Genomic DNA, 144,179 nt, shown 5'->3' with positions numbered 1-144,179 from the left:
CTCCAACGGAGTTCTGATGGAATTCCGTACCTTACAGAACTAGAGACAGCCTTATAAACATTTTTTGTTCGGCTTGTTACATTTTAATCTGTGATTCGCATTTTACAACAGGAAGATAGGGACTATTACAGGATAAGAGGAGAATCCCACCAGGACAGATGTTTTAACATAGAGGGTTTTGGGGTACCACCCTTTCGGTACCACCCTCTTGGTACCACCCTCTCAGTACCACCCTCCCGGCACCACCCTTAAGAGCATTGTTGAGCCAGCCCTTTGAAGTGCAAAAGAAGTCCCCCAATCTAGCTGAGCAAACTTTCTTCTGCTGGCCCCAGGGGGAAAGGAGGGCCATTTATCCATTTCAAATGTTAGCCCAAGATTTGGTGAATCCATAAACATAAGTAATCATTCCATTCAGGGAACCAATAAGGGAAGATGTGGACTGCAAATCTTAAATTCTAAAATGTTGTCATAAAACCCAATTTGTAATAAGTACTTTGAAAATTGAGAGCAGGAATAAATGTTTTAAAAAGCCCTCTTAGTAAAAAAGGAGGCAGTCTATTCACACAGCTCCTACAACTATTGTTTTGAAAAGTAACATTTTGGGGAAATAGCTGTACTTGTGGAAAAGAGTGGTGGTGGTGGAATCTAGATCTGAGAAGCAGCAGCATTATATAAGGTGTTTCCAGTTATAGATTGAGTTATTATTATTGTTGAGGTCTAGCTTTGGGGTACCCAAATAAAATTAGGGTTTTATCACAAGGATACGGGGGTAAATGCGGTCTAGTAGCGGCGCGAGTTCCCAATAAAAGCATTTATTGGCCCCGAGAGCTAGATTGGTAAAAGAGGTTTATTATTAGGTGAAGAGATAAGGAGGGCATTGGACAAAGGGTCCAGTGGACAGAGGGTCCTCATATGGCTACCATGTTTGGAATCTCTGCAAAGAGGGGTTCCCAGTGTGGCCTTTTTATAATAGGAGACTTAGCTCGAGGGGCTTTTGGGTGTAGCCCCAAAGTTGGCTCAGATCCGGGTGGGGCTGGGAACAGGTCAGATCTTCTATTGGAATTCAAAGGGACCAGGATTTGTGAGTTAAAAGGCAATTTACATTATTAACTAGGAGAGGATGGGAATCTAGAAAGCAATCTTTCCCACATCATTATCAACAGCTGTCCAAGAATCTGGAACAAAGAGGACAATGGTTTGAACCTCCAGGCTAATAAAGAATAATGGATATTTTGGTCTTTCAAGTACTTCCAGAGTATAATTAGAACATATAAAGAGAAGGAAGAAAGCAAGAACAAGGAAAACAGTGATCAATACAGTAAGAACTTGGACAAAAAACAGATCATAAAAAGTATTGTCCATTCAGACAGCAAGTATCTTATTCTATCATCTTAAGTTTGACTTGTCTATGGATGAAATTATCTGCTTCTTCCAGTAGACAATTTTCCCAGTTAGTCTAAGAGGTCCATCCTAGACTGTTGTTCATTAATGATTAGCTTGGTTCACTTAAACTGAAAGGCATGTGTCTATAAATGAAGCCCTAGAAGTTTAACTGCTGGGTCAGTTACTAACAGATCCTGGATTAGACCTTTTAACATAGAGGGTTTTGGGGGTACCACCCTTTCGGTACCACCCTCTTGGTACCACCCTCTCAGTACCACCCTCCCGGCACCACCCTTAAGAGCATTGTTGAGCCAGCCCTTTGAAGTGCAAAAGAAGTCCCCCAATCTAGCTGAGCAAACTTTCTTCTGCTGGCCCCAGGGGGAAAGGAGGGCCATTTATCCATTTCAAATGTTAGCCCAAGATTTGGTGAATCCATAAACATAAGTAATCATTCCATTCAGGGAACCAATAAGGGAAGATGTGGACTGCAAATCTTAAATTCTAAAATGTTGTCATAAAACCCAATTTGTAATAAGTACTTTGAAAATTGAGAGCAGGAATAAATGTTTTAAAAAGCCCTCTTAGTAAAAAAGGAGGCAGTCTATTCACACAGCTCCTACAACTATTGTTTTGAAAAGTAACATTTTGGGGAAATATCTGTACTTGTGGAAAAGAGTGGTGGTGGTGGAATCTAGATCTGAGAAGCAGCAGCATTATATAAGGTGTTTCCAGTTATAGATTGAGTTATTATTATTGTTGAGGTCTAGCTTTGGGGTACCCAAATAAAATTAGGGTTTTATCACAAGGATATGGGGGTAAATGCGGTCTAGTAGCGGCGCGAGTTCCCAATAAAAGCATTTATTGGCCCCGAGAGCTAGATTGGTAAAAGAGGTTTATTATTAGGTGAAGAGATAAGGAGGGCATTGGACAAAGGGTCCAGTGGACAGAGGGTCCTCATATGGCTACCATGTTTGGAATCTCTGCAAAGAGGGGTTCCCAGTGTGGCCTTTTTATAATAGGAGACTTAGCTCGAGGGGCTTTTGGGTGTAGCCCCAAAGTTGGCTCAGATCCGGGTGGGGCTGGGAACAGGTCAGATCTTCTATTGGAATTCAAAGGGACCAGGATTTGTGAGTTAAAAGGCAATTTACATTATTAACTAGGAGAGGATGGGAATCTAGAAAGCAATCTTTCCCACATCATTATCAACAGCTGTCCAAGAATCTGGAACAAAGAGGACAATGGTTTGAACCTCCAGGCTAATAAAGAATAATGGATATTTTGGTCTTTCAAGTACTTCCAGAGTATAATTAGAACATATAAAGAGAAGGAAGAAAGCAAGAACAAGGAAAACAGTGATCAATACAGTAAGAACTTGGACAAAAAACAGATCATAAAAAGTATTGTCCATTCAGACAGCAAGTATCTTATTCTATCATCTTAAGTTTGACTTGTCTATGGATGAAATTATCTGCTTCTTCCAGTAGACAATTTTCCCAGTTAGTCTAAGAGGTCCATCCTAGACTGTTGTTCATTAATGATTAGCTTGGTTCACTTAAACTGAAAGGCATGTGTCTATAAATGAAGCCCTAGAAGTTTAACTGCTGGGTCAGTTACTAACAGATCCTGGATTAGACCTTTTCACTGAGGTTTTAGGGTGGATTTGTGAAAGTGATGAGGTCATCAAATGATGAGTTGGGAGAATTGAGGGTAAGAGATCTCTTAACAACAATGGGATCCCCTTGGCTGGTGGCAGATTTTGAGAAAGAATTCCCAAACCCCATTCAATATGGCATGAGGTTTGTGGCAAAGAATGGGATTTATTTACATTAAGAAGACAGCCTTCTTACTGGGCAAGGTCCTTGTTATGACTTCTGCAAAGATTCGGGGTTCAGAATTGTCTTTTACTAGCCAGCTGGGGCTTCAATTCAATTCAAAATTGAGAGGCTGAGATTTTCAACTGAAGGCGATTACTTGGCATGAATAGGTGTGGCCCCTTCCAAAAGACTGGGAGAATTTGCGATTCAGGAAATTTTCCCCCAAAAGGGGACGAAGTTTCAGGGCCCCCCAAAGGTTAAAGGGGGACATAATAGACATTAAAAGTATTTCTTCCAGTAATTCCAATGACCAGGTTCAAATTCTTGTAGTAATCCATCCTGGAGTAGAAAATCAATCATTTAAATTATTTAAAAGTTAAGAATAACTATGTTATAGAGATTCCCAATACATAAGGAAACCCTCATGGTTAGTAAACTGATGGATGTAAGGATTAAAGGACTGGATGAAAATGAAGGAACTCTCAGAAAGGCCAAATGCAAGGCTCTTTTAGGTTCATCATATATAGTAAGGTGTGATGGCTCAAGCTGAAGAGGTCCAGAACCTTTTTTTTTGGTCAAGAAATTAGGAGTTTCCTGAATGGTGGGTTGGTTGGCTGAGAGAAATTGAAATACTGATAAAATTATACCCTAGGGCAGGCAGGAAGAAGAGTCTGAGATAATTGAGATCTGTTTAGCTCCATTGTCTCAATCACAATTGGGTCCAGTCAGAAATCCAAGTTAAGTTCCTGAGGCTATAAATCTGCTTATGGTCCTTGGCTTTTATACTGTATTTCTTTATTAGTCCATCCCTGGAAATCTGCCTTCTGATGTCTTTTCCTTTTCCCCATGTTTTGTATTATCTCTTTTAATTCCACCATGCCTTATAATGTTTCCTCTCAGACCCCACTTCTCTTTTAAAGTGCTAAATTCCATTTAACATTTAGTCTGCCAGCCAAGGGCATGCCCCAACTTCATGGAGGTGTTCCCTTCCTTCTGGATAATTGTGAGTTCCACTAAGGAACCTGTCTTTTCCATCATTAATTATTAAAACCCCTTTCTATGCTTTCTCCACTCTTATTTCATATTTATCATTCCTGGTGTCTATTGTATCTCTTTATTTTGTCTGTAAACTCTTCTTCTAAATAAACCTATTTTTTTTGTTTATTAAAGCTTTTTATTTTATTTTTTATTTTTTAATGTGGTTTTAATATTTTATTTGAAGTCCAATATCAGATTTTCAGATCATAATTTTAAATTGAATTTGACTAAGTTCAAAAGCCAATTCTATGCCTTAAACATATTAATTTAAATATAATAAACATTTACATATTTATTTCATATGTAGATATCTGTAAATTCACTGATGGAGGGAATTCCCAATGTAGATAAAACTATTCCAAAACTTAGTCTTTTTTTTTTTTTTTTCTTTAATAGCTTTTTATTGACAGAACATATGCATGGGTAATTTTTCAACATTGACCCTTGCAAACACTTCTGTTCTAACTTTTCCCTTCCTTCCCTCCACCTCCTCCCCTAGATGGCAGGCAGTTTCATACATGTTAAACATGTTAAAGTATACCTTAAATACAATATATGTGCACATATTTATACAGTTCTCTTGTTGCACAAAAAAAAAAAAAATGGATTTTCTAAAATAACCTGGGAAGAAAAACAAAAATGCAAGCAGTTCACACTCATTTCCCAGTGTTTTTCACTGGGTGTAGCTGGTTCTGTTCATCACTGATCAATTGGAACTGAATTGGATCCTCTCGTTGCTGAAGATAACCATTTCCATCAGAATTGATCATTGTATAGTATATTGCAGTTATAATGATCTTCTGGTTCTGCTCATTTCACTTAACATCAGTTCACATAAGTCTTTCCAAGCCTCTCTGTATTCATCCTGCTGATCATTTCTTACAGAACAATATAAAACTTTTTATTTTCAAAACATATGTAAGATAATTTTCAATATTTACCCTTGCAAAACCTTGTGTTCCAAATTTTTTTCTCCTTCCCTTTCCCCCAACTCCCTCCCCTAGATGGCAAGTAATCCAATGTGTTAAATATATGAAATTCTTCTATACATATTCCCCCACTTAGCAAGCTGCACAAGAAAAATGAGATCAAAAAGGAAACAAATGAGATAGAAAACAAAAATGCAAACTACATCTCATTTATTTCCTTTTTGATTTAATTTCTGGGTGCAGATGGCTCTCTTCATCATAAGACCATGAAACTGGCCTAAATCACTTTAATGTCAATTGAAAAGAGCCAAATCCATCAGAAATGGTCATCGTATAATCTTTTTTTTTAATTTTTATTTTCAAAACATATGCATGGATAATTTTTCACCATTGACCCTTGCAAAACCTTGTGTTCCAAATTTCCCTCCCCTTTCCACCCCTAGATGGCAAGTTATCCATTATATGTTAATGTGATGACCCCATTTAGTATTTTAAAATCAGCTGGAGTCAGGGTAAACTAAAATCCTTGATCTTTTTTCTTTGTGGAGGTGAAGGGGAATGGGGATAGGAAGTAAGAGCAATTGGGACACATCCAGCCAGCAGTGCCTCTGGCTCTCACACTCCATCCACCAAATCCTCCACCCAATCTCCTATACAACACATCAAACTTGCACAGAGAATGGGTGGGGCCATTCTTTCTCCAAGCATATATTAATAAAGTATTGTCCAATTGCTAATTAGCCATAAGTGTTCAGACCGGACTTCAGTGCATTTGCTCAACTTCAGCCCATTACATGTTAAAAATGTTAAAAAAAATAAAAAATTAAAAAAAAAAAAATAGGGCAGCTAGATGGCCCAGTGGATAGAGCACTAGCCCTAAAGTCAAGAGCACTTGAGTTCAAATATGGTCTCATACACTTAACACTTCCTGGCTGTGTGACCCTGGGCAAGTCACTTAACCCCAATTGCCTCAGCAAAAAAAAAAAAAAAAAAAAGTTAAAAATATATGTTAAATCCTACACACACACACACACACACACACATACATACACATATGTATATATACATTATATGTATAATATATGTATATGTATAATATATATTACATATTATATCAATATATATTATACATATATACACAAATACACATACACATTTATACAATTATCATGCTGCACAAGAAAATCATCGTGTAATCTTGCTGTTGCCATGTACAATCTTCTGGTTCTACTTAGCATTTCACTTAGCATCAGTTCATGTAAGTCTCTCCAAATCTCTCTGAAATCATCCTGCTGATCATTTCTTACAGAACAATATAAAACTTTTTATTTTCAAAACATATGTAAGATAATTTTCAATATTTACCCTTGCAAAACCTTGTGTTCCAAATTTTTTTCTCCTTCCCTTTCCCCCAACTCCCTCCCCTAGATGGCAAGTAATCCAATGTGTTAAATATATGAAATTCTTCTATACATATTCCCCCACTTAGCAAGCTGCACAAGAAAAATGAGATCAAAAAGGAAACAAATGAGATAGAAAACAAAATGCAAACTACATCTCATTTATTTCCTTTTTGATTTAATTTCTGGGTGCAGATGGCTCTCTTCATCATAAGACCATGAAACTGGCCTAAATCACTTTAATGTCAATTGAAAAGAGCCAAATCCATCAGAAATGGTCATCGTATAATCTTTTTTTTTAATTTTTATTTTCAAAACATATGCATGGATAATTTTTCACCATTGACCCTTGCAAAACCTTGTGTTCCAAATTTCCCTCCCCTTTCCACCCCTAGATGGCAAGTTATCCATTATATGTTAATGTGATGACCCCATTTAGTATTTTAAAATCAGCTGGAGTCAGGGTAAACTAAAATCCTTGATCTTTTTTCTTTGTGGAGGTGAAGGGGAATGGGGATAGGAAGTAAGAGCAATTGGGACACATCCAGCCAGCAGTGCCTCTGGCTCTCACACTCCATCCACCAAATCCTCCACCCAATCTCCTATACAACACATCAAACTTGCACAGAGAATGGGTGGGGCCATTCTTTCTCCAAGCATATATTAATAAAGTATTGCCCAATTGCTAATTAGCCATAAGTGTTCAGACCGGACTTCAGTGCATTTGCTCAACTTCAGCCCATTACATGTTAAAAATGTTAAAAAAAATAAAAAATTAAAAAAAAAAAATAGGGCAGCTAGATGGCCCAGTGGATAGAGCACTAGCCCTAAAGTCAAGAGCACTTGAGTTCAAATATGGTCTCATACACTTAACACTTCCTGGCTGTGTGACCCTGGGCAAGTCACTTAACCCCAATTGCCTCAGCAAAAAAAAAAAAAAAAAAGTTAAAAATATATGTTAAATCCTACACACACACACACACACACACACACACACATACATACACATATGTATATATACATTATATGTATAATATATGTATATGTATAATATATATTACATATTATATCAATATATATTATACATATATACACAAATACACATACACATTTATACAATTATCATGCTGCACAAGAAAATCATCGTGTAATCTTGCTGTTGCCATGTACAATCTTCTGGTTCTACTTAGCATTTCACTTAGCATCAGTTCATGTAAGTCTCTCCAAATCTCTCTGAAATCATTCTGAATACTTATAGAATAATAATATTCCATAATATTCATATACCACAATTTATTCAGTCATTCCCAAAAGATGGGTATCCATTCAGTTTCCAATTCTATTGAGATTGGGAAAGAACTTCAAAAGGTTGGAGTCAGACTAGTATCACAAGATGTTAAAAAAAAAAAAAATTGCAGGCTTGAACCCACATCCAAGTCAAGGGGCAAAGTTTATTATAATTGTAGCCAGTTGAAGGGGCTAAGTTCCAAAAGAATTTAGTAAAGGACCAAGATAAAGGAGACACATTTATCCAGTTCTTCCTGTCATTGATATGCTCATTTTATGACCTAGAGATAGAATTGAGCAGTGGTCTCGGGAATTTGGTAATCTCTGACCAGCAAATCTAGAATTATGCTAAGGCCAGAAAATTTTAGAATCATTGACAGATAATCATAACTATAGCATTCTAAGGTTAGAGAGTCTCAGAATCACCAATATTGATGAAGACAGGGTCGTGAAGGAGAGATATGGCAGAGATGAATGTGAGATCCCGTTTCTCCAAGGCTCCAATGCACCAAGGCACCAAGGCACAGGTGGGCTCCTAAGGAAGGAAATTTGCTTATTAAAAGGCTATGATAAAAAGGCTTTTATTGTTAGAAAGACACCAAGATAACGCTCTTGGGGGGCAATATCATTCTCAAGAGAGAGGTGATTTTTGCAAAGAGACGTTTCCTGAAGGCCTACTTTATACAGAAATAGAACAGAACAGAATAGGCAAGACCACTTAAGTTTGTATAAGAAAGACATATTCTCTGGATATTCTTCTACCTGGCTCCAGAGGGTGCAGGACCATTTAGGTTTATATATGAAAAGAGTCATTCTCTGGAAGTTCTTCCTGGTTCTAGAGAATGTAAGTTCATTTAAGTTTGTATAACTTTTTGTTGGTGATTTTACATAACTTTACAGGGCTGTAATGGTTTCGCTCTCATCAATATATCTAACCTCAAGTCTAAGGGAAGAAATATTATATTACTAGGCCACAAGACTTTTGCAATCATCGAGGGATAGATTGTTAGAACAGCAGCACTCTAATGTCAGGGCTACCTCCCTACTGCTGTCTCCCCTATAAGTTATATTCCATCAGTTCCTTGCCACTACAAAAACAGCTGCTACAAACATTTTTACACACATGGATCCTGTTCCCTTTTTTTACGATCTCTTTGGGATACAGGCTTTAGAATCATTGACAGATAGTTAGAACAGAAGCACCCCAAGGTCTGGGGGACCTCCCTAGTGCTTTCTCCCCTAGAAGTTATACTTCAGAGACACTGCTGGATCAATGGGCATGCACAGAATAAACCTACCTTTTACCAAAGAGAATAGCCACTATGAATTCTTCACATGACCCAATCCCAACATTTGGTGCCTACTATCATCTGGTATCTTTATCAGCAATATCATCACCACAGTGATAGTTGCCTCCAAATCTCCAGAAAATTGTAAGGTACTGTAAATTTAAAAGACTTTGCCATTGAATTAAGATGTGACTTGAATACAGATAAATATATGTAGATGAGATTTACTTTGAATATAAATAAACATAAATTTTCCCCTTACTAGGTAGATGTGGAGCTAGTTCTCAAACTCAGAAGGTTGGCAAGATTCTAGTCCCAGTACTATCTCTCAGGTTTAAGCATTATAAAACCATAAACCATATCATCAGCAGGTCTGATAAGAACTTATAACTGTGCCCAAATACCAAGCCTTAGAAAAAGTTATCAGATTTTTCTTGTGCAGCAAATTTGTGGAAATTTGTATAGAGAATTGCACATGTTTAACAAATACTGGATTATTTGCTGATTGCGGGTGGGAGGAGGGAATGAAGGAAAAAAATTAGAACACAGGGTTTTGTAAGGGTGAATGTGGAAAATTATCCATGTATATATTTTGAAAATAAAAGCTATAATTTAAAAAAGTTATCAGATAAAACAAATCAAAAACAACAAAATATTCAAGATCAATTCTCAACTGAAAATTTTAGAAAAATATAGCTACTTAAAGGCAAGCTATTTAAACAGAGTAAGATGGGAATAATTAGACAAAGCAAGTAAAAATTAACTCATAATTGTTAAGTTCCTGCTAAATATACTAAGGTGGCTCATAGTGGGAGAGAGAACTCTTGCTGAGCTTTTTGCCTCAGTTTCCTCATTTATAAAATAAGCTTAAAAAAAGGAACTGGCAAAACTCCAATTGGAGTCGCAAAGACTCAGTCAGTTAGTGAAAAAGACTGGACAATAAAGTTATCTTATCAACAAAAGGAGTTCCTAGAGACTCAAAGTCCCTAGAGTTTTGTTTTCTTTTCTGAATAGATTGGGGGAAGAGAAGCACAAAAAAGACATAAAACACTTGTCTCAAATCTGTTCATCTCCTCTTATTTCTCATCATTTTTCTTTTTCCTTAAAATAAATTCTACGGAGCAGTAGTCACTAAAATCTTTTAGCATCTATAGAGGCATTCAAATTTGAAAATTCACAGGTTTAGAAAACGAAACAGTTTTCTATTCTTTCCCCAAGGGGGGAAAAAGTTAGTTTACAGAAAATCATTTGCTAGCGAGGTTTTCCTTTTCATTTCTGTGCACACAATTTTTTTATACACTCAGAGAAACAGAGAAAGAAAAACAGGACTGATTGGACATCAGTGGATCATTCTTCCTCACCTTTCCCTCCTTCCCAACCCCGACCCTCCATCCTTCCCCTTCCGTTTTTACACGCATCAGGTTGCACTTTGGTCACTAGATGTCTCCAGAGACCATGTGATAGACACGGAAAACCAAAAATGAGACTATATTTCAATCGCTTTTTTTGTTCTCAGCTAGGAAGATGAACTTCCCTATCTATTAATAAGAACCACCTCCTCTCGATTTATGATCGTAAAGAAGGAATTTTTAAGATGTAAGCACTCTTCTGGCCTAAAGCCCATTAAAGCCCCAAGGTTTAATAACCTACTTCTAGTCTAAAGCAAACTTCTCAAAAACTACTCAAAAAAAGCAAACTCTCTGAGGTTTAAGATTTTCCAGAAAGGGTATCAATCTTTCTCAGCGTGAACCTCCTTGAAGAAGGAAAGATTTCTTCCAGGATTAAAGTCTCTTCTTGGCATAAATGGAGAAGTTCCTTTGAAGGAATTCTTCAGGATTTAATTTCCTCGGGGTATGTGTGTGGGGATGCCTAAGCTTTATATTGCCAATTATTATCAAATTATTACATTGCACACAAATAATACCCCAAAGCAGACATCATATTCCCATTCCCATAACACTTCCTACTCTCTAACCAATCCCATTGTTTTCCTTACATACCCAATTCAGTTCTTTCTTTATTTCTACTTCTCAAAAGTATATGAAGGTTAGTAAGCCTTATCTCACTGGTAATTGAGAGAGTCCATGGAACCATTTTATTGAACTCAAGAATTGCCACCTAAGGATTTTTCATGAAGTTATAGAAGCAGGGACCTGATTCTTCCTCCTCGTCTTTAAAGGGTTTTATCTCCCTAAAAAACCCTTCGAGGAATCAGAGAGACTGCAATCCCACTTTCCTTAATGTGGGCTAGCACTCATGTGAGGTTAATAACCACCCCCTCTCTGTCATTAAGGAATCACTGATTAATTTATAGAATCCATCTACATCTCGAGGAAATTGTTAGTGAATCAGGGATAGCAGTCTCCCTGATTCCTAGAGGAGTTTCTTAAGGAGATAAAACCCTCCTTTAACTGTACAAGAATAGGCAAGTATAGGTTATGGACAAAATATTTTGTGGAAATATTGCAGGCTTTTAAAGATAATAACATGGTCTGGAATTTCCCCAGGAGCTGAAAGTATGACAAATAGCAATTTTTGCCATTAATTATGACTTTAAATTTACACAGAGAGAAAGCTAATTCCTGAGCTCAGCTCAAGGACATTAAAATACAGAATTACAGTATGAAATCAATACAATATAGAATCAATTACAAAGTAGAATTTGAATTTCTCAAGAGATACAGTGGTTATGTTGGATCTATAGTGATGATGATAGGTCCAGCACAAAAGATGGACAGTGTCAGTAGGCCCTGAGTTGTCCAGAACCGGCTGGACAGAGTGTGCGTATAAAGGCCCTGCGAAGAAAGAAGAGGAAGGGCGGGACAAGAGACGTGCAGAATGGAGACAAGACAGGCTTTCTGATCAAGTCTCGTTTATTGTGGGCAAAAGTACAAGTATTTATGGTAGTTTGTGAGGGAGTGGGGGTCGTGCAAACTCAGTACAGAGGAGACCCTAGACAAAGGTTTTGTTTCTCACCGAAAGAGGAGTTGACCAGAGGCCTTTGATGATGTAGGAAGCTCCAGAGGCGTCTAGATGTCTGTTTGTTCAAGGTTAGAGGAGTCTTAGGAATGTGGCTTTATCACCTGTAGATTGGTGCTGGCTCCCCACAGGTCCCCCTTTTTGTATTTATATAAAGAATAGAAATTTTTACTTCACGACCTGTGCCTGGCTTAGGTTGTCCCTATGGGGAGAAGCCTTACCTGTCATAGGAAGGATGTATAGAAGCATCTCTTCCTGGCTTAGGTTGGCTAGTCCTTGAGGGATCTTACCCGTCATTGGCTAACCAGGTCTCGATGTTTTTTGGAAATTTTGATTGCTCATATGAGCATCAAAGGGGTCATTGTCAGTCTCAAGGCGATGATAATGTATGTGAATGGGTTTTGCCAGTGCACTATCTATCTGGGACTTTACAAAGGATGTGATTTTCCAGAAAGCTCAGGGTCCAAAGGACAAAAGTATGAGAAAGCCAATTAAAGGCCCAAGTAAGGGAAGGATATAAGGGAGGATCCCATGGAGCCCACTCCAAAGAGGGTTATCAAATAGCTCTTGGCACCATTTAATCAAATCTTCCTGGAGCTTCCTAATTTTGTCTTTTACAATACCAGATTTGTTTGCATAGAAGCAACAGCGTTCTTGGAGGGCTAAACATATCCCTCCTTCCGTTTTTACACGCATCAGGTTGCACTTTGGTCACTAGATGTCTCCAGAGACCATGTGATAGACACGGAAAACCAAAAATGAGACTATATTTCAATCGCTTTTTTTGTTCTCAGCTAGGAAGATGAACTTCCCTATCTATTAATAAGAACCACCTCCTCTCGATTTATGATCGTAAAGAAGGAATTTTTAAGATGTAAGCACTCTTCTGGCCTAAAGCCCATTAAAGCCCCAAGGTTTAATAACCTACTTCTAGTCTAAAGCAAACTTCTCAAAAACTACTCAAAAAAAGCAAACTCTCTGAGGTTTAAGATTTTCCAGAAAGGGTATCAATCTTTCTCAGCGTGAACCTCCTTGAAGAAGGAAAGATTTCTTCCAGGATTAAAGTCTCTTCTTGGCATAAATGGAGAAGTTCCTTTGAAGGAATTCTTCAGGATTTAATTTCCTCGGGGTATGTGTGTGGGGATGCCTAAGCTTTATATTGCCAATTATTATCAAATTATTACATTGCACACAAATAATACCCCAAAGCAGACATCATATTCCCATTCCCATAACACTTCCTACTCTCTAACCAATCCCATTGTTTTCCTTACATACCCAATTCAGTTCTTTCTTTATTTCTACTTCTCAAAAGTATATGAAGGTTAGTAAGCCTTATCTCACTGGTAATTGAGAGAGTCCATGGAACCATTTTATTGAACTCAAGAATTGCCACCTAAGGATTTTTCATGAAGTTATAGAAGCAGGGACCTGATTCTTCCTCCTCGTCTTTAAAGGGTTTTATCTCCCTAAAAAACCCTTCGAGGAATCAGAGAGACTGCAATCCCACTTTCCTTAATGTGGGCTAGCACTCATGTGAGGTTAATAACCACCCCCTCTCTGTCATTAAGGAATCACTGATTAATTTATAGAATCCATCTACATCTCGAGGAAATTGTTAGTGAATCAGGGATAGCAGTCTCCCTGATTCCTAGAGGAGTTTCTTAAGGAGATAAAACCCTCCTTTAACTGTACAAGAATAGGCAAGTATAGGTTATGGACAAAATATTTTGTGGAAATATTGCAGGCTTTTAAAGATAATAACATGGTCTGGAATTTCCCCAGGAGCTGAAAGTATGACAAATAGCAATTTTTGCCATTAATTATGACTTTAAATTTACACAGAGAGAAAGCTAATTCCTGAGCTCAGCTCAAGGACATTAAAATACAGAATTACAGTATGAAATCAATACAATATAGAATCAATTACAAAGTAGAATTTGAATTTCTCAAGAGATACAGTGGTTATGTTGGATCTATAGTGATGATGATAGGTCCAGCACAAAAGATGGACAGTGTCAGTAGGCCCTGAGTTGTCCAGAACCGGCTGGACAGAGTGTGCGTATAAAGGCCCTGCGAAGAAAGAAGAGGAAGGGCGGGACAAGAGACGTGCAGAATGGAGACAAGACAGGCTTTCTGATCAAGTCTCGTTTATTGTGGGCAAAAGTACAAGTATTTATGGTAGTTTGTGAGGGAGTGGGGGTCGTGCAAACTCAGTACAGAGGAGACCCTAGACAAAGGTTTTGTTTCTCACCGAAAGAGGAGTTGACCAGAGGCCTTTGATGATGTAGGAAGCTCCAGAGGCGTCTAGATGTCTGTTTGTTCAAGGTTAGAGGAGTCTTAGGAATGTGGCTTTATCACCTGTAGATTGGTGCTGGCTCCCCACAGGTCCCCCTTTTTGTATTTATATAAAGAATAGAAATTTTTACTTCACGACCTGTGCCTGGCTTAGGTTGTCCCTATGGGGAGAAGCCTTACCTGTCATAGGAAGGATGTATAGAAGCATCTCTTCCTGGCTTAGGTTGGCTAGTCCTTGAGGGATCTTACCCGTCATTGGCTAACCAGGTCTCGATGTTTTTTGGAAATTTTGATTGCTCATATGAGCATCAAAGGGGTCATTGTCAGTCTCAAGGCGATGATAATGTATGTGAATGGGTTTTGCCAGTGCACTATCTATCTGGGACTTTACAAAGGATGTGATTTTCCAGAAAGCTCAGGGTCCAAAGGACAAAAGTATGAGAAAGCCAATTAAAGGCCCAAGTAAGGGAAGGATATAAGGGAGGATCCCATGGAGCCCACTCCAAAGAGGGTTATCAAATAGCTCTTGGCACCATTTAATCAAATCTTCCTGGAGCTTCCTAATTTTGTCTTTTACAATACCAGATTTGTTTGCATAGAAGCAACAGCGTTCTTGGAGGGCTAAACATATCCCTCCTTGTTCTGCAGTGAGGAGGTCCAGACCTTATCTGTTTTGCAAGACAACATCAGCTAAACTATTGATCTGATCCTGAAGATCATTTATAGTACTGGAGAGGGCCTGGACGCAGGTGCCAGTCCATGGTCTCATTTTAAAAACTGCTTCTCCAGGCTGTGAAATGTGGCTTGCCATGCTGACAGTCAAAGCTGATCAAAGCTGATCCAGGTCCCAGAAGCAAGCCAATATCTGTAATTTGACCAAAATCTAGAACAAAAAACACAAATCTAACAAAGAAAGATTAGTTCAGTCTTAGATAGAAAGACTCAGTTCACCAGACTGCTGCAAAATATGAGGAGGCCAAAAATAAATTGTTTCCTATGTGAAGAAATGAGTTTGCTTTACAGGCCAGGCAAACGGCTGCAGTCTTACAGACCATTATTAAATGTTCTCTTATCATGTAGAAACCTTAAAGAAACAAAACACAAATATCCAGTAACAGATGATGAGGTGAAATATTCAGTTGCCCAAGCATTTAGAATACAATGATTATATATAACCAGACTGAAAATAGCAAGGCATGACATAATTGAATTGCATCAACAGTTTCTATTAACCATTGCTCTGATCAGAGAGATCAGTTACAGAAGGAAAAATGCAAGAATATAACTATAACATAACATAAGCAGTTAAAACTCAACCTTCAGCAGATAATTTATAGTAATAACAGAAAGAAATTTTATCTCAGTAAGTTCACAACTTAGAACACTTATCAAATCCAGGTAGATGTTACATGAGTGAACATTATACATACAAATCATTTTGCTTTTAAAATACCCAATACATAGAAAAATATCCCAAATTGCATATTGTCCATAACAGAAACATTTTCAAAAGGACAAAGAAAACTATTATGTTCAGAGGCCCTTTAAATAACCTCAGGATGACCCAATACAATCAATTTAAACTTAGACAGAATACCCAATTCCACATAAAAGAATTCAAGAAGTTTCTTAAAATAGCAATTAAACTTTTAGAAATATTCGTACCAAAGTATGGATCACATTTATGACCATATCCCCCTGATAACCCTAGAGTTAACATCTGTAACAGAGTTAACATGTCAGGTCCTCTACAGTTCTCAGCCAGAGAATCCAGTTTGAGATGGACAATTAAATCTGTGGTCATTTGTGCACTTAACTAACAGCAGGGCCCAAGGGCTCAACCTACTCCAGTGGAGAAGGGTAAGGCTTGGAGTAGCTTCACGATCCCCACCCAGAGCTGCTGCTACTAGAATACAGATTTCTGAGCAGATTATGCACAGTAAGACCATCAAGGCAGGCAAACTCCAAACTTTTTAAATGCCTGATATCAAACAAGGTCCTTTGAAATGCTGAGGTACTTGAAATAGCCCAGGCAATAAAATTCAAGACAGCCACAATGAGGAAGATTTAGAATTTATTTAGTACCGAGCTCGGGATGGAGTTCTAATTGAATTCCGTGCTTTACAGAACTAAAGACAGCCTTATAAGCATTTCTGTTCGGCTTGTTACATTTTAATCTGTGATTCGCATTTTACAGCAGGAAGATAGGGGGTTTTACAGGATAAGAGGAGAAATCCCACCAGGGCATTATCATAGATAGATGGTTTCAGGTACCACTCTCTTGGTACCACCCTCCCGGAACAGATATCCTAAAGGCATTGTTGAGCCGGCCTTTTGGAATGCAGAAGAAATCCCCCAATCTAGCTGAGCAAACTTTCTTCTGCTGGTCCGAGGCAGAAAGGAGGGATTTGTCCATTTCACTCCTCCCCTTTTCATGTTCATAATGGTGACTCATCTGAGACCAACCCAGTTCCATGCACAGACCCCTTGCTTCATGAACAGTGGATCTAACCCACGACGGGTCTGTAACACAACTTCTGCCAGAGAGCCCACTGACCTTCCTAGATAAGTAAGGAGACCCTCTAGGGTGCTAATGTCTGCACCGATCTGAGAGCTAACAAGGCAAATGTAATGCTGGAGAGACTGAGGCAAGACAGACCAGAGAGCTACCAACATTCTATCAACGGGAGAGTCTGATTGACTGGACAGGACTCTCGTCTCAAATTATCCAGTCAGACATAAAGATATACTAGGACCAAGGAATCCATATTGGTCCCAGGGCTGGAGGAGTCCAGCAGCAAATGGAGGAACCCCAACTTCTTAAATACCTTTTCTCTAAACAAAAGAAGGGGTAAGAAGTGAGGGAAAACCTCTATCAAGATGGGGGAGGCCACAAATTTTAAGATGTCTGAATCCTTTAAGGATGTCTGAATACAAAGAAATAAAGATATTAATGAGATATCTTAGAACATTTTAGAAGGATATTGTAAATTCTTGAGGACACAAAAGAGTCAGGAGGTCTACTCTCTTGTTTATCTTGCTAATTTATAACCTTTGAACAAATAGTCCTCAGTCTTACTGGGTCAGAGGGGGGATTTACAACTAAAGAGATTAAGAGAGAACAGTTAAGGAAACTGAGACAAAAAGAAATTCGTACAGGGAAACTGAATCAGGACAGTTAAGGAGAACTGTGGCATAGCACTCTCTCTCCTAAATATTCAAACCTTTCAATCTTAGCACCTTCCTCTAGGTACCCAGGAGGTCTTTGACCCACTTTATGTAGAGCAAATGGGCCAAAATAAAACTAGAAAAATGTAAGGACTCATATGGCAAGAGCAAGTCTCTCCCTTGATAACCCCAGAGTTAACAGCTGTACAAAGGCTCCCTTGTTGCAAGCATGTCAGATCCTCTACAGTTCTGGAGCACCATCTCAGCCAGAGAATCCAGTTTGAGATGGACAGTTAGGTCTGTGGTCATTTGTGCACTTAACTCAGTCTGCTTACAGAGCAGCAGGGCCAAAGCTCAAGCCCATTCAGAGGGGCAGATCTCTCCAGGGGAGAAGGGTGAGGCTGTAGTAGCTCCACCAGTCCCCACCCAGAGAAATAGGTAGGGCTGCTACTAGAATACAGATTTCTGAGCAGATTATGCACAGTTAGACCATCATGGCAGGCAAACCCCGAACTTTTAGGTGCCTCATGCCAAACTTCAAGGTCCTTTGAAATGCTGAAATATTTAATGAACTGGGATTACAGGAATGGAAAAACAGATGAGAGAGAGACTGCCAGTCCCAGGACAGGTGTCTGAGTTCTAGAACTGTTAAAAAAAAATAATAATAATAACAATAATTCCCAAAACTGAGTCTGCCAGGGCAATTTTAACAAAATAAGGGAGTTCAGAGTTAAAGCAGAGCCAGCAATCTCGGCAGAAACAGAAGATTCAGAGGGGCTGTCAATTGTCACTAATGGGTCAGGAAGAATAGGGGAACTTTGGGTCATGACAAGGTCCTGCAGTGCCAGGGATGATGGGGGCAGAATAGGATCAGCCAGGACTGCTGGTCTAGGTGGGACTAGTAAAGCAGTCAGAGGTCCCACAGGCTTGGAGAGGGGTGGATCTTTACACTGAACTATGAGGTAGTGGCTGAATTGAAGACCTCTACCAAAGGGTGAAAGCTCGGGACTGCTTCCACTTCTGGTGGGATGGTTCCTGGATTGTTAGGATAATTCAGGGGGGATACAGTGAGGTCTGGGTCTGCTGATCAAGGGTTTGGATAGTCAGCCTAAAGGAATTGTCAGGGAGGGAGCACCACCAAGCATCAGGGCACAATCGGGCTGGAGGGTCTATCAGGGCCCTAAAGTATAAACAGGGAGCCAGGGAGGAATCTATTGTCATAGAGGGTTCTAAACCTGAGCAATAAGTAGCAGAAAGAGTGGAACCCCCCTCAAGATTCCTAAAGGTCATTGTCCATATGGTCTTTGGGGGTGTGTGTTTCCCAAAGCCTTAGAAAGCATAGGGAGGAGGAGGACTGAGAAAAACCCCATGACAATACAATAGGAGGAACTGTGAAAGGGGGTAGGGGCCTTTAGGGGAGATTATGCAAACAGATTAGGGTAATCACAAACAGTAACAAAGTAAATACAAGGATTGAACTTCCCAGAATTTTCCCACCCAGTGTCTTTTAGGGGAAATCAAGGACTAGAGGAACGAATCAGTCTGTTTCAGGGGATCTTCACCGATCTCTGCTTTCCATTCAGTGGTGACAGCTGGTTTCACTCTGCTGTGGTGAATCCCGGCAGGGATTGATTTAACTCTTGCAGCAGTGGGCGTGGTGAGGATCACAGTATACCGATGCATGGGGTCAGTGAGAGGCGGGGTCAGTGAGAGGGACGGGAAGGACCTCACAGACGAGGTGTGAGATGGTCTTTCTGAGTTTTCTGCAAGGCCTGTAAAAACTTGATAAGGGAAGAGTTAGAAATTTCAGCCATTAAGTCTTCCCTGACCAAGGGCAGAATTAGAGGTGGTCTCCCGAACAGAATCTCAAAGGGAGTTAACCCTAATTTGTTGGGAGTGCATCTACTCCTCAGTAATGCTAATGGCAGGGGCGAGACCCAGGAGATCTGGGTCTCCAAGACTAGCTTTGAAAGGAGCTCCTTATGTGTTCTATTCATCCTTTGCACTTGCCCAGAGCTCTGCGGTCTGTATGCGCAGTGGAGTTTCCAATCAATGCCCAGGGCCTTGCTGATGCCTTCTGATATTTTGGCAACAAAAGCAGGCCCATTATCAGACCCTATGGCTACTGGAAGACCAAAGCGGGGCATTAACTCATTTAGTATCTTTGTTACCACTGTGAGAGCTGTTTTTTTTCGGGTGGGGAAGGCTTCTGTCCACCCTGAGAAAGTATCTACAAATACTAACAGGTATTTTGAACAAATATACATATATATACATATATATGTATATTTATTTTGAACAAATATGTATATATATGTATATTTGTTCAAAATACCTGTTAGTATATACATACATATATATACCAGTTTCCCCAATGTTCTATCTCTTCCTCCCCTTTTTTTCTCACAGAAAGGAATTATCAAATGACCATTCCTCATATAAATCCCAAGAGTGAATCAAAATCCCTATACATAACAGACTAGTACAGTAGCATTTCTGAAAAATCTCTCAAACATAACAGCAATAATCAAGAGTTATTAACAAATCCCATCCCAAATCTTAAACACACAGGAATAGATGATCCAGGCAAGGTTTAACAGTCAGTCATCAACCATTCCCAAAGTCCCTTATATCAGTCCAAAGTACACTAGATGCAGGGTCCAGTCCATGGTCTCATTTTAAAACTGCTGCTTCAGGCTATGAAGTGATAGGAGGCTCTCATTCCATGCAGAGTGGGTGTGTCATGCTGAGAAAGCTGATCCAGGTTCCAGAAGCAAACCAATATCTGTAATTTGACCAAAATCTAGAATAAAAACACAAATCTAACACATAAAGATTAGATCAGTCTCAGATAGAAAGACACAGTTCACCAAACTGCTGCAAAATATGAGGAGGTCAAAATAAATTGGCCAGCAGTTTCCTATGTGATGAGACGAGTTTGCTTTACAGGCCAAGCAAACGGCTGCAGTCTTATAGACCCCTGTTAATTATCCACTTATCATGTAGAAACCTTAAAGGAACAAAACACAAATATCCAGTAACAGATAGATGACCAGGCGAAATACTCAGTTGCCCAAGCATTTAGGATACATGATTACATATGACCAGACTGAAAATAGCAAGGCATGACATAACTGAATTGCATTAACAGCTTCTATTGACCATTGCTCTGATCAGAGAGATCAGTTACAGAAGGAAAAATGCAAGAACATAATAACATAAGCAGTTGAATTTTAACTGCTTATCAATTGTCCCAGTAACTGTCAGAGGGTGGAGCTTTAAAACTCCTAAATAGCATTAACGAATTAATTCTAAGCCCAAAAACCTTTACCTCCAATAACAGATGTCATTAATCAGATTTCTGATAAATCTTAAACAAAGATTTATCATAACTTTACAGTAACAACAGAAAGAAATTTCGTCTCAGTAAGTTCACAACTTAGACCAATTATCAAATCTAGGTAGATGTTACATAAGTGAGCATTATACATACAAATCATTTTGCTTTTAAAATACCCAATACATAGAAAAATATCCCTAATTACATATTGTCCATAACATTTTCAAAAGGACAAAGAAAAGAACTATTATGTTCAGAGGCCCTTTCAATATCCTCAGGATGACCCAATACAATCAATTTAAACTTATACAAAAGACCCAATTCCACATAAAAGAATTCAAAAAGGTTTTTTTTTTTTTAACATAGCAATTAAACTCTTAGAAATATTTGTACCAACATATGGATCATATTTATGACCATATCTCTTAACCAAGAAAACCTTTATGAAGAAACAAATATTCAATCAATTAACCTAAAAGTAAGCATGTCCTTAAAAACCACAGTTTGCTGTACTACCGTAATCAGATAAGAAAAAAAAGTGGCAGGAATATACTTAGAGAGGAGAGGGGAGGAGAGGATTCCATGTGGCCACCCTTCCCCCACTCCTGCCCCCTGGGGTGGGGGAACTTCCCTCAGGTTCCCCATTCAAATTTCCACATGGGGATCCTTTTCAAGATTTAGCCCATCAGTTTCCTAACATCAGGTTACTTCCCAAATCCACCCATTTCCAACTTTCTCCTTCTCTCTAGCTACATACTTAAACAATCTCCTTAAAGAACGTTCCTACCCAGATGCTCCTTTAGTATAGTAGCAGAAGACAGTGAGGGTGGGTGGCTCCCTCCCCCACCTCTTTACCTACTCCCAAAAGTCTTTCACCTTCCTAAAACCATGCAAACCTCTAATTGCCCCTACAAATCAGTCCTTCCCAAATCACCTGCATTCCTTCAAAAACCTGTAAGATTCACACCATAGTGAATAACCCAAACCTACACAAAACCCATACATGTCCAGCAGAGCTGGATTTAAGGTATAACTTATGTTAACAAATAACTCAATATATTTCAGAAGGTAACAAACTGAATCAAACTAATACAACTGTCTTTAAAAGTTTTTTCTCTTTCTTTTCCACCATATTTCTTCTAACAGCTATTAGCATCTTATCTCCAGAGATTTTTATTGCCCAGGCCAGGCTAAGCTTGAATTTTATTGCTCTTTACTCTAGTAGGCTTTTCCTTAAAAAAAAAAAATAAATAAAATCACAAGCAAATTTTCCTTAATCATTGTTCTTAAAACTTAACAAAGCTCTTAAATCAGCAAACAGACTAGGGGCCGTTTCCAAGACCTCCACCCCCAGAGAGAAGTTTGTTGAATTCCCTTTTCCCATTTCAGAATCCAAAGGGGTTTCTGCGAACTTCCAAACCCATTTAGTGCTTTTCTCTGCCTTCACAGAGAATGCCTAGATATTCCATTCAAACTTCTTTCCTTTAAAATGTTAGCACACTGCTCTTCTCTCTCTCTCTCTCTCTCTCTCTCTCTCTCTCTCTCTCTCTCTCTCTCTCTCTCTCTCTATTAACTTTCTAAACTTTCAAATCCCTTTCAATCTATTTTTTTTATTTCCTTTTTATTTCTTCCTTTCTCCCCCTTTTCTCCCTTTATCCCACAGGCTGCTGCAGTCAGCCAGAGACAGAGAGGGAGAGAGAAAGATTTTGCAAACTTCTGGATATTTTCTAAGTCTGCAACACAGAGGCTGAATTCTTATCTCTTACAAGCTTGCTAACTTCTAACACAGACACATGTAGAGCTCCAATTCACTAAGCACAGTTGCAACGTTGTTCTTAAAATTTTTCCCACCAACAACATAACAAACAAATCACACCGAACATAGAACACACATCACACAGACTACTTAGTTAACATATACCCAGAGGATATTTTCCAGCATAACCAGAACCAGAACCAGAACCAGATGGTACCCCAAAAGGTACTCAGACAGACTTACTCTTCTAAATGCTGAAACTAACAAAGCTTTTAGACAGACAAATCATACAGAACACACAGAACACCAGACAAATCACACACAGAACATACAGAACATACAGACTAGTCTTCCAGAACCAGGTCAGGACTCTCACGATAGCGTCCCATGAAGAGCCAGCCCCACCCACACAGAATTAAGAGTACTCAATGGACAGGCAGCTGCAGGTTATGCAGCTGCAGGGGCCCCTCAGAATAACCAGAACTGGCTTTTAGAATGATGCCAATTTTGGACCAAATTCAAAATTTGGGTCTCACTCTCCTGGTTCGCAGAAGAGAGATTACTGGACACCAGGGGCCGAGGAAGATCTCTCAGTGGCCACCCCCTAGGATCTGTAATCCCCTTCACCCTCCAGGGAGAGGGACTGGCCGTCAGACTGAACCAAAGGCTTATCTCGGGGGGACCTCCAAATGAAATAGCCCAGGCAATAAAATTCAAGACAGCCACAATGAGGAAGATTTAGAATTTATTTGGTACCGAGCTCAGGTCGGAGTTCTGATCGAATTCCGTACCTTACAGAACTAGAGATAGCTTTATAAACATTTTTTATTCAGGTTGTTACATTTTAATCTGTGATTCGCATTTTACAACAGGAAGATAGGGGTTTTTACAGGATAAGAGGAGAAATCCCACCAGGGCATTATCATAGATAGATGGTTTCAGGTACCACCCTCTTGGTACCACCCTCCCAGAACAGATATCCTAAAGGCATTGTTGAGCCGGCCTTTTGGAATGCAGAAGAAATCCCCCAATCTAGCTGAGCAAACTTTCTTCTGCTGGCCCGAGGCGGAAAGGAGGGATTTGTCCATTTCAGTACTAATTAATGAACTGGGGTTACAGGACTGACGAAAAACAGATCAGAGAGACTGACAGTCCCAAGTCAGGTGTCTGATTTCCAAAACTTTTCTAAAAAATATAATTCCAAAAAACTGAGTCTGCCAGGGCAATTTAAATAAAATAAGGGATTCCAAAGCTAAAACATTCAAATTCAATCTGAACTAGTGAGATAGGGGGTGGGGCAGAAATGCCTAATGCAGAGTGAATAGGAGCTAGGGGTTCCCATTCTTTCAGGTATTTTGAAAAAAAAAAATACACCAGTTTCTCCAATATTCTATCTCTTCCTTCCTCTTTTTAAAAAAATTTATTATTATTATTTTTTCTCACGGAAAGGAATTATCAAATGACTATTCCCCATATTTAAACCCCAAGAGTGAATCAAAATTCCTATACATAACAGACTAGTACAGTAGCATTTCCTTAAAAGCCCTTAGCAATGATTACATTGTTTTAACAAATCCCATCCCAAGTCTTAACCACACAGTAATAGATGATCCAGGCAAGGTTTAACAGTCAGTCATTAATCATTCCCAAATCATTCCCTCATATCAGTCCAAAGTACACTAGATGCAGAGTCTAAAGGCTCGTAGTTTGGGGAAGTTAAAGAAAAGCTGTTGAAGGGGTAGATTTTTTTTTTTTTTTTTTTTCTGTCTGTTATCTCCTTTTCATTGTTATGGGAACTTAATTCGAGCCTAGAATTGGTGTGCTTAAAGGCATCTTTTAAGAAAGAGGAACTGTCCTGAACAACTTTGTTAACAGTTGTTAACATCCTCTTCATGTTGATGGGCAGCAAGTAGGCCGCTTATGCAATTCCAATAATTGAAAGCTGTGATAGGGACCTTTTAGGTCCGAAAGTTCTATAAAAATCATTAAGGCAATCTCCAACTCTTTTCTACACTTTTCATATCAATGGTTCCTTCCTGCGAGAACTATGAACAAACATCTTCTAAAAACTTAAAAAATTTTACAAGTTCTTTTTTCTTAATCCTTACTCTACACGCCCTTAATGAGTCTTTGACACCCTCAATAAACCTGTCATGTACATTAATGTCCTGTCCCATATCAAAACCTCACTCACCAGGCCTCTATTCTCCGGGCCAGTGGACCCGTGCAGACCTTATTCTCTTTATTCTCTGGGACTGCGCAGTTCTCTTTCTTCAGAGGTTTGATCCAGCAGTGGCTGTTCCTAACTCCAAAATCTTTCGGGCCCCACATTTTGGTGCCAATTGTCCAGAACTGGCTGGACAGAGTGTGTAGGCCGAGAGGAGGAAGGGCGGGACAAGAGACATGCAGAATGGAGACAAGACAGGCTTTCTGATCAAGTCTCGTTTATTGTGGGCAAAAGTACAAGTATTTATGGTGGTTTGTGAGGGAGTGGGGATCGTGCAAACTCAGTACAGAGGAGACCCTAGACAAAGGTTTTGTTTCTCACCGAAAGAGGAGTTGACCAGAGGCCTTTGATGATGTAGGAAGCTCCAGGAGGTGTCTAGATGTCTGTTTGTTCAAGGTTATAAGAGTCTTAGGAATGTGGCTTTATCACCTGTAGATTAGTGCCGGCTCCCCACACTGAGTAAAACAAATTTTTAGTCACGCAGGACATCAAGGAACCTGTTTCCAATGAAGATATTTAGGGAAACATAAAATGTCTAGACACTCTCGCTGGTGATTTGAGAGTAAACTAATAAAACAGTATATAATACTGGAAACAATATAGAAGCACCATTCAATTTTACAGTAAAGTGAACAGTGGGCCATATGGTGGAATTTTTGTTTTTAAAAGAGAAAAATCCAAACTGTCAATAACCAAATAAGGAAAAAAAATACTCTAAATCACTAATAGAGAAATGCAAATAAGCAAATCTCAAGTTCCATCTCACACCTATCAAATTAGCAATTTTGACAAAAAAAGGGAAAATGAGAAACACTGAGGAATCTGGTTATGGGAAAACAGACACATTAGTGCATTGTTGGTAGAACTGTGAATTTGCTCAACCATTATGCAAAGAAATCTGGGTAAATGACCTAAAAGTTATTAAACTATACATATAGGGATATGTATATGACTGAGCTATCACTAGGAGGTGTACATGCCAAAGAGATCAAAGACCTGCATAAACTGACTGTAAAGAGAAATAAGCAGAACCAAGAAAACAGTTTATAAAATGAGCCAGTTGCTTTTCTTAAGTATTATAACGATTCAAGAACTATGACAAACACAATAACCAAGTAAGATTTCTGGAATATATGTCCCATCTCATGGCACATAAGTACCATGGACCAAAGATGCAGAATAAAAAACAAATCCACAAACTAGCCATGTTTTAAAAAAGTGTTTTAAATTACTCTCCCTATATTAAAAAGGGAAGGTTTCTTCTCTCTTCTTTGGTAGATGGAAAAGGAAGTAGTGAAAGTGATGACAAAACATATACAAAAAAGGAATAACAGGAAATAGCAATATATCACTTTTTAAAAGAGAGAAAATGAAATATAGAAACAGGCCAATGTTGGAACCAGCATATTACATATGAGAGACTAGACCTTTGATTCTAGTGGCACAAGGAATTCCCAGATAAATAAGTTCCTTCTATCAATAAAGTTTAGCTTCTTTTCTGTAGTTTATGACTTTAGAGAATTGCCCATAATGCCTTGGATGACAAGAATTCCATAGCCAGCATATATGTTTGTAACAGACGACTTGAACCTAGGTTTATTGATGCTTGAGGCAAACTCTCTGCATCATTACACAACATACACTGTTCTCTATCCACTATCCAGGCAGTAAATAGTAATTTATTCAAATTACCGTTCCTCTACAACTATTATCACATGGTGAAGGCATCACCAAGAAAGACAGTAGCAACTCTGAGGAACTCAAGCTGCCCTTCTCCAGAGGAAGAGGTACAGAAGAACTTTTCACTTTTACCAATCCTTGTGAAACAGACTTTCTTAAGAAAAAGGACTTCACAAAACTATCAAAACTTTAAAAAAAACATCTCTTCTGCCAGGAAAATAAGTTAGCTTTCAAAAGGGGAATTATGATTTCCTTTCTAACATCCTCCCTTTTTTTAGTTTTAATTTTACTGTGTTATGCCACAGTTCTCTTTAACTGTCCTGACTCAGTTTCCTTGTACAAGTTTCCCTTGTCTCAGTCTTCCTAATTACTCCCCTAAGCTGTAAATCTCCCTCTGGTCCATGAAGGCTGAGGACCAATTAGTCTAAGGTTATAAATTGTTAGCCCAAGCAAGATAAACAAGAGAGTAGACCTCCTGATTATCTTCTGTCCTTGAGAATTTACAACATCCCTCTAAAATATTCCAAGATATTTCACTAACATCTTTATCTCTGGGTATTCAGACATCCTGTCTCTGGGTTCCTTTTAGATTCTTAGCCTTTTCCAGCTGGGCTTTCCCGCTCTTTCCCTCTTCTTTGTTTCCAAAAGATATAGAAAGGTTAGAGATTCTCCCAATCAGGACTGGATAATTTGAGACGAGAGTCCTGTCCAGTCAATCTTACTCTCCCATTAATAAAATATTAAAAACTCTCTAAGCTCTCTCCTGCCTCGGTTTCTCTGGCATTACATTTTGGAGGTCCCACCGAGATAATAGAAACTAAGAACTGGATTAGAGATTGGAGATCTCTCCGTCTCCACCTAGGCCTGGGCTCAGGACCTGGGTCTGTTCCTTGGGAAAAGATCAGCACTCTGGATAGAAAAGGAAGCAGTTCTTCAGCCTCAGTCCGGCCTACAGTGGACAACGGAATCGATTTGGCATTTGGGAGAGTAAGTCTGTCTGGGTACCTTTTGGGGTACTATCTGGTTCTGGTTCTGGTTCTGGTTATTCTGGTTCTGTTCTGATCCGTTGCTAGCAACCTGTAGTCTCAGAATAAATACCGATAGGTTTAAAAATTCTGAGATGGATATTTTCTGGGACGCTGGAAAATATCCTCTGGGTATATGTTATATGTTATATGTTTGTTTAATGTTGTAACTGTGTAAGTCCATGTGTTTTGTGTGTGTCTTGTTTGCCTGGCTTGTTACTTAGGTTTTAAGAAACTTTGTAATTGGATATAAGGGATAGAAAAGGTTGGATAATTCTCTCAGAAGAGAAAAGAAGTAGTGTTTAAAGATAGGAGTTCTCCTTGGTGGCATAAGATTATCTGTTAACTCAGCCATGGGAAACTCTGCTTCAAATCCACTTGCATGTCTTCTTAGTCACTTTTCTGAGACATTTAAACATCATGATTATGGAATATCGTGGAAAAAGAATAAACTAAAACTGTTTTGCCAGAAGGAATGGCCTTCCTTTGGGGTAGGATGGCCTCCAGAAGGCATGTATGACAGGGAAACAGCATTGGCGGTGCACCGAGTAGTTACTGGTGAACCTGGCCATCCAGATCAATACCCCTACATTGATGTTTGGCTACAAGTTGTCTCTTACCCCCCTTTCTGGCTGAGGGCTGCGACCATGACAAATGGTATTCGCATTCTGGTCACGCAGTCCCTGAGGACAGACAGGGAGAGTTGTAAACCGCCAGAGAAAAAAATCCTACAGAATCCTCTGGAAGACCCCTTAGATAATTCCCCTCCCCCACCATATCTGGGTGTACGTCTGTATCCACCTTTGCCTGGAAACTCCCCGCCCAAATTGCCACCTGAGGGACAAAACCCTCCTGAACCTGGCTTTTCACCACCTGGCCCTTTGTCTCCTTCTCTCTCCCTTCGCCGTCTTCCCCCACCTCTCTTCCCTCTCCAGCCAGTAGTACACAGGGGCTTGGTACGACCAGCACAGAAGTGCTGACTCCTGCTCCGTTGCCTTCTCCCTCCTCCTTTCCTCCAGTGCCGTTTCCCACTTCGGCTAGCCCTTCAGCTCCCCTAACTCTCTCACCTTCCTGTACTCGAGGTGGAGTTGCATATAATGCTTCAGGATCTGTCCAGCAAGCCCCAGTTTTCCCCAAACCTATTCTGCCTCTGAGGGAAATGGTGGGCTCAGAAGGGGTTCCTTTCTTAGTTTATGTCCCCTTCTCTACAAATGATATTTATAACTGGAAAGCTCAAAATCCCCCCTTTTCTGAAAAACCACAAGCCTTGATTAACCTTCTTGAATCTGTTTTCCATATCCACTAGCCCACATGGGATGATTGTCAGCAGCTCCTTACTACTCTCTTTACTACAGAGGAAAGAGATAAGATTAAAAGGGAAGCAAGGAAAGCTGTCCTGGGACCGGGTGGAGGGTCTGTAGAGGAGCATCGCGCTCAGGTAGAAGCTAGCTTTCCCTCGGAACGGCCCTCCTGGGACCCTAATTCCCAGCAAGGTCGTACTGCGCTTTCTGCTTATCATAGGTACCTTCTCCAAGGCCTTAAATCAGCGGCAAGGAACCCTATTAATATGACTAAGATTTCTGAGGTTGTTCAGGGTGCAGAGGAATCCCCTGGAGCATTTCTGGAGCGCTTATATGAGGCTTACCGTACCTATAGCACTATTGACCCAGAAGCTCCCGAGAACTATAGATCTGTGAATATTGCATTTGTTAGTCAGTCTGCCCCAGATATACGTAGAAAATTACAGAAGCAAGAAGGGTTCGAGGGTATGAATATATCTCAACTAGTCGAGATAGCTCTGAAGGTCTTTAATACCCGAGACACACCAGCTACGGCAGCAGGTAAAGAATGCGCCAAGACAGTAGTGGCGGCCATGAGAGAAGCAAACAATTTCCCTAGGAGTACTCCCCAGCGCCCTCGTGGGCGGTAGCCGTTAGGCTCAAACCAATGTGCCTATTGTAAGAAACATGGGCACTGGAAGAATGAATGTCCGATCCGAAATCGTCCCAAGGATGTCCTCGCTCTCGAGGGGACAGACTGAGGGAGCCCTGGTTCTCTCTCTCTTTCTTTAGACCTCGGAGAACCTAGGGTATGCTTACGGATTGGGGGTCAACCTGTTGAGTTCTTGGTAGATACTGGAGCTACCTACTCTGCTTTAACAAAACCTTTGGGCCCATTATCTCCAAAATCTACCTCTATACAAGGTGCTACTGGTAAAATTGTTTCTTATCCCTGGACTACTGAACGCACAGTCCATCTAGGGCACGGCACAGTCACCCATTCGTTTCTGGTCATGCCAGACTGTCCTTATCCCCTTCTGGGTAGGGACTTGCTTCGAAAGCTTCAGGCGACTATTTCCTTTTCTGAGGACCAGGCTTCTTTCTCTAACCTTAAATCCTCCAGGTCCTAAGCGTCTTCTTATTACCCCACCTCTCCAATTTGAACATATTTTAGTGGCTTCCCCTGCGTCGCCCTCTCCTGCTCCCTCCCTTCTCACTCAGCTGCAAACCGATTTTCCTCAGGTGTGGGCAGAAAAAACCCTCCGGGTCTGGCTGCTCATCATGCACCGGTGGTTGTGCAGCTTCTAGCCACTGCCTCTCCTGTTTCTATCAAGCAGGACCCTATGTCAAGAGAAGCCCTTCTAGGTATTTCTGTTCACATTAATTGATTAAGAGAAGCTGGTATTTTAATAGTCTGTCAGTCTCCATGGAACACGCCTTTATTACCAGTCAGAAAACCTGGATCTTCGGACTTTCGTCCTGTTCAGGATCTTAGGGAAGTTAACAGAAAGGTTGAAACTATTCACCCAACTGTTCCAAATCCCTATACCCTACTCGGCTTGTTACCTCCTACTCATACTGTATATACTGTTTTAGATCTAAAGGATGCCTTCTTTTCTATACTCCTTGCGCCAGTCAGTCAGCCTCTCTTTGCTTTTCAATGGATAGATCCCCAAGGGGAATTTTCAGGGCAGCTTACTTGGACTAGGCTGCCACAGGGTTTTAAGAACTCTCCTACTTTGTTTGGAGAAGCTCTCCATCTGGACCTCCAACCGTTTCGTAAGGAGCATTCTTATTGCTCTCTGGTCCAGTATGTAGATGATCTTCTCATTGCAGCCCCTGATGAATCCCTCTGCTTGTGGGCAACTCGTGCCCTTTTGCAGCTCCTTCAATCCCTAGGCTACAGAGTTTCGGCTAAAAAGGCTCAGCTTTGCCTCCCTGAAGTGTCTTATCTGGGCTATGTTCTCAAATCTAGCCACCGTTCCCTGTCTTCTGAACGTATCCAGGCTATCTTATCTATTCCGGTCCCCACTACTAAAAAGCAGGTTAGGGAATTCTTGGGAACAGCTGGATACTGTAGATTGTGGATTCCCTCTTTTGCTGAGATAGCAAAACCCCTTTATACTGCTACAACCGGACAGGGTCCCCTTGTGTGGGGCTCTGCTGAACAATCTGCCTTTGATCATCTCAGGACCGCCCTTACTAAGGCTCCCGCCCTAGCTCTTCCCGATGTCACAAAGCCCTTTCATCTTTTTGTGGCGGAAGCTAGAGGTGTTGCGAAAGGTGTTCTAACTCAAACACTTGGCCCCTGGCGTCGCCCTGTTGCTTATCTCTCTAAGCGCTTGGATTCGGTAGCTGCTGGGTGGCCCTCCTGCCTTAGGGCCATAGCTGCAACTGCTCTCCTGGTAAAGGAAGCCGACAAGCTTTCCTTGGGCCAGTCTCTCTCTATCTCTGCCCCTCACTTTGTTGAGGCTCTGCTCAGGTCTGCCCCTGACAAGTGGCTCTCTAACGCTCGCATTCCCACTATCAGGCCCTGCTTCTCAATCATCCTCGCCTCACTTTTCCCAAATCGTCTGCCCTGAACCCTGCCACCTTGCTCCCAGATCCTGGTTCTGACCCGGCCCCTCTGCATGACTGCTTCCAGCTCCTTGAGGAGTCCAAGTCAGCAAGGCCTGACCATTCTGACACCCCGCTGAAAAACCCTGACCTGATTCTTTTTACAGACGGGAGCAGTTTTATTGTGGGGAACACCCGTGTTTCTGGGGCAGCAGTGGTGGACTATCCCTCTCTCTCTACCCTGTGGTCTTCTTCCCTTCCCCCCGGATCTTCTGCCCAGAAAGCAGAGATTATAGGGTTGATTCAAGCTCTGTGCATTGCAAAGGGCAAATCAGCAAATATTTACACTGACAGCCGTTATGCCTTTGCAACAGCTCACGTCCATGCCTCTCTCTACAAAGAAAGGGGCCTGCTGACATCCGCTGGGAGGGAAATTAGGAATAAGGCAGAGATACTTTCCTTACTGGACTCTATCTGGTTACCCCTCTCTGTTGCTATTATTCACTGTTCGGCTCACCAATCTGGCGAGACCATGGAAGCGGTGGGAAATCGGGCTGCAGATGCAGCGGCTCGGCGAGCCGCCACCTCCTCCCCCACTTCCTCCCTGCCTTTGGCAATTGCTCCCCTTCCTCCTGTACCTGTCTACACCCCTGCAGAAGATTCTTTCGCGTCTCGGAGGGGAGGAAAAAGGGAGGGACCTTGGTGGTATATAGAGGACAAAATTTTTATTACAAAAGCATTAAGTAGAATGAGAGTGAAGGACTTGCATGATTTCACTCACTTGGGTGAAAAGAAAATGCATCAGTTTTTGAGCAGATATTATATAAAGGATGTTAGCCAATTGATCAGAAGTTATATTCATAGATGCAACACTTGCGCTAGAGTAGATATGAAAAGAATTAAAAAGGCTCGTGTGGGAATCAGGCTTAAGGGACATATCCCCGGGGAGAGATGGGAGGTAGATTATACTGAGGTACAGCCGTCAACAGCTGGGTACAAATACCTGTTAGTATTTGTAGATACTTTCTCAGGATGGACAGAAGCCTTCCCCACCAGAAATGAAACAGCTCTCACAGTGGTTAAGAAGATACTAAATGAGTTAATGCCCCGCTTTGGTCTTCCAGTGGTCATAGGGTCTGATAACGGGCCTGCTTTTGTTGCCAAAATATCAGAAGGCATCAGCTAGGCTCTGGGCATTGATTGGAAACTCCACTGCGCATACAGACCGCAGAGCTCTGGACAAGTGGAAAGGATGAATAGAACATTTAAGGTGTTCCTTTCAAAGCTTGTCTTGGAGACCCAGAACTCCTGGGTCTCACTCCTGCCATTAGCATTACTGAGGAGTAGATGCCCTCCTAACAAATTAGGGTTAACTCCCTTTGAAATTCTGTTCGGGAGACCCCCTCCAATTCTGCCCTTGGTCAGGGAAGACTTGATGGCTGAAATTTCTAACTCTTCCCTTATCAAGTTTTTACAGGCCTTGCAGAAAACTCAGAAAGACATCTCACACCTCGTCCGTGAGGCCTTTCCTGTCCCTCTCACTGACCTGGTACATCCATTCCAGCCCGGAGATGCAGTACTGATAAAGAAATTTTCCACCTCGGTCTGGAGCCCAGGTGGAAAGGACCGTACACTGTGATCCTCACCACACCCACTGCTGTAAAAGTTGAATCAATTCCTGCCTGGATCCACCACAGCAGAGTGAAACCAGCATTCACCACTGAATGGAAAGCAGAGATCGGTGAAGATCCCCTGAAACTGAGACTGATTCGTTCCTCTAGTCCTTGATTTCCCTTAAAAGACACTGGGGTGGGGAAGTCCTGGGAAATTCAATCCTTGTATTTACTTTGTTACTATTTGTGATTACCCAAAGCTGTTTGCATATTCTCCCCTAAAGGCCCCCATTATGGGATTTTCCTTAGTCTTTCTCCTTCTCCCTATGCTTTCTAAGGTTTTGGGAAACCCACATGCCCCAAAGACCATATGGACAATGACCTTTAGGAATCTTGAGGAGGGTCCCACTCTTTCTGCCACTTATTACTCAGGTTTAGAACCCTCTATGACAATAGATTCCTCCTTGGCTCCCTGTTTCTACTTTAGGTCCCTGATAGACCCTCCAGCCCGATTGTGCCCTGATGCTTGGTGGTGCTCCCTCCCTGACGATTCCTTTAGGCTGACTATCCAAACCTTTGATCAGCAGACCCAGACCTCACTGCATCCCCCCACCCCCGAATTATTCTAATGATCCAGGAACCGTCCCACCAGAAGTGAAAACAGTCCCGAGCTTTCACCCTTTGGTAGCAGTTTTCAATTCAGCCACTACTTCATAGTTCAGTGTAAAGATCCACCCCCCTCCAAGCCTGTGGGACCTCTGACTGCTTTACTAGTCCCACCTAGACCACCAGTCCTGGCTGATCCTATCCCACCACCATCATCCCTGGCACCACGGGACCTTGTCATGACCCAAAGATCCCCTATTCTTCCTGACCCGTTAGTGCCAATTGACAGCCCCTCTGAATCTTCTGCTTCTCCCTCCATGCTTGAATTGTTGCCAGTAGTGCACTCCTTTTTGAACTCCACAAATCCCCAGCTGGGCCGAGATTGCTGGCTCTGCTTTAACTCTGAACCCCCTTATTTTGTTGGGATTGCCCTGACAGACTCAGTTCCTGGAACCACTTCTCAGTCTACCTGTTCCTGGGAACAGCCTAAAATTACCCTTGGGCAGCTCCAAGGTCTAGGCACCTGCCTGGTGACTGCCTCCACGAATCTCTCTGACCCTCTCCTCCAGTTCTGTAACCCCAGTTCTTTGATTAACATCTCAGCTTCCTCATCAGACGTTGCAGTCTGGTATCAAGCCCCTGAAGGTTCATGGTTTGCCTGTAGAGATGGACTGACCAGGTGTGCCTACTCTAGTACCCTCCTCAGAAGGACAGATTCATTCTGTGTCCTAATAGCAGTGTTTCCCAGCCTGTCTGTTCTTCCAGGAGGGGAGGGATGGAGCCTCTTCCAGGCCCATTTCTCTCCCTTGGAGATTACCAGACAGAAACGGGCTCTGCCGTTCCTTCCCCTCATAGTAGGGCTCGGGCTGGCAGGGACTACCGCCCTCAGCACTGCAGCCCTCCTGAAGGGCAATTCTGGGTATGCTGAGTTAAGTGCACAAATGACCACAGACCTGACTAAGATCAAGTCATCCATCTCAAAACTGGAAAGCCAGGTTGACTTCCTGGCTGAGATGGTACTCCAAAACCGAAGGGGACTTGACCTGCTATTTCTGCAACAGGGAGGCCTCTGTGCTGCCCTGAACGAGGAATGCTGTTTTTATGCTAATAACTCTGGGGTGATTAGGGAAAGTCTGGCCCTGGTTCGTAAGAATCTTGAGTCCAGACGACTGGAGCAGGGGCAAGGAAGGAACTGGTACCAGTCACTGTTTAATTCTTCCGCGTGGCTGACAACCCTTGTTACATCCCTCATGGGACCCTTAATTCTCCTTCTCCTGGCCCTTGCCATAGGTCCTTGCATCTTCTCTAATCTTGTCCGTCTTATCCGATCCCAGGTGGAGTCTGTCAAAATTGCTAAGACCACCTGGGTATCAAGAGGAAAGTGTTTCAAAGATTTGAATACTTAGGAAAGAGAGTGTGGAATGTTATGCCACAGTTCTCTTTAACTGTCCTGACTCAGTTTCCTTGTACAAGTTTCCCTTGTCTCAGTCTTCCTAATTACTCCCCTAAGCTGTAAATCTCCCTCTGGTCCATGAAGGCTGAGGACCAATTAGTCTAAGGTTATTAATTGTTAGCCCAAGCAAGATAAACAAGAGAGTAGACCTCCTGATTATCTTCTGTCCTTGAGAATTTACAACATCTCTCTAAAATATTCCAAGATATTTCACTAACATCTTTATCTCTGGGTATTCAGACATCCTGTCTCTGGGTTCCTTTTTGATTCTTAGCCTTTTCCAGCTGGGCTTTCCCGCTCTTTCCCTCTTCTTTGTTTCCAAAAGGTATAGAAAGGTTAGAGATTCTCCCAATCAGGACTGGATAATTTGAGACGAGAGTCCTGTCCAGTCAATCTTACTCTCCCATTAATAAAATATTAAAAACTCTCTAATCTCTCTCCTGCCTCAGTTTCTCTGGCATTACAACTGATGACTTTCTTTCTATATTAGGAACACTACAGATTACTCCCATTCTGAGGCCTCTCCTGACACAAAAATAGGCTAATTAAAATTAGTAATAAAGTGACCTCATCTGAAAGTTCATATAATAATGTACATCTGCAATACGCCATTCCGGCTTTCATTTATTTAAAAAAAAAAAATTAACAGAAACTTATTTTCCTTGCTGCATCGAAGAAAAAAAGGGGAAATTCCTTGTAACATTATGCATAGTCAAACACCATAACTAATTAATAGTTGTATCCCCAAATATGCCTTTAAATCCATCATTGCTTCCCGAATATTCCCCCCAGAAAGGGAGGGGAAAGCTTCCCTAGTAAATAGTTAAAACTTTTTTTTCCCCAAACAGCCAATTTGCGAAATCTCTCTATATTTCTAGTCCATCGCCCATATGCCAAGAAAGGAGAGGTATAGTTCAATCTTCCTGGCATCTGTAATGAATAACATGTTTCATCATTAGTCCTATGTAACATGCATAGTCATGATTTTGACCATGCAAAGTTCTTAGAGCTTTCAACTTTTTTTTTTCTTTTAGTGTTGTCATATAAATTGTTCCCCTTTCTTTGTTACTTTAAAAAAAGCTCACCAAACCGTTCACTTTTACATTGGTATTACAGCAGAAATCGTCCATTTTAGCCTGCATCAGTTCAGATCTTTCGTATAAAAATCTTTCCTTTCCCCGGGCGCTTACATTTCCCGCCTCCAGAAATTGGGGAATTTCTACAGGGAGCCTCCCAGATTGGTTAGAAACTGGAAATAACCGGGAAAAGCGGGTGCTGGTAGAACGTGGGGAAGCCTTTGTTTGTAGCTGCTTTACCGCAGGGCTGCCCTAATCGACTGCGGAGTCGGCTGGGGCTCGAGAGACTTCCTTCATTGTTTCCTTTGCTTACGTAATTGTTTTTTTTTTTTTTTTTTTTTTTTTTGATCCAGCCCACATGGAAAAGACCACGGAACTGGGGGATAGCTGCGTGTTTCACGTAGCCGCTCTCTTGCACCCCAGCAATGTTGTGGGCGGGGAGGAAGGACAGCTTCCGCTCTTCCTTCCGGTTGGGTAGCGGAAGTGGGGTTTGCAGACCACACGTCAGCTCGACCCCTCCGCGATGGAATTCCGCTCATCTCGATCTCACTAGTAGATGAATAAACTGGCGCGACCGGACCTCCAGGAAGGGCGGCAACCCTCCTCCTCCTCCTCAGGCTCGAACCGGGACGAGTCTGTGGGTTGGGCAGCGCTGCCCGAGGGGGCTCCTGGCTCGAGTAGGTCCAAGGTCCATCCCTAGAGTAGAAAGAAAGCTTACATTAGCCAGCTCTTGCTTGTCGGTAACCCGAGAGGTCCCGAGTCCCATCTTTAATCACCAGCCTCTGTCGCCGAAGTACAGCTCTGCTTGTACGGACCTGCTGCCTGCTCACCGTGCTGAGTTGTGAGGTTCAAATGACGGATCTTAGTGCTTTACAGATCTAAAAACTCCATAGAATGACATTTTGGGGCAGGGCCAAAGTGTGAATTTAGCGCTACAAGTATGAAGTTCATTTTTCGGTTGAGCCTGTAAATCCATCTTGTCTTTGTATTCTCAAATAAAAACATTTCCCTCAATGAACAATTTGCAAAAACCAACATGCACAGTAGAGCGAGCGATATGAAAAGTCACCAAGTAACTTAGTACTTTCATAATAGGTTCGTCATATGAGCTCTAGGCAACTAAGATTGTTAGTCTTAACTGGATGAATGCTTTGCCAGGGGGACATACAATGTGTATATGAGTAAGACTCAGGTCTTCCAGGGTGGAGGACAATTCTGTCCATTAGGGTTAGGGTCTGGGCTTTTATTGGTACAGTGAGAGAACTCCTTCTATCGGTGCAGGTTAACATTGTGCCACTGAACAGTGGTTAAACGTCTTGCCCAAGGGTCACAAAGCTAGTATGTGTGAGAGCAGGACTTGAATATAGTTCTGTTTGAAATTAGCTAGTCCTTACTCCGTTGTACCAAGATACATCTCTGTCTTGTAAAATAGCCACTGTTAGAAGGTTTAAGGGAAGTCAAGCGTGTTTATACACTGTCATCAGTGTATTCGTGGATATCTTCTTGAAAAGTTTAAAATTATGCAAGAAAAATGACCAAGATCTCTACCCTTAACCCTGCTACCCTCCTTCTCCACATATACCAGAAGTTGAAGTTAGAAAAGCTGTCCCATAGGTATCAAACTATTTGAAGCAAGACTTTTTGTATCAGCAAAACCCACCTCTAAAGTAGATGTCCCTAAATTGGAAAATGGCTGGAAAAATTGTGATGTGTGAATCTATATTAATAAGTTCCTAGATTTTTGGGGTTGCTTTTGGTATTCCACTCCACCGTCCCCTTGGATATTTTTGTGAATTAATTCCTCAATGTGGTCATTGATGTGTGTCCTTCAGCAGTTTTGTTTGCTTGTTCTAAGTCAGCTGCTTTTCAGATCTTTGTTTTCTTTAATGATTTTCTAACTCCTATGTTAACACATTTGGGATTATGATCTCTTTGTCTTAAAGCTCCATGCAGACTAGCCCTGAAGCAGACTTAGACTTTTCACATAGTATACTCTACTGGTTTAGTGGATGTTTCCTACAGCAATGTAGATTCCAACTATGTCTGCCCATTTCTTAGTCTTTGTCGAACTGTGAGTTTACAGTGTTAGCATTAGGACCCATCAATTGAAGAATGGATGAACAAATGAAGGTTTATGAATGAATTGGAAGTTTAGGGCTGTGAGAAATGAATAGAGGAATGAGTCTCTTCCTAGAGAAACTTGTTCTTATGTGAAATGCAGAACAAAATGAACAGACCAGAACATTAAAAAAAAATATATTTTCAAAATGTGCATAATTTTCAACATTCATCCTTGCAAAGCCTTGTGTTCCAAATTTTTTCCCCCTCCTTTCCTCCTACCTCCTCCTTCTCTAGATGGCAAGTAATCCAATATATGCTGGCTCTGCTTTAACTCTGAACCCCCTTATTTTGTTGGGATTGCCCTGACAGACTCAGTTCCTGGAACCACTTCTCAGTCTACCTGTTCCTGGGAACAGCCTAAAATTACCCTTGGGCAGCTCCAAGGTCTAGGCACCTGCCTGGTGACTGCCTCCACGAATCTCTCTGACCCTCTCCTCCAGTTCTGTAACCCCAGTTCTTTGATTAACATCTCAGCTTCCTCATCAGACGTTGCAGTCTGGTATCAAGCCCCTGAAGGTTCATGGTTTGCCTGTAGAGATGGACTGACCAGGTGTGCCTACTCTAGTACCCTCCTCAGAAGGACAGATTCATTCTGTGTCCTAATAGCAGTGTTTCCCAGCCTGTCTGTTCTTCCAGGAGGGGAGGGATGGAGCCTCTTCCAGGCCCATTTCTCTCCCTTGGAGATTACCAGACAGAAACGGGCTCTGCCGTTCCTTCCCCTCATAGTAGGGCTCGGGCTGGCAGGGACTACCGCCCTCAGCACTGCAGCCCTCCTGAAGGGCAATTCTGGGTATGCTGAGTTAAGTGCACAAATGACCACAGACCTGACTAAGATCAAGTCATCCATCTCAAAACTGGAAAGCCAGGTTGACTTCCTGGCTGAGATGGTACTCCAAAACCGAAGGGGACTTGACCTGCTATTTCTGCAACAGGGAGGCCTCTGTGCTGCCCTGAACGAGGAATGCTGTTTTTATGCTAATAACTCTGGGGTGATTAGGGAAAGTCTGGCCCTGGTTCGTAAGAATCTTGAGTCCAGACGACTGGAGCAGGGGCAAGGAAGGAACTGGTACCAGTCACTGTTTAATTCTTCCGCGTGGCTGACAACCCTTGTTACATCCCTCATGGGACCCTTAATTCTCCTTCTCCTGGCCCTTGCCATAGGTCCTTGCATCTTCTCTAATCTTGTCCGTCTTATCCGATCCCAGGTGGAGTCTGTCAAAATTGCTAAGACCACCTGGGTATCAAGAGGAAAGTGTTTCAAAGATTTGAATACTTAGGAAAGAGAGTGTGGAATGTTATGCCACAGTTCTCTTTAACTGTCCTGACTCAGTTTCCTTGTACAAGTTTCCCTTGTCTCAGTCTTCCTAATTACTCCCCTAAGCTGTAAATCTCCCTCTGGTCCATGAAGGCTGAGGACCAATTAGTCTAAGGTTATTAATTGTTAGCCCAAGCAAGATAAACAAGAGAGTAGACCTCCTGATTATCTTCTGTCCTTGAGAATTTACAACATCTCTCTAAAATATTCCAAGATATTTCACTAACATCTTTATCTCTGGGTATTCAGACATCCTGTCTCTGGGTTCCTTTTTGATTCTTAGCCTTTTCCAGCTGGGCTTTCCCGCTCTTTCCCTCTTCTTTGTTTCCAAAAGGTATAGAAAGGTTAGAGATTCTCCCAATCAGGACTGGATAATTTGAGACGAGAGTCCTGTCCAGTCAATCTTACTCTCCCATTAATAAAATATTAAAAACTCTCTAATCTCTCTCCTGCCTCAGTTTCTCTGGCATTACAACTGATGACTTTCTTTCTATATTAGGAACACTACAGATTACTCCCATTCTGAGGCCTCTCCTGACACAAAAATAGGCTAATTAAAATTAGTAATAAAGTGACCTCATCTGAAAGTTCATATAATAATGTACATCTGCAATACGCCATTCCGGCTTTCATTTATTTAAAAAAAAAAAATTAACAGAAACTTATTTTCCTTGCTGCATCGAAGAAAAAAAGGGGAAATTCCTTGTAACATTATGCATAGTCAAACACCATAACTAATTAATAGTTGTATCCCCAAATATGCCTTTAAATCCATCATTGCTTCCCGAATATTCCCCCCAGAAAGGGAGGGGAAAGCTTCCCTAGTAAATAGTTAAAACTTTTTTTTCCCCAAACAGCCAATTTGCGAAATCTCTCTATATTTCTAGTCCATCGCCCATATGCCAAGAAAGGAGAGGTATAGTTCAATCTTCCTGGCATCTGTAATGAATAACATGTTTCATCATTAGTCCTATGTAACATGCATAGTCATGATTTTGATCATGCAAAGTTCTTAGAGCTTTCAACTTTTTTTTTCTTTTAGTGTTGTCATATAAATTGTTCCCCTTTCTTTGTTACTTTAAAAAAAGCTCACCAAACCGTTCACTTTTACATTGGTATTATAGCAGAAATCGTCCATCAGTTCAGGTCTTTCGTATAAAAATCTTTCCTTTCCCCGGGCGCTTACATTTCCCGCCTCCAGAAATTGGGGAATTTCTACAGGGAGCCTCCCAGATTGGTTAGAAACTGGAAATAACCGGGAAAAGCGGGTGCTGGTAGAACGTGGGGAAGCCTTTGTTTGTAGCTGCTTTACCGCAGGGCTGCCCTAATCGACTGCGGAGTCGGCTGGGGCTCGAGAGACTTCCTTCATTGTTTCCTTTGCTTACGTAATTGTTTTTTTGTTTTTTTTGTTTTTTTTTTGATCCAGCCCACATGGAAAAGACCACGGAACTGGGGGATAGCTGCGTGTTTCACGTAGCCGCTCTCTTGCACCCCAGCAATGTTGTGGGCGGGGAGGAAGGACAGCTTCCGCTCTTCCTTCCGGTTGGATCGCGGAGGTGGGGTTTGCAGACCACACGTCAGCTCGACCCCTCCGCGATGGAATTCCGCTCATCTCGATCTCACTAGTAGATGAATAAACTGGCGAGGACCTCCAGGAAGGGCGGCAACCCTCCTCCTCCTCCTCAGGCTCGAACCGGGACGAGTCTGTGGGTCGGGCAGCGCGGCCCGAGGGGGCTCCTGGCTCGAGTAGGTCCAAGGTCCATCCCTAGAGTAGAAAGAAAGCTTACATTAGCCAGCTCTTGCTTGTCGGTAACCCGAGAGGTCCCGAGTCCCATCTTTAATCACCAGCCTCTGTCGCCGAAGTACAGCTCTGCTTGTACGGACCTGCTGCCTGCTCACCGTGCTGAGTTGTGAGGTTCAAATGACGGATCTTAGTGCTTTACAGATCTAAAAACTCCATAGAATGACATTTTGGGGCAGGGCCAAAGTGTGAATTTAGCGCTACAAGTATGAAGTTCATTTTTCGGTTGAGCCTGTAAATCCATCTTGTCTTTGTATTCTCAAATAAAAACATTTCCCTTAATGAACAGTTTGCAAAAACCAACATGCACAGTAGAGCGAGCTATATGAAAAGTCACCAAGTAACTTAGTACTTTCATAATAGGTTCGTCATATGAGCTCTAGGCAACTAAGATTGTTAGTCTTAACTGGATGAATGCTTTGCCAGGGGGACATACAATGTGTATATGAGTAAGACTCAGGTCTTCCAGGGTGGAGGACAATTCTGTCCATTAGGGTTAGGGTCTGGGCTTTTATTGGTACAGTGAGAGAACTCCTTCTATCGGTGCAGGTTAACATTGTGCCACTGAACAGTGGTTAAACGTCTTGCCCAAGGGTCACAAAGCTAGTATGTGTGAGAGCAGGACTTGAATATAGTTCTGTTAGAAACTAGCTAGTCCTTACTCCGTTGTACCAAGACACAGCTCTGTCTTGTAAAATAGCCACTGTTAGAAGGTTTAAGGGAAGTCAAGCGTGTTTATACACTGTCATCAGTGTATTCGTGGATATCTTCTTGAAAAGTTTAAAATTATGCAAGAAAAATGACCAAGATCTCTACCCTTAACCCTGCTACCCTCCTTCTCCACATATACCAGAAGTTGAAGTTAGAAAAGCTGTCCCATAGGTATCAAACTATTTGAAGCAAGGCTTTTTTGTATCAGCAAAACCCACCTCTAAAGTAGATGTCCCTAAATTGGAAAATGGCTGGAAAAATTGTGATGTGTGAATCTATATTAATAAGTTCCTAGATTTTTGGGGTTGCTTTTGGTATTCCACTCCACCGTCCCCTTGGATATTTTTGTGAATTAATTCCTCAATGTGGTCATGGATGTGTGTCCTTCAGCAGTTTTGTTTGCTTGTTCTAAGTCAGCTGCTTTTCAGATCTTTGTTTTCTTTAATGATTTTCTAACTCCTATGTTAACACATTTGGGATTATGATCTCTTTGTCTTAAAGCTCCATGCAGACTAGCCCTGAAGCAGACTTAGGACTTTTCACATAGTATACTCTACTGGTTTAGTGGATGTTTCCTACAGCAATGTAGATTCCAACTATGCCTGCCCATTTCTTAGTCTTTGTCGAACTGTGAGTTTACAGTGTTAGCATTAGTACCCATCAATTGAAGAATGGATGAACAAATGAAGGTTTATGAATGAATTGGAAGTTTAGGGCTGTGAGAAATGAATAGAGGAATGAGTCTCTTCCTAGAGAAACTTGTTCTTATGTGAAATGCAGAACAAAATGAACAGACCAGAACATTAAAAAAATATATATTTTCAAAATGTGCATAATTTTCAACATTCATCCTTGCAAAGCCTTGTGTTCCAAATTTTTTCCCCCTCCTTTCCTCCTACCTCCTCCTTCTCTAGATGGCAAGTAATCCAATATATGTTAAACATATGCAATTTTTCTATACATATTTCCACAATTATTATGCTGCACAAAAAAGTCAGATCAAAAAGGGAAAAAAGAAAGAAAATAATATGCAAGCAAACAACAACAACAACAACAAAAATACCATCTTGTGATCCATACTCAGTTCCCACACCCTCCTCTCTGAGTGTAGATGGCTCTCTTCATTATAAGACTATTGGAACTGGTCTAAATCACCCCACTGTTGAAAAGAGCCTCATCCATCAGAACTGATCATCATATAATCTTGCTGTTACTGTGTATATCCCAGGAAAACTTTTAATACAAAACAAATGCATAAAAAAACAATTTGGAAAGACTTAAGAATTCATATTAATGAAGCGGCCAATCACCATTCAGAAGATAATATGCTATCAACTTCATGAAATAGAGACATTGGATTAAAAATCCATGCTCTAGCCATATTCAAACATGTCATTCTTTCCTTTCAGTTTTGCTCATGCATATTTGTTATAGGGATTCTGCTTTTCTTTTCCAATTTAAGGCAGGAAAAGAGAGAAAATAAATGTAAAAGAAAAAAAAGATACAACAAAGCATGACCTGTTTCATGTCAGTGGCCTACACCAGAAGTATTATACCATGCTCCAAGTAGCCTGCAAAACTACTAACAGTTGCCAGAACCAGATTAAATGCGAAATGTTTAACAAAATAAAAATGCAATTTAACATAGATAATGTTAGTTTTTTGTTTTGTAAGTCAACATGAGGAAGAAATGATTCATTTATTTGAGTTTAACATCTCTGATCCAGATCAGAGGTGTTAACAGGTGGCCCATACCTAAATCCTACAGTGATTATTCTATTTCCCAGAGCCACCTGTACACAACCATACATTTTGCTTTGTAAGAGAGCCCTGGACAAGTAGGTGGCATGTCCATGGAGCCTTGGAGTCAGGAAGACCTGAGTTCAAATATGGTCTCAAAAAAAAATACACACATTGTATAGACACACACACACACACACACACACACACACACACACGAGAGAGAGAGAGAGAGAGAGAGAGGGAGAGAAAGACAGAGAAAGAAAGAGACAGAGAGACAGAGGGGAGGGAGGAGGAGAGAGAAGGAAAGAAAGAGAGAGAGAGAGAGAGAATATATGAGTTTATAAGACTATATATTTACTGTGTGATTCTGAGCAATTCACTTAACCCTCTTTGCCTTGGTTTTTTATCTGTAAAATGAGCTGGAGAACGAAATGGCAAACCTCTAGTATCTTTGCCAAGAAAACGCCAAATAAAGTCTCAAAGAGTTGAACATAACTAAACAATAAGAGACCTAATTACTTTTTAAAAGAATAGCTTTTTAGGACTTCTGGCCAAGATGGCAGAGAGGAAGCACACATCTACTTAAACTCTGCATTTTTTCTCAGAATTTATTTCATGACAAGCCTCAGAATTAGTGCTTGACTAAAAAAAAACAAAAACAAAAACACAAATAATTACCAAGAGAAGATCTCTTGAAATTCGCCAGAAAAGATCTGTTTTTGCTCAAGGGTGGGGACAGTTTTAGATTGGGCACAGACTGAGGACAGGCAGCAGCAGCGAGAGCAGGGCAGGCAGCTCACAGCTGAGCAGACCGGAGTGGGGTGGGTTGTGATCTCAGCCTTCTGTGCAGGGAGAGCTTTGCTATAGGATTGGATACTTTGCTCTGGCAGCAAGTCAGCAGACAAGCAGAGAAAGTAAAAATGCAGGGCATGAAGACTATAAGGCATTTATACAGCAAATCCTGTTTGTGACGCCAATTTTTGTTCTGTGATTTTAGGGAAAAGTTCGGATTTGCTCCTATAAATGATGTTCTCAGACTCAATCAAAGTGAAAGTAAAATTTACTTACACAATACACAGAATAGATTTCTTACAATAACAGCCAATACAGCAAATAATACATAAAAGACAAAGAATAATGAGAATTATGATTAAAATAGTAGAAAGAGAGAGAGAGAACATCACCGATTTTGGGGAGCGCCAACTCTAAATTGTAGTGGCTGGGGAACCCCGGGTTAGCAGCCTTCGAGTCCTGAACAGGAAGATCCCAGGCAGATCGTCATCTCCATGGGTGAGATTCCAAAGACGATTAAAATGAGCAGAGTTTTTATAGGGTTTGAGAACAAAAGAAGGCACAGAGCCAACTTGCTTATATAGGATGTTATATATAGGAGAAGGAAGTGCCAGATGGGTTTCAGGATATAACTTGATTAATGTTGACATTAGGAAGGGGAGCCAACCCGCACTGACATCTATTGTGTTCCAAGGAGTGGCTAGTTCCTGGAATTGCAGAAGTGAAACCAAACACATGTGGCACGTTCCCGGTCTCATAGGTTAAAGAACGGTTAAGTTCCCATAGAGAGAGTCACGTTCTTGCAATGATTTGAAATGAACTTACTAATAAGAAGGCATTTCTTATTCAGCTTGTTTTGTTATACCATAGAGTCTTCTTAAAGACTTAGTGGATAAGTTGTAAATCATCATGAGCCTTTTGGGCTGATTGTACAGGATCAAGCACTTCACAGTTATATAAAGCAGAATCAACGATTTTGTTACCTTCAAATATTGGTCCTTTTCCATCAGTATGTGATCTATCATGTAGAATGTATATGGGGGATCTAAAGCAAACAAAGCTTGTCGTATTTGATATAATAACTGAGCAACAGTGGACTGGCAGAGACCAATAATAGCATTCAGCAAATTCTTAACTACTAAATAAGCATACTATCTATAATGATATTAAAAGGTGGGGAGATATGTTGTAATACATATAGAATAACATATAATTCATTTTTCTGGGTTGAGTCATAAGGAGTTGATAACATGTGTAAAGCATTCATGGAAGGTATATAAAAACGAACGCTATGATCTTTTATAGCATCAGTAAAAATATTAGGGCCATCAACAGGAGCTACACTAATCACAGAAGAAGGAATAGTTATATTAAGCTGTTGATATAATCGTGCAACCTTTGTAACTTAATGTTAGAAAGAGAACAAAAAGGCAATAAAGAGTCCCACTCTTCAGAGTCAATTAAGTGAACAAAGTAAGAGTGGGAAAGTGATAAATGAATGATAAGGGATCTACAGGTCAATAAGATTCCTCTTTGTACTACTTCCAACAAAAATTGATTAAGGCCTGGTTTCTGTTAGTTAAGATTCTTACTGGTTTTTGAAGATATTTCCATTCAATAACTCCTGCATCATCAAAGAAAACTCCGAAAAATGGAGAATCTCGTAAAAGAACAAATCTAAGAGGTAATTTTTGATTCTGTCTAATAGTAGACAGGGTTATGTGCTTCATAATTTGTTGTATAGCTATCTTTGCCTCTTCAGTCCATTGTCTGGGTGATTTCAAATCTGAAGAGCCTTTCAAAATATCATATAAAGGATGCATAAGTGATGAGGGAATAGGAACAGTAGTTCTTAGCCAATGAATATTCCCCATTAATTTTTGGAAATCATTCAAAGTATTATAATCATTCAATTTAAGTTTAGGAGGCATCCTAGTTATATAAGTTTCCTGTAAAACATGCCCTAAATAATGAAAAGGAGGTTCAGTTTGCATCTTTTCCGGGGCTACAATCAAACCATAATTAGCCAAATATTCCATCATGTCTTGTAATAATGCTTGTGTTTGCTCCTCAGAGGGAGTGGCTACCAAAATGTCACCCATATAATGAAGGATAACAGATGAAGCATAACGACCCCTTAATGGTGATATTATTTGATCAACATACCATTGACATATAGTTTGGACTATTTGCCATGCCTTGCGGGAGAACCTTCCATTGATATCACTGAGATGGCTGTTGCAAATTTATGGCTGGTACCAAGAAAGCAAATTTTTCCCTATCTTCTGGATATAAAGGAATAAAATAAAAACAATCTTTAATATCCATGATGGCTATAACATATCCCTGGGGTATCATTGGGATATGGTAAGCCAGGTTGAAGAGCATCCATAGGTTGCATAATACTATTTACAGCCCTAAGGTCAGTTAACATTCTCTGGGCTCCACTTTTCTTTTTTATGACAGATTCAGGGGAATTATAAGGACTGTAAGAGGGCTCAATATGGTGTTTATCCAATTGTTCTTGTACAATTTCATGTAAAGCAGCTAGATTTTGAGAAGTTAGGGGCCATTGCTCTATCCAAATAGGTTTTTATTTGTTCATTTTAATTTAGGCACAGCTAACTGTACAATGGCCCCCATTAATTTGTTTGCAAAGTCACTCCCATATCTTGCATAATGTCTCTTCCCCATAAGGGTGTGGACAGGCCCGTAATATCGAAAGGATGAAATCTTCCTGCCTTATCATTTGCTCTCCACGTCAATAAGTTATGAGAGCGAAATGCCTGTTGGTGACCACCCACCCCTTTAACTCCTACTTGGCCTTTGTATATGGACCATGAGGGAGGCCACTCTTCTGCTCTTATCACTGACACATCTGCACCTGTATCTAATATTCCAGTAAACTTCTATCCTCAATTTGTATTGTTAAGATTGGCTGCATATCCTAAATAGGTTGCATTAAAACTAACAAGGGCTCTGAATTACTTAAAGGAATGGCTCGGGCTATTGGTTGCTGAATATCTATCTTAGCTGGCAACACATGTGGGTTTGTTACAGAAATGAAGTTTTCTCCTGAATATAACACCATGATATGTACTATTACCACAGAGGGAGCTGGCATACCTACAACTAAACATTTTCCCCCTCTTTTTGGGACTTCTACTTCAATATCAACTGTTGAAAACAGAGGTAGAATCATTTCTCAGACTGTTATTCGTACCAGGTGTTCTTGGCCTGCAGCTGTTGGAAGGCGGCCATAAGCAAAGCATGTAGGTTTATTATCCATTGCAGGCAGCTTCCTACCCTGAGCCTGCATATGTCCTAGTTTACCACACGTAAATCATTTCTGATTTTGCTGTTTTCCTCTCATCCCAACTGTTACTCCCTGAGCAATCAGCCCGGCCATAGTTTCTAATTGGAGGGTTTCATAATCCACTTCACTACATCTCTCAATTAATTCTGTTAAAGGTGCATCCTTAGGAAGAGCCTGAGTTAGCTTTTTGCAAGTCCCATTCATCCCTTCCCTCAACAATTGTTGGAAAATGACCTTCCCTGGTTCCCCAGGTCCAGTAAGCCTGTCTACTGCCATTTTCAGCTGGGATGCGTAATCCTGAATGGACTCACATAACCCTTGCTTGACGGCTGATAGCTGTTGTTGTACAATTCCTTCCTTCTCAGTCTTTCCCCATGCTCTAATAGCACAAGTCCCTATGCCAGCATAAGACACATTGGTATAAGTTTTTTGCTTATCTATAGAAGAGTAAGGACTTTTCCCCATAAAAACATGAAACACATCCTCAGGATTGGGCAAATTATGAGTTGTTATAAAATGTTTTGCTGCCTTTTCATATTGTGCTTGCCATAGTATAGCCTGACCTGGGGTCAAGCAAGCATTGGCTAATGCCTTCCAATCGGCTGGTAGAAAAGCTGTTCTATTAGCAAAATTTTCCGAGGTTTGCAACATGAATGGGGAATTTGGACCATAATCATTACATGCCTGTATCAAATCTTTGAGCAATTTATAAGGGATAGGTGAATAGGCTCTTCCGGGGTCTGTTAAGTCAATGGGAAACAGTTCCTTGTCCCATTTTGAAACATCCTCCCCCTTCTCTGCTGCAGTAAGTATAGCCTCCACCACTTTAGTATGTTCTCTACCAGGGGGAGCTTGGGACTACTTATAACCTGTATTTCTTTTTGTACAGGCTGTAGCTGTTTCAATTCTTTTATCAAGTGTGGCCACATCCTGTAGTAACTTTCTGGCTTCCTTCTCTTCTAGGGGTGTGTCCTGCTCTGCCTTTGTTTGCCACTGTTTGGGCAATGGCGGCAGCAGTTCCTCCGTCTCCGCCAATTCTACCACCACCTTAAATCACCATAATTGATTTAATGATGGGTACAAGGGGTGGTAGGCAGATGGATCTTCTGTACCATCACTTTTGCAACTACTACATCTATTTGCTTGTGATCTTTTCTCCCTAAGCAATGATCCACCCGTTTGTGCCTCTCCAGTCATCAAAAATGGGTAGAAGTGAAGAGTCTCCTTGGAGAGCTGTTTTTATTAAGTTATACAGGAGGACATCGATGTCTTAAAAAAAGTTGGACTCTTCCTTATTGTAGGAAGACATTTGGGAACCCACTACCCCCCAATGTTTTAGGATCAAGACCAGTATGCTCTAACCAAGGGAAAGACTTCCAAAGTTTCTCTACAAATTGTCTACAAATATTCATATGGACTTGTATCCCCTGTCCTTTAACTAACTTATATATCTGATGTGTACAAACTTCACTATCCCCGCGTTTTATGATGAGAACGGACATAGTCTGCCCTAAATTCCCCCGACTTCTTTATATAGCAAGGCGATGGGGACTTCCTACCAAGTCCCTGCTTATTTGGGTCCCTGTTCGGTCGCCTGTTGTTAAGTCCCTTACTCACAGCACTATCATCTGGATTTCTTACCATTCCAGGTCTTCAGATGTTTCTGGCACAGCTCTCCTCCAGCTGCGTTCCTCCTCACAGAACACCCATTACGCTTAGCAAGAGTTTATGGTGTGCTCTACATTTTCTCTCCATGACTCCTTCTCCTGTGGCGCAGTTACAATGCTCTTATAAATCCGATTCACATCCTGCCCAGTCTGGATATCGTTGTCCTTTGCCCTGCCATGTTGCAGGCTACTCTGAGCTAGTCATTAATCTTTAGATAAACATCCTTTTGAAAAATTGCCTCAATGTGCACATTCACTATTCTCCTGTCCCATGTCATGTACACAGTACACAATAGGAAGTGGGGATTGTTAGTGCGTTTCTGGACTGAAAGGTCTTATTAGAAACAGGTATGCACAAACCCATCAGCATGGGAGGTACTACACAAGCACATAGCAATAATACACAGGCTATTAGTGATGACTTTCCCCACAGCCAGTGCAGGCTCAATGTGGTGTAGTGAACATGAATTGTCCATGCAAGTAATGGTATAACAAACAATATAAATCAACATTGTAGTGTAAAAGATTTCCAGAAGTCCTAGAAGGAGGGTATGTAAACAACAGTCACATATACACCTTCTTCAGCAGCCAAGAAATAGTCCAAAACCAATCTATTGTCCATTGTTTCACGTGTCAGGGAATCCAATGATCTCCTCAAACTTTTGAAGTCCTGCAACAGTCTTTTTATATTAGGGAATTCAATCCCTGATTCCTGCACATTTTGAAGTCCATAAAAGGAGTATATGAATATTATGGAATATTATTGTTCAGTAAGAAATGACCAACAGGATGATTTCAGAAAGGCCTGGAGAAACTTACATGAACTGATGCTGAGTGAAATGAGAAGAGCCAGGAGATCATTATATACTTCAACAACAATACTATATGATGATCAATTTTGATGGACGTGGCCATCTTCAGCAATAAGATGAATCAAATCAGTTCCAGTGGAGCAGTAATGAACTGAACCAGCTACACCCAGCGAAAGAACTCTGGGAGACGACTAAGAACCATTACATTGAATTCCCAATCCCTATATTTTTGCCTGCCTGCATTTCCTTCACAGACTAATTGTACAATATTTCAGAGTCCGCTTCTTTTTGTACAGCAAAATAACGATTTGGTCATGTATACTTATTGTGTATCTAATTTATGCTTTAATATATTTAACATTTACTTGTCATCCTGCCATTTGGGGAGAGGGGTGGGGGGAAGGAGGGGAAAATTGGAACAAAAGGTTTGGCAATTTGCCAATGCTGTAAAATTACCCATACATATAACTTGTAAATAAAAAGCTATTAAAAAAACAAACAAACAAACAATTGCCTCTAGAACTGGGCAGAGAACCATGGCTTCTGACAATAAATCAACATAAAACATTTGAGTGCCTACTGAGGAACAACACTCAATCATCTCCTCAAAAGACATGTTGGGGATCCCTCCAAAAGGGATTTTTTTTTTTTTTGCAATCTTGGTTACAGTTCTCCCTAACCAATTACTTAATGATGATATCAGCTGATTGCCGTTCTATCTTTCTAGGTACTGCTGTCATGAGTCGAGCAAGAAAATCACTGAAATTTTCAGTAGGTCCTTGTTTGAGCTGTGTAAAGGACACATTTCTGTCTTTTGTAAAGGGGATGTTTTGCCAAGCTCTTAAGGTGAAAACATCAATTTGTTGGTATGCCTGCAAAGTATAATTCAATTGTCTTCCTAATTGATTGTACTGACCTGTTCCTGCTGGTTGTTCCTGACTTATGTTTATATTATGGGTCTGGTTGTCTACTGCTTGAAGCCTACACTGTTCTTCAAATGCTGTGGACCAAGTTAGAAAATCCCCTGGCTGCAGACAGATAAATGCAAGAGTGTGCCAATCATGTGGAGGCAAGACAGAATGCTGAACTTGGTCTAAAAGACTCTTTATATAAGCAGATATAGGTCTATAATCCTTGGATGCAGCCTTTCACTCTTTAAGGAAACTCAAAGGTAAAGGGGTATGATATCACCCAGCTTGTCCTAGGTTATTGAGATCTGGAACTTCAGTGACAGGGAAATTCTCCTGAAAGGGAATCTCCCCCTGAGTGGGTCTGTAACAACCTTTGCAAGGGAGTAATAGGTTGCTGTTTTGAACTGCTGCCATACCCTCCCCAAAGCAGGAGTGAAAAGCTGTTGCTGCTCTCTGGCATGGTAGGGTGAGGTGGCTCCTCCTTTGATATGCAAAGAGGGCTATTCATCAAAGTCTGTCTGGATTGGAGCTTTCTCAGATAAGAAAGGCAGTTCCTCAGGGTCTGTTTCAATTTGAACCAAGAAATCTCTCAGAAGCAAGTGAGATCAGCCACGCACACCTTTAAAATATTATACAACTGAAAACAAAGAATGGGAAAATTATCTGGCCCCACATTGTTGTGTTCAGTTAATTGTTCTCTCACAACTTTCCATTGGGATAAATCTAAAGTTCCTTTTAAGGGAAACCAAGGAGACTTTTGTGGAACCACATTAAGGAAATCTATAATTTGCTTTGAAGTGATGATGAGGCAATTTTCTCTTACAATGGCTTTAAAATTTTTTTCATAAGTATTTCTGCAGGGCTATTTAACTACTGTTTGCCCCATAGTGTAGACTAATGAGTAAAAATAAATGAGAGAGAGAAAATGCAAATTAAACTCACCCTTGACTCTACTTGCGTTTGAACTTTCTTGTGCCAGAGGGGATCTCCAAGGAACTGGCAAATGTCTGGATCTCAGACTTCCCTCAATGTCCCTTAAATGCCCCACATTGGGTGCCAGTCTGTGCAGTGCCAATGACAAATCAGCTGCACTGGTTCTCACGAAACCATGAAAGTGAGAGAAAAAAGAAGAAAAATCAGTGTTTTTTGGTCAAGGCATTTATTTTTTACTATTTCTACTCTTTTATGCTTTAAAACCACAACATTGCCAAAGAAACAAAAGGAAAACAAAAAGTAAATAAATCAGTCAGGGTATGAAGGAATTGTGTCAATTTAGGGTTCAAGGAGAAACTAACATTCTCAGAGCAATGTTCTCTCCTCCTATCCAGCTTGTTTAGCATTCTATTCCGGCATCTCCATTGTCCTCCATTCTAGCATATCTGTTCCCAAAACTTCTCAGCTTTTGCTGATCTGTGGGCTGGCTCTTCTGGGGGATCAATGCCAGATCAGGATGACCTGGAGTCCTGCAAACTAAACACAGACTAAACAGGTTTGATAGCCTGGGAAGGCACAGGAAGTTCAGCAGGGAGTCAAAGGTACAGATCTATTTGGAGAAGACTTCATAAAGGATGAGTAGTGATTCACTTTCCCCTGACTTTCCTTTTATTTTTATTGCAACCCATACATAGTCATCATTGATGAACATCAAAGATTTCTTAGATCTTTTAAATCTACTTACTGGTAACTTGTTATTTGAATGATAGTTATCTGTTCTATTAATATCATCATGGCATGATTTCTAAACTTCACTATTCAGGTCATGCTCCCCAGAATTGACTACACTCTTTCTCACACCCCTAGTACATTAGTTTTTAAAGGGAAATGATTATACTCCTTGTTCTCCAATGTCACTTCCCTAGCCATCCTTTACCACTATTACTAGGCAACCTCTCATTCTTAAAAGTACACTCCAATCAAAATTTCCACAGAATCCATTGAAACTGTTTTAGGCCAGCCGTCAGGCTACTCTTTATTTCTCAAAGTGTTAAGCATCTGAATTTTCATATTCCTCTCTAATTATTGGCTTTGTACTGGGTTACTTCATCATTCACATCAATGGTTCTTTAAAATGCAAAACCTCCCAATTCCTCAGCATCCTTAAATCTCATGACCTCTTGCTTTATTTCAACATAAGTACTGAATCAAATGTTCTATTCCTTAATTATAAACTAATATTCCTCTGACCACAATCTGTCATTCTGCATTTTCTATGCCTTATTCCTTCTAAACTTATTCTTTGTTCTTAGAGCTTCAAAAACCCCTTACCACTCTACATATTCAGGATACTAACTCTGCTTTGACTTCAATTTCCACCTTTTCCAAACTTATTCCTATAGTTAGTCTTTTCAACTATACACTTTCCTTTCCTCTTGAATCTCTTGCCCCATTATCTTATTCCAGCTCATGCTCTGACAAATATCTACCCTGAATTATTCCCATCAGCTTCCCCCTTGCTCCTACTCACAATGGAGTTGGAGGAAATCTTAAAAACTGTGCTGAATGGATACATTATAAATTCCAAATTCAACTGAGATCTCACTATAAAAAAGCAATTCTTTTATTTTTTCTGTATTGATTGTCTAGCTCATTCATCTTAAAACCAATTTCAAACCTTCATTTTCCATCACAAACCTCCAACCCTCTAATCACCTCGCAGTTGAGGACCCACACTATTTACTTTGATGGGAAACATCCATTCAACTTCAAAACTTTCTGATATTTTCTTCTCTCTAATGATGAGATTTTCCTTTACCTTAGCAAGACCAGCTACACTACTTTATGAGCTTCATTCAATCCAGTCCCATCTCCAGCAACTTATAGTCTCTGTCAAACTTTCCCAACCTGTCATCTAATTATTACCATATTGCTTTCAAATATCTCCAAGCCTCTCACCTCTTTAGAAAACTTAAACTACTATCTATCGTCCTCTTGAGGAATCATCTTACATATCTCTTCACATTCTCTGAAAAAGTCACCTAAAATTAATGTTTCTGTTTCTTTTCCTCTCCTTCACTCCTTGACCATTTGTTACCTTGTTTCTTACCTTATCTCTCAAAAGTAACTGCTAATTCCACTGTGAAAAAAGAAAATATAATTCTTGTGTGTATATTGTATTCTTGGCTCTATCTACTTCCCTTTGAGTCAATTAAAATAAGTCTTTTTGTGTCTCTATATTCATCATATTCATTGTTTTTTAGAGTACATTAATATTCTATTATATTCATATACTATACTCTGGGCATCTGTTTTGTTTCCAGTTAAGATCTACTACAAATATTTCGGTGTACACATAACCATTCTTTTTGACAGTTTCTCCTTAGGGTATATACTTAACAATAAAATATCTAGATTTAAAGATATAGACATTTTTGCATTATAGCAAATTCTTTTTTTAGAATTGTCTGTTCATCGTTCCTCCAAAACATTAGAACTCATGCTTTTTCACAATTTCTCCAAAACTGACTATTCCTATCCTTGTCATCTTTGCAAATATACTGGATATGAGGTGAACATTTAAGGTTTTTTTGAGCTGCCTTCCCCTCATTATTAATGATTTCCATATTATTATTTGCTCCATATTTATTACATGTTACATATCACAAAGAGTTAAGGAAAAGACCAGAATTTTGGAAAAAATAAATACATTAAATCTGTGGAGAATATTGAATGGAAATTAAAAAGAAATATATCTATTATTAAGAATACATGGCACCTTCACCAAAACAAAACAAAACAAAACAAAACAAAAAACCCACAACTAACCATGTAGTAGGGCATAAAAATCTCACAAACAAATGCAGAAAGTCATAAATATTAAATGCATCCATTTCTCACTATAATGCAATAAAAATTATGTCCAATACAGGGCCTTAAATGCTTAGATTAAAATGAATAATCTAATGCTATGGAATGAAGAAGCCAAAGAACAAATAAAAAAAATACAATTATTAAAGATAATAACAGCAATGAGACAAAGTAAATTATGGAATGCAGCTACAATAATTCTTAGGTGAAAATTTTTATCTTTGAATGCTTATTAATAAAGAAAAAAAAGAAGATAGACAAATTGAGCATTTATTAATTCTTTAAAGCCCAGAAAACAGCATTAAAAACTCCTAACTATATATAAAAATAGAAGTCCTGGAAACTAAAGAAAAAATTAATAAAAAGTAAAATATGAACATTTAAAAAATTAATGTGAATAAATCCAGGATCAAGGTTTTTTTATGGAAAACAAAAAAATTATAAACCATTGACTAATTTTTCAAAAGACAGTAAAAACTAAATTACCACTATAAAAATGGAGAGAATTAATATAGATCCCTGGAGAATAAAATAAAACTAATTATTAGAGGATATTTTACCCAGTTAGATGCAGATGAAACTTATGGTCTAAATAAAATAGTTGAATATTGCAAAATATAAACAGAAACATGATACTTAATAATCATATCTCAGAAAAAAAGAAATTAAACAATTCATAAATGAGCTCCCTAAGAAAAACCTCAAAGCCAGACAGATTTATAAGTATTCTATCAAACATTTAAAGAACAAGTAATTCTAATAAATGTTTGGGAAAAGTACATAAATGAGTCATATTTCAATGATGCAAATATGGTTTTGATACCTAAATCAAGGAGAAGAAAAACAGAGAAAGAAAATTATGGGCCATTTTCCCCAATAAATGTAATGCAAAATTTTAAAATTTTTTTACTATTTAAATTTAAAAAATTATTAGCAAGGAGATTATAACAATATGTCACAGAGATCACATAATATGATTAGCCTGGATTTATACCAATATTTAGAGGGCTGATTCAATTTTGGGGGACAGGGAAAATATGCATGTGTGTGATTGATTTTTATAATGTATACATGTAATTGATTATGTAATTGCTTCTCATTATAAGATATATATTAATATATTATTTTTATATATTAAAATTACATATATATTTATATGTATATATCATATTTATGATTATTTCAGGAGATCCAGGAAACTTTTGATAAAACACAACACCCACTCCTATTAAAAACCCTAGAAAGCATAAAAATACCTGGATCTTTGCTTAAAGTAAGAAGCATCTATCTAAAACCAAGAGCAAGCATTATCTTCCATGAGAATAAACAGAAAGTCTTTTGAATAACATCAAAAGGGAAATGAGAACGTTCATCATCATTAATATTCAATACTCTACTAGAAATGCTAGCTATAACAATAAAACAAGAAAAACACATTTAAAGGAAAAGCATGGGAAATCATTTTAAAAATTATTATGTTTTGCAGATGATACTATGCTTTACTTAGAGAACCCTAGCAAGTCAACTAAAAGCTAATTGAAACAACAGCTTAATCAGAGTTGAAGGATATGAAAAAACTTACACGAATCACAAACATTTCTTTTCTTTCTTTCATTATTATTATTTTTTTTTTTTTTTTTGCTAAGACAATTGGGGTTAAGTGACTTGCCCAGAGTCACACAGGTAGGAAGTATTAAGTGTCTGAGGTCTGATTTGAACTCAGGTCCTCCCGACTTCAGGGCTGCTGCTCTATCCACTGCACCACCTAGTTGCCCCAAAAGCTTTTTATTTTAAAAAGATATGCATAATTTTCAAAAATCCACACTTGCAAAACCTATGTTGTAAATTTTTTTTCTTCTCTTCCTCCAACACCCTCCCCTAGACAGCAAATATTCCAATATAAGTGAAACATGTGCAATTCTTCTGTACATATTTCCACAATTATCATTCTGCACAAGAAAAATCAGATCAAAAAGGAAAAAAAAATGAGAATAAAAACAATGTGCAAACAAACAACCAAAAAAAAAAAAAAAAAAAAAAACCGTGAAAATACTATGTTGAGATCCACATTCAGTTCCCACAGTTCTCTCTGGGTGCAGATGGTTCTCTTCATCACAAGACCGTTGGAACTAGCCTGAATCACCTCATTGTTGAAAAGAGCCACTTCCATCAGATTTGATTATAATATAGTCTTGCTGTTGTGTTGCTTGTGTACAGTGTTCTCCTGGTTCAACTGACTTCACTTAGCATCAGTTCATGTAAATCTCTCCAGACCCCTCTGAAATCATCCTGCTAATTGTTTCTTATAGAACAATAATATTCCATAACATTCACATATCTTAACTTATTCAGCCATTCTCCAATTGATGGACATCCACTCAGTTTACAAGTTCTTGCCACTATAAACATAGCTGCCACAGATATTTTTGTACATGTGGGTCCCTTTCCCTTTTTTTATGATCCCTGGGATAGAGGCCCAGTAGAGACACTGCTGGATCAAAGGGTGTGCACAATTTGATGACCCTTTGGGAATAATTACAAATCGTTTTCCAGAATAGTTAGATCAGTTCACAATCCCACCAACAATCCCCTCCAACATTTATCATTATCTTTTTCCTGTTATCTTAGCAATCTGAGAGGTGTATAGTGGTACTTCAGAGTTGTCTTAATTTTCATTTCTTTGATCAATAGTGATTTAGAACATTTTTATATGACTATAAATGGTTTTAATTTCTTCATTTGCAGATTGTCTGCTCGTGTCCTTTGACCATTTATCAATTGGAGAAAGGCTTGAATTCTTATAAATTTGAGTGAATTTTCTACATATTTTAGAAATGAGGCTTTTATCAGAACCCTTAGGAGTAAAAATTTAAATTACTGGAAATGACATGAAAAATAAGTACACTAATAAACTCTGGGTGTGTTTGTGAACTAGTGCAACAATTTTGAAGAACAATTTGCAACTTTTCCTGAAAAGGTATTAAAATGTTCATAATCTTGATTTAGCAATACTACTACTAGATCTATATCCCAAAGAGATCAAAGAAAAAAGTTGGTATTAGTTCCCTTTTTTCTTTTCCCCTTCCCTAACTTCATTACTGCTTATCAATAAAGCTTAATAAAGCTTTGAATTGAATTGATTCTAATTGTTAAGCAAACTATTTTCAGCATCTGAATTCATTAAGGAGTTATTTCTTCTAGTATTCTGCATGACCCACAGTTTTTTCTTTAGGCATAAACAAGATATCACAACAAAGATTTTTAGTAGTAGTACCTCTGCTAAAGGAGCATGGTTCTGTAAACCCAGTTGTAGAGAGCAAAAGTCAGCAAGGGTTCATTGACATATTAACCAAGTATAAATCAGCCACATACACTAATTTACAGCATAACAAACATAAGGGCAATGCTGTATTGGAGTTCATTCAACTAGAGAGAAATATTCCAAGCACTCTTCATAAAAGGAGGATATTTATATGTTGAATTGTTGGCTGAATTGCATGACAGTATTCAGAGCACACAAGTGATTGGGGGTTCATGCAGGCACAGGGAAAAAAATATACTGACTGTTGGCAAGATATTCTTCTGGGACATACAGTTGTAAGCGATAGCTTCCCATAAAGGGAGACAGTCATGGAAGTCTCAAGACTATTAGCTGTAATAACATTAATCATTGTAGAGTTTAATTTATTTTTTATTCTTCCTATTGCTTTTGCTGTAGAGGGTATACATCCTGCTCTCCTAAATCTTATTTCTCTTTTTAACCCCTCAGAGAAAATGTGTTGTGATTCCGTTGTCTCCTTCAATTCTACAGTCTCAGATATCATTAAGATTTGGATCATTTTCCTTTATTCATAAATACCTGAATTCATTTACTAGATCTGGAGAGTGTATTTATTTCTGCTGTTCATATTGTCTTTGTTGATTTATCTCATTTATGTTCAAGACCTATGAGTTTGCTTCTTCCCCATACCTTTTATAATTTCAGTCTTTTTCTTTGTTTCTCTTAAAAAGAAGTACAAAATATCATTAAAGAAAATAATTCTTTAAAATTTATAACCAGGCAAGATAAACCAATAACTCTATGAAATAACAAGACATAATAAAACAAACTTAAACATATGAAAAAAAAAAAGAAGAAAATGTGAAATATCTCATTGGAAAAACAACTGACCTTAAAAATAAATCAAGAAGAACTAATTTAAGAATTATTGAACTACCAGAAATCCATGATTTAAAAAAAAAAGCCTTTCTAAATGATACTCTGTACATGGAAATTTGAAGAAAATTTATACTTCTAAATCTGGATTTAAAAAGTATGAAAATAATAACATGTAAAGAATAATTGTTAATAAAATATAGCGTATACAATTTTTTTGTTATCCAATCACATCTCTTAATAAGACATATGATAAAAAAGAAAATAAATCAGTTGAATCTGTGTTTAAGTAATTAGAAAAGGATCCAAAGGAACAAAACAAAAGACAGAAGGAATATTATTAGACTCAAAGCAAATATTAATAAATTTGTAATGTAAAAACATTTGAAAGGATAAAATTAGGTATTTTTTAAAACACTAATTAAAATAGAAAGTCAGATAATGGTAATAATGCTTATATGTACACCAAATACAGAGCATCTGAGGCCTTAAAGAAAAGTAACTATTACAGAAAGAATTAGAAAAAACCCTAGAAATTCCTGAGAATTTTATAATTCTCTTTTCAAATCAAGATAACCATTGAATTCAATCAATCAGTAAGATTAAGTAACTACTATTGTGCAAAGTACTGTGCTAGGTACTAGAAATATAAATACAAAGAATGAAACAATCTCTACTTACAAAGAAGTTACATTTAATGTATGACATGATGAATACATATTTAAACATATACAGCAAAACTATAAATTGAATAAATACAAATATATGCAAAGTAGTTAAGTGCAAGGTAGATATCTAGTATTCTTAATCCCCATTTGTTAATGTGGAATATGAATCTTTTATGTCTGAACCATATTCTGTGGTGGACAAATAGAGGTTATACAACTGATACTCATAGTATATGTGGAATACTTTAAAAGGAGGTTTATTACTCATATTTGGAGGAGAACCTAGACAGGATTCATAACTATCTATCTAAGCTTTGATTTTGAGATTTCCTGGAATTACCTAGTGGTAATGATTTTGTGGGACAAAGTGAGAAAAATGATTTCTTTGGGGTTCAGTCCCCCTTTTTATTAGCCCAATATATGTGACCTTTTACAAAAGAGGTCCCTCAGACATATAGGTCACAGGTTGCTTCATTGAAATTATGTGAACAGTAGATCAAAGCATGTTCCAAAGCTGGTGAGGGTCATAGCAAAGTGTAGTATGCAGAGGGAACAGACAAATATAAGAATCCAAAGCTCAATGGAACCAGTGACTCTTAGCCAAAAACAAGAAGGTTACTTGCTGAGATTGGGAGAATTATTTAAGTGTGCAGAGGTCCTTGTTTCTGTTTGGACAGTATATCTTTAACTCTTTCTTCCCAGAAAGATCTTTGGGATCATAAGTTTTTCTGAAGCATCTGGACTCTATTTACTTTATAACCCTCAAAGGGGGACTAAAAAGAGAATGGGGTATAAGCCCTGGTATTCTAGTAAACATTTAATAACTAACTTCCTTGGAGAAAATGTATCCCTACACACTTTTCTTATTGGGACTCCTTTTTAGGTCATGGACTTCAGGTAGGCAAGTGAAATTGAATAAAAAATTCAATAGTTTAAAAATTGTCTCTTCTGATTCATTTTTCCAGGTCAGCTGTTTGTCCTATGAGGTATTTTGCATTTTCTTCCTTTTTTTTTTTTCTTCATTCTTTTTAGTTTATTTGACTGATTCTTGCTGTCTTACACAATCATTAGTTTTCATTTGCCCCATTCTAATTTTTAATGTGTGATTTTCTTCAGTTAACTTTTGTATCTCCTTTTCCGTTTGGCTAATTATACTTTTGAAGGTGGTCTTATCTTGAGTGGATTTTTTTTTTCCTTTGGCCAATTGTATTTTTTAAGGAATTGTTTTCTCCAAATTTTTTTTCTTTCCTTTTCCAAATTGTTGGAATACCTGTAATTTCTTTTCTCATTTTTCTTCTACCACTCTTATTTGCCTATAAAGTCTTTTTTTAAATTTAATTTTATTTAATAATAACTTTATATCGACAGAATCCATGCCAGGGTAATTTTTTACAACATTATCCCTTGCACTCACTTATGTTTCGATTTTTCCCCTCCCTCCCTCCACCCCCTCCCCAAGATGGCAAGCAGTCCTATATATGTTAGATATGTTGCAGCATATCCTAGATACAATATATGTTTGCAGAACTGAACAATTCTCTTGTTGCACAGGGAGAATTGGATTCAGAAGGTAAAAATAACTCGGGAAGAAAATCAAAAATGCAAATAGTTCATATTCGTTTCCCAGTGTTCTTTCTTTGGGTGTAGCTGTTTCTGTCCATCATTTATCCATTGAAACTGAGTTACGTCTCTTTGTCAAAAAATCCACTTCCATCAGAATACATCCTCATACAATATCATTGTCGAAGTGTATAATGATCTCTATAAAGTCTTTTAAAAGCACTTCTAAGAAACCTCTTTGGGCTTGAGACTAATTCACATCACTCTTTGAGATTTCTTCTGTGCACATTCTGATCTCATTTGAGTTGGTGTTTTGGTCTGCCCTGTCACCATAATAGCTTTCTATGGTCAAGATTCTGTTTTTTCCTCCTCCTCCTTTTCCTCTCTTCCTCCTTACAGTCTGTCTTGAGCTGAAGAGAGGTTTCATTCCATCAGACTCTGTACAGAGGCTTGGTTTCATGTGGTTTTTGAGGGAAATTGGGAGAGATTGAGCAGCTTCCTGGCTTTACTCCACCATCTTAGTGCCACCTCTGAAAGTTCTTGCACACTTTTAAATTTAATTTATATCAACAACACTTTCTCCATCATTTTTTCAAGTCTAGACAATCAGCAAAATAAATCAGGTCACAGTTTTTAGTGGTAGATGCAAATGCTCACAATGAAAGTTTAGCAGTGACTTTTGGAAGTCAAATCAAGCACATCCCTTGCAAAGTCCTAAAAAAAGATTCAGAAAGCAGATGTGATTACTGAGCAAGCTATCATACAGAAAGAAGAGTGATGAGAACAAAAATCCTAAATATTTAAATTTAGCCTTAAAGTGAAGGAAAAATTTCTACCAAAGAAGCCACTGTAAGAGAACAAGTAAGAAACATGGGTGGAGAACCAGGTCAGCACATGTCACAGAAACTGAGAGAGGATTTCAAGAAGGGTATTGCAAACCATTAGAATCTGCATTTTTCCTTTAGGGATTGAAGAAGAAATTATCCTAAAATAGGATTGCAAGCAATAAAAATAACAGCACCAAATTCTGCATAAATGTTGAGGAGGATGAGAAATGAGGCAAGGTCATTTGGCTTTGTACCTTCATTGATAACTTTTGAGAGGGCAATTTAAGTTGATTGGTGGGTAAAGAATCCAAAGAGTTAGGATTAAGGAGTGTATATGGGTTAGATAGAAACAGAAAATATAGACTATTCTTTAGAGAAGTTTGATGGTACAAAGGAATAAGAGAAAAACATAGTAGGGAAGGATGAAGATGGTAGTTGTTTTTAAGTATAGGACATGCTGAGAGAGAAGGGAGGAAGAGAGAGAAATCAAAGACATATTTCTTAAATAATTGGACCAATAATAGAGCTATTTCTTATAGAGAGTGCAGGGAAAGTGATGAGGGAGGTTTGTACCAAAAGCAAAGATGGATAGGTTAGCCTTGACAATGTGGAGAGCTATTTCTTTCTTTGAAACAAGTGAAAAGGGTAGTGTGAGTAAAAATTTTGGAGGAATTTCAGTTAAAGAGGAAGGAATTTGAATGAACTCACATCAGATGGTCCTGTTCTCAGTAAAATAGACAAGGTCATTACAGGAAAATGAAGGGAAGAAGGAATAGAGTTTTAGAGAATGGGGAAAAATTTGAAACAATTGTGGCATTCTTGCAGAAATAAGAGAGACTTATTAATGTAAGTATTGGCTAATTTTAATCACAGTCAGCTTCTGTTGCTTGAGCCAAAGAATACAGAATATAAGAATATAGAGATAGTTATTAAACCTTATAAGTGTCCTATAATTCTATGTACTTTTATATGTTGCATAATAAATAGCTTTATAGTGGTACAGTGGTACATTATAGTGGTGTTTTTTGATAGTTTATTTAATCTGGACCTGTGATTTCATTGATGAAGGGGACTTGTAATATAAGTACTTATTTACAGTAGCTATAGTTTCATTGATTATACTTGTCTCCCTAGCACAGTGTCTGGCAAAAGTAGGAACTTAATGAACATTTGTTGAGTCATTACTTCACCAATACATTTTAATAGCTCAGGACTTTGGAAAGCTGATTGGGACAATAAGAAGTTGATAACCTTTGGTCTTCATAACTCTGAGACAACTCTCTATGGAGCATTGCATGCTTTATCTCATTCAAATTTCTTTTAAAAAGTTCATTAACCTAATTTTTTTCATTATGAACTTAACAGACATGAACATTTTTCATATACAAAGAACAGAAAACATGGATTCTATGTGAAACTGTATAATATAAATATCTATTAGGTATAGTTTGGTTTGAAATATAATGTACTAAATTTAACAAGACAGTACCAATGCTTTTGGTTTTTTTTGTTTTTTTTTTTTAATTTTTTATTTAATAATTACATTATATTGACACTCGTTTCTGTTCCGATTTTTTTCCCCCTCCCTCCCTCCACCCCCTCCCCTAGATGGCAAGCAGTCCTTTATATGTTGGATATGTTGCAGTATATCCTAGATACAATATATGTTTGCAGAACCGAACAGTTCTCTTGTTGCGTAGGGAGAATTGGGTTCAGAAGGTATAAATAATCCGGGAAGAAAAACAAAAATGCAGATAGTTTACATTCGTTTCCCAGTGTTCTTTCTTTGGGTGTAGCTGCTTTTGTCCGTCATTTATCAATTGAAACTCAGGTCTCTTTGTCAAAGAAATCCACTTCCATCAAAATATGTCCTCATACAATATCGTTGTCGAAGTGTATAATGATCTCCTGGTTCTGCTCATTTCACTTAGCATCAGTTCATGTAAGTCTCGCCAGTCCTCTCTGTATTCATCCTGCTGGTCATTTCTTACAGAACAATAATATTCCATAACATTCATATACCACAATTTACCCAGCCATTCTCCAATTGATGGGCATCCATTCATTTTCCAGTTTCTAGCCACTACAAACAGGGCTGCTACAAACATTTTGGCACATACAGGTCCCTTTCCCTTCTTTAGTATTTCTTTGGGATATAAGCCCAATAGAAACACTGCTGGATCAAAGGGTATGCACAATTTGATAATTTTTTGGGCATAATTCCAGATTGCTCTCCAGAATGGTTGGATTCGTTCACAACTCCACCAACAATGCATTAGTGTCCCAGTTTTCCCGCATCCCCTCCAACATTCATCATTATTTTTTCCTGTCATCTTAGCCAATCTGACAGGTGTGTAGTGGTATCTCAGAGTTGTCTTAATTTGCATTTCTCTGATCAATAATGATTTGGAACACTCTTTCATATGAGTGGTAATAGTTTCAATCTCATCCTCTGAAAATTGTCTGTTCATATCCTTTGACCATTTATCAATTGGAGAATGGCTTGATTTCTTATAAATTTGAGTCAGTTCTCTATATATTTTGGAAATGAGGCCTTTATCAGAACCTTTAACTGTGAAAATGTTTTCCCAGTTTGTTGCTTCCCTTCTAATCTTGTTTGCATTAGTTTTATTTGTACAAAAGCTTTTTAATTTGATGTAATCGAAATTTTCTATTCTGTGATCAGTAATGGTCTCTAGTTCATCTTTGGTCACAAATTTCTTTCTCCTCCACAAGTCTGAGAGATAAACTATTCTATGTTCCTCTAATTTATTTATAGTCTCGTTCTTTATGCCTAGGTCATAGACCCATTTTGATCTTATCTTGGTATATGATGTTAAGTGTGGGTCCATGCCTAATTTCTGCCATACTAATTTCCAATTATCCCAGCAGTTTTTATCAAATAATGAATTCTTTTCCCAGAAGTTAGGGGCTTTGGGTTTGTCAAACACTAGATTGCTATAATTGACTATTCTGTCTTGTGAGCCTAGCCTTTTCCACTGATCCACTAATCTATTTCTTAGCCAATACCAAATGGTTTTGGTGACTGCTGCTTTATAATATAATTTTAGATCAGGTACAGCTAGGCCACCTTCATTTGATTTTTTTTTCATTAATTCCCTTGAGATTCTCGACTTTTTATTGTTCCATATGAATTTTGTTGTTATTTTTTCTAGATCAATAAAATATTTTCTTGGAAGTCTGATTGGTATAGCACTAAATAAATAGATTAGTTTAGGGAGTATTGTCATCTTTATTATGTTCGCTCGGCCGATCCAAGAGCACTTAATATTTTCCCAATTATTTAAGTCTGACTTTATTTGTGTGGAGACTTTTTTATAATTTTGCTCATATAATTCCTGACTTTCCTTTGGTAGATAGATTCCCAAATATTTTATGGTATCAACAGTTATTCTGAATGGAATTTCTCTTTGTATCTCTTGCTGTTGGGTTTTGTTGGTGATGTATAAAAATGCTGAGGATTTATGGGGATTTATTTTGTAGCCAGCTACTTTGCTAAAATTATGAATTATTTCCAATAGCTTTTTGGTAGAATCTCTGGGGTTCTCTAGGTATACCATCATATCATCTGCAAAGAGTGATAGTTTGGTTTCCTCATTGCCTACTCTAATTCCTTTTATATCTTTCTCGACTCTTATTGCCGAGGCTAGTGTTTCTAATACGATATTAAATAATAATGGTGATAGTGGGCAACCTTGCTTCACTCCAGATCTTACTGGGAAAGGTTCCAGTTTTTCCCCATTGCATATGATGCTTACTGATGGTTTTAAATATATGCTCCTGACTATTTTAAGGAAAAGTCCATTTATTCCTATGCTCTCAAGTGTTTTTATTAGGAATGGATGTTGGATTTTATCAAATGCTTTTTCTGCATCTATTGAGATGATCATGTGGTTTTTGTTTGTTTGGTTATTGATATAGTCAATTATGCTAATAGTTTTCCTAATATTGAACCAGCCCTGCATTCCTGGTATAAATCCTACTTGGTCATAGTGTATTATCCTGGTGACAATTTTCTGTAATCTTTTTGCTAATATTTTATTTAAGATTTTAGCATCAATATTCATTAGGGAGATTGGTCTATAATTTTCTTTCTCTGTTTTCAGCCTACCTGGTTTAGGTATCAGTACCATATCTGTGTCATAAAAGGAGTTTGGTAGGACTCCTTCAATCCCTATTTTTTCAAATAGTTTATATAACATTGGAGTTAATTGTTCTTTAAATGTTTGGTAGAATTCACATGTAAATCCATCTGGTCCTGGGGATTTTTTCTTAGGGAGTTGATTGATAGTTTGTTCTATTTCTTTTTCTGAGATGGGACTGTTTAGGATATTTACTTCTTCCTCTGTTAGTTTGGGCAAGCTGTATTTTTGGAGGTATTTTTCTATTTCATTTAAGTTGTCGAATTTATTGGCATAAAGTTGGGCAAAGTAACTCCTAATTATTGCTCTAATTTCCTCTTCGTTAGTGGTGAGTTCTCCCTTTTCATTTTTAAGACTAACAATTTGATTTTCCTCTTTCCTTTTTTTAATCAGATTTACTAAGGGTTTGTCTATTTTGTTGGTTTTTTCATAGAACCAACTCTTAGTTTTATTAATCAATTCAATAGTTTTTTTACTTTCAATTTTATTGATCTCACCTTTTACTTTTAGAATTTCAAGTTTAGTGTTTGACTGGGGGTTTTTAATTTGTTCCTTTTCTAGCATTTTTAATTGCAAACCCAATTCATTGACCTTCTCTTTCTCTATTTTATACAAATAGGCCTCTAGAGATATGAAATTTCCCCTTATTACCGCTTTGGCTGCATCCCATACATTTTGGTATGATGTCTCATTATTATCGTTTTCTTGGGTGAAGTTATTAATTATGTCTATGATTTGCTGTTTCACCCAATCATTCTTTAGTATGAGATTATTTAGTTTCCAATTATTTTTTGGTCTACTTCCCCCTGCTTTTTTGTTGAATGTAATTTTCATTGCATCGTGGTCTGAAAAGGATGCATTTACTATTTCTGCCTTACTACATTTGAGTTTGAGGTTTTTATGTCCTAATATATGGTCAATTTTTGTATAGGTTCCATGAACTGCTGAAAAGAAAGTGTATTCCTTTCTGTCTCCATTACATTTTCTCCAGAGATCTATCATATCTAACTTTTCTAGTATTCTATTTACCTCTTTGACTTCTTTCTTATTTATTTTGTGGTTTGATTTATCTAATTCTGAGAGTGCAAGGTTAAGATCTCCCACTATTATAGTTTTACTGTCTATTTCTTCTTGCAGCTCTCTTAGTTTCTCTTTTAAGAATTTAGATGCTACCCCACTTGGTGCATATATGTTTAATATAGATAGTGCTTCATTATCCATGCTACCCTTTAGCAAGATATAGTGTCCTTCCTTATCTCTTTTAATTAGGTCAATTTTTGCTTTAGCTTGATCTGAGATCAGGATGGCTACCCCTGCTTTTTTGACTTCACCTGAAGCATAGTAGATTTTGCTCCAACCTTTTACCTTTAACCTGCATGTATCTCCCCGCTTCAGGTGTGTTTCCTGTAAACAACATATTGTAGGATTCTGGCTTTTAATCCATTCTGCTAACCGCTTCCTCTTTATGGGGGAGTTTACCCCATTCACGTTTATGGTTAGAATGACCAATTCTGTATTACTTGCCATCTTGTAACCCCGGTTTATGCTTTCCTCCCTTCTTTCCCCTTTCCCCCCCTTCCAAGTATTAAGCTTGTGAGCACTCCTTGCTTCTCACAGCCCTCCCTTTTTAGTGTCCCTCCCCCCGCCTTAGAGTTCCTCCCCCTATCTTACCCCTTTCCCTCCCAGTTCCCGTATTCCCTTCCGCTTAGCTTATTCCTTCCCTTTCCACTTTTCCCTTCTCACTTTTCAATGAGATGGGAGAAGTTTCACCATAGATTGAATATGTCTTAAGATTTTTCACTTAAAGCCAATTCTGAAGGCAGTAAGATACCCACTATATTCATCCCCCTCCATTCTTTCTCTCAGATATAATAGGTTTCCTATGCCTCTTCATGAGATGTACTACCCCCACTTTACCCTTTTTCTGATACAATGTCCTTTCCACATCAATTTCTAGAACAAGGTATACATGTATTCTTTATACATCTATATAGTCAAAATATAGTTCCCAAGATTAATCTTTACCTTTTTAGATTTCTCTTGAGTTCTATATTTGTAGATCAAACTTTTTGTTAAGTTCTGGTTTTTTCATCAGAAATAGATGAAATTCGCTTACTTCGTTGAATGTCCATCTTCTTCCCTGGAAAAAGATGCTCATTCTCGCTGGGTAAGTTATTTTTGGTTGCATACCAAGTTCCTTAGCCTTTCGGAATATCATATTCCAGGCCCTTCGATCTTTTAATGTGGATGCTGCCAGATCCTGGGTGATCCTTATTGTGGCTCCTTGATACTTGAATTGGGTTTTTCTAGCCGCTTGCAATATTTTTTCTTTCATCTGAGGGTTCTGGCATTTGGCCACTATATTCCTTGGTGTTTTGATTTTAGGATCCCTTTCAGTGGGTGATCGATGAATCCTTTCAATGTTTATTTTTTCCTCTGTTCCTATGACTTCTGGGCAGTTCTCTTTGATAATTTCCTGGAAGACAGTGTCCAGGCTCTTTTTTTCATCATGTTTTTCTGGGAGTCCAATGATTCTCAGATTGTCTCTCCTGGATCTGTTTTCCAGGTCTGTTGTCTTCCCCAGAAGGTATTTCACATTTTTCTCCATTGTTTGATTTTTTTGGATTTGCTTGACTGATTCTTCTTGTCTCCTCGAGTCATTCAATTCCACTTGTTCAATTCTGATTTTCAGTGAAGTATTCTCTTCACTCACTTTTTAAAATCTTTCTCTAATTGTCCCATTGAGTTCTTTTGTTCTGTGGAATTTTTTTCCATTTCGCCAATTTTGTTTTTTAGAGAGCTGTTTTCTGTTTCCAGTTCACTAATCCTATTTTTCAAGGATTTTACTTCTTTATCCACTCTCTCTTTAACTTTCTCCAGGCTCTTTTGCCAAGCCTCCCTCTCCTTTTCCCAAGCCTCACTCTGCTTTCCCCATTTTTCTTCTAGCTCCCTTGTGAGAGCCTTTTTAATCACTTCTATGAGGTTCATCTGTGCTGAGGAACAGACAATCTCCTCCTTTGGGGAATCACCTGGGGACTGCCTGTTTTTAGTCTCCTCAGGATTTAGAGTCTGCTCTCTATCTTTGTAGAAGCTGTCAAGGGTTAAAGTCCTCTTCAGCTTCTTGCTCATTCTGTCTATTAATCAGAGACAAACTACCAAAGAAAAACAGAAAAAACTGGAGTCTTTCTTTGGGGGGGGGGGGCTGGGTGTGTTACCGAGCTTCCTCTACAGACTGCAGGGGCAGCAGTGAGGCACTAGCAGGACTGTGCTGCGCCTGCGCTCTGAGATCCCAGAGCGTGCTGAGTCACTGAGGGGGGGGAAGGGGGGGGGCGGCCAGGTCCTGAGAGACTCCAGCTGTTTGGGGTTGTATTCTTCAGCCCCGGTGTTTTTAGCTTCTCTGCTGGGCTGTTGACTTGCTGCCGAGGAAAGTATCCAAACCTGTAGCGAAGCTCTCCCCGCAGAAACGGCTACGATCACTCTCCACCCCCTCTCCAGTCTGCTCCTGTGCCCTCACTGCCGCTGCCCGCCGCCTGCGCCCGATCTAAAACCGCCCCAGCCCTCCAGTAAAGACAGACCTTTCTTGGTGGATCTCAAGGATGGCTTCTCTTGGTAACTATTTGTGGGTTTTTTTTCAGTCAAGCATTGATTCAGAGGCTTGTAATGAAGTGGATAGTGAGAGAAAGCGCGGAGCTTATGCAACTGTGAGCCTCCTCTCCGCCATCTTAACCGGAAGTCTTCCAATGCTTTTGTTAAACATTTGCTGGTTTCCCCTTCTAAACTTCCTTGTACTCTTGCTGTTTTCTTTTTCTTTTTTTCCCCACTGATATCACTGCCCATTCATTCTTTCTCTTTACAGTTTTCTCTCTGAAAAAAAAAAAAAAAAAGCCTTTTCTTGTAACTATAAATATAGTCAAGCAAAACAAATTCACACATTGCCTGTGTGTGAAGATGTTTTGCCTGATTTTGAACCTCTAGTCTATCACATAATATAGTTGGCTTTCTTAAAATAGACTTTATTAGACTTTTAACAGTCTTTGTATTTGGTCAGTAGACATTTGTCACAAAGTTTGAAGGTTACATCAAAGAGAATTTTGGGGTAATAAAGTTTCTGGGATCCAATTCATAGTCTTTTTTAAATACAAGGACAGTAACTATTTCCCTCACATTAAGAAAAGTCCTTGTGCTAATTATTAGCATCAGAAATTTTGCAAATAACATCTTCTGGAACTTGCCAGAAAAAGAAAATGCAGGGAGGTTTCTAATTTACCTACTGGGACAAATTTATCATGTCAGTTAATCGTTATGAATGCTATAAGGAGTGCCAGAATACTGAATATGTAGAATTTATGTACCAAGGGAGAAAGGTGAATTTTGAAAATCACAAATTGTAAAAACTAGGATAAAAATGATGATATTGTTCTTCACCAAATTTCTAACAAAGAATTATTATGTGGATAATTTATCAGCATTTGATCATCATTTAGGAGCATTAAGATTACCATAGGTGTCCCAAGAATAAATCATCCCAAGCTAATATCACTTTCCTTTTTGGTAGGATTATTTTACTGATGGATAAAGAGAATGTCAAAGAAATTTATCAAATGTTTTGTTGAAATCAAGATGCACACCATTTCATATTTCATATTTCATTTCATAACATATTTCAACATTTGATTTCAACAAAACATTTGATAAATTTCTTTTGGATGACACATAATATTATGTCCAAGCCATCTAGTCCAGTTCTCTCATTTTGCAAATGAGAAAAAAACTGAGTCCTATAGAGATCTTAGTATTTAGAGCTAGAAAAATACACAGGTAACAAATTCTAGTGCTCTTTAAACTTATTTAAAATGTATTTTTGATCATTATATTTTTAACATCATTGACTTTCTTTGTAATTCTAGGGATTTGATTTTGTGTATCTGAAGATATTCTGAGAAGGTAGGCTTTACAAAACTGGCAAAAGTTAATGTTTTATATTCTGATCTAGTGAGACCTTCTTATTTTACAAATGACAAAATTGAGGCCTAGGAAGATCATGGTGTTAGTGCTGAACAGGACCTTAGAAATCATCTAGCCTAATTTTCTCATTTTACAGCTGAGGATGCTAAGGTCCAAGGAAGTCATATAGCATAATGAAATTACACAAGTCATATATAGCAGGGGAGATATTTGAATCTATCCCCTCTCAATCCAATTCCAATGAATTTTCCATTGTAACATACTACCACTTAAATACTTATGGAATTAAATTAAATTCATTTATTGAAGGCCATACTGAGATTTGTCACATGATCTCTGTCTTCATGGATGGATCTTATGATCAAATAAAATAAAAGATGAAATAAATGGTCCAAAATTATAGTGGGTTTGTGCCAGGTCTCTGAATTCCTAGGCCAGTTTGCTTTTCATAATATGTCCTATGTTTCCTTGAGATTTTATCTGTATCTGGAAACAGGTTAGGAACCAAAGAAATCAAGATAGAGCTCCAGGATTTCTCAAGGGATTATGGAATGGGTCCTGGCAGTTAACAAAGTAGATGATCTAGTACAATAAATAAAACCAGAGAAAGCAGAGAAGATCTGTCTCAAAGAATATCCTATATTAATGAGCTTCTGGTAACATTAATGTCCATATTCATATGGAACTTAAGATCTCATAAGGTGAACTTTTTTTTTCCAGCTACCTTTTGAAGTGGGGTAGTGAGAGCATTATTTCCTTGATTTTACAAATGAGAAAATGGGGCAAAGGATGGGCAAATGCTATATTTCATGGAATGGGCATCTTGGTGTACCATGGTCCCTGATACCAAGCGATTATTTAGTTGTTTATTATTCCTTTCCAATGTGGCTCTCTTCCAGTTCTGTCTAATTTATGCTGGCAGACAGTGCTATTTAATAAGGTACCCAGTATTGGTATCATTAATAAATGAGACTATTCTCATGTTTTTGGAGAAAATATATAAGTATATTGATTTTGGGGGTTTTGTTTACTGATTTTTTTCTCTTATTTTCTTCCCCTTGAATATAACCACAAAATACTGTTTAGAAAAATAAAGACAGACCTAAATAGTTGGAAAAATAATAATTGCTCATGGATATGCCAAGCCAATGACATGACAATGCTAAAAAATTTACATATTCAATACCACATCAATGAAATTACCAATAGATTATCTTTTTAGTGATAACAACAAAATACTAAAATTAATTTGGAGAGAAAAGTCTCAAGAATCTTTTGGAAAATAATGAAAAAAAATGAGAAATGAGGCCTACCAATCCTGAATTTGGAACTACAATGCAAAGCAACAAACATCAAAATAATTTGCTACTTGGAGGTATTTAATTAAGGACTGGTGACCACTCGTAGAAGATGTTGCAGAGAAGATCTGTTTCATGTAAATGTAGAATAAAATGACTTCTGAGGTCTTTTCTAGCTCTAATGTTAGAGCTACAAATACCAACTCATAGATGTCTTTCTGCTTCTATTCCTGTTCCAATCATTCTGGAATGATGTTATGTCATGCTATTAAAATTTGACAGCAGTTGTGGGCATCATATTCCATCAGAACTCCTATTTCTCTGCTCTTGGTTAAGAGGTGTAACTCCTTAATATGACTTCTCTGCCCTTGGTTAAGAGATGCAACACCTTATTATGACTACCTAGTTAAGCCTCTTGATTAATTATATGCACATATGACAGCCAATTAATCAACAAGTACAGATAGCTTTTTTGATACTTGGCAGTTTCATTAGTCTCATCAATTTTTGCTTAAATTCATGTTCTGCTTCATTCTTCAATTCTCACAGTTTTAATTTGCAAACATTTATCAGTTTCTGGAAATCAATGATGAAAAATAGGGGAGTACAAGAAAGTAGAACAGCCTGACTCTGACATAAGGACTCCAGCAAAGATCAAAGGCCAAATAATGATCAAAGAATCTAAAGAGATCCAGACAGAAAATCCAAGAGGAGCAAAAGGCTCAGAAATCTTCTTGTTCTAGGCAAGAAATACTTCAAGGACCTGGAATTTGCATCATTGTGCACCTTGAGAATAATGAAGTGAGACAATGATGAAAGACCAGCTAGACATTCATAGAACCCTGACATTAGACAATAAGAAATACTAGAACAAAAACAAAATCACCATGCAAGGGGAAAAAAAAAAAACTAATACCTATCAAAAGCAAATGACTTTGAAAATAGGTCAAAAAAACAATTAAAATATTGTCTAGCTTAACTCTCCAAAAATGATGCTACATTTGAGTTCTTAAGTATTTTTGTCAGGTATCTCTAATGTTATCAATTCGAGCTCTCAGTTTTACTTAAAGAATTAACATCAGTTAGCTTTTAAAAAAGGAATAATACTTCAAAGATATAGCAAGGGCAGAAGTATAAACATTTGAGCCTTTCCCCCCCTAGATCTCAGAGGCTTATTCTTACTTCACCTTAATCTCTGAGAAGAGTGGACTCTGATTTAATACAGTATATAAATAATAATGATTCCTCCAAATTCTAATCTAAATGCAGCATTTCTGAGCCTTTATTTTACATTCTATAGGTCTTTCTCCTGAAGGATATATCTTCTCCTCTGAGCTCAAAAGCTGGAAGGGTTAGCTGCAAAATATGGGAGATAGTCAATTCCCATAACTTAAAAAACCCAAAAAACAAAACCTCACAATGTTATAATCTCTATTTCTGTAACTTAAAGTGAAAGAACAAACAGAAGGCAAAGAACTTAAGGATCTCCTCTTGAAAACATTATTTCTCTTCTCTCACCTGAGCATCACCAGGCAGGAAGAAGTCATCCAAAAAGAAAAACAATGTTCTGATAGACAAGTACCTTTTGAATTCAGTCTCAGTTCTGGCTATGAAGGCAGTCAAAACTGTTTCTCCTTACAGAACCAGTTACAGAATGCCTTGTACATGCTGCTCTTGAATATATTTCTATACATCATTATTACTGTCTGGAAAGCATGTTGTCCAATTTTTTCCATTTGGAGAACTCTATCAGGTGAATATATTCTAAAGACCTGAGCTCTTTGACTAAGTTTTTGTGCCATAAAAACAATCCTTGTCCTTCCTAAAAAACATGAACCAATCCTCCTTGATCCCCGAAATTGGTAAAATATTTTAATTAATAATAAATGAAAACTGACCAGGTTTATTAGAATCAGAAGTTAAAATGAAAATAGAGACTATTAGTTTCTTGAATGAAGAAAAATTGTCATAACACAAAATCTGTATTGTTGAATGGACACTTTCTGATGTTGAAAATAAGTGAATAGCTGCATATTCACACTAATTTATACTTAAGTATGAAGGCTAAAATATTTGTTTGTTTGGACTCAGTCTGATGTCTGACACAGTGGGATTGTTTGTAACCTAAATCAGAAATATAGTTATCTTTTTCTTTATGGCCTATTGTGTATACAAGTTCATAGCATGTGGCACAGAAAAAACTTGGTGGGCCATAATTATTAAAAAAAAAAAAACCAACAACTAAATTTAAGTTGTTTCAGAATGTCTGTGGCTGACAATCCTCCCAAATTCAGTGAAGCTGGTTGAAGAACAATAGGTAGACATTTATGATCATGAAATCTTTGGGATTTCAAGTCTTGCTCTAATAATAATTTGAGAGTCTCTGAGAGTTTATGTAAAATCCAGAAGGATGCTATTCTTTTGAAAGAACTGAATTTGACTATTCAAAAATACTGGGTAACAGCCTTTTACAAGGTAAAAATCTGATACTTGTCTATTTTTTTTTTTACTGACCAATAATCAATTCCATCATCAAAGCCAATCTGGAGATATTGTGTAAAGCTAGTCAGTGGAATCTGTTTCCATTAAGAATTAAATGCTTCTAAAATGATCTGGACTGGTATCAAAAGACAAATCATGTAAAAACAGCTTAATTTATAGATTATACAAAACAGAGCTCATTTAAAAAGAATAGAAAAGAGTTTAAAAAAAACCCATTTGATAAGTTGGGGGAAAGGCTGAAGAAAAAATGATATATAAACATACAATAAGAAAGATGAAAAGACAGGATTTAGAGAAACCTAGGAAGAAATGTATGAATTGATTTTCAGACTAAAGTGAGCAAAACCACACCTATTTGTACAGTGAACACATTATGAAAGAAAACAACTACAAAAGACATAAGAACCCAGATCAATGCAGTGACCAATCACAACTCCAGAAGACTGATATCTCCCTTCTTTTTATAGAGAGGTGATAGAAGTTTTCATATAGAAATAGATACACATTTTCTAACAGGGTCCTTACAACAAAAATTTGTCCTGCATGATTATATTTTTATTTGAGGAGAGTAATAGTAGGGAAAGTAGTGAAAGTGATATAAAAAGTAGAAGAAAGGCAAGCATGTCAATAAATCAACTAAAAATATACAACAAGAATCAGAGAAGGCAATGTTGGTATTACAATCTTAAAATCAATTTATTTTAAAAGGAACAATATTAAGGTAATGGATATGAGGTATTATGTATAATTTGTTTTTATTTAGCTTTAGTATATGGAAATGTTCTTGTTTGATGATCAAAACTTTATTAAAGAGGGAAAAGAAATTGTAAGACCTTCATGAATCATCATACAGGGCCTTGTCTGTGTTTAGAAGTATTTTGAATTTTATTTACTTGTCTTTTAAAATATGGATAGGAAACAAAAATTAAAGAAATGTGGATTTTCTAACTCTTTAGGTTCTGTTATATGGTAGAGTTGGAAAAGAACACTGACCTGGGTATTTAGATACCTAGGTTTTAGTCCTGGAGTTGCCACTAATTAAATGTACACCTTTCACAAGTCACTTAACTTTTGAGCATAATTATGGTCATCTTTAAAATGATGGGTTTGTCTCTATCCTTGCCAGGTGTAACAGTTTATAATTTTATATTTTAAACTGAAGAGAGTCATCAGCTGGATCCATGTTGTAATGTGTGACCATGACCACCAGATGTCCCTCTTTGCTCATTGGTGTTTGGAATGTAAGTGCCCTTATACAAGTCCTTTAGCACATAATGTGCTTATCAATTTGCAAGTTAACAGTGAAGTTAATATAACCAAATTTTCCTCTAAGGAACGGGAAATGGAGATTTCCGGTTTAAATTCAGTCCCAATATTTTCATTGGGCCCTTGGGTAACAGGACTAAATTAAAGTCAATAAAGAAGTGAAGAAGTTAGTGACTTACATTTAATTCCCTTATATATTGATTCTATCATTCAATAATTCCTTCATTAAAAAAAAACAAAACATTTATGGAGCACCTAGTGAAAGTCATCATGGCATAGATAGCAAGCTGGCCTCAGAATTATGAAGTCCTGGGTTTGAGTTCTGCCTCTGATACAGACTGGCTTTGACTATTTGTTGCAAATGTATTTTGGTAGAGAGATTCCCTTATTAGGAGCTTTCTAAACTAATGAAATCATAGGCCTATTTTAACAAAAAACTACCTTGTGGTCCTGTTAAGGTCTTCTTAAAAGTGGTGTTTTCCATGCTGTGTTACTCTACCATCTTGTGTATTTATCTACCACTCTAGGTCCCTTTTGTGTGTTCTGATTTTCTGAGTCTCTCTCTCTCTGTCTCTCTCTCTCTCTCTGTCTCTCTCTCTCTCTCTCTCTCTCTCTCTCTCTCTCTCTCTCTCTCTCTCTGTTGCTCTCTCTGTCTTTTTCTCTCTCTTTAATGCTAACATGTTGTTTCTGTTGTCCAAGAGGTGCAGAATTAGACCTCTGCCCTTTAATTTATTGGTCAGTGAGTTGGCCTCCCTTCTTTGCTAAACTTTATGGCTTATGTGAATCCCACCTATTTTTTCATAGCCTAGGTTAGGTCCTCACTCCTCTATGAAGTTTTTCTGACCAATTTTCTTTTTCTGAATTATTAACATTTAGGGTCTTCCTTCCATTGGCACATATTTTGAACTGCTTCCTCTTGTTACTTATCTTTATATGCATAATGTTTATATGTGTATAACTATTGTCTCAAAAACTAAATTGCAAGCATCTTGTAAACTGGGTCCATGTTTGACTCACTCCCTCACATCCTGGATTGCAGACTGCAATGGGTGCTGAATAAAAAATTTAAATGATATTTTGAGTGAAAAGAAATGTGCTTAAAGAATCATGGCATTTATACTTATATGGGGCCTCAGAAATCATCTAATCCAAATTACAGATAAGAAAAGATCAACCAGAAAATTCTTAAATGTCCTGTCCAATCTACACAAACAGTAAGTAGAAGAACTGGGATTTGAACCCAAGCCACAGGAACTTGGAATGCAAAAATGAGGTGACTTTCAAGGGTCATATTGTCCAACTCATATATTTTTAAAATAAAGTTCAGTGGGCCTTTTTTCAATTGCATGATATCCAACTAAGATATTCTATGGAAGTATATTTTATTAATAGAAACATAACAAATTTCAATTTACAAATTGGAATATTAGTGAACTATACAACTTTGTTTTTTCATCATATGAAAAAATATTATTTCAATTGATCCTTACCACAATCTTGGGAAGTCAGAACTATTAATATCCTTATTTTCTAGTTTAGAAAGCTGAGGTAGAGGGATTGATTTGAGCCATTGTCACCCAGTTATTAAAACTGAGTATGAATTTGAAATCAGTTCTTCTTTGATTCCAAATCCTTGCTCTATTTACTGTATCACCTTGCTGAAAAGACAAAGCCTTTGGGTTTAAATGTTAAATCTGTTTTCTTTGAAAATAATAATGTTTTTAGTGGTATATAACTTAAGCCTTTGCTATATCAGAACTTAATCTTAGTGACTCTTTTCTTTTCCCCAATCTCAAGTTCACTCTAAAAAAAAAAAAAAAAAACAACTTTGTGGTCTGACATTCCTGTAAAACTCAGGGATTATCAACCATAATGAGTCATTTTCATAGCACTTCAAAATATTCAAAGTACTTTCCTCACAACAGTCCCATGATCTACATTATATAAATATGATTATTCTTGTTTTATTAATGCAGCTAATATCTGTTGAAGGTAGGATTTGAACTCAGGTCCCTAGATTTTAGAATCAATATTGTTTCCAATATACCTATATCTTAATTAAATACTAATAAATATCTGTTGTTAATCACACTGAGTCAGATTGTTTTGCCATCAAAGCTGACTCTAGCAAAATTGGTCAGATCATCTATGTAATTGATTTAATTCAATTATTGAAATTATTGAAGATGCTGACTAGATTGATTTTAATCACTTTCCCTCCCAAATATGTGACCATAGTATTTAGTCATGGAGTATACCATTTATAATTGTTTTAAAGCCCAAGGGGAAAAAAAAAACTGAACTTTTAATTCATACTAAATTGTTTGATAGTATTTCCTTTTTGACAGCCTTAAGAGGGGCTATTAGAACTAATTATTGGAAAACTAACAATTTAGAGCTAATACACCTGTGTCTTTCATCCAAACTTCATTCTCATACTCCCAGCTATGTATTGTCTACTTACTGTCAAATAATATCTTTGCTCCCTAAACTTTTGCTGTTCTGTTCTGCTTTACTCAATTTACTAGACTTAAGAAGGATCAATTTTGGGTCTGTGTTTAAAAAAGGTTCTGTTTAGTATCAAAGTCATTTTTTTCCATAGGTGTCCAGTTATGCAGGTTTCTTATATAGATATTGACTCACATTTGTTTGAACTCTTTCTTTATTCTTCTTTGCTCCTGATTCTTTATTGCTCCTATCTTCTGTCTGAATTTATTACTTTGCCTTTCATTTCTTAACATGGTTCCTGATCCACATTTCCTATCCTTATGGACTCATCTACCTCCAGTCCACATATAAACCTTTACATAATAAATCACTGATAAACATAATATTCTTTATATAGAACTTTCATTATAGCTCTCCTTTTCCTCCAAAGTTTTCAATCACTTTGTATCTCACCACAGAAGTCTTATCTCTTTTTCAAGTTATTCTGCAATTTGTCTTCATTCCTAACCTTATAAATCCATTTTCTACTGTTCTCAATTTGTCTATACCACAGTCAATCTGACTGTGTCAATTTTCATAGCATGAATATACTATGATCATTCTTTCCATTGGGCCTTGTGTAATTTCTCTTTACATTTCTCTTTATTCTGCCTATCCAAACCTATCCCTTGGTGAAAAAAAAAATCACTTTTTATATAATACCATTTTACAAGACCTTAATCAAGCCTATGAATCCTATTAGTACCATGCAAATTAGCACTGAATCACACACTGCTCCATATTACTTGCAATAATATCTACCCGAGTGAACCATATAGTTCTTCAGGGAAGGTATCATGTGTTCTAATTTTATATTTTCTATGAGCACTTAGTATTCAATTTAGCACATTGATTAATGAAAGTCTCTTTGCAAGTAAGGCATATATAGAAATATGACATTAATAAATTATAATAGTATTTTACTGATTAATATCTTCAGAGAGTTCAGGAATCTTTTGATTTTCTGATGCTTTCACAAAGTATGACTGAATGATCACATCTAAATAATAGAAATGACCATTGGAGGGCAGTAATATCTGTAAGATAAGTTTTGTTGCTAGACTTCATGTAAACAAAGCAATTGGTTGACAAGAGACATTTCAGTGACCTAGTCTTAACTATCCTCCCTTCATCAAAATCTGTTTGGCTCTTCTCACTTGCTTCTTATCTAGCAAGTTCTTCAATATCTGTATAAATATGGTGCCTCAGTCACCTACCCTTGGGAGTTCATCCCACCACTTAATTAGCTCTGACAGATTCTTAAAACTTTCTATTAACCACTAGCCAAAAGTTCCCAGCAATATCAAATCATTCCTTTTCCTACTATATTCTAAGACTATGAATAATTCTTGTGCTACTTTCCCCCCTCCCTTGAGGTATTTCTAAACAATGACATTCCTCACATCTTTTACTTTTTTTCTTCAATAGGTCATAAAAGTTTGATTCACTTAATTTCTCTGAATGTGCCTTTAATCTATTCATTGCTTCAAGATGAACTCAAAGAATTAAAAAAAATTTTTTTTTTGATGCTCCTTTCCACAAATTCTCCCTTTCTTCTAGGATCATGGCTCTCTCATGATCCAAAATGAACATTTTAAAGAATCTGCATTTAGGGATTTAACCAATTATCCCCTAAGCAGATGTTTAAATACATTATCTTTAACCATTATCTTCTCAAATCCATTAAACTTGCCTCTGATAGATCAACTAAAGTGAAGTTCACAGACTTTTACCAAGTATCCCCTAGCGTTTTCACTGATGTAGATGGAAATACTCCCATTGTTGAATTTTAAGTTTTACCATATGGCTTATTTCTTACATTGATATATGTAGGTATATGGGAAAGATTCACAAAGTGGATTCTGAGAGAGTCTTTTAGATAATTCTCCAGTTAGTCACTTTGTAATATGACAATATCTCTACTTTTGTTTCTACTTTGAATTGGGTCATGTATTGCTTGTTTGACTTCTAAAAAAACTTATAGCCATTCATAGTGCCCAATTCAAAGTTGTGGTGATTATTCCATTTTGTTCTGTTAAAGTTTTTTGTTTGTTTGTTTGTTTGAGTAAGAATAAGGGCCAATTAATTAAATTAACCAAATCACCACATTCCACTTATGTAATTGACAATCAGTTGAAAACACCTCTACTGACCGAGTCAATTGGCCTATCAACCCTAGGCTTTAGGTTTAATTATGAAAAATGCTTTATTAGTTTAAAAGTCATTATAAGACACTGGAAGAAAAGGAGTGACACTTCACAGGAAGTACATTCAGGCTGACTGAAGGACTTGCTCCTCCCCATTTAGACTTATATAAGAGAAGACAAATGATTTGGAATAGAGATTTCAAGGGGCTAGGGAGTCATAGTCAACCTACTGAAAAAGAATCTTTTAGGAAGGATGAGAAGAGAAGACCTTGGCTTTTACCTTGGCCAGAGAAGGATTTCTTTGCTTTTTTTTTTTAACTTTGAGTTGGCATTCCGCTAGTCCCCAGAATAGCTGATAGAAGTATCTGCACCAAGAGATTCTGCATTTAACAGAGGAATAAACTGAATATCAAAGGTTAAGTAATTTTGCCAACATGACACAAGAGGCATGTTTGTATTCGTTTAGCTTCTATACAATGAATAATGACATATTCAAAGATAAATATATAGTATTTATATAGAGAGCAATTAACAAACTAGTTTAAAATGGAAACATTTTATGTGAATTAAAACAAAGAAAATAAGTCATCAAATTGCTTAATAGTAAACCTATATCAAAAATTATCATAAGTTCTACTTTGAAATCTATGATCCTTTGTGTACACACACATATAAATATATCAATATTATATAGGGATTTTACACTGGTTTTATTATAAAGTTTGACTTTAAGGTACGTTTGTCAGGCAGCTGTAGGAAATACAACCATTAAAGGCCTGTTTTTATTAGGCAGATCTGGATTCTCTAAGGCAACCTGACAATCTGTCAGAAAAAAGAAAACTCCTCTAGTAGATAAGAAACAAAAAAAAAAAAAAGGGGGAGAAAGAAGAAAAATGAAAGGTCTAAAGAAGAGTCCCTAAACATTGTTTTGTGTCTTAGATCCTTTTAGCTATCTGGTTAAGCTCATGAATACCTCAGAATAATATTTTTAAGTGGCTTTGTAATGGGAACTAATGCATGACCATTGTACACTAGCATATTCTGCTGGTGCAAATTTGCCAAGTCTAAATGGTTTGGGTGAGCTTGTTTCTGGAAGAGTCATGGATGATGTGTAATAAAACTGTCATGGGGAGATGAATATATGTAGATATTCTGTAACCCTAATTGGTAACTCGTTCTATAACTGGTTCTAGCTTGTTAAACACATGATTAAGAGAAACATTTTCTACTGGTTGGGTAGCCAAAAGTAGGGATGCCTTTAAAAAAGCATTAACAACCACAGCCTTGGCCATTTCCCTCTTTGACCAAGTTGTTCATCCTTTGTTCTTGTAAAGGACAAATAACAACAGGAGAGAGATGTCTTGACTTGCAAGTGAACTGTATTTAAGTGAGGCAGAGCTTCAGAAAGGCACTTTCTCCTCCAGAATCATCTGAATTCAATGACAAGACATAGGTCAAGTTGACTGGTGGTGCAATGAGAGACCTTGGACTTTTAAGGGATCAGGGGCCAGGTTAGGGAAGAGGAACAAGAAAAACTTCCCTCAGATAGCCATGTTTGAACTAAAAGTTGAAGAAAAACAAGAGGGGGAAAGTCAGTAAAGATACAAAGTAGGGAAACTGAACCTATCTAATGAAACAAGCATTTACAGTATATGCATATACACAGTATCATGGATTTCAAGGTGGAACTTGTGTTAATTTATTGTTACAGATTTACTTTTGTGTAAGTTCATGACATTTGTTTGATTTAACATGTAAAATGTTTCAGTTTTAAACTAGTAAAGAGAACTATTCTTTGTAAGGAGTGAGAGCTATGTGAAATGTCGTGAACATTTACAAATGAGAAATGTCATGAAATTACAGCAAATTAGATAATGGGGGAGTAACCTCTAGGTGACTAGGAGGATTATTATGTTATTTATAGCAGTAGAAAAATGGGAAAGAGGGAAAAGTTTTTTGTTTTGTTTTGGTGGGGAGGCAGAAGATAATCAATTCTCTTTTGGATTTGTTGATTGTGGGATGTCTATATCTCAATACATACAGACATATCCATCCAGAAGATAGTTCATTCATATATCCTAGCTAGAAAGACACTTCATATACTTGTGTCCCTCCACATGTGTCTTATCTTTAATGTATTCCCTATGTTTATGTCTTTCAAGTTGGAATGAAACATTTCTCCACGAGTTATATCCTCTTCCTGCTAATTGTATATGGATTTGTAGAAGAATACCACAAGTTTAGGGGGGGGGAAAGAGAGAAGTAAAAGGACAGGTTTTTATGTAGCACTTATTATGTGCCAGGCATTGTGATAAGCCCTTTACAAATATTTCATTTAATCCTCAAAAGAAATTTATAAGGTAGGTGTTATCATTAATTTCAATTTACAGTTAAGAAAACCAAGGTAAACAGAGGTTGTGTGCATGTAATTTGTCCAGAGTCACATAGTAAGTGTCTGAGGCTATATTTGAACTCGGATCTCTCTGACTCCAGGCTCAGTACACCATTAAGGAAGAAATGGGGGATGTGGTCATCTATTACTTTTTCAAACTACGCTATTGCATTAACTATGCAGAAAATCACAGAGCAAAGATATGAATCTGAATCTTTTAGATTCCATATCAGTATTTTTTCCTTTGCCCTGCACTGTTTCTATTATACATTGTTATCTTTTACTTAAATTCTCTGCCCTCTGTGTTACTTTTTAAATAATACTTAATTACAATTATGTTTAGCTATTTTAGTTAACTAATTTTAAAAATTTAATTTCTTAAAAGTATAATGAATAGAAAATTATTCCAATCTCTTCCTCAGTTAAATATACTTGTAGGTTGGCCGTTTGGATTGTGTGACCTTAAACAGGGCATCACCACTCCCCTTTTGGCAGTTTACTTACCTTTTTCACAGGCAAAATATCCAGGAAGGTTGGTCTTACTGTCAGCAAGACATGAATTCAGATCCTGACTTTGATTTTTACAAGTGTTGAAGCAAAACAAACTACTCTTGCATTTTAGGCAAACCTGTTGGGCATTTTTTATTAATTTATAAGAATTCAACTTGAAAAGTCTCTAAAAGGCAGAATTTTTTCAGCTAAATCTCAAAGCAGTTTCCAGTTACTATTTTGTAGAGATTGTGAAACAAAAGATGAAAAAAATTCCACAAAACAACAAAAGTATATAGTTTCAGTTAAGTTTTTAGAATTACAGAACTAAAAGATGGACATTAAACTCCCCACACACCCTTGCAGAAGATTTGGCAGCTAGGTAGTGTGTAATGGATAGAGTGCTGGGCCTGGGATCAGGAAGACTCCTTTTCAGATACTCAACTAGCTATATCACTCTGCCTTAATTTCCTCACCTGTAAAATGAATTGGAGAAGGAAAATGGCAAATCACTTCAGTATCTTTGCCAAGAAAACCCTAAATGGAGTCATGAAGAGTCAGACATTATTGGACAACTACTAATAACTTCCTCTTTTAATTGATTAATAAAAGTCTCGATTTTCATTTTGATCATCAATCTATGAGGTGCTCCTACCTTTGGTTGGGTTGCTCAAAAAGTTCTTCTGTTGATCCAGATACTTATTAAGTAAATTATTATTATTAAATTAAAGAAACTTTTTATTTTGATTGCCATCTATTCATGGGATACAGCTAAATAAGGTTTTCAATCCAGAGGAGACAAAAGACCTTAGGTAAAAGATGTTGTTAAAATATAGAATCTCAATTTAAAAAACAAAGCAGAAGTCTTGGCACTATAGGGATTCACATTAGCTGTATGATCATAAGTAGGTCACTTGATCTCTGCACTTGTTTCCACACATGTAAAGCAGGGGTAATTTTTGTAGCCCTTTCTGGTAGAGTTGATATGGAATTCCATTGCAATAATAAAAAATAAATTTAAAATACATTATGAATATGATCTATTAATATGTGAACAATTTCTTGAACATTTGCCATCCTAAACTTATAAAGTATTGGCAGAAGTGATACTAAGCAGAAATTAAAATTAATCATTGTAATGGTGGGATTTAATCTGTTTAAAAGGTTGCTGTATTATAGAGAGAAGATGAGGACAATGGTGAATTCATCAAGAGAGGGATTCCCAATAAGGACATTTGTTCTTTTTTTTTCTTCAATGATATTTTATTTTTCCAATTACATGTAAAGATAGTTTTCAAAACTCATTTTTGTAAGATTTTGAATCCCAAATTTTTTCTCCCTCCTTTTCTTACCTCCCCCACCAAGATAGCAATTTGATATAGATTATGCAAGTACAATAATTTTAAACATATTTCCAAATTAGTCATGTTGTAAAAAATAAAAATCAGAACAAAAGGGAAAAACCTTAAGAAAGAAAAAGCAAATGAAAAAGGTGAAAATAGTATGCTTCCACCCACATTCAGTCTCCCTAGTTCTCTCTCGGAATTCCAATAGAATTTTCCATTGCAAGTCTATTGGAATTGCTTTGGATCGCTGTATTCCTGAGAAAAGCTATGTAGATCATAATTGATCATCACATAATCTTGCTGTTACCATCTACAATCTTCTGCTGGTTCTGCTCACTTCACTCAGCATCAGGTTATTCAAGTCTTTCCAGGCTTTTCAGAAATCAGCTTGATCACCATTTCTTATAAAACAATAATATTCCATTACATTAAAAAACCGTAACTTATTCTGCCATTCTCCAACTGATGTGCATAAGGCCATCTGTACTAACATAAGGGTGCACTTTCTCTGCAAAACATAATTTCAGAAAGTTCTCTCACTAAGATATGTAACTCACCTAGGGGTTTGCAGTTACTGTGTATCAAATGCCAAATTTGAACTTACGTCTTTTTTGGCTGCATGGATTTTTATTGTAGAAATATAATTAACTATGATTTTGTATATTTCTTGTTCATTGATTGAGAGGAAATATGTTCTTCAAACTGACTTTTCTATGTCTCCTTTATTTCCATCACACACTTAACTTAGTCACTGTTTTGACTACTCCCTTTCCTACTCCATCTTCTGTAACTTCCCCTCCCCACCCCAATTCTATACATTTCTACTTTACAATGTTTCTGGCATCTTTCTTCCCATTTTTACTACTAGCACTTTTGTCAAAGTCCCTGTATATGATCTCATTCTTGGAGTCCACTTCGACAGACTCTTGACTGGTCTTCCTTTTTATAGTCACTTTCCTCTCCTACATCTTCAGTTCCCAGCTGCTAGGTAGAAAATACTTAATACTTTTTGTCATGATGTTTCTTCCTAACATCCTTTGTTATTTCCTTTTGCCTATAGGTTAAAAATGTAAGCTCCTGTGTTTGGTGTTCAAAGCTGGTCATAATCTGGCTCCATCCAATATTTGTAGTTCTCTATTCTAATATTCCCTCATCCAAACTCTCTATTTTAGTCAGACTTGTTTAATCAGTCTTCCAAACATGTCTTATAATTTCTCATTTTGCTCCTTTGCTCCTTCTGCTTACCTCACATGAAGTAGTTTCCACTCATATTTACCTACTCAGGAGTTACTTATCTTTCAAGATCCAATGCAGATTTTGTGCTATCTCTTCCATGAGGTGTTTCAAAATCACTTTGGTCTGTTATGATATCTTAACTCCTAAATCTACAGTTGTATGCTATTCATTTTACATTTATTCATTTAGTCCCTTGAGATTTCCTTTGCTTTTTGTCTTATGTCGTTATCTGATCTTTAAAATTATGTGTGATATAGAAGACATTATAGTTTTCCAATTAGATGATAAATTTCTTGAAGAAATGGGGCTGTGTTGTGAGGAGCAATGCAGTACAGTGGGTAAAGTGCTAGCCCTTAGGTTAGAAAAACCTGCATTCAAATGTCCACTGATACTTAATGATCTGTGCAACTCCAGGCAAGTCACTTAATCTATGAGTGTTTCAGTTTTCTTATTTGTAAAATGGGGGTGATGCAACCTATATTAATTTAACTCACAGGATTGTTGAAAGTCTCAGAAAAGATAACATGTAAAGCTCTTTGCAAAAGTTAAGTGATAATGATGATGATGATGTCATGCCTAATATTTCTCTTTATTCTTCTCAATACCTATAGTTCTACATACTTAGTAAATGCTTAATAAATATTTGTGAGTTTGAATCTAGCATGTATGAATAATGAAGAGGAAAACAACTCAGAAGGAATTCTGGAGAGAAGAGTCAGCTACTATGAATTCTAACCTCAACTATGTTATAATTTCTCATGAGATTCTAGAAACCTCACTTCACCTCTCTGCAAAACAAATAAGGATAACAATACCAACTTGCTTAATCAGGATATTGTAAGGCACAATACTATTTGGAAAGAACTTTGATACTCATTAATTAAAAACCACATGAAGTGTACAGTACAATTATTTTGATGTAGCATATTTAAGTCATAGATTAACAATTTTAAGAAAGTCAAATGAAATTGAATAAATTTTTAAAGCTGACAAACATGATCTATTGTCCATGAACCAAATGGTACCAATTTATTAAAAAGGAGGAGAAAAATTCCTTACTCTTGCCAAATGCAGTGAACATTTTCAACTCAAATATCCAAAAGGTTTTTCTTAAGAGGTAAACTCTTAATACTCAGTAGAGCAGTTCAATACATTCTCATTCTTATATAGTATAGAAATGCTATCACATGATTTCTTCATCAAAATACCTCTCCACAGAAGGATAGAAGCACATTAGGGATCCATGAATCCCCACTGTATTTTGACTTTTGCACATAAAGCTCTTCATTCTTTTTATTGGACAGAGACTAACCCACAAAACAGCACACCACACGGCAAGGAAGACAAAGAAATCATCCCTCTGGGGAACTATGATTTCTTTTAAGGGACGGGGAGGGATGAAGGAAGAGGAATGGAAAGGATCTTATAACAACCAAGACCTCCAAGAAGGAAAACCTTCTCAGGATAGAGTTATTCTTTTTTTTTTTTTTTCCTGTGGAAGAAAAATACACACATCCATTGAATCCAATGGCTAAATCATATTCAACTGTATATTTACCAATATGTGCAAGTCCTGCTAGGTATAACTTTAAACTTAACTGTCATAGGACAAAAGGAGCAGCTCAGCTCTTAAAAAAATAACTGTTCTTTTGTGTTTCAGTCACAGGTTTTGATTCTTTTAGAAATAGGAAGGCATATCCTGTTCAAACATTAGCACTTGTGATGGATAATTTCATCCCTCTTTTTTTTTTGACACATGGCTGAGCTGTCACTGAAAGGAAGGTTTATGTCACAGCAAAATGTTCTAATTCTTTTGCAGGCAAAAATGATTCACATTGTAGCCTTGTGGGAATGTGGCTCTGTCCGTGTGTTGGAAACTTGTGATAAGCATTCTTGTAATTCAGTGCATGGTTCCTGTTTAGTTGTGGATTCCAAGGTCTTGAGTTCCAGAGGGGATTCAGTTGCCTGCAGATGTAGTTGTCAGTTGGGATTCTTTGCCTTTTAGCTTCTCTAGTCACACATTTTCTGTCCTGTAAATATACCTCTTGGAAGCCATCTCTAATGGTGTGAAGTTTGGGAATCTTGAGGGGAAATGCATATCTCTCTACTTTCTGACAGTCACTTTCCTCTTAAAAAACACAAAGCAAGTACACCTTTTACATAGTGCCTGCTGATTCAGATTTTTAATACTATCACAGATGATGCCTGAAGACTGAATATTTCACCTTAGTGAGACAGTGACTTAATTGACAGTTATAGGCAAGTTGGAGTTTATTATGACAATTTATTTTCTGAGCTAAATTATGTACAGTCATAGCATTAACATTGGTTAGCCATATGATTAAAAGGGTAATGGTTAATGGAATGGGTAACCTAAAATATAATTAGCTATGTGATTCTGAGTAATTCACAAACCTCAGTGTGTCAGATAACTTACTAAATAAATCTGAGAATTACAGAGAATTTGCTTATCAGTATCAGTGGGAGAAATTTCTCAAACCATGATGAAATCAGAAGTCCACTCTTTCTCCACTCTTAAAATTTATGGCTTTAGAATTTTATGTATATATGTACACATGTATATGAATTTTCACATTCATATGTGCACATTTATGCATATAGATTTTATTGATATGAATGCATATATTTTATAATATAGTTTAAAATCCATATAGATATATGGCTTTAAAAGTAATATTGTTTGACAACACATCCATCTTTCTAATTATATTATATTTGGGACAATGTAGACATTCATTTTTACTTTTTAATCAACCAAATTAGGAAGATCTTTGTTGGGGGGCAAGAGAGAAAAATCCAACTGGTTAAATTTTTTTTCAAATAATTGGTGATTTACTGTACTCTCTTTACCTTAGTTATGTAATGCCTTACAGGTACTAACTCAATTTGTTTTAATTCAATAAACATTAAATGAATGTCTACTGTGTGAAAGGAACTGAACATACACTCAAGAAAAGAAAAAGGAAGGGGGGAAATGTATATATTTATGTAAATTAGAACACTTATTGAGTCTTTAAATAAAATCATTGTTAAAAACAAATATTTGCAAAACAAATAAATTAGGGGATGGCTATTTACATTTTGGGATTCTATAAATTATAAAGGATTTCTTTACTATTCCTTTAAATAGCAAGTTTCCATTGTATATGTAAAATACTAATACATTTATTCCTTCCCCCCAAAACCCAGCTCTACTATGAACAAATATCAGAATCATATTAACAAAAAAATCCTTCAAAAGAATCCCAGTATCCTAAATGAGTCATAGATTTGTCTTCTATAGAGAACACAGGAAATCAAAGTGATGGTATAGATAGTTTTTCTTTGCTTATAAAAATAAGATCAAAATAATAGAAACAAGCTTCATCTCTAACCAAAGGAGTTCTGAGTAAGTCAGACAGATTCCAGGATAGATTAAAAAATACTGACAATCAATATATCTGCTGGATCCCAAGAATCCTTGTTGTCCTTAGCAGAGACTAGTGGCTACTAGGCAAGTGACTATTTCCAAAATAAAGTACTCCCCATACTGGCTCAACTACATACCTTATGGGGTGGTTCCAAGGGGAGCACTCTGTACATCTTAAAGCACTGTAGGAATGTGACTTGTTATTATTATTATAATTTACTGAGCCAGATGTTCCCTTCTGTACACACTTAATTTCTCAATTGTGCCAAAATGTACCAATAGTTAAAAGCAATCTTCTTTGGCTCCTTATCCTGAGGGCATATGAAGTCATGGAATCAACTTTGTCTCTTTGCTGTCAAAGTTTTAATCTTTATTGCTGCCAAACTTTTCTCCACTGAATTATTAGTCTCTTCTGATAACCCACTTTTACAAAGTCTGATTCATCTCCCCATGAACTTTCTCCTTTAGATTACAATATTTTTTCTAAAGATGAAAAATTGGCTAGATGAGAGACTCTTACAGATCACTAGGGATTTTAAAAAAAATAAAGATCTCCTCTAAAACACATTTCTAGACCTCCATTTATGTATTGATTTGCAAAAATAATTTCATCCCTTTGCACCTCAGTTTTCTAATCATTAAAATGGGGCCAAATTTTGTTAACAACTATAAAAAACAAACTCTAACATTTCCTGTGTGTTTATTGAATGTGATACTATGTTATAATATAGTGTATTTATATTTTATGATTGGATACATATCACACCCAGTGGACTATTCATTCAGTTATTCATGCATCCCTCCAAATATGGGGTATTCATGTACCCCCCCATAAAAAGCATCCTTTATGCTGTAACCTCTAATTCTTTGCATATGTAATGGGAGTTGCCACCATCTCACTCATCCTTTTCCATCTACCATGGAGCAATTTTGAAATTAATTTTTCCATAGATCACACACAATACAGACACAAAATTATGATAGGGCCTGAGTTGGGAAAGCAAGAATCTAGGAGTGGGAGGCAACTAAGAAATAGGAAACTCTGAATATGTCATTGGCTGGCAGGGGGATGGGAGAAGGGAATAGGAAAGGTTTGGGCAGCTGGAACAGGGTGGATACCAGAAGGTTTGGCAGCTGGGAGGAGGCAGAAGGCTTGGCAGCCAAAAGAGATGAAGAGATGAATGTTTCACAGTGGGACTAGGAAGCCCTGGCAGCTGAGAGAGGGTCAGGCACTGGGGGAGGGAGGCATTATTGGAATGTGTGATCATTCAATCGCATGTTACAGGGAAATTCCAGCCTCTCTCCCATTCCAACCTAGATCCAGACAAGTTCTTCCTTGTTGAAGACATAGGATACTGGCTGTTGAGACAGTTTCAAAAAATATAAGTAGTTGGCATAGAATAGGACTAAAGCCAGAAGCTCTCCTATGTTACAAATAAATATGACTACACCTTAAGAATAATTGGTGAATTGGTGATTCTGAGAAAGTGACTTTTTTGGTTAACTAAGCCATAACTTTTAGTAAGTAGACTATATTAAAACTTATTCCATTATTTCTTTGATAACTTTTGCAATGGTCCGTATTCAACACTATGAATATCAGTAATCATGTAGTCAGAATGCTAGATTCAGAGCATTGGTCACCTATGTAAAGTCACCTAGTCAAACTCCTTATTTTGGCAGGTGAGAAAACTTAAACCCTAAAAGCTCTAAAAAACACCTTACTAGGTTACCCAGGGAATAAGAGATTGAAGCTATTACCCCACTATTCTGACTTCTATCATGATGGCTGCATAGTACACTGTAGGTAGATTTGAAAGGAAGATATAAGAAATTGGGTTGAAATCTATAATTACATGACCAAAACAGTATCCTGAATTTCTAAAATTAAATTAATCAGATTAGCTATCATTTCTCTCTGTCTTCCCATCTCTCTGTCTCTTTGTGTCTTTCTCTTTCTGCCTCTTTGTCCCTCTCCTAAGGTTATAATGCAACACCTGTGTTTTGATAACACTAAGGGTTCTTTGACAATTTAGTGCCAGTCTATGAAAATTTCATTGTATTATTAATAATTGTGGAGAATAATTAATTTCAATGTTATTAAAATTATTAATTCATATTTTCTTTGAAAAGGTGTAGAAGGTTGATTGTCCTTATTGAATAAGGCAGCTCTGTGCATTCTTCCCAAAAGAGGTTGCTTCCCTTTTCTTTGATTTCCTTTCCTTTCCCCAGCAAAAATAAGAGCTCAATAAATGTTTCTTAAATTGAACTGTTTACTGTCTGGGTCCATAACAAGACATTTAAATAGTTTTTTGGAATTGATGATTAATCAATTGTGAGTTTCTGTTTTATTTTATTTTTTAAATGGAACTTTCTTTTGGGATATTCTGAATTTGACCATTTGCAAGTAGGAAGTCAGTTTCAGTATTCTATGAGAGGAGTAAGCTCATAAACTTAGAACAGGAAGGTATTTTAACTGTCATCTGGTCCAATATCCTGACTTTATAGTTGGAGAACTGAATTCAGATATGGTGATTTTTTTCCAAGGTCACAAGGTAATAAGCAGCACACCAGATATATGCACTTAAGTCCTCTGACTTGAAATCTAATACTTTTTCTAATATATCATGTTATCTTCAATGTACTAGATATAGATTTTCCAAGGTTTCTTAGGTATGAACATAGTAGTCAAGTCAAATGAGAAAATTCTACAAAGAATATCTAGGCCCTTCATGTTATGAGAATCTTAAATACAAAAGAACTTCTATTCACTACAATTCTTAAATTTTGGATTTAATAGTCACAATAAATATTTGTTAAATAGATAATTCCATGTAAAGTGTCTACCACTTTATCTCTCAGATAAGGAAATATAAAGCAGCCTACTATATCATTCTTTGCTTTGATGGGGGGATCTCATTAAGTTTAACATATAGAAAACACTCTGTAGGCTTCAAATCAGTTCTTATTGACTGTTGCAAGTTCTTCCATTCTAAAAAATGTTTCTAGCTAATTGGGGTTTCCATGCCATAGTGATGCTAATATATTTAATGTAAGTTTTTGTGACTTATAGGGCATCTAGTTGGCTCAGTGGATAGTGTCAGGCCTGAAATCAAATGTGGCCTCTGAATTCACTAGCTGAGTGATCCTGTGAAAGTCACTTATCTTTGTTTCCCTCATTTTCCTTATCTGAAAAATAAGCAGGAAAAGGAAATAGCAAACCACTTCAGTTCTTTGCCAAGAAAACTGCAAATGGGATCATAGTCAGACTGAAATGACAATAAATTGGTGACTTATCTCTTACAGAAAGGGGGGATGATAGGTTAGCAATACGGGAAAAAATGTGCATGTATGTATGTATGTATTAAAAAGAGAGAATACAGAAAATAAGAATATTGGGGGGAAAGGATATGATGTTCAATAAAAGGGGCATAAGTTGTAGTTGCAAAAAATTGATTCCCTATCTTCAGAGTGATTTAACTAATATTCACACAGACAGTATAGAATAGCAAATAGAGCAGTTAGTTTGGAGTTAGGAAAGCATAGTTTCAAATCCTTTACTCCATATCTACTAACTACATATTGGTTGTATGACTGTGGGTAAGATATTTAATATATTGTGTTATCTTCCATATATCAGATACAGATTCTCCCAGATTTCCTAGGTATACACATAATAGTTAAGAGAACTGTAAAAATCCTACAAAGTATATTAGGCCCTAGGATTTAAGAAAAATACATTGGAAAATATTGACTCTGTAGTCTAAAGGTACATGTTCAAGTGATTCTTCTGAAAAATGCTATCTTTTTTACTTTAGTAAATCACTTATGCTTCCTGTAAAATAAAGGGTTTGGATTAAATAACCTCTAACATCCTTTTAAGCTCCAAATTTATGATGCAATGGTCCAATATGTCATAGGTTACAAGTGATGGAAGGAATTCCCCATTGGGGGTTCCTTACCATAATCAAATCACTGATCACATATACATATATACTACAAGGTTATCCTTTTCTTTCGAACTTCATTCAGCATGATGAAAATAAAGGTAGTGGGGGTGGGAGTGCATGAGCAATTAGAATGCCTTCAAAGTGAGTAGGCAGTTTTATATTTTTAAAATCACATGGAAAGGCTATATAGATACTTTCATTATATACTAATAAGCCAGACAGAAATTTTATGACTTTTAGAGCAAAGTGCTGGGGAAAGGGAGATTTATTAGGGACTAAGGAACAAGGGAAAAATTAGTTTATCAAGTGAACCAAACAGTCCAATACTTAGAAAATATATCCCACAGCCAACAACTCCCACTCTCTCCCTGCGGAGTTGGTTGACCTTCCCCCTTCTTGCAGGGTCTCATCTTATAACCTTAACATTGTACTTTAGGAACTTCCTTGTAGCTTATGGGGCTGAGGACTTGGGGAGCAGAGCAGCTAAGCACACCGTCTTAGTGTCTGGGATTATTCTAAAGTAGCAAAAGAGTTGTAAAGAAAGTAAGAGATTTCTGTGGATTTCAGCTGCAATGAAAATATTCTGAAATATGCAATGAAATGCTATGTTGTAGCATTGTGAAAACATATACATGCATCTGAAGGAGTTCCTCTACATTCCACATATAGCCATCTACCCACCCATAGGATCAAAGGTCTAGAACTGAAAGAGACCTCTGGGATCATTATTAGGAGTTTTGGACATTTTGTGTGTGTATCATAGGCCCTTCTGGTGACCTAGCAAAGCCTATGGATCCCTTCTCAGAATATTGTTTTACAATGTATAAAATACAAAGGATCAGAAATGAATTATATTGAAATACAGTTTATATATAAATAGAATAATAATTGGTCATTATAAATTATATATTGAATAATTTTATATTTTATATTGAATAATTATATATGCATTTATATACAGTTATACATATATGTATGTATGTATAAGCACTTATTATGTGTCAGGTCCTGTGTTAAATATTGGGGAGATAAGAAAAATGCACAAATAGTCCCTGATCAAAGGAACTAGTTTAAAGGAATTCAATTTCTCATTTTATAAGTGAAGTTACTGAGTTACAGAGCAAGTAGGTGATTTGCCCAGGGCCACATAGCTAATAAGATTAATGCAGGATTTTAACTCAGATCTATCTGATCCCATGTCCAAAGCTGTATCACTATGCTGTGCTTTTTCCATCTACTCCAATCTACAAAGCATGCAAGGTATATTGGGGATGCATAGGGCTACCCCAAGGTGAAATGGCAAGTAGATAACTCCCATATCCTTTTTTAGAGTTCCCTTTCTGCCTTTCAACAGCATCTCCTCCTTTGATTCCAAAGGGCCAGACCATCTCCTCTTATGTTTCTCTCCAACGCTGGTGACACTCTTGTACTTATCCTTCCCTTTATATGTGAATTTTTCCTTTCTTACTCTCTCATTAAAACTCACCTCATCTGCAGAGAACCATCTTTACAAATTTCTGTTAATGAGCTGACAGGTTCATCTGATGGCATGAGTATTGTCTAAGGCCAACAAAAGCTTAAAGAGTTTTTTTTTTTTTTAAACAGGGGGATTTATATTTTATCAGGCAGCTCCTGGGCTTTAAGTGACTTACTGGAACTAGTTGCTTTAATGATAGAATTTTAGATACTGTGGTAGACTGGATGGAACGACGTTTAGTTGGAGAAGCACCTGTTGATGATATCCTTCAAATAATGATACACTAGCAGATTATTACAATTCTACATAAAGAAGGTTTCCAAAGATGATTAGGAAAAAGGAAAAAAAAACACTTATTTGTTCTAAAATGTTTATAGCAGCTCTCTTTGTAGTGGCAAAGAACTGGGAATTGCAAGGATGCATATTAATTGAGGAATGGCTAAACAAGCTATGTTATATGATTGTGATGGGATACTATTGTGCTATAAGAAATGATAAGCTCAATGATCTTAGAAAAACATGTAAAGACTTGCACAAAATATTAAAGAGCAAAATGAGTAGAACCAAGAGAACATTATATATGATAACAACAATATTGTTTTAAGAATGACTTTGAGTGAATAAATTACTTTGACCATTATAAACATCCACATTATATATGAAAAACATGTGAAGATGCTGTATGCATCCAAAGAAAGAAAATATATAGAAATGTGCATATGTGTATGTATAAAATAAATGTATACACACACACACACACACACACACATATATATGTATACCTATTATATGGTGGCCATCTCCTGAGTGGGGGGAGGAAAGGAAAAAATTTTACATGATAATTTGTTGTATATTTGAAAGGAATAGCAAGTTATATATAGTAGATTTGGTTCCATGTGCAATCATTTTAAAAAATTGTATATTGTAGGAAAAGCTTGCTTTATTCCATAAATTTAAAAAAAAAAGATTTTTTTTAAAAAAAAGAAATGATATTTAAAAAGGCTTATTGAGAGCTTACCTTTTATAGAGATAATGGGGAGTCACTTGGTGGTTTTCAGTAGGGGAATGATTGTGTTAGAAATATGCCTTAGAAAGGCTGTTTGGTAGGTGTGTAGAACCTGAATTGGAGAGGGAAAACCTATAGGTTCTTTATCTATTCTTTATCTTTTTGCTTCAGAATTGATTCTAAATAAATGGTAATGAGATTTGTGAGTGGAGAGCAGGAATGTATAAAAGTGGTATTTGTGAAAGGATATTTAACAAAACTTGATAAAAAGAGAGATATTTTTTGTTTGTTTGCTTTGCTCCTTTGGTGAATTTTCCTTAGTATAACATTGAAGTAATACCTCAGTACTCCGTGAATAAGTTCCAGAAGAACAACTGGCAAAAAACGAATACAGAATGAATTTTTTCCAAAGAAGTACATCTCCAATCTGCAGTTTAATCATCCCTCTCCATCCAATTCCAAAAAAGGATAAGTGAGACTTCCAACTTTGGAGAAACATGCCAGCCCAGCCCAGTTAGGTTCCTCTCTTCTTGAACCAACTCATCTTTTAAGAGGAACTCCGACCTTTATACTTTTCCTCTCCCCCATGCTGCCCAAGCTTCCTGGGGTGGGGAGGGGAATGCCCTAGATGAGTAGGCAGAAGCTATGGTTCTGTCCCCTCCTCTGCCCAGAGCTCTGGCCACTGCTCAAGGGTCAGGGCTGCCAGGAGTCCCAGGTCTTCCTCCACCTCTACCTGGGCTCTGGACTGCTGCTTACGCCACCACATTGCTCCTGTTCCTGCTGCTTCTCCTCCTGATGAGTATTATTGTTCTGGGAACTGGGAGACTCTATATTGCAGTCACATCATTCTGCAGGAACTGCCCCAGGACCTCCCATACCAATGCCCACAAACTTAGCACTGTGGGCTCCAAACTGAATCATTCAGTTAATTACATAGAATTATAATATAATATATTATAACTAATTGAGTTAGTTTTACATTGCAATGTGATCTATGTTTTATTGTATTTTTATGTATTCTATTAACTATTTCCCCAGGTAATGCCAGGTTCTAGCATTATTACTAGCCCTGTTTTTGACACATAAGAGACCTTTTAACTAGAGAAAACCAGCAATTTGCAAGGAAGTCTCAGATAGGCCTGGGGCTTTAGAGGTTAAGTGACTTGACCCTTGACTGGATCACACACTTAGTAATATCAGCAATAGGACTTGAATCTGGGTCTTTTTAACTTCTAAGCCAGTTTTCTATCTATGATCACACTGTTCCAAGAATGTACTTGGTAAAGTTCCTTTCCCAGTTGATAAAACAATTCTTTCCAAAGACAGCAAGTTTTTAGACAGTCTTATACTAAGTGGCAATAGGTGTTAATTTTATTATTCCTCGAATAGCCTGCTAATATGCCATTTCTGCATGGTAGAAAGCACATGCAATTACTGTTGATGCAATCATCAGGTTTCTTTTGCTCTGTTGAATTTCCTGAGTTATGAAGCTGAAATTATTTTATGTTTTTTTCAAATGAATAGATGTTAAATTGAATTACTTTGTAAAAACCATTTAAGTTTGCCTCTTTCCTACATGAAGAACTGTATACATATGATTTCTGGTTTCTGGAAAGTCTTAAAGAGGTCTATTTACAAACAAGGTGACTAATGAAAAAAACAGATACCTGATCATGTAAAGCAAGAAACCAGGACTATTTAAACCCAATGAGGAGAAGACTAAGGGGACAAAGATGACCTGTCAAATATTTGAAGGGTTATCATGTGAGAAATAGAGTAATTCTGACACCTCTAGTCTCTAGGACTATAAGATTCTGTGACTCAAAGTCTAATACAAAAATGATACTAACCAGTAAGGATGATATTTAGATAGTAATATTATCAATAATATTTAAAGGACAACTAAAGTATTATCTCTTAGATAATAAAAGATAATGACACATTCAGTTTAACTATAAGAAACTAAGAGATTAGTCATGAGAACTTTAGGACTACTTGACTAGAGCAAGGGAGAGGAAGGAACATCTTCCATTCTCCTCTATTGCTCTTTAAAAAGAAGTGAAAGCCAGATGCTTGATCTGAGTTTAATTATGTATCCTACGTACTTTATAAAGTATGTTACCTTCCCTTTACTTTCCCCAAGACAGCAAGCAATGATATAGGTCAGATATGTGCACTTTGGGTTAACTTCTATAGTCATTTGATAGTCTGTAGTGGTCTGGGAGAGGCAAGAATGAAAATTGAGGATACAAGTTTGGAACTGATATCTGTAGAAGCAGGGGGTTAGGAAATATATTTAATATAATTTGAAGGTTGGATCTCAGACTCTGTATCCTTGTCTTGTGCTTAGCAGGTGCTAAATAAATGTTGACTTCTTTGCATTGAGTCCAAGATGAAAGATAATTTCTTGGCAGTTTTTCACAATTTTATCTTTAAAATCACTGTGTGAAAACCATTTGTACCTCATCTACATTGTGTGCCAACTAATTTGCTTCATTTTTGTCAATGATAATTTTGTTTGATTCTGGTTTCTTTTTGGACTGCTCTGTCCTTCTCTGAGTTTTCATTTTGTTTTGTACTTCTCTTAATTGCTGGCTTGAAGATGTACTTAGCTATTACTCTATTTTCCATATACCTTAAGAGTACCAGATTCAAAATTAGAAAGTTGCTTATAATGCACATCTCCTCCTGGTCTGACAGATTTCTTCTAGTCACAGAACAGATTGCTACCTTTTGACTCTTATCTGATGACCATGTCTTCGGATTCTTCAACTTTCAGTCTAGCAACAAATCAATAAATTTAAAAAAATGTTTGGGTTCTTGTGTGCCTTAATGAAGTCATTAAGATTCATACCTAACTAGCAGGGAACCATAGAATTCAGGCTGGATCTGATTGTTTTAAGCCTTTTGCCAAGATGCTTGGTTTTTTAATCTCCTCTAGGTTGAACATAAAATACCTTGGAGCCAGCTGCTTACCAAGATGCCATCTTTTGTAAACCCCATTAAAGATTGTATATAGACTTAACATTAACATTAACATTAATGTTAAGCAATGAAACAATTGCCCCAGGTCCCTTTATGGTTATAGAAAGAATTTTTGATTCTGAAAGCTCTTTGTTTTTCTTAAGAATTGAATTATTGTCTCATAAACAAAGGGGAATAATTAGTTCTCAGCTTTATAAAAGGTTAATAATACTGAAATGTGAATTAAAACGTTATTCACACTACAGAATCAGGATTTAATTGTGTGTGCATGAAGTATACATCTGAATATTCATTTGTCCCCTTGGAAATCATAATAGGAAAGACAGATTGATCAAATTAGAGACAAAAGATGAGTAAATGAACAGGCAAACATGCAGGAAAATTGAAAAGTTACAATTTTAGGTCATAAAATGTTAAGCTGGGAAATTCCTTTTATGTAAATTCCCTGTGTAGGAATTGTTTCATTATATAATAGCGATCTTAGCATATAGACATTTAATCAACACTTACTGATTTTTTGATTTTATAGATGAAGAAACTGAGGTCCCAAGAAATCAAAGGATTGACTTAAAAGCAGGTAGGTAGGTAGAAAAGTCAAAGATTTAGATCAAAGTTTATTGATCCCCAAAAGTCTTAAAGCTTTTATTTTTTGAATTCTTTAGAAAGAAGTAATAGCTTAGAGGGAAAGGTGAATTACCTCTGTTCAAGAAAACTTTCAATGTCTTCTGTTTGTCCCTAGGTTAAAATATAAGCTTCATGTAGCCTGCTGTTTAGAAGAAGATCCAATTCTCTTTTCTAGCCTTATTTCACATACTTTAGCACATTCTCTGTTCCAATTAAAATGTACTATTGGCTATTCTCCAAACTTGACAAGACCTCTTCCACCTCTGTGAATTTGTGCAAGCCATCTCTATGTCTGGAATCTGTGTCCTCTTCATCCCTCTTCAGAATCCTCCCTTCCAAGCTCAACTTACCTCCCTGCCTCCCTCCCTCCTTCCTCCCTCCCTCCCTCCCTCCTTCCTTCCTCCCTCCCTCTTTCCTCCCTCCCTCCCTCTTTCCTCCCTCCCTCCCTCCTTCTTCCTTCCCTCCCTCCCTCCTTCTTCCTTCCCTCCCTCCTTCCTCCCTCTCTCCCTCCCTTCTCCCTCCCTCCTTCCTCTCTCCCTCCTTCCTTCCTTCCTTCCTTCCTTCCTTCCTTCCTTCCTTCCTTCCTTCCTTCCTTCCTTCCTTCCTTCCTTCCTTCTTTTCTTTTCTTTTAGCCTTCCATCTCTTTTTCTTATTTCTTTGTTTCTTTCACTTCTTTGTTTTTTCATTTTCTCCCTTCCTCTTTTCCTCTCGCCCTCCCTCCTTCCTTCTTTCCTCTCCTCCTTTTTTTTCAAAGTAAGATTGCTCAGGTAGAAGTTTCATGAAGTAAGGGCCAATGGTTTGTAAGCTTAATATGATGACTGTAGGAAGAATGATCAAAAAAAGTTATTGAACTCAGAGCCCCAAGCACATCTCTAAAACTAGAATTTGGGGAATTAATCTGTATAGTAGAAAAAGTTTCTATACTTTGATTCTATACACCTAGGATAACATGTCTGACCATTTTAAAATTACTCACAAAATATCAATAATATTAACGCTAAATAATCTGATGTAGCAGGTTTACATTGGGAGGTTCTAATTTGGTTCTTAGGACAGCAAAGTGATATAGTCGATAGAGTGCTGGCCCTGGAATCAGGAAGACTTATTTTCTTGAGTTTAAATCTGACCTCAGACATTTATTAGCTATGTAACTTTGAGCAAGTCATTTAATTGGTTTGCCTTAGTTCCCTCATCTGTAAAAAGAATTGGAGGAAAAATGGCAAACTGTTCCAGTATTTTTTCAAAAGAAAGACTCTTTTTTCAAAAGAGTCAGACATAACTAAAACAACTGAACATCAATTAGGACCTAGTAATTTACCAAGGACTATGTTATAAGAAAGACTTTGAAACCTCTTTATCCTTTAAACCCAAATATTTCTCCTCTTTCTGGACTAGCCACTTTTCTCCTCAACCCTATTACCTCATCTCACTCTCTGAAGTATTACCTTTACCCTTGCAAATGTTAGTTACTGTGAAAAGTGCCCTATTGAGAGGAGGAAAAAAAAACCAACTAGCCTAAATAGAAAAAAAATAGACTTGCTAGGGTTACTTAAATTGGTCAATCCAAGAACTACACATGCAGCAGAAAGGATGAGGGGAAACATCCTGAAAGCTTGGAAAGAAGCCAAAGGAACTGATCCTTAGCTTACCCTCCGTGTTTGGACTCTTAGCTGCAGGAAACTCAGTCATGCTGTGAAAACCGACAGCCTTTTTAAGTGGCTGAAGAGAAGCTGTGATTTTCTTTTTCAATAGGGCACAAGCCATGCTACCCCCGGGGGCTGAGTAAACCCTGCCGACAGTGCAGCTTCCTTTCCTGGTATGCCCAAGCCATCAAGTGGGCGGGCCATCCCAAGGCATTCCCTTTGAGTCTCTGATGTCACACATTAAACTGGGAAGAGGGAAATATAGGGCTAAGTCCCAGTTTCACTAATTGGCCATAATAACATCATTGCATTAGCCTAGTTTTAATTTCAGGTTACTTCCCAGACAGTCTAGAAAAAAGTTTATAAAGCCAAGTTCATTCATTCTTTCCACCATTTATTGGCATTGAAAGTGTTTAAATAATTGTGTTACGGAGAAGAAAAAGGGAAATAGAAAGGCAACTGAATAGAAAAGAGGAGAAAGGCTAACATTTCGGTGAGAGGGAGTTAAAAACAAGAATCTGTGTGTAATTCATTATGGGATGATTATGACATGACCATAAATATTTCATCTGGAGCAGCATTCTTAAATTATTCATGATAAAATTATGAAAGACTCTACTGTAAAACTGTATCATGCTGCCTCATTGATGAAATCTATGTTGATAGAGATCACTGAGGTATTCAAGCAAATGATCCCAAATACATGTGATATCAGGTCATATTTAAAGTTGACATCAAATGAGAAAATTTAACTCTTAGCCTTCATCATTTATAAAATAAATGTCCCTCTAGCTGACCCTCTAAAATATTTTTTTCTGACATTTACATGGTTTCCTTTATAAGCTGAAGAATTTTTTATCACAGTATTATTTTATCTAATAATATTATTTCTCAGGAATCATAGAAAATAACCCAAGAAGCAGGAGATTTGCATTTCATTTTTTTTTTTAAATTGAGAAATCAGATCAGGTAGCATGGTATGATAGCAAGAGCACTGGCTCTACTCAGAGTACTGCTTAACAGAATTGGCTAAAGCTCAGAGAGGGCTTTCTTTCCACGATTCTACTATATCTAACTCAGTTTAAATATCTTGAAAAAGGCTACAATTTTTACACAAAGTCCAAAGGTCTTAAAGAATCAAAATATTACATTTGTGAGAAATAAGTACCTTATTTATCAGTAACTCACATTTAATTAATACTTAAAGTGTGGCAATCATTGTGCTAAACTCTGTGGATACAAAAAAAAGGCAAAAAGATAGTTTCAGCCCACAGAATATATATTCAAATGAGAAAGACAAACAGGAAAACAACTAAGGAAATAAAAGACAGAGAAGATGAAAGGAAATGTAAGAAGGGAAAATATTTCAGCTGGGTGGATGAGGAATGTCTCTTGAAGAAGTCAGGATTTGAGCTAAGTTATGAAGGAAGTTAAAGAAACTCAGAGATGGAGGTGAGGAGTTAGAGAACTCCTCTACTGGAAAGCAACTAGTACAAAGACACAAAAGAGGAGATGGAGGATCTGTAAATAAGACAGTCGTTGTTGGAAAGTAGAATGCATGGAGGAAAGGGAAGTGTGAGAAGACTGGAAAGATATGAAAGGGTTATGCTATGGAGAGCTTTAAATATCAAAATAAAGGAATTTATATTTGACCCTGGAGGTATCAGGGAATGACAAGATCATTCCACTGGGAGAGAATATCTTCAGATATATGCTTTAGAACTATTATTTTGCAACTAAATGGAGGATGAATCAGAATGGGGAGAGACTGGGAGGAAAGTGAGAAGAGTAGATCAATTGCCCTACCCTAAGCAAAGATTGTGACTTTATGAGAGGATGTTCTCTTCTAGAGGGGATATAGAAGAGATGTTGTGAAAGAAGAAGTCTATAAAAGTAGAAGTGACAATATTTCATAATGGGTTAAAGAGATCTGTGGGGCAAATCAGAGTGAAGTTAGTATGTTACCTAAGTTGCAGGCTTGAGTTGACTGGGAGGATAGTGATCTTTCAACAGTGATGAAGCTTACAGAGTGGGAAATGTTTAGAGGGAAAGAATGACATCTGTTTTGGAAATGGTGAGTTTGAGATGCCTATGGGACATCCAATTAGAGACATTTAGAAAACAGTTGATTTAGAACTGGAGCTCAGGAGATATGCAAGGGCTGGAAATTTAGATGCTGGAGTCATTAGCATGGAAATAATAGCTGAATCCATGGGAACTGATAACAACAAGAAGCAAGATACTATGCTGGGAAATGAGAAAAGGTGTACAGCAGAGTTTTGGAGAACATGCACAGTTTGTAGGTGAAAAATTAGCAAAGGAAACTGAGAAATAGTTAGACAAATTGTCAGCAGGAGAATGGCCAGTAGAGAGCAGACTCACAAAAATTTAGCCTAGAAAGGGTATTCAGAAAGAGAAGATGATAGATTGCACCGAAGGATGCAGAGATATCAAGAAAGATGAAGACTGAGAATAAACTGTGGATACAGCAACTAAAAGATCACTGGTTAGAATGTAGAGGGTAGTTTCAGTTGAATTATGTTTAGAAACTAGATTGCAAAAGATTTATCAGATAATGAGAGGAAAAGAAATGGAAGCAGCAAATATGGATGATGTTTTCAAGGAGTTTAGCCAAAAAAGAAAGAAGGGAATAAACATTTATTAATCATCTGCTATATGTGGCACTGAACTAAGTACTTTATAAATATTATCATTTGAATCTCATAACACTCCTAATCAGTAGGTTTTACTCTTATTTCCATTTTATATTTGAAGTAACTAAGGCAAAGATTAAGTGACATGCTCAGGATAACACAGCTAGGAAGTATTTGAGGCGCAATTTAAATTCAGGTTTTCATGACTCTAAGCCCAACATTATCCATTGTGCTAACCAGCTGCCTAAGAGAAGAACAGAAATAATACAATAACCAGCATATTGGTAGAATCAAATGGGGCATTTGTAAATATAGGGAAGACATATTCATGTATGTTGGCAGCAAGGAAAGAGCAATAGATAGAGAGAGATTGAAGAAGAGAGAGCTGGGATGATAAATGGGTACAATTTGCTAGATATATCAGGAGGGAATATTTTTGTCAAGGAAAAGGGACACTTTTTTCTGATAACAGAGTGCAAAGTGGAGATAGTAGAGGAAGATTTACAAATTATATAAGATGAGGAAAAGGAAAAAGGGGGAGATTTTGGCAAATGATAATTTTTCTTTTATTGAAATATGAGTAAAGTCCACTAGCCTGAGAAGGTGGGGGAAGAGGTACTGTGGGAACTTTGAAGAGGATTGAGAAGGTTTGGAACCAGCTGCTGTGAGGAATGGGAAAGCAAATCAATTAGTTAGGAATTGAATGTTTGCCTTACTGCAGTGAGGACTCAGTTGGGATTAAATAACATAAATTTGTGTAGATCAAGCCAAGTGTGTGTTCTTAAAATCAGGGTAGCTAAAATGCTTATTTTTCAATTAACAAAAATGTTAAAAAGATCTAGAATTTAATCATACATCACTAGGTTAATATTGTTTTTTTTGGAAGTTCTTGAACTCAAAAGTAATATCTCCAAATCTATTCATAATTATGTTTAAAAAGAGAATCTGATTTCTTAACTACTGTAGTGGTGGAGATTTGCTTTATCAATGACCTTATCTAGCTTTAATTTAGTCATTTACTCTGGAGATATAGCTCTGTACTATTAATGGGTCTAATCACACTTGTTAATCAACTTTACCAGTTCCTTCAATAATTATTTACTGAACTGTTATTATGAATTAGGCTTTGGTTAATGAGGTGTAATGAGTTATAAGATTCTTTTTTCTCCTCAGAAGCTTATGATATAATGGCAAGAAAAAATACACATGAAACAGAGCAATTAAATACTTAACTGGATAATGCTGATAAAATAAGTTGATGGGATTTTAGACAGTTTAAGCATATTCTGTAATAATCAGAAAATACCTCAAAAAAGTAGTGAGGACTCTATTGCTCTCTCTTCACTTCAATTAGATATCCCTCCAGCATGCCTAGAATATCATCTCTCCACCAGCCAAATTTTGTTCTGAATGTGAATACCTTTCTTTTTCAAGGCCACTATGCTAAATTTAGGCATACAGAGAGTATCAAATAAAATGGTTGGGGGAAGCAAGCTCTACTATCTATTTACATAAGTAATAGACTAACTTTTGTAAAATGAAATAGTTACTTATAAGATATTGTAAAAAACTGAACTGTCACCTAGACAGAGATTACTCCATAGTTTAATTTTCTAGGAAGTTGTAACCAAAGTCTTTAAAGCAAAAAGAAAAGAGCAATGAAATCTCCAAGGCCCATCTCACAATGGAGCAGCTATTAGTGAATAATTAGAATAGCTTTGGAAATGAGTTCCAGCCCACAAATTTAACTTCTGCACATGCTTCAATATTTCAAATATAAGATTTTGTTGGAATGTGTATTTCCTACCTTTGTTGCAGGCAGCAACCTTCTTATGTTTTTAGGCAATTTGTTAAATTGCTATGTCTGAGAAAATTCCTGGTAGGCCTGGTAGACAGGACTCTTGGAACTAGTCATTCTAAACAAGTCCTTAATTTATCCTAAATTAAAAGCTTCTCCAGCTTTTTGGGGCCTTCCACAGCTTGTATTCCTTTTACTATAGCTTTTAAGAACTAAAATAAACTTTGAGAACACCCTCATACCATGATAATGATTTTAGCAGAATAGTATTTTTAATCAAGCATTTATTTTAGACCTATTATGTGCCAGGGATTTCCATGAAATTTTCAAAGAGAACTAGCACTTTTTGTATGAGGACTTGCCATCTACCTTTGCTATCTACATGATACTGAACTCTCACCTGTGGCTTTAAGAAGCCAAAGCATGCACAGTGGTCATACCCTGCAAAGCTATCTCACCAGATGGGCTAAACAGATTGAAAATAACTAATAGGGCTATAAAGTATTAGTGAGTTAGGAGGTGTAAACACATAAAGACTTCCCCCAGTAGAAAAGGCAAATGAGAACAATTTGTTTCAATGGTCATAAAGGTGACTGAAGCAGGTATTGTAGTGTGCTTAGAGCTTGGTCATATATTGACAAAGCCAAGGTCATCTACTGTATTCCAGGCAATCACCAGTCATCCTGACTTCTGCTTTGCCACTGGATAAGAGAGTGAAGCTGATGATTTTATGTAATTCTTCCTCAAATCCACTTCACTCATGAGTCAATACAAACACAACTATGTAGGGAAGATTATACTCAGCATTGGGAATACAAAGGGAAAAAATAATAATCCTTCTCTTCAAGTACTCAAATTTTTTTTGAAAAGCAATATGTGCATACATAAATATAAACAAAATAAGTACAAGTACAGTTTAAAGCAGACACTAACAAGTGGGGGAAGGAAGGTAAGGAAATTTGAGTAAAGTCTTTTTCCTTTAAATACAAAACAAAACAGAACTATACCCAAACATGCAACTTTTAAGCTTTATTCCACAACATGTCTTTAGTACAAATTCATAAATGAACCCTAACATGTAAAAAGGAAACAATCTTTTATAGCAATTATGGTATCATGATACAAGATGTGAGCCATATATCTCAGGTATTCTGATAGACAAATATAAATATACCAAATACTTAACCCTTGGTCTGCTACTGGCTATTCCAGATATATGTGTGTGTGTGTATATATACATACATACATACATACATACATATATATATATTTCTTTTCTTTTTTCATAGTCATCTAAAGGTATAACTATGAATTATATTTTTAAAAATTACTTCCGAGTCTGTTCCATTAATTAAACAATCAGTTTAAGCCTCAACTTAAGGAGACTGGTAAATCTCTTCATATAAAATTAGACAACTTTGAATGTTACTATCCATATAATTTATCAACAGTACCAAGGACCAACTGTGGACAAGCATTAATACAACATATGGATTATAATGTAACTTCTAATTTCTGGGGAAATAGAGGAAAAAAATTGTTTACTAGAATTGTCTCACCCAATATGAATTGCCAGTTTCTTAACAACACCGGAAACACATCCAGTTCTCTTCAGAATGCAGTTAATTCATTTAGCCTCAGAATAACATTTTCCCCCATCAGTTCTACTCAGAAATGCCAACCTGTGTCACTGAATACAATAGTAATTTTATTGTAAATTATTAGATAGTGAGGTTGTACAGGGAAGAATGTGCCTAGTTTGGAGTCAGGTAGATCTGAGTTCAAATCCAGATTCAGGTATTTCCTCAATTGTAAAAATGGGAATAATAATAGTACTTCATTCTCAGTATTGTTGTGAAAATAAAATGAGATTATATATATATATATATATGTATATATAAACAAAATATACATATAAAGTACATAGCATGGTACCTGACATATAATAAACACTATATAACTCTTAACTGTTATTAAGCTATTACTATTTTAGATTGTTTCAGGATGGAAGTTAAAACAATTTCAATTCCCCTAAAGCATTATCCTCAGATTTTTTTTTACCATGAAATTTCTTCAGCACACTTCTTTTTCCAAAGAAAGATTACTAATAGTCTTTCACAGAGTTTTTCTCCTTGACAATTTCCCACATTTCTCAACATTCTTTGTGTTTGTAAAAGGCACGGCATTTCTATTTTTTAAAATATTTTATTTTATTTTATAATAACTTTATATTGACAGAATCTATGCCAGGGTAATTTTTTTTACAACATTATCCCTTGCACTTGCTTCTGTTCCGATTTTTCCCCTCCCTCCCTCCACTCCCTCCCCTAGAGGGCAAGCAGTCCTATATATGTTAGATATGTTGCAGTATATCCTAGATACAATTTATGTTTGCAGAACCTAACAGTTCTCTTGTTGCACGGGGAGAATTGGATTCAGAAGGTAAAAATAACCCGGGAAGAAAAACAAAAATGCAAATAGTTTACATTCATTTCCCAGTGTTCTTTCTTTGGGTGTAGCTGCTTCTGTCCACGGCATTTCTATTAAAAGTTTAACTTCTACATGAAGTATTACTATTTCTTATAAAAATATAAGTAATGTAAAGCAATGAAAATTGTATGAATGAGAAGGCCAAAGAGATCAAAAACCACTTTAACAAAGACAGTAATTAAAAACAACAATATTTGACCATATTGCCAAACAGAAAGACATAGTAACAAAGGACTTGTTTAAAATATAAGCTCTTATATAGGATAGTGAATTATTTTTAGCCATACATTTTCGTAAACTGTTGAGAAATAATTGGGAATAAAGAAATTTGAAGAAAACTTGGTTTAGGTTTTCATTAATTCAGATACTACTAAGAAAGAGTATATAAAGGTGACACTAGAAGGAAAACAAGTAAAAAAAATCAAACCTATCTATCATCTTTTCAATAACAAACTTTTTCTTGACATAACAATAGGTCCAACATATTTGAGTTCCATCATAAAATATAGGATCTTAGATCTAGAGCTAAAGGTTTTCTTAGGGACTATCTTGTCCTTATCATCCATTGAATATGAGGAAACTGAGGTCTTGAGAAGACATTTCAGTGACTCCATATTGTCTCCAGAATCAAATATTAAATCCTTTGTTTGACTTTTTAAGATCTCCCTAATCTGACCTGACTTTAGAGCTAGAATGCTTTGCACTGTTTCATATTAAATTCTTATTGCACTATATGAGGAATTGGAAATGACACTAAAGAAAACAAATGTCAGAATTATAGCTAAACTAGACCAAAAATACATGTGGGAGATGTACATTTTGGAGATCATTGAGGAATTGATTTTCAGGTTGTCTGGAAAAAAGGAAAGATACCAAACAAGTAAGGAAACAATGAATGATATTCAATGACTAATCTATATGCACACTTTTCAATTTTTATAACAGCTTCCTGATAGTGATCTATAATAGATCCTTGATGAAAATTTGAAGAAGATATAGGCAGACTTGCAAATCATCACAGCTGATCACATCTTCACAGTCACAAAAGCTCACAAAATACTAAATCCCATTATGTTGTTTGTTGATTATAAAAATACATTTGATATGGTAACAAAAATGCAGATTTAAAGACTTTCCTCTAGGAAATTACAATGCAAGTTTCTCTGACAGATGAAACAGTAAAAATAACTATATTAGAGGATCATCTGATTATCAATATCAATCAGGATACATATTCTCTAAATGTATTTTCCTCTGTCATGGAGGATGTCCTATGCAGAGTACAAATTAAAGAGGAATTCCATTTACTTCTGCTTATTGATTGCTAATTGCAACAAGGCACGGAACACTGGAGATTTCTTTTTGAGATACATAGCCGCTCAGATGATTTCATTGTACCAATCCACATAAGAAAAATGAACTTTATAAAGAATATTTCCTGTAAAAACTGTTAGATGAAGAACCTATTAAATTGAACTGTTAGTGCTTGTATTTTCAACAGATATTGGAGATGGACAATGATTGTATTTATAACTGAAAAGGATTACAAAAGCATACTAGATAATATGAACTGTTGTGTAGGGCTTTCATGAGTCCTAAGCTTCTTTTTAAAGTTAAAACTTTCCTTCTTATCACCAATTCTTAGTACTAATACTTTCAGTAATATGATACCACTGTGACTAATGGAACACAACCATTTCTGAATTTTTGGTAGCTCAAAGGGCAGTAGAGATCCTATGATTAGAAGAAGTAGATTGTGGAATGTTTCTTGTATGGAAAAATAGTGCAAAATATATTACCCAGGAGATGTATGATTTGAAAAAATAAATCATCTAGACATTAGCAAGAAAAAGGCTGGGAATTAGATAGTAATTATTTATGTCATCTCTTAGTTAAAAATAACACTTCCATTATAATTTTTATAAGGAAGAAGTAGAAAAAGATTGAGACCTTGACCACCAAATTCTCAGTTATTCAATCAAGTAATTAATCTGTCAAGACATATTGATAAAACTCCAAATATCCATCAACAAACATTTGTTAAGTATCTATTAAGTGCCACATTCAGTACTAGATCCTGGGGATGCAAATACAAAAATGAAAGAGTAACAGCCCACAGGGAGATTATATTGCATTTAGGGAGATATTATGTAAACAAATAGATAAATATGTAATATATCCTAAAAAATAAAAGGAAAATTTAATAAGGACAGAGGGAAATTGCATTTTTTGAGATATCATCTCCCTATTCCACCCAAATAAGAAGGGCAGTAGCTACTCATGACCCAATCCCACTGCTGATTGACCCAGAAACTTTGACTTGTCCTCTTAATGACCATATTAATTCTTCTTTCCTTTCTCCCTTAGAGAGCTCCTCTCATCTAAGAGCTCACAATATTGCTGCCACACTTGGTGTCCTATATGATCAGTTTTAGTCTTATTGCAGCTCAGAACTCTTAAGCTTAAGTGGTCCACCAGTGTCAAGATCCCCAGTAACAAAGAATAGAAGCATGTGGGCTACCATGACAGGCTGAACAGCATTTAATATGTAAATTAGTATACTATAATAACTATAGTTAATATACTGTATTACATATAGTATAATACAATAGTATAATAGCTTATTATATACTAGTATATAATAAGTTAAATATATTGCCTCATCTCACTTCCAGAATTGTAGAGAAAATGGATGGAAGAAACTGGAATTTTTCCTAATTCTACTTGGAACTGGTGAGCTACTTCAGACAAAATGACTACTAGGTCATTTTAAATTTTTATAGAATTATAGAATTTTATAGAATCTAAGCTACATTAAAAAAAAAGTAGGGTTGAAATAGGTGGAGAGTAGGGAAGGGGCAAACCAAATATCTATATATCCTTGGTATGTTTATTATATTCTACTTTTTCTGTGACTCTCAGCTTCATTAGCTTTATATAAAATCTCAGTTTTTATAGCGTTGAAATTTTATGGAGATGTTAAGTATGTATGTGTTATTTTAGGTATGTTGGGAATCAGAATGCAGAGAAGGGCAGAAAGAACTCATGATAAATGCCTCCAAATAGGGGAGGAAATAGTGGAGGAAAGTAGACCTAGGCACATAAAAGAAATAGTGAACGAGCACCCTCCAGGTGTGGAATTGAGGTGAGGAACAAAGCACCTTTATGTTCAGTGCATTGATATGCCTGCATGGATCTCAAGAGAAATGGTGACAGTTACATTGCTTTTAAGCAGATAAGGGGCCTTTCTCTGCCTGGCATGAACAGCCCATTTTTCATAGCTTTCTGGAAGCTGCACGCATCTCTGCCACTCTATGTTGTGATGGAGATGATACAGCCAGTTGAGCCTGGTGTTGAGTAAATGTTGGCAGCCACGCCAATTTTAAATTGATATCAACGTCAAGGTTGCTTTTTCGAGTTTTCCTGGAGGCATTAACAACAATAGAGTGGTGCAGGCTTCATGGTACCTGAACCTGAATCAAGCACACATTTTTCTGATGCATATTTAATTTGGTTTTGGCTTAGAGTCTTTGTTTTTCTTGGGTTTTACATCATGTATGAGGTTGCATGGATACACTCTAACAAAACATCATCCATAATCAAATGAGACTCACAGAAGAAAGAAATGAATGCCAATTCAGACTAATCTTAGCCATTATGGGAATAGCTATTTGCTGTGAATGATTAGCCCAACATCTGTGTCAACACTTTCAGAGCTGCAGATAGAAGCTAATCATGGGGTTCACAATCATATTCCTAGTACCATTCCAGGGAAGAAAAAAACAACTTCACCCACAAACACAAATTTCTAAACCATGCTTTTCTAAACAAAGCAAAATGGTTGGGGAGGGGGAATAACAGCCCTTCCCTTCTGTTTAGTTTTAATAATATCTTGAATGCTAATATTTCATGTGTATTTTATCCAAGAATTTTATTTTGCTTATGACACATATGTTTAGCATGTCCCCAATCTGGGCTCCTCCTACCTTTTCAATTTTATTTCTTATTATTCCTCATACTCTCCATTCCAATTAAAACGATCTTTTAAATTCCACATAACTACATCTCATGCCTTCATGCTTTTGTGCCAATGGCTTTTTTTTGGAAATGTGGTTCCTCCTCACCTCTGCCTTTTGGAGTCTCTCTCTTTCTTTGAAGATGTCTCAGGTAATATCTACAACAAGGGGATTTTTCTGATTCTCCGAAAGTAATGAGACTTTTTCCCTTCAGAATCTGCCTTTCTTCTGATCCCCTCTCTCCCTTGTAATGGTTTTCCCACTGTCTAGAATGTTTTCCCATCTCACCTCTACCCCAGCATCTCTCTTTAAATGAAGATCATGAACCATGTTTTGCATAAAGCTTTTTCTGATTCTGATCCTTTGTCAGCACCTTCTCTCTAAAATACTACTTTTTATATATTTGTATCTGTTCACTTTATATACTGCAATTTTTTTTTAATGTGTTGAGAGATTGGATCAGTCTTGGAAACATGCCTAGTTGGTGATCTTACTTCTAGAAGTGCCTGGGCCTGGCATTCCATTTCTGAGCATACATAGTTATTCTATTACTATTTCTAACCCACTAAACACATGGTAAAGAAATGGGTTTTTGGTTTATTGCTGAGCTGCAACTCAGAATGCATTTAAATTGCATTCATTAATTAAAGCGAACATCTCTTTCTATTTTTCTCTGTGTCTCTCTTTTCTGCTCTTCCTTCTTTGTAATGGGCTGAGGCTCGAGTTGATGCACTGAGGCCCCAAACACATGAGGCTAAATAGTAATTGGACCATACTCTATTAATATATAAGCTTGGAGAAAGAATGGCCCCCGCCCACTCTTTGTGCAAGTTCTGATGTGTTGTATAGGAAATGACGATTTTGGTGGGTGGAGGCAGGGGAGTGGAAAAGGAAGGGAAAGGAGAGACTGCTCGCATTGCCATTGCTACCGCCCTTCAGCTCAGGTCTCTCTCTGCTAGCTGGCTTCCTGTCGCAGCTGCCCATATTGCTATCCCAAGCCTTCTTGCCCATATTGCTATTGCAATCTTTTTTCATCTCTTCACTTCAATAAAGATTGAAGATTTTTTCCCTTAACCTGAATTCCTGACTCCGGCTGATTTTAAATACGCGGTCATTACACTTCTTGCCTTTTTTACCTGATTGCATTTGAATCAGGATCCAAGGACTCTATAAGCCTCTGGAGTGGTGCAGAAGGTGAGATTTAGTTAGCACCAGTAACCGACTTCCCCCACCCAGAGACTGAGCAAACATAAATCCCTTGAAACATAATATGACTTTGCACTTAACCTTTACAAGTCCTAGTTTCTTTATCTGTAAAAATGGGAATAAGATTAATTAGACTAGATGGTTTTTCATGTGCCTTACAAATTCTAGAATTATCCTGCTCTGATAAATAAAAAATATTAAATAAGCTCAGCATTTGTGCTCACAGCTGCACTGGATGTAAATAAAGTTTTCCACTGTTTATTGAGTATAATCTATTTCTAAAGAAGACCACAAACTTAAAATTGTCTAGTAAAATCAAATGTCTGAACATGCATTTTGCTCTCATGTAGAAGATTATGGTATTCACTTCAGCCTCAAAATTTTTTTAGGAAATGTGTTCCTTTATTTTATCCTTTAAATGATTTCTTTTATTAACCATATATTCTGTTTCTTTGACACCAGTTTTTATCATTTGACTGCAAAGTGGAAGTGGAAGGAAGGCATGATGAAATGAGAGCTGCCAACATTTGGAAGACTGACAGATTTTCTAAAATGTTAGGACAGTTAGAGGATACAGAGAATTAATATAGAGAGTGAAGTTTCAGTCTGTTTCAGAGGTTAGGTACTTCCTTTTCTTCTCTTTTTCCATACTGGTGAACTCAGTGCAAATTAGCTATCTTAATTAAGTCAGTATCATTTGGAAGTATCCACTTTTGTTGGAATAAGAGATCTCTCTCTATTTTTTCAGGTGCATACTCTGTGGACATGTTAGTTTTGCAGGAGTCAATCAGAGAAGGCCAATATGAAAATTCTCCATTTGGTAGCTCAATCCTTTTAAGCCTAGAAGTTTCTAGGATCCCTCTTCTTCTTCTTCTTCTTCTTCTTCTTCTTCTTCTTCTTCTTCTTCTTCTTCTTCTTCTTCTTCTTCTTCTTCTTCTTCTTCTTCTTCTTCTTCTTCTTCTTCTTCTTCTTCTTCTTCTTCTTCTTCTTCTTCTTCTTCTTTCTAACTTCTTCCTTCTTCCTTCTTTCTTCTTCCTTCTTCTTCTTCTTCTTCCTTCTTTCTTCTTCCTTCTTCCTTCTTCTTCTTCATTGTCTTCTTCTTCATCTTCTTAGTCTTCTTCCTTCTTCCTCTCTTCCCATTCCCTTCTTTCTTCTTTCCCTCTCTTCCTCTCCTTCCTCCCTCCCTCCTTCTCCTTTTCTCTCTCTTTCTCTTTCCTCTGTCTCTTAGTATGTGTTTAATGAAATGAGGTAACAGATCAAATGACTTTTTAAAATGTTGTTCCCTAATGAATTTGGTGGCTTCTTAAAATGCTTAAACTGTTTCAAATGAGAGAGACTGATGAAAAAAAGAACTCAGGGTATTTGAGGGCTCAGATTGCAGTGGAATCTTTAAATTAATAATATTGATTGGATTAGATTCAAGTTTAGATTACATCTTCCTCTGGAAAATAAGTTTTATCTTTACTTTTGCTCATGTGTATATTTACTTTGTAAAGGTTCAGTCACAAGGCAAGATATCAGGCAGCAAAATAGGAAAAGACAACTAAAACATATCAAGAAAAAAAATCTATATAATATTATTAGATTGTGAGTGTCTTTTTTCTTTTTACTTCTCCTACTCCTGAGAAAGCACCAGCCATGTCATAATTAATATTAGGATTATAGTCCAATTGAATTGGTGATCAACTTTCACTCCCCAAATTTCAAATGATTTTTGGTCCGGCTCTCTGTAAACTCTATTAGATTTTCTCCACTTATCTATTATGTAAAACCTTAATTTTTTGTTGTTGTTGGCATTTGCAAATCTATCCAGGAAAAAGGCATTTTTTAATTTGACTGAGAAGTCAGTTAGTCTGTTGAAACTATCCCTTTCACTTTACAAATCTGAGAAAATTATGAGACTATCATGCAACCTTTTTCATGACTTTAAAAACTCTTAATTCTTACCATGGATACAGTCCTGTGTCATTGCAAATTCTAGTTGGCCTTGAATTTTGCTTCTGTCTTGATAACCAAATCAAGTTTCAAATGGCAACCAAATTCAGTACAGTATATATCAATCTATCCATTCATCTAACAAACAAACATATGCTATATGTGAGGACCTGTTTTAGCTACTGCATATATCTTAGACAGTAATAAGTCAGTCCCTGACCTCGAGGAACTCCTATTCTTTTGGGCACTTAACACATAAAAATACACATATAATGTGTTTTTTATTTGGGAGAGGGAAACACTGGGGGCTGGAGGAACCAAGAAAGAAGATGATGATGGACAGGAGATGATACTTTGTGCTTTGACAGCATCTAGGGATTCTAAGAGGTAACAACAGTGAGAAAGAAGAGCATTTGAGGGTGAGGGATGGTCTGTATAAAAGCCCAAAGGTAGGATTAGAATGTTGATTGATTTTCTGGTCAAGATTTGTCTACCTAATTCTTCTTTGGCTATTGGATGGAATTGATTGAAAGAGTAACTACTCCAAATAGGAAAATGTCTGTTTAAATAGACTTTTAGGTACTCACTCATTAGCTTTAGACACATTAGGCTTGTGATATCTCCATGTCTTTCTTACCCTCTCACTTCAAGAAATTTTTATCTTTTGAAAATATTTTATTTTTGACATATTGGTAAATACTACTTTTGTCTTTAAACTAAAACTTTTAAGTCAATTTTATAGACACAATTGAAAGTGAAAACTCCTATCTTTGCCCTCTAAGCTGACTCTTGCCAGAATGATCACAAAAATTATTGAAATTACTGGGACACTTTTCCAGTGGATCTCTTTCTCTGGGGCATAATCATGAGAAATAAAAGTGTTAATCCTGAAGATTTGAAAATGAATTAAAATTAATTAACTTCTCCATAATGAAAAAGAATTGTAATGAGAATTTCACACTTTCCATTAGAAAACTCAGCATTGACAGCTCCAAATAATTAATTTCAATGACCCTAAAAGGAGAATAGACCTAAAATTTCTGGTCACTGATTCTATCTTTGGACCAAGCACCTGAAAGTTTGATTTAAATTGCAGCTTAGTTCAGTGGTCCCTTAGGACTGGAAATTCCTATGTACATGGCATAGAGCCATTGCATTTTTTTTCCCTCTTCTGCTTATCCCTTAGAAACCAATTGCTCTTGAGTTGTATCTTAACCATATAATCCAATTCCCATGTGGCTTCACATTCTCTTTAGGTAGAGAGCTTGTAAAGACACCATAGAGGGAAAAGATATGCAGAAGTATGAAAGAGCAGCAGAATTCCATCCTTGTCAAAGGAATTTCATTTTCTGGTATCCAAAATTACATCAATATTACTACAAAGAAGGGGATGGGAGGAGAAGGGAGGAAGAATTCTGCTGAAAACTATGTGACTTTCATATCTGAATGCTTTCTCCTTATAGATCTTCATTTAATTATAGAAAAATAAGTCTTTAGGAGTTTATTTCAGTCTTATGAACTTATGAACTGGATTTTCCTTATCCCAAACAATTATTTTATAGGTATCACTTGGAATCAGACATTATCATTTTTAAAAAATTAGATTTGATGGATACGGGTATAACTGTCTCTACAATAATACTGGAGTAAAAAAAGCTTTACTTGATAGAATCTTCTAGATATGTTATATATCTTATCTGAACAGATGTAGATGCTTATTTGAACTCCAGGATTATCAAAAGATTTGATTATCTTGTGATAATCTGTGATATTTGATTTCTTATTCAAACCAGTTGGAGGGACAAATGGAAAATAATTTTTGAGAATTTTCTATCACAATTCAAAATAATAAAAAGTTAAGGTAAGCAGGTTAAAAATTTTATCAAACGTTTTTAGTTTTATCTATTGCCTGCACTGCAAAGTAAAGATGTTTGTAAGACTTTGATTTCAAATATTAGTTTGTCAATTTTTATTTAATCTGAGCTTTTGCTTACTATATAAATGATTTGGAAGGTGGGGTAAAGGTTATTGTTCAGTAATCATGTTATGAATACCATAGTATATCCATTGAGAAAAACTTATTCTATTTTAAAATTTATCTTCCTTATTACCCCCACCCCATTTTTACCACCACTGTGCACTGGAATTTTTGTTTTGAATCCATTCTCTCTTAAATTATCAGGAATGTATGTTATTATTGTAAAATTTTTAACTCCAAGCATTTCCGTTTTTATAGTGATAATGTGGTTACAAAATTTATATTATGGATCTCTGTTTAGCCCTTTTCCCACTAATATTTATAAAACTACTTACTCATAGCATCTCAAGGGACCATGATGGTGGAAAAGGGTTTCCATATCCAAACTTAAATCCTGGAAGAATTTTTCAAGAGGGTTGAGAATTTTCTGCTCAAGGACACATCATCTCACTAAGCTCATCCTGAAGATCACCAAATGTTTTGCATATTACTTTATTTTAGCAATTGCAGCTTATTAGCTTTTTAAAGTCTAATAAAAGTATAACTTGTTTCCTGAAGTCATAAGTATGGCTCATTCCCATCTATTAGTTTTTGTTTTCTTTGTATTTCTGTATACACCGGTTTTTTTCTCTCTCTCCTCCCTCTCTCTCCCTACTCCTTCTGATTGTTCCTTTCCCCTCTTTCTATTTATATGTGTACATGTTTTCCATTGGAAGGTAAATTTATTGGAGGAGCTATTATCTTTCTTTGTCATAAAATAGAGGCTAGAATAAGAATAAATGGTTTGACTGGATAAAGGCTATTTGTAGGGGGACAGAAATCATTGAGTTTTAGGACTAGAGTTTTAGCATAAGATCATTGACATCATACTTGATGGTCATGGTGATAATTGTGATGTACCAAGTAAAAAGAGATGTGACATACTCTCCTGGCATCACTCTAACACATGGGCACAGATAATAAGTCCAACATTGGTTAGGAACAGTGACAAATGCTTAAGTTGGGAAATAACTATGAAGGAAAATCTGTTTCTTGATTTTAAGCTAAAATCTGTCTGAGACACAATTTGTTAATGCACAAGCATTTTTGCGATGCTTATAAAAATGCTATGCCTTTAGGATTTCTCCTATCAATCAAAGAATCCCTTGCAACACTGATATTTTACAGTAATTATGGAGAAGAAGATAAAATTTCATAACAAAATGAAATAAAGGTAGGTGGCTTAAGTTTAGAATTTTTGATATACAATATAGTATAGTAATACTAACTATGGCACATTTTTGGTTCAGGGTCTGACTTCCCAAAGGTGTCCCTTCTTTGGGTTCAATTAATTGGAAACAAAAGATGAATATATTTTCTTGATTATGTCCCTGATAAATTAAAAGGAGTATGCCTCTGCAATTCTGACTTATTTGGGGGAATTAAACAGCTTATCTGAACATGGTCCCTGATCGAAGGAAAGTAAGGCAAAAAATATCAGATCAAGGACAGCATTAAATTATTTTTTTCTAACACTACCAAGGCCTTAGTTTTGTATGCATTCACAACAAAAAACCAAATTTGTCTTCTTTCACAATTTTGCCAAGGACTGGCCTTGCCATGGGGTACAATGACTGGAAGAGTAAGTCAAAATTAGCATAATTAGATAACAGAATTTGTGTCAAGGTTAAAGGCCTAATTTAGGTTATTAACCACATAAGAGAAAAACAGAAAACTCGCATAATGTGTTTCTACTTATATTTCTACTTTCAAGGCTAATATATGAGTAAGAATGAAGGCCTTACCCTTGATAAGTATCTAAAATGTTTTTGGAGCCTGAATTTTGGGTGTGAAATATGACATATAATTCTTGCTTTTGAAGAAACACAAGTTCGTTTTTTATATACTAAAGGATATAAATTCTGTAAATATTTAATCAATCAAGGTTCATAAACATATAATCAAACAGTAAATTAATGAGTTTAATATTATTCCTTTATTATATTGCAAAAAAGGATTTGGCCTTTAGTTGTGTCATATTATGATATTGATGTTTCCAAATTACATGCATTATATGCAATTAGAAAGAGCTACATGATTCAAGTCCACATGTCAAGGATCTGTGATTTCAAAGGGATGGAACTCCTGCTATAGAGGTTCTCTCCATTTAATCTATAACATCTAGTCTCTGAGAGTTGTCTGAGACTCAGAAAGTCTCATAGCAATGTCACAGATGAACATTGAACTTGGATCTATATATTCTGTAAACTTGATAATATACTTAAATTGCACATAGAATCAAGAATTGCTTCTATGGTAGTTCAGTCAGAACATATATTACCCTGAAATCCTATTCTTTAATTCCTAGATTATTCAATATGTATTTTGTAAGAAGTTCCTTTAAAAAGTAACAGGTAAATGATGAAGTCAGAATTATCTTTGTCCTAAATTGGCTCCCTCCCTGCCTCCCAAGTGAGAATTTTCATTACAGTTAACAAGGAATGAAAATAGTAAGTAGCATGCTAATAATAAGGCTTGGTTATTGTGCAATCATAAAAATAATCAATGAATAAAGCATTAAAAATATCATGGAATTGCATTTAGAGTGGAAAGGGATTGATTGGTCACATATTTCAGGATGTTTTAGATAATGTATATCAAAATCTGAATTATAAGTATAAGAAACTATACATTTCTCAATTTCTCAAAGCAATCCATCCAAATTCTCAACCTATTCTGTAGAGGGCTGGAACTCTGAAGAGGTATACTTAAGATTTAGTATGATTGATGAGATAATGATTCTCTAGCTAACTATATATTTAGTATGATACTTAATGTGATATAATGATGTGCTGGCACATGCTTAGTATGGTGTAATGATATAATCCTACTAAAGTATTTAAGAGCTGAGGGAGGGACACAGAGGTCTCTCTACCATAGCTCTCAACCACAGCGCTCAGCCGCAGACACAAAAGAATATACCAGATTCCAGACTCCATCTTTGACCAGCCACGTGGCCCTCCTTCCTCCTTTACTCCTCCACTAAGACCAAATACTCAGGCTGATTCTGAGGTGCTTCAGAGAGCTAGTATGGACTTTACACTATTCCTTTTCCATTTACACCTATTTATATGTATTTGTGTATATATAAACACACTAAAGGATAGAATGCAAAAGATTGTCCATTGAACTATATATCAAAATCTGAATTATAAGTATTCTGCATTTACTTTGTCCAAAGTTCATAAATAGTTATAATTTTGAAGTGTTTTCACACTTGATGCAATTTGTCCAATGCTATCTGCAAAAGGAACATTTGGAAAGACTACCATTTACAGGAATCCCTTTTTGACAAGAACTATGTTGGATCTCTTATATTGTTTCTGAATCCTTTTTTTTGGCAAATATTTATCTTCCTTTTCATGTTTCACTTAATATTTATGAATAAATGACCATTGAATGGGATTATTTTCCATATTACAGCTTTCAAATAATGCTGTATTATTTGGAGGTGAGAGCTAGCTTTTTGAAGAAGAGCTATTGTTTTATGGAATAATTTTTACATGTTAAAACACCACCAGCAACACCAACAACAACCCGAGCACAGGGGTCTCTAATATTCTCTGAATCTTTGTGTTAGTTGTTTTGCTGAAAAAAAAAATGATCAACTGCAAAATGGCTTATGAAAGCCTGCCTGTTTCTTAACAAACAAACAAAAAGCCAGACTTTATTTATTTATTTAAAACAAATAGAAAATAAGAAAAGAAAAAAAAAAAGAATTGTCATATGCACAGCAGAACTTAAGAGAGGTTTCAAAGTATATGATTTATTATTATTAATATGATATATTATTATTAATCAAAAGAGCAATCCTCTTTTATCTTTAATTTTGACAGATCATGATTGTTGCCTTTGCTTTTTTTTTTATTTAACAAATTTTGTTCCCCATCTTTATTTTATGCTTGTGTTTCTCTGATTTCCTATCATCCATGATTCCTGACTTTATTTCTACCCATTACCTCACCTCCTATTACTTAATCTATACTCCCTCCAAAGATTTCTCCCTTATTCTCTTTGACCTAATTCTTCCCTTCTCCCTTATTCTCTCCTTCCATACACCTATATTTCTTTATTTCATTCCTGCTAATCTGCATACTTTATCCCATTCCTACTAATCTACACAACCTTATATGCTTCTTCCCTTATTTTATTCCCCTCACCCAGGCCAGTTCCAATGGTCTTGTGATGAAGAGAGCCATCTGCAACCATAGAGAGGACTGTGGAAACTGAGTGTGGAAACTGAGTGTGGATCACAACACAGTATTTTCACTCTTTTTGTTGTTGTTTGCTTGTATTTTATTTTCTTTCTCATTTTTTTCCCTTTTTGATCTCATTTTTCTTGTGCAATGTGATTTTTGTAGAAATATGTATAGAAGAATTGCACATGTTTAATATATATTGGATTACTTGTTGTCTAGGGGAAACAGTGGGGAGTAGGGAGGCAACAAATTTGGAACACAAGGTTTTGTAATGGTGAATGTTGAAAATTATCCATGCATATGTTTTGAAAATAAAAAGCTTTAATTAAAAAAGATAATTCTTATTTTTGCTTTTTCTAGGTGGTTTTGTTTTTTAGAATCACGTCAGCTCTACCCCAATCTTTTTTTTCAAACTAGACAGTTACTAATGACATCTTAGACATATGGTTTACATTTCCACATAGAAAACAAAGAGTTTATCCTTGTTAAGTCCTTTGTAATCAGTCTTTGATGTTTACCTTATATGTCTCTTGGATCTTGTATGACAAAATTTTCTATTAATTTCAGATCTTTTTGTAAAAAAATCCTAAAAGTCTGACAATTCATTAAATAACCACTTTAAAAAAAATTCAGGATTGTGCTTAACTTTGCTGGATATGACATTTTTAGTTGCAACTCCAGTTCTTCTGTTCTTTGATGTATAATGTTACAAGTCCTGTGGTATTTTAATGTAGCTGCTGCTAGGTCTTGTATGATTTTAATGGTGACTCTACTATATTTGATTTTTTTTTTTCTTGTTGCTTGTAAAACTCCATGACTGAGGGGTTTCAGAATTATGATATTTGTGTAGGATTTTCTCATAGTATTTCTTTCAGATGATACTTGGTGGATTTTTTCTTTTTCTACCTTGCCTTCTTGTTTAACGCTTCTGGACAATTTCTTTAATTTTTTTTTTTTTTGTATTATTGTACCAAGATTCTTTCTTATAATCATAGCTGTGAGATAGTACATTTATTCTTATGTTTTCTCTTCTTGATTAGTTTTCCAGATCAGTTGTTTTTCTTATGAGTTATCTCACATTTTCTTCTATTTTTAATTTTTTATATTTTCTTTTATTATTTCTTTGTATATTATACCTTCACTTCCTTCCCTTTGCTATTTCTGGTTTTCACAGAACAATTTTCTTAAAATTCTGTATCTCCTTTTCTACTTGATTGACTTTCGTTTCATAATCTTCTTGTTTTTCTTGAATTATTCTTATTTTTAAAAAACTTTTCCCTCAGTCTTTCTGATTTGATTTTTGAAATCTTTTTTGAGCTTTTCTCTGAATTCTTTTTGGGCAAGTGATCATTTAGTGTTACTCTTTGGAGTAAGAAAGCCTTTTTTGGAAAAGGACCTACATGTGCAAAAAATATTTGAAGCAGCCCTTTTTGTGCTGACAGGAACTGGAAACTGAGTGGATGCCCATCAGTTAGCGAATGGCTGAATAAGTTATGGTATATGAAAGCAATGGAGTATTATTCTATATGAAATGAGCAGCAGGATGATTTCAGAAAGCCCTGGAGAGACTGACATGAACTCTGATGCTAAGTGAAATGAATAGAACCAAGAGAACATTGTAATAGCAACAGCAAGATTATGTGATGATCAGTTGTGATGGGTGTGACTCTTTTCAACAATGAATTGATTCAGACTAATTCTAATAGACTTGTGATGGAGAGAACCATCTGCATCCAGAAAGACTGTAGGGACTGAATGTAGATTACAACATATTTTCACCTTTTGTTGTTGTTTTTTGCTTGTTTTTAATTTTCTTTCTCATTTTTTTTCCATTTTTAACCTGATTTTTCTCATATAACATGATATTTGTGGAAATATGGGTGGGGGAGGGAAAGGAGGGGAAAAATTTGGAACACAAGGTTTTGCAAGGATAAATGTTAAAAACTATCTTTACATGTGTTTTGAAAACTATTATAAAAAAAAGAAAGCCTTTTTTAAAATTCAGTATCTTCCTCTGAGATGAACTTCAGTCTTCTCTATTCCCATGGTAATTTTCTTTGATTGGGTTCTTTCTCCTTTACTTGTTCATTTTTGTTTTATTTTGTCTTTATTTTTAGTAGCTTGTTAGTAGAACTAAGATATGGGGGATGGTGCCTCTCGCCTCAGGTCCTTCTTCAGTTCTCCCCTCTGGCTTGTAATTAAAACCAAGAACTCTGTTTGGCAGTAGTGTTTCTGCCTTGTTTCTTTTGCACTTATTGGTGTGTGTTGGTTCCTTCTCTCCCAAAGTGAAATCTTGGCAGCATAGCTGGACCTGGCAATTTTTATCAGCAGAGGCTCCTAACTTGTATATTTCTCCTGGGGTGGGAGTGGGAGAGAGGGATGAGTGTGTGTATGTGCGTGTGTGTGTGTGTGTGTGTGTGTGTGTGTGTATCTGTGTGTGTATGTGAAAATTCCCAAGACCCAATCCAGATAGCTCCAGATTTGCAATTTAATTCAAAGCTGGCCTGGAGGTGTTTAAACTTCACTGGAATAAACCTCAGTCCTGGGGATCTTTCTTTTCCAATCTTTTCTGTTTATCCAGAGAGAACCACTATAGTGCCCCAGTTTCTTGTTTATTTTGATCTCTTTATGTTAGTGCTGTGATTTTTGTCTTGTTTGTTGGGGAGACCTGGAAAGCTTGGAATTTTCTGATTTTCTCTGCCATCTTCATGGCAGATTGCCTGTTTCTTTTGAATATTTGCATATTTTATAACAATATGAATATATATATATATACATATATACAGATATAGATATATATGTATGGAGATAGAAGAGAAAGAAAGTAAGAAAGAGAAAAGACACACACACACACACACACAAACACACACAGAGAGACAGATAGGGAGACAAAGACCCAGAGAGAGAGAGACAGAGAGACACACACAAAGAGAGAAAGAGACAGAGACAGAGAGAAAAAATTTGATTCTTGTCAACTTAGTTTGAGAAAGGAACTCATTGCCTGGTATCTTATCCTGCCAGAGATTTTTCAGAATCTTCCTAAGAGAATTCAAATGGAAGTGATTCAGTTTCCCGGCATGATGCTGTTTTCCCAGACATACAACAATGAGGTCAGCACAATAGCTCAGTAAATTGTCAGTTTGGTAGTCAGTCTGATATCTCTCCTCTCCCTCACTTTCCTTCAGAACTTCTCAAAGACTGAGCCAACTCTGGCAATGTGTATCAATCTCATTATCAATCCCTGGAAAGTGTACTGCCAAAATAAAAAAAATATCCACAATATTCAAAACTTCTCCATTTCTGTAACTGATGGTTCCACATAGGGTTGTGGTGCTGGTTGATGGAGGAGCTGTTTTTCCTTGGTGTTTATTGTTGGGCCAAAATTAACACAAGCAGCAGAGAATTGATCCATACTTTGAAGCTGCATCTCAGCTTCAGAGGCTGCATTAAGTGATTCAGGGCACAGTCATTTGCAAACAAAAATCATTCACTAACACTCCCTCCACTTTAATTTTTGCTTATAGCCTTTTCAAGTGGAAAAATTTACCATCAGTACAGGTAGCTGACTTTGATTCCATGTTTATTCTCATTGAAGGTGTTTGACAGCATGGTTGAAAACATCATGGTAAAAAGCATAAGAGCAAGCACACAGACTTGTTTCACTCCACTGGTCACTAGGAAAGTCTGAGAGCATTTTCATTGTCCAGAACCTGAGCAAGTATGCCAAAGGTAGGCTTGTCAAAAAGATTATTTTTTGGAGAATTCACACAAGGCAAGCACTCATAAGATGGTCCGAAAAAGCAATACAAAGACGCTTTCAAAGTCTCTCTTAAGAATTGTAGAACTGATCATATGATTGGGGAGAAACTTGCTTAGGCCCAGCATGGTGTGCTCTCATCAGAAAAAGTTTTGCTCTCTGAGCAAAACAGAACTGAATTATCTCAGAAGAAACACGAGATGGGCAAAGTTAGATAAAATACCCCAAATATTCATAGGGACTATTTTAGTCTGATCAGCCACAGTGGGAATACTGTAATTTGATTCTAACATAGTGATATCATTTTGGTTGTCTTTGAGAAGGAAGGACAACCAACCAACCAATATACATACATATATATGTATATATGTATGTATATAGATAGATATAGTATCTTCTGTGCTAGAATGTCTGATCTGTTTTTTGTGGGCAAGGATTGTTTCATTTTTGCCTTTGTATTCCCAGAATATAACAATGTGTAAATGATATATAGGGTTGATGGGTTGATTGAATACCCTCACCAAGGATATTATTCTCATTAGATTTGTCTCACTGAAATTTTTATATATATGGGAAGAAATATAGTCAATAATTATTTCTGTACTTTCATTTGTCTATTTTTCCACATTAATAGGACCACATTAAAAACAATACAACAAAAACTTTTCCTCCTTCACATGCTATGAGAACTGATCACTCACTGATCACAAACCCTTTTTTGTATAGTTATCTAGTCAAGGTGTTTTCCCTGTATTTGGTTCCTTTAGTGCCATTTCTATATCCTCTATAAAGCATGATGATGTTCATCTCCTAGTGTAATTATTCCATCTTTGATTTTTAAAAAAAGTTATAAAAATCCTTTAACATTTTCATCTTTTCTCTTCTTTGTTTATCTTTAAATCTCCAGGACTAAATTCAGTTGAATCTTTCACTAAAATTTTTAAAAACTGTTTTTTTCACTGCTACTGTCTTATGAGATGGCCATACTTATTTTATTTTATTAAAGCTTTTTATTTACAAAACATATGTTTGGATAAATTTTCAACATTGACCCTTGCAAAACTTTTTTTTTCCAAATTTTCCCTTCCTTCCCTCATTCCTTCCCCTAGATGGCAGGTAGTCCAATATATGTTAAATATGTTAAAATGTATGTTAAAAAAATATATATATATATATATCCATAGTTATACAGTTATTTTGCTTCACAAGAAACATCCGATAAAGAAGGGAAAAAAATCAGAGAAAGAAAACAAAGTGCAAGCAAATATCAAGAGAAAGAGTGAAAATGCTATATTGTGGTCCACACTCAGTTCCCACAGTCCTCTCTCTGGATGTAGATGGCTCTCTTCATCATTGAACAATTGGAACTGGTTTGAATCATCTCATTGTTGAAGAGAGTCACGTGCATCAGAATTGATCATCTTATAGTCTTGTTGTCATTATAATGATCTCCTGGTTCTGCTCATTTCACTTTGCATCAGTTCATGTTGATCTCTCCAAGCCTCTCTGAAATTATTCTGCTGGTCATTTCTTACAGAACAATTATATTCCATAACATTCATATACCATAATTTATTTACCCATTCTCCAACTGATGGGCATCCATTCAGTTTCCAGTTTCTAGCCACTACAAACAGGGCTGCCACAAACATTTTTGCACATGTGGGTCCCTTTCCCTCTTTTAAGAGCTCTTTCTTATGTTATTTAACCATAGTCATCTATATGATTTTATAAACAAACATATCCCATACTATAACATTACTCTTGGCTGACATCTCTCTCAACTGGGGAAGCAAGTCAAGTATTTGTTGGCTAAGTTGATTTTTTTTAAATTATTATGGAGATCTTTTGCATTGGTTAAACTTCTGTGTTGTAATAATCTGTATTGAATAACCTTTAATTTATAAAGCATTCTGAACATCAATTATTAAATAGGTCAAATTAGAATTTTAAAATTATATATTTTTTAAAATTTTAAAACAAATTTCATTAACATTTTTTATTTCTATATTGCCTACCACATATCCTCTGATTCCCTTCCCAGAGAATCATTCTTTATAACAAATAAGTAAAAAAGATAGGGCAAAATAGTTCATCAAAATCCCTACATATATAAGAGTGTATGCTTTTATTTTGGCTGGGAAAGGAAGGTCGGGAAGGATTGGAGAGATATGTTCTCATGTCTTTCTTTGACACTGAACTTGGTCATTATGATTTCACAGCATTCAGTTTTACTTTGTTATTCTTTCCATCTGTGTTGTTGTGATTGTGACATATCTTTCTTGCTAGCTTTATATTAACTTTATCTTTGTTCAGTCATTGGTCTGACTACTGATTTAAGAATGGGTCCCATATCAGTAATGAGTTGTTTTCTGTTTGTTGAAATTTAATCAGCTTCATTGTTTTGTTATTTGGAACTGGTCATATGTAGTGTCTTCAGATTCTTTTATAATAGAATATATTCATGGTATTTGTGAATATAGTTAGGAAACCAATATATAGTCTATAAGTCCTATATATGTTAGATATGTTGCAGTATATCCTAGATACAATATATGTTTGCAGAATTGAACAGTTCTCTTGGGGAGAATTGGATTCAGAAGGTAAAAATAACCCGGGAAGAAAAACAAAAATGCAGATAGTTCACATTCGTTTCCCAGTGTTCTTTCTTTGGGTGTAGCTGCTTCTGTCCAACATTTATCAATTGAAACTCAGTCAGGTCTCTTTGTCAAAGAAATCCACTTCCATCAGAATACATCCTCATACAATATCTGTCATAGATATTCTAAAGAAGATTGTTGCTTACATATGGTTGAACTATATAAGTTCTGAAGGGCATCTACCAATTTTGAGAATTAATATAACTACAGGAAAGAATGATCTTTGGAGAAGCTAAGTCCTTAAGAAGAAAAGAGAAATAATACAGTTGTTTGAATAATCCAGGTTAAGGTTAACCTGATAATGAACACAGATAATGAAAGCAGGTGCATCCTGAAGTAGATTAAACTATAATTGGGAAATACCCATATAATCTTACTATGTGGTTTTCTAGTTAAGATGGGGCTTTTCTGGATCTTTATGTGTGGTTAATGGTCCTCATGTCTATTTGAGTTTGACACTACTGTTGAATATTAACAAGTATAAGAATAAGGGTAGGGATATATTGGAGGCAGCTCAAACTGAGGATAAGCCTATCATAAAATTTTCAGCATGCACATTTATACTTCAGGAAATGATCAACATTTTTTATTTTGTTGATAGTTTATATTTAAGAAAGTGTTAATAGTTTAGATTAAATTTAACAGCATGTCATGCTTATTCCCTCCATCCCCAGTGTTGATAGACATGATGTTCCTGGATAATAAGCTCCTCACTTAGTTTCTCTAAATCTCATTTTATTAATTTGAAAGCTTGGAGATCATCGTAATACCTCTAATATCTACCTTACAGGACTTTTAACAAACCTGAATGAGGGATTTGTGTAAGAATGCTTTGCAAATCTCAAAATATTGTATGAATGATACATATTATAATGATCCTTGAGCCCCAAAGAAAAAGCTCTTGATCTTGGCTATAAAAAACTTCCTGTTCTATAATAACACTCTATCCCTAATCAATCTCTCTCTCTCTCTCTCTCTCTCTCTCTCTCTCTCTCTCTCTCTCTCTCTCTCTCTTTCTCTCTCTCTCTCTCTCTCTTACACACACACACACACACACACACACACACACACACACACACCGCACACACATTCACACACACAAACACATCTGCCCACATATTCAATCACACATACAGTTTCTCACCTGATGCAATTCTGAAATACAAAGAGAATGGACTGATACCTCTGCATGGTGAAGAGAGACAAAGAAGTCAGAACTCAGGGGAGAATTGGAGAGAAATTAAAGGCACAAAGAGATTAAGAATTGTGCAACTAACTCTAGGCCCCATCTCAAATGTTTATTTTTAATAATTCTGATCATAGTTAACATAAAATAAAGTAAAACAATGTACTGCGCCTATAAAAACAGTGTGTATGCGTGTGAGATTTGTATCTCATACACTATGAAGAATCTTCACATATAGTTGCAGCAATTGTTTCAGTATTTCCTTTTTCTGTGAAAAGCATAACAATACAAAATCATTACTGAAGAAAATCATGTGATTGAGTTTGGATGGTGGAGGGAAAAAAGAGAAGAAGCATTTTCCAAAAAAAGAAGGTTTAATTTGCAATTCTTCAGCTTACTGAAATTTTAAGAAAATTTAACTGTTTATAATACATTTATATGTAACATATATATATATATATGCCTCTGGTAGTAAGTGATAAAACTGTAGTAATATATAGTGTTTATTTATAACTTTCTAAAATTTTTTAAGGTTCTCTATATACATACTTCACCTGCAATTTTTATATACATTACATGTGAAATTATATATGCATACATATACACACAATACATATATAATAGATATATATATATGTACATATCTATACAATTAAGAATCATAGAAAGGAGAGATAGAACTGCAAATGTGGTGATGTCACTGGACCTAAGAATGCATAGAGTAAGTATGAGAAGTTAGAGGGATATTTGAATGGTCCAGGGAGAGGTGATGAAAATCTGAACTAGGATTGTGTCTGAATAAGTTGAGAGAACATTTATACATAAGGTATGAAGGCAAAAACCACAATATCTTTCAACATTTTGAAAATGTGAAGTAATAGTAAGGAATTTAGGATAACAAAGAGGTTACAAGTCTGGGTCATTGGGAGGACAATGGAGTCATTGATAATAATAGGGAAGAAGTTCAGAAGATAATAAAGTTGTGAAGGAAAGGTGAATTCTGTTTTAGAAATGTTGGATTTGAGATGCCTTTAGATATCTGTCTGCATAGATAAGATAATTGAATACTTGGGAATTGATATTATCACACTGTCAGACACTATAGAGAGAAAAGAAAAGGCTAAAGAGTTTTGGGTAACACACACAATTAGCAATTTTTTTTGGAAAAGAAAGTATATCTGTAGTGGTGCTTGTGATTACCACTTAGGGCAATTCTCTGGGAGAATCCCCAGGACATGTTCCTGAATTATAGTGAAAGAGCTCCCATGAAGCACAGTGGATAGAATGCTGGACCTAGAATTAAGAAAACCTGATTTCAAACCCAACCTCAGATATTTACTGACTGTATGACCCTGGGCAAGTCGCTTAACCGTTTTTTGCTTCAATTGCTTCATATGTAACATGAGCAGGAGAAGGAAATAGCAAAACAAGTCAAGAAAATCCCAAATGGGAGTCACAAAAAAATCAGACATGACTGAAAAACAACTAAAAACCAAAAATATTTAAAATGGCACATTTTGTGAGTAAATAATAAGATCATGTCTGTAGATTAACAAAGAGGTAACAAAAAGTTTAGCTGAACATTTTCAATATTTAATAGAATGATAATACTTAGCTGCTTAGTGGCAATCTTAGCACTCAAATGCATGGATCCTGACTATTGGTCCAAGCTTTCCCATTAGGTTGCTTCAATAAATGACCAACACAGCTTACATTAAAAATTTAACTCCACATATAATAGATCCCTATGAATTAGATCCAGGGATAATTGATTAATTATCTACCCCAAACATTGATCCTAGTAAGAGAAAAAACTTAATGTCTTTGGTCTATGAAATAAAGTAAACCTGTTTCCCATATCTCTGTTTCAGAAGATTTGCTCTATTCAGTGTGGTAAATATAATGAGTGAAGTAATAATGTTGATTATAATACTAATTATAATAATTTCCATAAGTTCTTTAAGTTTCAGATGCTTTCTTTGTAGCAAGCCTCTGTAGAGGAAACTCATCTTGGTATTTTGATGTAGAAATACATAGAGGATATATTTATATTTGAAAAAAATAAAGTCAGAAGAAATTGTCTGGAAGTTTTCCACCTTGAACCTTCATAGTTCAACCGAAGGATTTTTTTTTTTTTTGGTATTAATTATTTTTAAATTGCCTCAATGACAGAAATGCTGAGAAAATTAATGACAACATTTACTGAGCTCCTTTGATGACTGGTACTCTTTACATAAAAAGTATCATTATAATAAATGAACTTTTATATGCACTTTAATCATTAGGAGGTCCCAAGAGCTAAATACTTCAGTACTATAAATGGTGTGAATTGTGAAAGCACCTTTATCTTTATTTATTAATATTTGGCTTGGGACATACCTTTTCTGCTCTTAACCCTGGGCAGTTGAAATATACTCTTTTCTCAGTGTAAAAAGGTTTTTTTTTGTTTTTTTTTTTTTCCTAAGCTAACATAGACATTAGTCTTGATCATTCATAACAGATGAAGAGAAATAAGATTTTACAGGACGATACCTCCAAAAACCTGTAGTTATGTTTACTAAACTCTCCTGGTTTCCATGGTGATGATTATTGTCTTCAAGATAGACAGAAAGAAGTATTGGAAATAGAGTACCCAGAGGTCAATAGGTGGTAATGACTAAGCTGACGGGCTAGCTTGGAATGATTTCCCAGGCTCCCAGAATTTCCTAACTGTTGCTAATTTGGGCTAATACATTTTACCAAACACCTCACATTTCTTTAGCTGAGATTAGAAAAGTGTGTGGCAGAGTGGTGTTCGGGAAGGGGGAGGGAAAGGGCCTATGTGTTTTTCTGAAGTTCTTCGAACTTTTCCCCCTTTATTTTGGCAAAAAAAATAGAGACTAGTTACTCAAAAATGATGTTTTACATTTTTAAGTACAGTAGTTGATGTTATTGGTGAGAGATTTTACTAGGGTTACTAGACTGTCAAAAAAGATTTTTCTGTATCCATGGCCTCTAAAATTATCCAGAATCTCTCCCTTCCCCATAATAATTTTTAAAAAAATTATAGTGACTATTTTAAATCAAATATGACAGAAGGTCCCAGTTCTGGTTTCTTAAAGGACCAAAATACTTGTATATATTGGGGAAAAATATATTTTTCCTTATACAAACATTTGTTTTTGTTTTAAACTTAAAATATTATATCATGTGAATCTGATATTATGATCTACATTATACCAGCAAAGATGTGCATTAGGAAAGAAAGACTTCATTTGGCTAAGATGCAAGGAAGTTAGAGATATATAAACCTTTAATTCACTTGTCAGTCAACCATAAGATTCTAAGTTGCAGGAAATCAGATATTTAAGTTTAGATGTCTTTCTCATAGAACTACGTAGTGGCAGTAGATCTAGGCAATATGCTTAAGTGATTATCCATTCACTTTGTCTTTAGCATTTACCATACTTTCAAGGTTGCTTCTCAACATTGAGATTGTGGACTATTTTCATTTCTTTCTGCCTATCATATTTCTAAGGCTTAAGAGCTGGCTATACTCCTTTACAGAGCATTCCTTACATTACTTTTAACTACCTTCTACTGCCACATGTGATGATGAAAACTATACAACTACAATAACAATTATGATCTCTATGCTGTTGAAGATAGATCAGGATACTAGAGTTCAATAGTTACACCCTTGATATTCTCCTGCATCTTCCTGCCCTGCATTTTTGCCTCTCAGTACCATTTAACTACACTATGATAGTCTCCAGGGCAGAGTTCTATGCTTTGCACCTCTGTCTTATTAAATATTATCAGTATTCTGTTCCATTTCCTCATACTCATGTTCTCTATTCTTGACATTGAGTATCTACTGCTTTCCTAGCTCTAAATCAGATACCTGCTCATAGAATCTTAGAACTAGAAGATCATCTGATCAATTTATTAGCTATGTGCTCCTGGCCAGGTCTGTTAGACTTTTTGTGCTTTACTTTCTGCAACAGTAAATGGAGGGGTTGCACTTATTTGCCTCTAAGATCTTTTCAAGCTCTGAATTTAAGATTATATGTAATTTCTATGCACATTTATCTTATGGCTCCTTGTCTTTGCTTCTTGGAATCTATATTTTTTTGTTTTTCAACATTCAGCTTCAGAATTTTCTTCTTCATTAGGTCTTTCTTGAGCTGTTTTACCATTTATCTGATTTTTGTGTGTTTTATATAATTATATAAGTGCTTTCATTTACCTACATATATGATTATGTTGTCTGTTCTGTTTGAATGTAATCTCCTTGAGGATAGGGATTGATTTCTTTTTTGATTTTGCATCCCTTTTGCCTACCATGGTATTTGGAATATTTTTGTGATTGTTCATTTGGAAGAATTATCTGACTTTTTCTGACTGCATTTGACATGTTCTTGGAAAACACACTCGAGCTATTTGTCATTTCCTTCTGCAGCTCATTTGACATATAAAGAAACTGAAGTACGTTATCTAATAAATAGATTGGAGTATTTCAATTAAAAAAAGGGATATGATGGGAAATATTTAAAACTGATTCTATGGAGGGAAATGTATTTTCATGGCCCATTGAAGTTTGATTTGTGTTTTTAACATCTCCATAATTTTCTTAAGTCTAGAAATTTACAATATAATAAATCAAGTCCTGACTTGTAGCATTTGCTGCTTTCCAAGATGTAAATGATTACATTGAAAATTTAATTATTAGCTCCATATCCAGTATGAGCACACCGATCATATTGATTCCAAGTTCAATGTTCTTTCCACTATACCAGCTTATTTACTGAATTCTTGTTCATGTGTTCTCACAAATTTTCTTTAAAGGAAATCCACCCTTCATTTTATAGCTGTGGATCTTTTTACATATCACTGTACACTTAGATGTCCATCTGTTCTCTCTTATTTTCACTACATGACTGTCCCACTAACATTTCTGTCTTATGTCTTTGATGTTTCTTACCCCATTTCTTGCATACAAATCATCTTTATTAATATGTCACTTACGTATATCATAATATTTTATATTGTCCTTTGAATCACCTAAAATTTTGACTCTTTCATAACCATGGTATTTCATGATTCAGAACCATAGAGAATCATTGGGAGAATATTTCACTTTGATTTTTTTAAAAGAGTGGGTAAGGAAGGGTATGGACTTGTGATTTAATTAGTATAAGGACTTTTCTTTATAGAAATTCCTTCCATTCATGCTGATGCAAATTGTTAATATGAAACTTTTGATTTTAGAGGATTGTGTGGGTTATTGAGAGGTTAAGTGATTTTGCCTATTTTTTTTTGCCTGTGCCATATAGAATATGTCAGAGTTATAACTTGAAATCAGATATTTTTGATTCCAAGATCAGCCCCTTATCAATTATGTGATGATACTTTCTTAGTAAAAAGAGTATAACTATTACAAAGATGGACTTTTAGTGGCAGAAAGATTATAGGAAACACAGCAATTTCTTTCATACCATCCAGTACAATCTAACTAATATTCCTGAAAAAAATGCAAGGCAAAATTCTGAGCTATATGCAAAGTCCACAGTCATTTCTATTTTTAAATAGCGTTTTATTTTCCCAAATACATGCAAAGATAGTTTTCAACATTCACCTTTGCAAAACCTTGTATTCCAAATTTTTCTTCATTCTTCTTTTCATCCCTCCTCCCCTATACAGCAAGCAACCAAATATGTTAAATGTGCAGTTCTTCTAAACAATTTCCATGTTTGTGATGATGCACAAGAAAAATCAGATCAAAATGAAAAAAAAAAGACATGAGAGACAAAAAATAAGCAAACAATAATAATAAAAATTGAAAATACTATGCTTTGATCAACATTTGATCTTCATGGTTCTCTCTCTGCATGTGATTGGCATTTTCCATCTCAAGTCTATTGGAATTGTCTTGAATTATTTCGTTTGAAATTACAGTGTATCACAGTTGATCATTACATAATCTTGTTGTTGCTGTGTACAATGTTCTCTTCATTCTGCTCATTTCACTTAGCATTAGTTCCAGGCTTTTCTGAAATCAGCCTGCTCATCATTTCTTATAAACCATAATATTCCATTCCATTCACATACCATATTTTATTCAGTCATTCCCCAACTGATGGATGTCTATCCATTTTCCAGTTCTTTGCCACAACACAAAGAGCTGCTACAAGCATTTTTTCACATATGGATCCTTTTTCCTCTTTTATGACTTTTTTGGAATACAGATGCAGCAGAAATACTGCTGGATCAAAGGGTATACACAGTTTGATAGTCCTTTGGGCATCTTCCAAATTGCTCTCCAGAATGGTTGGATCATTTCACAACTCTACCAACAATTTTCACATCCCTTCCAACATTTATCATTATCTTTTCCTATCGTCTTAGGCAGTCTGAGAGATGTTAAGTGGTACCTGAGAGTGGTCTTAATTTACATTTCTTTAATCAATAGTAATCTATAGCATTTTTTTTTCATATGACTAGAAGTGACTTTAATTTCTTCATCTAAAAATTGTGCATATCCGTTGTATTGGTCATATCTATATAGGACATGGATATGTTTGTGCATATGTACATGCATGTTTTTACATTTATGCATTATATAAACAGAAATACATACATCTGTGTATGTGTTTACAAAAATTACACACATACACACCCATATCTCCAAGTAACTCAGTGGGGTGCCAGTTCAATATATTATTAAATGATCAATATATACTTTTCATGCACTATGTTTTTTCAGGGTGGATAATTAGGATATTCTTTTTCAAATAAGTATTGATTTCAGTGAAGTGAATTAGTAGCATTATGGACCTTGATGCAATTAGCAAAATTTCACCTATGAACTGGAATGTTTGGAGAACCTCATCAATGATAAAAACTCCCCATATTTGAACTCTGCATAAGATACCATGTGATACAATTGAACATCTTTGGTGATCACTTACCTTTTTGAAAATAGTTTAGTGGAATCTTATAGTATCTCTACCTCTTAATCTCTTTTATAACTACATAAATATGATTGGTTATAGAAAATTGTGGAAGTTTGCATCCCTTTGAGATTTAATAAAAATAAATATAATTCATGTTCAAAGGAAACTCAGTTATAATTTATCTGTATCAAAATAAAAGATTGTGAAGATTTTATAAGCCAAATATACCTCTTGCCCATGGCATATTTGAGGTCCAATATGGAGTTGTTTGGTTCTTTTCATATTGCAGACCTACAAGATTGGTTCCTGAATCCTGGGGGATTATATTTTACAATAAGGAAAAGACAAAGAGAACTAGTATCCTTTACAACTATACCTATCTAGTAACCCTAGACCTAAACCTAATTTAGTCACTCTTGAATATACTAAGTTGGATTTAAACCAGATGATGATACATCTATAGGTTGGAAGAATTTTTTTAGAGCTCATTGCCTATGCCTATGGATTTATCAGTTGCTTAAATCCAATTCATTTCCATGTCATGGGATCACCTCTCTGATGTCATGATCATTTTTGAGAACAAAGGACAAATAACAAACAACAACAGCAACAGCAGGAAGAGTTCTCTGACCAAACTACTGCAGCCTATCAGTTCTCTTCTCAAACTTTCATCAAGGATACCCTCAGTTTGTCCATAGACTGCTTTTATGAAGATTGGATAGGTAGGGAAAAATACATTTATGGGTTAGTAATTGCTAATGTCATTTTGGTGACTTCTGAGTAAAAATGTTATTACTAATCTTTCACTTTATTTTGTAAATTTCTCCTCTGTGATATCTTTAAAATGGATCCCCAAGTCCCTTTAATGTTTTGCCTCTATCATAAATTCCATCTATATAGGTTTGGTTAAGTCCAGAAATCCATCATGACTCAAAGTAATCACATAAATATATATGTATGGGCTAAGTTCATATGCATCAATTGCACATGTGTAAGAATGTCTATATACATGATATACATATATATAACCTAAATGCAATATATGAAATATATGAATACATGCATTTATCTATACATATATTTACATGTATATGTACTTATATTTATTATGAGTGGAAAGGAACAGAATAAAATTTTACTCTTTCTACATCAATCATACAATTCTGATTGACAAATATTTATTAAACATCTATGCTGTACTAGGCATTAAGAAGCACCTACTTTGTGCCAGATGTTTCTAAGTGTGGGGGATATAAAAAGAAGCAAAAGATAGCCCTTTCCTCAAGGAGTTCATATTCTAATGGGGAAGAAAACAAATATGAACAAGCAAATTACATACAGGATAAATAGAATAAATTCTAGTGTAAAAAATGATCTTGTCTTGTGTAGCACTTCTCTTAATTCTAGTGCCTTCCATCTTTTGAGAAATATGTGAACTCCTTGTGTGCAAAGACTATTTTCCCTCTTTTGGAAAGATGAGTACTGGGGAATGATTATTAAATTTACCAGTTAATAGCTCATTAATAACCTTGGGAGTTTCATTTGATGGACAGCCCACTGAATTAGCCCATCAGTATATAGATTTTGTATAGACACTGCATATGGACAGTAATTAGTTGGATGCAGAATTAGACTTAGTTAAAGCAAGTCAGATTGTGTTTTTCCTGATCCCAACCTAGATCTGGACACAAAAATCTATCTTTTTTTAAAATACCAATGCTCTCTCATTGTTGTATAGTAGACAGAGGGGCTAGCCTTATAGCTAGAAAAAAAAAATCTGGTTTAAGTCCTTCTTGTGATGTATGATAGACATGTGAATACAGGTATGTTAATTCACTTAATCTTTTAGTGCTCCAGACCAGGATTTCTTAAAGTTTTTCCACTTGTGACCCTTTCCTCTCAATTTTTTATGTGATTCTGGGTATATAGGTATATAAAACAGGTAGGCAAATCAAACATTGACTGTTAATAAATCATAATTTCATGGCTCCACAATCAGTTACAAGCCTCCACATAGGGTCATAAGCCAAAATTTAAGAAATTGAGCCAAGATCACGTTTAAATTTGTAGACTAATTACTAATATTAGTGGACAGAATTGTAATGCTGGAGTTTCCTATATTAGTGAAATTACAGGCCCAATGTAAAAAAAAAAAAAATCTTACTATGAGTTTTTCTGCTCTGAATTCATGGTATGAACGTTAAAGAAAAAAAAAATTCAAGAGATTCAAAGGACAATGGAGAGTTTATTAATCAGTAGATTATAGAATAATACTCAAAATGACTTCTCATTCTTCTCTAGGTTGTGCCTTTAGACTGCCCTCCAGCTCTTTATGCTGAAGATTCTCCATAGTCATAGAATTCACACATTGGAAGTTCACTTTTCTTTCTGATTGAATGGCTCCTTCTAGAAACTCTGTTAAATGAAGATAGCTGAGGCCACATATGTCTCATTCTTTTCCAGGTTGCACTTTGGACCCTTTCTGTCATAATGATTTTCCCAAATGACTACCTTTATCTCTCCCACTTCTTTGTCCTTAGCTTCCTTTTTGATTTTGTCTTTTATCGTTAGAAATAAGTCCCTTGAGGGTAGGAACTTTTTACTTGTATTTATATTTCCAGCACTTAAACAGTTCCTGGCCCCTGGTAAATGCTTAATTAATGCTTGTTGAATTGATTGATTTGTACTGTGATATAAAATACAGAAGAAAAATGCATGTGTGGAAAAGAAGGTAAGTTTGTTTCTTAGCAGGAGTGAGAAATGACAACCTGTGTTTTGTTGGGGTACCAAAAAAATTGTTAAAAGACCTAGTTTCTAAGATGTCTAGCACATAGAAGAGATTCTCTGTGAAAGAAAGATTTGTGAGAGAACATGGACAAGATGTTTTCACAAGATGTGTTTTCATCACTTAGCTGAAAAGGTGTGGAGAGATAATGATCTATGCTGGGAGGGAGAGTATACACCAAATTGAGAATTCATTGAAGTTTTAAAGTTAGTAGAAAACAAAGTTATTATATCTGACATTTATATAGTACTTGAAAATATGTTAAGAACTTTATATTTATCATCTTATTTGAGTTTCTCAACAACTTTGTAAGATAGGTAATTAAAAAAATTTTTTTAAAGCTTCTAGTGAGGAAACTTCCTTTTACAAAAAGATAGGTGCTTTCTCAAGACCTTATATACCCTTAGAGAGTTTACTATGGGCACTGAAAGGTCAAATGATTAGCCCAGGGTCATACAGCTCATATATATATATATATAGGTGTGACTTGAATGCTAGTCTTCCTTATTAAAGTCAACGATTCATGAGCTCTGGATGGGTATTGCAAGTGTTATGCGTTATCCCCATTGGCAGATCACCAAATTAAGGGACAGAAAGGTTTAGTGGTATGCCCATTCTCATACAATTAAAGGGTAACAGAGGTAAAATTTGAATCCTAGCTCTTCCTAATGCTACACTATCCCTTATGACCTCTAATTAGATAATCTAATTATCTTGAAATCATCTTGAAAACAGGGACTGTCATTTTTCATCTTTTTTTTCTTTCATTTTCCTTAGTAACCACCTAGCATGGTACCCAGTATATGATATTTAAAAAAAATATTTGTTGAATTTAACTGAAAATGTGTCTCTCTCTCTCTCTCTCTCTCTCTCTCTCTCTGTGTGTGTGTGTGTGTGTGTGTGTGTGACTATACACACATATAAACATAATAGAGAAAGTTATATAAATAAGCCTGGTAAGGAAGTATAATTAAAATTTCCTGAGTTTTTTATTTTTATCACTAGGACGGCAAAAACCAATCTCACTTTGTCTTAATTATCTCTCATTAATTATGGTTAGTAATTCTTATAATTTCTTTCACAGACATAGTGAGAAACTGGAGAAAAAGGAACTCCAATCCTATGAAGAAAGACCTTACATCATTATGAGATTATTATAATTATGATCTTATAATGTTCTAATACTAGGTTATCTTAATATACAAATAAGTAATTTTTGCATGTGAGGAAGGCAGTGCTAAAGCAAATGTCATTTTATTAGCATTATCCTAGTGGAAAGAAGTTTGAATTTGGAGATTGAAGACCTTGGAAGAAATCCCAACTCAGCTGCTTACTATCTATGTGATCGTAGATAAGGCATTTTACTTTTCTGTGCCCATTTCGTCCTTTGAAAAAGGAGAGGTTTAAACTAGAAAATTTCTAAAGTGCTTTCTAAGCCCTATTTTTATGATTATTCTTGCTGTTCCTCAAGATTACCTGAATTGAATCACTTTTAGGCTGTCTGAAGGTTTGCTCCTTAGCTTTTGGCATGTAATCAACATTTTCCAGCAACACACATGATTTAAAAATGAATCCATCAGTCCCTACTCAGCACCCAGAGGGGGGGGGATGAGTTCACTTGAAACTTGGCTCTGGTTAATATGAACCTTAGTCTTTTTTTTTTCCCCATTGGAAAGGAACACATGCCCTAGCCAGACTTTTTATCTAGCCTTGTCATAATTTTTGGTGTTCAATCAACTTAAAACTACTGAGTTTTCCTTGTAGGAATTTCTACGCAAACAATGAATCTTATGCTCATTCATACTTGATATTGTAACATTCCTTTGCATTTTTAAACTCAGTCATGTAGAGATGTCAGTTTAGCAGTGTCTATATAACTTTTCAAATTTGCTTTAAAAATCATTAAGTTGGGTCAAAAATCTGAAATACTCGTTTTGGAATAAAACCCTTGAGATTTTTCTCCTTCAGAGAGGCAGAGAATGTGATCATTTTACCTTGACTTTTACTGAATATCTTGATTAGTCATTAGTGAAAACATTTTGTGCATGTAGTCATAGCCAGATTCCCCAGGAAATTGTGCTACCTCTTTGTATCATTAAGATTGTCTTCCATAGTATTTCACCTTTTTTTTTTTTTTGCACAGCTTCCAATGCAAAGAATTCTGTATTTATTTAGCTCACCATGCCTTTTTGATCTGTAGCAGGATAACACTTTTTTTTTTTTGGGGGGTCCCACCTTTGTTACAATGAACTCTGCTTTTTTGTTTGTGTGGTGTTGCAAGTAAGTTTATTTTACTTGTAGGTGTGGAAATATTACATATCCAAAAGTGAAAATGTTTTACAATAAAATAGACCGTTTACATTTAAACAAGGATATTATCCTTTTATATGGGATGGAAATGTCATCCAAGTTCTCCTTTTGCCCTTAATTCTTACAGTTTAAGAAAGGACTAACAGCTTTATTTTTGCAGTCATTCACAGCAGGCTACCTAAGCTTAATGTACAGATGTTGTCATATTCTGTCTTTCTGAAGAAGAAATAGTTTAATGACTTCTGTTAAGTATAGAATATCTCATTCCTTTTTACAATTCCCAAGGAATCAAACAGAAAATCATGATTTAATTATCATAAGTTGTTTCTAGCCCAACAAATGTGGAATTTTATGATAATGATTATTATTATTTAGTTATATAGATTTCTACTTTCTACCATAATTAAGTATGATTTAAAACTTATTTATGTCGTGCTTTCTGGATTAAGATTCTAAAAAGATGCATATTTTCCTTCACTCTATTCTTACAGGAGTGACTTTGGGATCTAATAAAGTACTTTTTAGCCTGAAGTTTAAATAGCAGTATCCATTTATCATTCAATGAGCAGAGTATTGTAGAAATTGTGTGGATTTGGAGTTCTTAGGCCTTTGTTACCTGTGACTATATTTACAACTTCAAGAAAATCATGAACTGTGTCTAGATTTATTTCCTTATCTGTAAAGTCAGAGTGTTAGACTATACTTCTAGGATTCTTCTGTAATGCTGGGGAAAAGGAAGGGAAGACCTAGCAGAAGTAGCAAGGGTGGGACCATACTGTGAACCCATCTTCAATTTACAGAAAATGAAACTCATAATAAAAGAGAGTTTCACCTTTGTTTTTTTCTCTCCTTCATTAGAATTTGAGCAATAGGGACTCACTATTTGGATCACCAGCTCATAGTTACAGTGTTTGGCATGTTGCATTTTTATACATACATATACTTATGCATATATATCTTTATCTTGTTTGTGCATAGTAATTTTCACAGTCTCTCCCATAAAACTGTGTTTCTTGATAGTATCCCTCCTACTTAGCATACTTTTTTGTATCCCTCATACTTAGCATATTGCCCGACACATAGTTAAATGATTGAAAAATATATTTTATATATAAAAAGTGACAATCTGATTTAAAAAATATATTTCATATACAAAAAGTGACAATCTATGGCTAACAGTAACAAATTTAATGAATTAATCTCCATTATTATTTACAAATAATTATTTAGAAAATTAATGAGATGGATTCTTTGATGTAATAGTGTGGAAATGGTATGGGATTTGGAGTAAGCCCTTGGTTCAATAATTCAATAAACATTATGTTCAAGGTGTGCTAGGTCTGAGGGATAGAAGGAAACAAAATTAAATAACCATAAACCTCAAATTTCATATTTTGTTTTCTAACTTTAATGCCCCAAGATAAAAATTTTTATCTGTCTATAAATACATGTAGAATATTTATATAAAGTAATATATTTATCATATAACATAATTGTAATAAAACATTAAAATAAGAAATAGTACAATTATAATTTATATTTGTACATATTCTGGTTTTGAAAACCATTTCATTTGTATGTGACTATTGTCCCTCTGAACCTCAATTTCCTTTTCTCTAATATGAAGGTAATAATATATTCTCTAATGCATAGGGTTATACTCTTTAAAAAATAATCTTTGAGAATTGCTTTGCAAAATGTAAAGTATTATCCAAACATATACTATTATTTTTCTTATATAAAAATAAAGAAAATTATGTATTATTAAAGTGTTGTCCATTGTTGTCCAACTAAAATTTTGTATCCTTCCTTGTCTCAAAGTTTAAGCCCTCAGAAAAAAGTTGTTGAAAACACAGTGTCATTACATAAGGCCTTGGGTAGTCACTGCTTACTTTATGTCTTGAAAAGAATCAAATCTAAACCAGCTATGTAATTACAGTTTGCAGAGCTATTTGTTACTAGAATTGTGGGAGGGAGAACATTTCAAGCTTGAGAGTAGGGCAAAAGCAGAAAAAGGGAATGGAGCACCTTGTGTGAAGAATATATTCTGAACTTTCCACCATGTGGGATGAAGTGAAGTATAAGAAATGTATAATGAAGGCAAATTATAAAGAGCATTAAATGCCAAACAGAACATTATATTTAATTCTAAAGATAACATGGAGTCAATGGTGTTTATAAAGGGGAAATGAATTAATCACAGTATACCTAGATCCTTAAGAAAAATTACTTTGGCTGTTGTTTGGAGATCTTATTGGATATAGGGAAACACTTGAGTGAAGGAAACTAATTAGGAGATTATTACAATAATAAGAGTGAGAGGGGATAAGTATCTGAACTAAAATATCTGATGGATGAAAGGAGAGAAAAAGATAGGACTTAGAACTGCCTGGACTTGACAACAAAAAGGCCACAAGGAAGGAA

At 36.3% G+C, this 144,179-nt stretch overlaps 1 protein-coding gene across 1 annotated transcript; it reads left to right on the top strand.

Annotated features, from left to right (window-relative positions):
* The first annotated feature begins 28,772 nt into the window (after positions 1–28,772).
* LOC127545926 (uncharacterized) lies at positions 28,773–32,635 on the top strand. Its single transcript, XM_051973443.1, is given in 5 exon segments — positions 28,773–29,532; positions 29,686–30,007; positions 30,039–30,151; positions 30,154–31,407; positions 31,410–32,635. Coding segments are annotated over 5 exon segments (3,675 nt in total).
* The last annotated feature ends 111,544 nt before the right edge of the window (positions 32,636–144,179 follow it).

Source organism: Antechinus flavipes, chromosome 1 (genome assembly GCF_016432865.1).
Source record: "Antechinus flavipes isolate AdamAnt ecotype Samford, QLD, Australia chromosome 1, AdamAnt_v2, whole genome shotgun sequence".
Classification (NCBI taxonomy): Eukaryota; Metazoa; Chordata; class Mammalia; order Dasyuromorphia; family Dasyuridae; genus Antechinus; species Antechinus flavipes.
Note: the sequence above shows the minus strand (reverse complement) of the source record. Positions and strands in the feature narration are given on the sequence as shown.